The sequence below is a fragment of the Carettochelys insculpta genome, chromosome 1 (assembly GCF_033958435.1).
Source record: "Carettochelys insculpta isolate YL-2023 chromosome 1, ASM3395843v1, whole genome shotgun sequence".
In the NCBI taxonomy this organism is placed as follows: Eukaryota; Metazoa; Chordata; order Testudines; family Carettochelyidae; genus Carettochelys; species Carettochelys insculpta.
This window is the reverse complement of record NC_134137.1, coordinates 287,165,919-287,279,714: the sequence shown is the minus strand read 5'-3', so window position 1 is coordinate 287,279,714 and position 113,796 is coordinate 287,165,919. Positions and strand designations below refer to the sequence as shown.

The following is a 113,796-nucleotide window of genomic DNA, read 5'->3' as shown; positions in this document are numbered from 1 at the left end:
AAAGAGAGAATAAAAGAGAATAAAACTTTCAACTCCAACAAACTCTGGCCTTCTTGACTGGGACTCTCTCCTTTTCACGAACCTGTATATTTAGACCCTCCTATGGAACCCCCACTCATGCGTCTGACGGAGTGGATCTTTGCTCACAGAAGCTTATGCTCCAAAATATCTGTTAGTCTCTAAGGTGCCACAGGACTTCTTGTTGTTTGTACGAACACATATTGTCATACATACGTCATAAACACATGTGTAACAACGCTCAGCTGCATGCACCCCTTCCATGTGCACTCCTATATCTTGTACGCTCATACGTACATCTTGGTATCTACTCACTGACACACTTAAATAAACAAACATGCATCTACACTCACATGCGTATGCTTCTTCTCCACCCAAGAAAAAGAGCAAGAACAAAACCCCATGAATTTAAAGTTGTTAAGGTACATCTGCTGCCCACACAGTCATTAAAAACCTAGGAACTCTCCTGCTGCGACATTTGCTTTCACAACAGCTCCACCTCACATGCCTTCGCCTCTGCTTACTCACAGATCCAAATGCTGTTCTGCTATTCCCATATCAGTCTGGAGTAAACCCATTATAATCAGTGGATTTACTCCAGCTTTGCATCAGGGTAACAGAGAAGAATTCGGCCCTCAGACTGTGGTTCCACAGCACACATTCTTTTGATTCCAACACACACTCCCCCCCCCACCCCTGTGCACACATCCAGTTCTTCACAGTCACCCAGAAACAATAACTCTTTTCTCAGCTGGCTGGACTATGGAATCTACCTAGCTGTGCCCAGGCAACTGCTCCTCCCGCATTGGCTCCTGCGTGTGCCTGTAAACATACCTAGTGGGGCTTTAATGTGTTATTTGGCAAAAGTCTGTGGTCAGAGGAAGGCTTAGCATCTGAGTATCACTGAGAGGTACTAGATGGTTCCTTTGTGAGCAGGCTCTTTGTTTGAATAGAGAGACTCGCTATTGACATTTCAAAGAGGAAATTATTTTAAATTTGCTACATGTTGGAAAATTAGGCTCTAAAAAGTATGCAAAGTGTCTCAAAAAGAATCAAAGTTTGTCCTTGAAGTTGTCCCACTTTTGAGCTTGATAACCTATGAGTTAGTGTCTTAGTTTAGGGCTCACACCAGGCTCTAAGTGGAAAACTAAGCACATCCTTAAATTTGTGGAATATGGGGCAACACTGTAATGCATGTGCCATATAACTACGCCCCCCAGCCCTGCCCCTTACGTACCCTCCTGTCCCAGGAATAACCTCTTTGAAATCAGTGCAGCTACACCAGTGGAAAACTGATTTGAGAGAAGAATCAGGACTGGAGTACACACATCCGCATATCAACACAAACACAAGCAAACCTATATTCCCATACCCACACTGACATTCAGCCATGAATGAAGAGGTACAAACCCCGTAGTGTACAAAACACCCAAAGCCAAACACATGCAACACACAAGGGAGAGGCAAATGCGCACACACAGGCTGTTCATGGGAAAAGATGCTGCTGAGACCCAGTTGATGAAGATACAAGAGGGTCCAGATAAAGTGAACAGTAAAGCACCAGCAGTGTCTCTGCAGATAGCTCAGGGCTTCCTCTTCAAGCCTGGGCTTTTTTTTTTTTTTGTATAATTTTTTCTCCAACTTCCTTCCTGCTCTAACTGCCAAAGCACAAAACTAAGCGCAGAGAGCAGAGAGGGACCCCGGACGCAGACACGAGCCAGTGAGTATAAATTCAGATAACTCGGGGGAGGGGGAGATGGAGCATTGCTTTCCCACGGTGCTGGCACACTTTGAGTCTGTTCCTTGGGGCAGAGGCAGGATTGTTCTGCACAGCTTTACCCGAGGAAAGAGTCTGGAATCCAAAGAGCATGGTGCTGGCTGCACCAGAAGGGGAAGTTAGATGTTGGTGAGGAGAAAGTGGGGACGGCTGTGCAGCAAGAGGCTCAGCTCTGCACTGTGCTGTCAGTGAGCATGAGCCATGCTTGGGAAGGACAGGAGGGTGATGCGTGTTGTTTCCTGCCCAAGATCTCATGGTAAATAATACTAGGCGAGGCTCTGCTTTCCCAAGAGGCCTGCTCAGGTAATGGAGTATTTTACCTTTCATCCCTGGAGGGTGGGGCTGGTAGAAGAAGTAGTTTACTCTTGATCATGGAAAAAATTCATTTAATTTCCTCTGTCAAATTCTCATTCTAGAATAGATAAGCCCTGTGTTTTGAGGATATGGTTTTAGGTGAGTTTGAAGTGTATTGAGGTGAGGGATAGTGCTGTGGCCAAAGCATTAGCCCTGTAACCCCAGGGTTATGAGCCCAGCCCTTTAGGGATGTGGGGCAAATAGATTTAAAAAAAAAAACAAACGAGGGGAGAGAGTGAAGTTGGAGATAAAAACCCAAAACCCCACACTCGAAGAGGAAGCTCTGAGCTAGCTGGTGCTGCACTGTTCATTTTATCTGGACCCTCCTGTATCTTGATCAACTGGATGTGTGTACTCCAGTCCTGATTCTTCTCTCAAATTAGTTTTCCACTGGTGTACCTCCATTGCTTTCAAAAAGGTTATTCCTGGGAGAGAAGGTACCTACAGGACAGGGGTGGGGGGTGTAGATATATGGTCCTGCCAAGAGGGCAGGGTACTGTTCTTGATGACCTCTTGAGATCCCTTCCAGTTCTATGAGATAGGTATGTATATCTCTCCACATTGGTAAAATGGCTGGCCTGCAGCTGCTACACCTCCACCTCCATTTATGTCCAGGGTAGATACCAGACAGCATAGGGAGTGGCAGTCAGCTCCTTCTCTGCCTGCTGCCAGCGTGCCTCCCTCTGGCCTACAATGAGCATGTCTTAAACTACAGCCTCCCTGACCTGTTCAGCCCCTGGGCTCTGCTGAAGTGTCCCAGGGTGGGTGGCTGATATGGTGCTTTTGTTCTTTGCCTTCTGAGGCTGTCATTTTTTGACAGGGGCTCCATAATGCTGGTTGTCTGTTTCTCCCCCATGGCCAGAGACTAGCCCCCAGGCCTTGAAATCTAGAGTGTGAAGAGAGGGCACTATCAAGGGACAGGGCAGCGGCCTGGGGAGGGCCACAGAATCTGCAGGAGTGGGCTGGGCAAGACAAAGTGATAGTGACAGGAAACAAATCTTCTATTTATTTCCAAGAGTATTTTAAGGGTTCTTTTTTCCATTGTCGAAGGGGCCATTACATGTATACACAATTTATGGGAGGAGCCACAGGGGTATTGTCCTTGTGGCTGGACCAGTAAGGCACAACCACACCTGTGTGCACCACCAAACAAGATGAACATGAGGTGTGCAGGAGAAGCTTTGATGTGTTGCATGTGTAGATGGCAGTGGTGAGTGAAGCACTTATGTGCACAGATGGCCCATCCCGTTCCTACTGAATTTAATAGGAGCTTGCAGAGAGCATGTCCGGGACCTTGAACTCTAGAGGGAAAGCTCCAGTGTGGGTCTGACCTTCTCCAATGAATAGGGAGCAGTGGTGTAGGCATACAAAAGAGTCAGGATGGTATCCATAGCAGGAGGGACTAGCCACAGCCCTATCTCATCCATTCAGGTAATGGGGCAGTCTGCCTTTCCAGCTTGCCCAATGTCTTGCTAAGATCTCTGGGAGGTTTAGGGCACCCAGAGAAATTCCTCAGAAGGTCATCCCTTTGCATTAGTCTTGATGGAAAGTTACTCAGCCCTGGGCAAAGTAGGACGAAGATCTGAGGGAAGGGGAGCACCCAGACATTCCAGGACAGAATCTCCCTTCCCCACTTCCCTCCCATCCCGTCTGTCAATGTTTCTTTCTCTTTCTATGATAAAGCATAAAGTCCCTCCTGGAGCGAATGAAGGCAGGTATGGGGGAGGCAGGAGGACAAGAAGGGGTGGGTGTAATGATAAATGCATCGTTCACACTGAAGCTGGGGGGACCAATAATTTTTTTCCCATAGGGTCCTGGGAAAGGCCTGGATTTCCCCTTTCCCCCAGAGAATGCAGACTCCCCGAACCAGCTTTTCAGTTGGTGTAAAATAGCACAGCTGCGATGAAGTCACCGACTGGAGGATCTCACTTCACTCCTCTTCTATAGGGCTGTCTCCGATTTCCTTTCTCACCACTGGCTTCTCCACAGTAGCTGTAGGGTCGCTCAAAGTTTTAACTGTAACACACAGCTCTATTTACAGACTCATCCTGGGAGAGTCATGTTCCTGTCATTTAATTTTTATCACTACATTATTATCACCAACAACAAATCCACTGAGTGGGCAAATGCTCGGGTTATCTACCTAGCAAGGGAAAGGCTCGGGGCTTGTCTACACTTGCCCCCAGCTTCAAAGGAGGCATGTTAATCAGGGCCACAGGAGATTACTCATAAAGTGCTGCAGTGAATACACAGCACTTCATTAGGCTAATTCTCCCCAGCGGCAGCTTCAAAGCTTCAAACTTCGAAGTGCTGGCATGTGTGTAGCTGTGGACAGTTCAAAGTGCCCATGCTAATTTGAAATCCCTTTACTCCTCAAAATTCACCGCAGCACTTCATTAGTAATTTCCCATGGCTCTGTTTACCATGCCCCCTTCAAAGTTGGGGGCAAGTGTAAACCCAGCCTCAGAGGAGAATTCATAGAGAAATTTAAAATAACGAAGTGTGAAGTGGAAGTGTATCAGTCCCCCCTTCCATGCTGTCCCATGACATAATAATGAACAGCCAACCACTAAAATGAATGACCACAGTCTGGACAAATCAGACAGAACTATCACACAGCAAAGAATGATTTGATCCATGAGCAGTGTCCACTGCTGGCTCTGGCCTTGCATCTGGGTTTGCTCAGGAGCATCAAATATTGGCCATGAGCACGTACCAGACTAGATGGGCCAGTCTTTTGATTCAGAAGATATTGCAGCTCTATCTACTCACCCCCTCAACCTCTCCTTCCTTACTCCATCCACACAGCCCCTACTCTGTGTCATTCTCTCGGCCCTCCATAACACAGCCACCCACCTATCTACACATCCTCCTGCCGCCTCTCTCTCTCTGCCCACTACAGCAGGCTCGTTCTTCCAGCTTGTGCCTTCAGCGCAGCTGTGCTGATCTATACCAAATAAAGAAGTGGCTCTCGAAGTCCAGGACAATCCCAGCATTCCATGGGGAAAGAACCTTGCCAATGTCCTCATGGATGAGGAAAGCCAGTGAGCGGCTCCTGTCTAAGCCCGTGCTGAGACACCTGCTCATTGACGTCAGTTCTCACTTCCTCTCGCCTTGGAGATGTCTTACTGCTGAAATGCTACTGCACAGAGCAGATCTGTAGCTGGGACAAGTGTTGTCATAGAAACAAGCCACATATTTCCTTCCTGCACAGGAAGTGGACCTGGTCATTGCATAAAGCAAACTATTTTCAAGAGTGTGCAGCAGAGAAAGCCTGGGGCATGTGCATCTGGATTTAGTACGATTTGTTTTCTGGAACAAAGAAGGTTTATTTAATCCGTTCAGTTAAGAACCATTATCAGGTATTTTCTCTCCTTGCAAAGTTCCGTGTTTCTAAGTGTTATTTATAACCCATCGGAAGCAGAAAAATTAAAACTTTTCCTTAATGGCCTTTACTTGCCTCCATGTTTCCGTGTGTGACAGTGGCTACGAATGCGAAATTATGGGGCAGTGCAGGGGCTGCTTGCAGTGGCTAGTCTGCGTAGGGCTGTGCTGGGCTGCACAAGGAGTCTAGTTGCAAAACGTCACTATTTCAGTCTAAGTTGTTTCTGTCACTACTGGAGGCACCACTCAGAGAGAGAGGAGAAAAAAGGAGGAAAGGAAAGTGTGTGTGTGTGTGTGTGTGTCGGGGAAGGGGGAAGCATATCTGTCTCGAAATATAGAAAGAGCAACTACAGGGGCTCATTCAACACTCTAGCCACAGATTTCTGAGCATTGTGCTTTGGCATTCGGTTATGACACTAAGTTTGGTGCTGGTGCAAAGCAGAGGTATTGGGACAATTTGAAACCCTGTATGTGGTGAAAACCCCGATTTCAACCCAGGAAATGCTGCAGCTGCTCCCAGCACTCTTAGTGCAAGGTGCCTGACTGACAGACCTGGAAAATGAGGAGTTTTCTTCAGTGAATAAGTATTGTACAAACTGTACCCATCACTGGCTTTGTCCAGCCACTGAGTGGCTGTCTTGATCTCCCTAGGCTAGGAGACCATGACTGAGAAAACCCCAGAGCTGCATGTGGAGGAGGAGGAGGAGGATGACCTGGATGGCAAACTCAACTACAAGCCGCCACCCCAGAAATCCCTCCAGGAGCTGCAGGAGCTGGACAAGGATGACGAAAGCCTCGCTAAGTACAAGAAATCTCTGCTGGGAGAGGGACCTGTGGTGGCAGGTATGGTGTGGGTCTCTGACGGAAGAGGCTCACTGAGACAGTATGGTGCACACCCAGTCCTGGTTGTGGGAGGACCCTCTAGTGGCGTACATTGTAGGGAAAGACTGAAGTTGTTTCCAATGGTGAGGGTCCCATAAATACATGCATTGCTCTTGTTGGGATATGGGAACAAGTTACCAAACTTGGGGTGGATGGACTCAAATGGAGATAGGATCTACAGTGTCAGGTCTGTAGCTAGGGATGTCTGGGGTGGGACCAAGGCTTGTGGAGGCATGAATGCCTGAGAAAGTTCCTACTCGAAGGAGGTGTGTAGTCTCTGGTATGTGCCCAAGCGGAAACTCCTCATGGAAGGACCCAACATGGCAGCATGGCGTGGGTTAGTCCTTGCTAGGGCAGTGTCATGTGATGGAAGGTATGTACCTGAGGGCCTCCTCTTGGAAAGGACTTGGGGGGGATAGTGGGATGTGGCTTATGGATTGGTTCCCATTGTACAAGGTGCCTGGTTTTGCTTTCCTAAGAGGACTCAGACATTATTGCGTATATGGTTAGAGAGGAATCTTTAAACAGGGAGGTGAGGGAGTGACCCTGAATTCCTTAATTCCCCTCCTGCCATACTTTCATCTTGCAAAACAACTGGCTTCCTCTTTCCAATCCTACAGATCCAACAGTTCCCAATGTGGTAGTCACACGGCTCACCCTCGTATGTGACGCTGCTCCAGGACCAATCACTATGGACCTTACCGGTAGGTGAAGATTCCTTCCTTTGTCACATATGGGAATGATCCAGTCCAGCTCAAATTTCAAGTCTAGGGATAATTTTGGAGCCCAGATTCCAATTTGAAGTTGTCTGGGGAAAGTGCGGTTACCCCTAAAGCAGTTGTTCTCAGCTGGGGTCTGTGTGCCTTTGCAGGTACACAGAGGTCTTCAAGGGAGTACTTAGCTCACCTAGGTTAGTGTTTCTCAACCTGGGGATTGTACCTCCTGGAGGGTGTGTGTCATAGAATAGGTTTAGGTGGGTCACAAATGAAGAGTAAGCAGGGTGATTGCTCAGGGACCCACATCAGCAGGTGCCCTGCAAAGCTAAGTTACATGCTTCAGTATGGGCCATGGGGCTTGGGCTGCAGACAAGGCTCACAAGTGAAAATCAGGGCCAAGTATCACTTGGAAGCGTAAGTACCATATTTTTGTTCCAATCAATGCGTTTTAGAACAATATGGTGAAACTGGGAAAGCATTTTCCCATGAGTGTGTGGCTGTGACATTTCTGTACTTTTATGTCTGGCTTTGTGAGTGAGTAGTTTTTAAGTGAGGTGAAATTTGCTATATATAAGACAAATCAGCCTCCTGAAAGGGCTAAATCAGCTGGAATGTTGAGAACCACTGCCCTAGAGGAATAGTCCCTATGGAGATCTTGGGCCTAGGTATTTTTATTTAAAGTACAATTATGGTAAAAAGAAAGTAAGACAATAAAGCTAGGCATCTGTAGGCTCCATCTTCAACTCCTCTGCAGAACAGCTTGGAAATCTCTAAAAAACGGCAGGGCCTAGAGTTCCCTTCACAGAAGGAAAGGCTCTTGGTCTGGTTTCTACCCAGCTACCCGCTACCAGCACAAGATAGGCGTACAGGTTAAAGTAACAGACCATCTTAAAACTGCAGAGTAAAGCCACCTTGCAGTTCTGGCTTCAGGGGACACGGTGAGAGAGTCACACTTCACCTTATATGGGCTTTTTTATCAGAGAGAGAGGAAGTCAGGCTGGCAAGGCATTGTATTTCCTGTTCAGCTGAAATCCCCAGCGCACAAACAGTGTTGCAAAGCCATTTGTCACACATAGCATAGCCCAGCTGAGTTTTCAGCCGAGACAGGCCCACCTTCCACCCTGTCACTAGAACCAGGGGCTCCACTTGAGTGAAACAGCTAACATGGGTTGCATAGGGAGCTATGTTAAGCATATGGTTCACTGGAGTAACATGAGCGCAAAACACATATGCACACACACACACACGCACACGCACACTTGTGTGTGTCTCAGTAATGTATTTGCATACACACACATGCCTCTTATGAATGCCTGTGTTCACACACCCAAATATGCACATCCATGGGTATGCACAAGCATGCTATATTTTTGTGTATGCAGGTGAACATATATGTTTATGCACACATGTACTTGCATATACATATAAATATGCATGCACCTGTGTGCATACACATTCAGAAAGAAGATTTCACATCCATTTCCTAGAAGAACATCTGGTTTCTTTTGCTTGAGACAGGACTAACTTTCTGATTTCTCTCTGTACAGGGGATGTTGCAGCACTGAAGAAAGAAACATTTGTACTAAAGGAAGGTGTTGAGTACAGAGTTAAAATCCACTTCAAAGTGAGTCTTTATCCCTCTGGTTGCTTCCTATAGGTTGCTCCGTGCAGTAGGTCATCATAGATAACCAGAGTAAATTGAATTGTCAGAAATGATGTTCTGAATCATATGAAGCTTAACTGGGTTTGGGTGCAGTTATAAACCAGCCCGAACCAGGTGCACCAAAGGGTTTGCTAACATATGTGAATCTGCTGTGTGAACCCGATGAAGCTGATGGTGAATTGGAGATTGCATGACCAGTCAAAATGCATTCTTGTAAATGGCTCATACTTGTCATTATGTAAAACTCAGTAGCTGTGACTGATTGACTCACAAAACAAAAATTGTATCCATGTAAAGCCAAACTAGATAAAAAGCTTCTCACAAAGCCCTCGGAAGCTGATCTGCTGAGAGTTGCTGGACATTGCAAATACCTGCACATGGGTGAAATATTTGCAGCAAAAGGCAAAACTACACAACAGCTGAGATTTCTGCATTGTGTTATGCTCTTCCAAATTGTCTCACATTGTCAAACAATTCAACAGCATTTCAGGCCATTCCCACCAGCACCCTGTTGAAAATGGGGTGTGTTCAAAGAGCCAGGTGGCCTGCCTAGCAGGCGTGTTCATGACTTGCTCCCCTTTACAAGTTTTGCAGGAAAGCAAAATCTGAGTGATGTTCAATCACCTGAACTGAAAGAGTGAAAATACTAATGTGGACAAATATTCCACCATTTTCATGCAGTTCTGCTGCTCACAGTCCTGGAGATAATGGTGTGACATCCAAGCCTTCTTTATGCTAGAGAAACATTTCCTTCAATTTCCCACACTTCCTAATGGGAAAGGTCTATGGCCAGGCGAGTTACCTTAACTCTCTCCCTGGCTTCCAGGGTCAGCAGACTGAACTCTGGGCTCTGAAGCGCACTCTGTGTTGCTATCAGATGTAGTGGTGCTTCAGTGAGGCAGTGTGTCCAGACTGGAGAAGCAGAGGATGCAGCCATGTTTCAATTCGCCTTGGCAATATTGGGATTATTGGGGCTGTGTCTACACTAGCCAAGCAACTAGTTTAAACCATCTCCTTCCTTACCCTGGGGGTGAGCTTGCCACCGCATCAATGGTCCCAGTCCGCAGCATCCCTAAGGTGGAGGAGTGAGCTCAGAGACTTTCCCCTTCTCTTTGTGCAGTAGGCAAGCCGCCAATCCGCAGTCTCTGGGATGAACTTGGGAATGCTCACCTGGGAACCCTGTGCTTCTCCTCCATTCCATCTTTCCCTCCGTCCTCTCTGCAGTGCCTCCTCAGCTGGGCTGTCCTGAGGGAAAATGGCACCGTGGGAGAACCTGTGTTTTGGCTCCCTGGCCCACATGGGCATGTTACACCCATTGCTCCTGGTCCCTGGGGGCTTCCCAAGCTCTTCATTGTGCTCCTTTGCCCCCAGTTCTCTCCCGGCACCCCTAACTCTGGCCCCACTCCTGCCTCCCTGCCCATCCTTCCTGAATCCATAACTCCTGCCTCCTTCCTGCACCCCTAAGCCCCACAGTGGGCCCAAAACACCCAAACTCTCCTCCTGCATTAGGGATACCATATTTGAACTTGCAAAAAGGAGAACACCCCTGAGAGGGAGCGTAGCTGTATCAGTGTCTACCCACTCACCTTGTATTAATGTACTAGCTCTACTGGAACACATTAATACAGAGTGAGTTGGTAGATACCAATACAGATACACGCCATCTCAGGGGTGTGCTCTTTTGAGAAAGTTCCTCTATGGTAACCCTATCCTGCACCCACATGGGGAAGCTGACCTGGGTGCATGGGACAGCTGGCATTGCTTCTCGCTGTCCCTGAACGCTGCTTCTCTGCTCCCTCCCTGCCCCCGGGAGGCTGTAATGGGGTGTGTGAGGCACGGTGGCAGGGCTCCCTGCATCCAGGTCACTTTCCCCTCTGGGGCTGCATGGGGGGAGGGCAGGAGAGCAGCAGCTCCTGCTGTTTGCCTCACCCCCGCCACCCATGTGTCCTTCATGTGGCATGTTCAGGCCAGCTGGGAGCAATTTCTGACTTCCCACAGGCAGCGTACAACTGTCCTGCTGCCCGGTGCCTTGTGGACTATGGTGGCCCTGGGCAGTTGCCTGAGTGGCCCACTCCCAAGGCAGGTCTTCATTCTGAGAGACTTGTTAACCCACCTGCTACACCACATGATGGGCTTGGGCAAGCACGGCAGAGTGCTAATGTGAAGCGCATCAGACAAACTGAAGGATCCAGGTTGTGTGGAAGCTCCTGGCCTGCTGCTGAGAAATGCCAGGGATTCCCTCAGCAGCGCAGGCTCCATGGTGGGCCCTGAGGCCCGCCCCCCCCTTGTCCAGCACATGGAAGGCAGAGAGTAGTGGCCCATGAGGGCCAGAACAAGACTGTCTGTGTGTGGTCGAGGGGAGGAGGGCAGCAAAGATGGCACGAGACCCTCCTCTTTAAACTCATCCCTGTTCACGCCCTCTTGCAGGTAAACCGGGACATTGTGTCTGGACTGAAATACGTGCAGCACACCTATCGGACGGGGGTGAAGGGTGAGTAAGCAAGAACCCCCTTTCCTCCCAAACGCAGCATCCCTCGCATGCACTCTCAGCCCTCCTGTCCCAGACAGAGATCCCCCCAGCGCAAAAAGCCCCTTCCAAAGGTTCTCATCCTACCCAGAGCCTGCCATGGACACAGTCTGGTGCACACCACTCATTCCATTATATCCAGAGCCCATTCCTTCCCCCTGAGAATTTCCCAGTCTGTACAAAGCTTTCTATGGAAATAGGCAAAACCAGGCTATTCTGTGCTACTCCGCAGAGCTTCCAACCATGTACAGGATCCTCCTCCTTTATGTGCAGGCTGTGTGGAGGGAGGGTGAGACCCATGTGCACCCCAACTTTCCATACATAGATTCTGTAGAGAGACCTCTGGACCAAATCTTACACCATTTCACACCCAAGTCCATCCATGCCCTGCTTCCGCCCTCTCCTTTTCCTGCCCATCTCAGTTTCTGTGTGAGCCATACTCAGGCACCCAGCTTTTTCCTCCCCTTATTTCCATATCTGATGGAGCTGGAAGGGACCTTGAGAGGCCAATGAGTCCAGTCCAGTCGCCTGCCCCTACATCATGACCTATCACCATCCCTGTCAGGATTTTTATTTTTTAACTGTAACCTTCCCAAGACCCTTGAAGGCCCCTTCAAAGATTGTATGCACAACCCTGGGTTTACAAGGCCAATGTGCTAACCACTGAGCTATCCCTCCCCCGCCCCAGCTCCCTCCTGAGCTACCTCTCTCCCCTGGTTTAGCTCCCTCCTGACAGGCTCTTCCCTTGTGCATTGTTTGCTCCTAGTGGATAAAGCGACGTTCATGGTTGGCAGCTATGGGCCACGACCTGAGGAGTACGAATTCCTGACCCCTGTTGAGGAAGCGCCCAAAGGCATGCTGGCTCGGGGCACCTACCACAACAAGTCCTTCTTCACTGATGATGACAAGCATGACCACCTCACCTGGGAGTGGAACCTGTCCATTAAGAAGGAGTGGACAGAATGAGCTCACTCAAGCTGCTTTCTCCCTCCTTCCCCTGCCTACCGCACTAATCACAAGGAGTACCACTCCTGGACCCACGCATCTTGCTGCCCTTCACTGCTGCAAAGGGCTTCCGGACCCCTCCTAACCCTTGTTCCTACCACAGGAGATTCTGTTAAAAGCAGGTCTGGGCACAGGCCCATGGACAATCTCTGCATTTCCCACGGCTGCACTGAAAATAACACTCCCAGAGTTGTCGGGACACACAGGCTACGTCTACACGTGCACCCAACTTCGAAATAGCTTATTTCGATGTTGCGACATCGAAATAGGCTATTTCGATGAATAACGTCTACACGTCCTCCAGGGCTGGCAACGTCGATGTTCAACTTCGACGTTGCTCAGCCCAACATCGAAATAGGCACAGCGAGGGAACGTCTACACGCCAAAGTAGCACACATCGAAATAAGGGAGCCAGGCACAGCTGCAGACAGGGTCACGGGGCGGACTCAACAGCAAGTCGCTCCCTTAAAGGGCCCCTCCCAGACACACTTTCATTAAACAGTGCAAGATACACAGAGCCAACAACTAGTTGCAGACCCTGTATATGCAGCACGGACCCCCAGCTGCAGCAGCAGCAGCCAGAAGCCCTGGGCTAAGGGCTGCTGCCCACGGTGACCACAGAGCCCCGCAAGGGCTGGAGAGAGAGTCTCTCTCAACCCCCCAGCTGATGGCCGCCATGGAGGACCCCGCTATTTCGATGTTGCGGGACGCGGATCGTCTACACGTCCCTACTTCGATGTTGAACGTCGAAGTAGGGCGCTATTCCCATCCCCTCATGGGGTTAGCGACTTCGACGTCTCGCCGCCTAACGTCGATTTCAACTTCGAAATAGCGCCCAACACGTGTAGACGTGACGGGCGCTATTTCGAAGTTACTGCCGCTACTTCGAAGTAGCGTGCACGTGTAGACGCAGCTACAAGGTGGTAAACCAGGAAAAATCCCTCTTCTACTCCAAAGCAGGTCCCCGGAGTGCCTTTCTGAGGGAACACAATCATCTGGCCAGCTCTATAACTCTTATGATGGGGCACTGTGCCCTTCTAAATAATCTTTCACAGAGTTATTTTTGCCACTGTAAATGTCTGTTCCCATTATGGTACTCTTTTCCTGGTCTCCTGCCCAAATCATGTAGTCCTTCAACCAATCAGGGAGCCTCAGTTGGCCACCATGACTTGTAAAGACGTCAGTGTCCCACGAATAAAGCCAGTTTCTTTCTTCCCTATGGTGTGAGGCGCTCATTCTTTTGTGGCACTTGTCTACTCATTCTGCTTTTCACATATGCAGACTAGTCTAATAGCGTGTGGCTAAATAGTAGCCAGGGATAGAAAAAGGACTGTGAAATTCCCAAGTGGCTCATAAGGGATATAGATCTCAAGCTTCAATACATAAACCAGCCTCACCATGATGAGGTTTAGGGTGAAATTTTTCCTGTGGGCAAATTATTTCACAGCTCCCTTATGCAGCTTCCTTCAAAGTCTCTTGTACGGGCCACAATTAGCGATGGTATCAGACTAGGTGGCCCATTGGCCTTATCCACTCTAGCATTTTTGTGTCCCTGTGTTATGTGTCGAGTCAGTTTTAATTTGGCCTCCATGGTATTTATAGGCATCTGCTCCTCATCTCCCATAGCAAAGACAATGGTCTTTTATGCCACTTTTACGCCACTTTTATGCCACTCTTACTACCAGCTGTCTCCGGGGTTCCCAGCTGGGGACAAACTGATTGGCTATGGTATGAGTGGTATGAGGAGACACTCTGGGACTTAGGGTAGGTCGACACAACAAAGCTATTTCGAAACACAGTAGTCCCTTGAATTACGTGAGGGTTGCGATCCCACTGACTCTTGCATAACTCAAATTTCAAGTAAGTTGGGGGGGCTTTTTTCCACAGCAGAACACATGTTCTGCAGCTGGGGAAGCAGCAGAAAGGTAAGTTCTGGGGGGCAGCTGGGGAGGGTTAGGGCTGCAGGGTGGGGTGGAGTTGAGCCAGGGCTGTGGCTGTGTGTGGGGGTTGTGAGCTGAAGGCTCATGCAGGTGGTGAGCCGGGCCGCAGGGGGTTGAACTGGAACGGGAGGTGGGGTTGAACCCCAGGGCAGGGTGTTGAGCTGGAGCCATGGTGGGGGGTGGGTGCGGGGGGAAGGGGGTTTGAGCTGGAGTCACACGCAGGAGTGGTGAGCCAGAGCTGGGCCATGGGGAGTTTGAATCAGGATCAGAGGGTGGTTGAACCAGAGCCACGCGAGGCCGGGGGGTGTGTGGTGGGGGGCGGGGGCTGATCCAAGGCCGGGGGAGTGGGATTTTGATTTGCAGTTAACTTGCATAATGCGAGTTAAGAGCAATTCAAAATTACACATTTCGAGGGTTTTGCTATAACAAGGTGCGTGTCTACACCCCACAACCACTGTTTTGAAATAGTGTTGAACTAGTGTATGCCTTATTTTGAAATTGGCAAACCTTATTCTCCGAGGAAGAGTGCCTGTTTCAAAAAAAGTATTTCAAAATAGGTGCTATTAAGACAGGGCAGAGAGCCTATTTTGAAACAAGCCAGAATGCATCCAGTGGCTCTATTTCGAAACAGGCTCCATGTGCATAGATGCTGTATTTCGAAATAACGAAGTGCTATTTCGAAAAGCATTTTTGTGTCGCAGCGTTATTTGAAAATAGCTCTTCCGGACTAGCCTTTTTTGCAATAAAGCAGCTGTCAGACATACTAGTGCACAGAGAAGGAAAAGAACTTCCCTGGTAGGAGCAGGGGATGGTCACATTTGGTTGTGGTGCAGAGCATCGGGAGACGTGCCCAGGGCTGAGAAGAGAGGAAAGCAGGGACTGGAGCTGCTCCCTGGTGCCAGTTCAGGAGACTCTCATCAGCCTGTGCCCCTCCGGATTGTGCAGCGTGGAAAAGTCTCTGTAGGAGTGGCAGGAGTCACTCCTGCTCCCTCCAGCTAATCTCTCAGGGCAAGAGGTGTCAGGGACAAATGGTTCTGTTTTAGCTCCATGACCTGTGCAGAACAGAGACCCCATGCCAGACTTTTATCTCTGAAGTTGAACGTTGCACCACTGCCAGCTGCTCAGTTCCCAGCTACCAGGAGAGCCACGCCTGACCCAGGAACCGCTGACGTGTCACCTTTCCAGGCAGAAGCCAAAGCAGGACCCATGGCAAGGAGAGGAGCAGACAGGAGAATGGACACATCTGTCTTGTGGCGTCTCTTTTTCCCCCTCCTCGCTTGGGGCTGCCTATCAGGGTGCGCTGAGGAGACCCCTGCACCCCAAAGTAAGAAAGCGACTCTGTGGCCAGGCCAGAAAAGGAATAAGGGGGGTGAGAGAAATCTGAGCTCTGCACGGCGGAGAGAGCCATTGGGGTCAGCGTGTATGGCGGATGAATGGGTGTGAGCTGCACGTCTCTTCACAGAGGTCGGTCAGTCGGGCGGCACTGAGGAGCCCCGGGACCCAGGGAGGGGAGGGATCTGCCGAAATCTGCATTCCCAGGGGAAGGAAGGGGGAGTGTGTGAGGTGGCGGGATGTGTGTGTGTGTGTGTGTGTGTGTGTGTGTGCATGCATGTGTATGTGTGCATGCGTGTGTGTGCGTGCGCGCGGGCGTAACTCTGGGCTGCTCTCTATGCCTCAGATGATTCTGGTATTTTCTTCTTGTGGTCTCTCCAGATGTCACTGGAGACGCAAAGAGACCCATGATTCTGAAAGATATTGCAGCCACAACAGCCTTCATCGATGCTGCTGAGGTGGCCGTCATTGGCTTCTTCCAGGTCTGTTCAGATTATCTCTCAGTTCTCTGATCACGTTGCTGATGATCTCTTGTGTTTCCTGGGTTTGGGGCCCTGTCATGCAAGGGTTATGCAACAGCAGAGTCAAGTCAGTCCCCAGCTCAAACTGCCTACAGCCTAAATAGAAAAGACAGACGTGGGTGGAAGGAGAGGACATATAACAAAGAAGCAAAGTGAGCAGAGCAAAGAGGAAAACACCCTTTGAACTCCATAGTGGCAATGAGTCAATAGGGGCAGGTGGAAAGGGGTGAGCTAATAGAGCAGGAAATAGAAGAAGGGAAATATTGAGGTGGCAATGAGGAGAGGATGGAGGGGGGTTTAGATTTAAGGCTAGAAGGAACCACTAGATAGTGGAAGGCAGGGGGACTAAAATTACAGTGGAATGACCTTCTTCAGGACCCTTCCTGACTGATGGACTCCAACAAAGACAAGTGCAAAGTACTTCACTCAAGAAGGGAAAAAAATCAAATGCATGACTACAAAATAGGGACTAACTGGCTAGGTGGTAGTCCCACTGGGAGGAGCTGTGGGTCATCATGGACCACAAAGGGACTATGAGTCGGCAATGTGATGCAGCTGCAGGAAAGGCTAATATGGTCAGGGATGTGTTAAAAGGAGTGTGGTAGGACAGAGGATGTAATTGTCCTGTTCTGCTTGGCACTGATGAGGCCTAGGGGAATGTTGTGTCCTATTCTGAGCACCACAGTTAAGAAGCATGTGGAATAATTGGAAAGAGCCCAGGGACGAGCAACACAAATAAGGAAAGGTTTAGTGAACCTGATCTGTGAGGAAAGGCGGAAAAAACTGGGCATGTTTAGTTTCGAGAAAGAAAAAAAGACTGAGGGCCAACCTGATGATAGTCTTCCTATGTGTTAAGAGCTGGTGTAAAGAGGAGGCTTTTCCTCAGAGTCTCCATGCCCATGGCTGGTAGGAGATGAAGCAGCAGGCTTAATCAGAAGCCAGGGAGATTTAGGTTAGATATTAGGAAACATTTTCTAACTGGAAGGCTAGATAAGTGCTGGAATAGGCTTCCAAGGGAGGTCACGGAGTCGCCATCACTGGAGTATTTAAAACAAGCTGGACAAACACCTGTCTGGGATGCTCTAGGTTTACTCGGTTCTGCCACAGTGATGGGGGCTGGACTTGATGACTTCTCAAGGCCCTTTCCAGTCCTACATATCTCTGAATGTATAACAGTGTCGGAGGGGACTTAAGCAAACAGCCAAGCAGCAAGAAAGGCAACAATACACCCAGAGTAAGAGCAGAAGGAAGGAGAGCCCATGGACATCACTGGCATCTCAGCTTCCAAAGGGACTTCCCGCCAGCCTTGCCGACCTGCTGTTGCTTCCTGGACTCCTGGCTTTTGTTAGGGAGGGAAACTCTGTGCTCTTACACAGGGTGCTTCTCGGGAGCTTCCACTTCCGCCAGCTGGCATGTTCCTCAGGCTGGAGGAGGTGGGTAGGTTAGAAAGGAATCCCCAACATATCTCATTGCAAAGACTCCTTAATTTCAGAAACAATGGGTGCCCATATAACAAATGATAGAGTTAAGGCTGTGTGAAATAACTGAAGTGATGATTTCTATTGTTTTGGGTGTCTACCGCACAAGTGCTACCTTCCCTGACTAGTGTCACAGGGTTTCCTCAGAGTCTGCTCTTTCAGCACCCCTTGAACCTTATGGTTCAAGAAGTGACGGCAGAGTGAAAAAGTATCGGAGGGGTAGCTGTGTTAGTCTGGATCTGTAACAGCAACGAAGGGTCCTGTGGCACCTTATAGACTAACAGAAAAGTTTTGAGCATGAGCTTTAGTGAGCACAGACTCACTTCATCAGATGAAGTGAGTCCGTGCTCACGAAAGCTCATGCTCAAAACTTTTCTGTTAGTCTATAAGGTGCCACAGGACCCTTTGGCAGAGTGAAAGCGATTCCTGTGCGGAGGGCCAGCAGGAGGACAAAGCAGCACTTATGTTCCATTTCAGATCTGAGAAGAGTTTTTAAATGGGCCTAGAACTTGTATTTGCCACCTGCGCAGTGTGGGTCAGAGGTCCCCGGGGTGGCGTCCTGACAGGTATCTTGCTCTGCCCAATGAAGATAACTGTTCAGCTGCTTGCCTGCCCCCTCTGTATGCTGGACTGGCCCTGTGCAGATTGCCCACACAGCAGACTCTGAGACAGACCCCAAAGCCCACAAAATCAGATAAGAATCAAGGGCACCAGGCCGGGTTTATTAACAAATGAAGTACAGTAATAGTTGTCAGCAGACTCTACTGACCACCGCACAGGTGTGCCCTCTGACAATGGCCTCAGCTCAGTCAGTGAGAGGTCTCTATGCCTCCTAGGCTGGAAAAAGACACCTCCCTGAGGGTATGTTTTTATACATAGGTACAAACAAGTTACACATCACTCCTGAGATATGAGGTTTCTACCCTGGGATATTGCCTACATGCCACCCATTAACTGATATCTGGGGAGGGGGTTCAATCACTAGCCGTTAGCTCTCAGTTGCTGCTCTGTCTGCCCCTGGGTCGGTATGCCTGTTAGCTGTGTTATTGCTCCCAGAAAGATCGATTTCTTCTCGACAAGCCCGCCGTGTGGTTTTGAGCACGTAGCTGACCAAGTGCCACACAAATGAAGTTTATACTCTGCCTTCCCTCAGACCAGTCTGCTATCCTTGGGGAAAAGAGACGGTACTATCCCTGTGCACACAGGCACCAGCTCCTTGGGCTGGAGCACCCATGGCGGGTGATTAGCTCCCACCAGCAGCCCAGCTCCTGCTCTTCCCACTTCCCTCCCATGCTGAGAGACTCATTCTCCTCCTATCCAGCGCCTCCTGCATGCAGTGAATAAGTGCCCCTTTGACGTGCAAGAGGTGCTGGGAGGGAGCAGGAGGAACAGGAACAGGGGCACACTTTGGGGAGGGGGCAGAAAGAGGCCGGGAATAGGTGGGCTGAGGTGGGGCCTTGTGGGAAGGGATGGAGGGAGGTTGGGAAAAGGCAGGATAAGGGCTTGGGGGAAGGGGGTACATGGGGGCAGGGCTTGGGGCAGGGTGGGCCCTGGGGGTCGAGTGTCTATGACTGCACATGGCCTGGAGGAGTGAGAAATACAATGGCCAAAGACCCAGCTCAAACCATTTTTCACTGGAATTTTCCAAAGCTCCCTCTTTGGGGGTGCCTGATTTCAGCTAGCTGCTTCGATACTGTATCCATTCCAAAACAGGACATGAGAACAGGTTTTTTTAAACGATGGAAGGAATTTATTTCCTGAGCTCCGCAGGCTGCCAAACAGATAAACCAACTTTGCTCAAAATGTTTGTCAATTAAAAAAAGAACAGAATCACCTTCAGGCACAGACCAGGCCTTGAGAATTTCTGTCCAATCAGAGAGAGGCATGAGATGTTAGGCAGGCTTTGAATCAAAATAGGTAGACGAGTTTAAGTATAGGCTATGACTGACCCCAGTGCTCAGCTGTAAGAAGAAGAAAAGAATCCAAAATGCCTCAGAAGTTGCACATTTCCAGACTTCAGCAACATCTGTACACTTAACTTCCATTTATTGGATACTTTTCAGTGGATGTGTATGAAATATTTTTGTTTTGGGAGGGAACCACCTCCCATGTATTAAAAATTCATAAGTCAGGCCTCAAAAATCATTAGGTCACCTGAAAAAATCACAAGGTTAAAATAAAGTTGGGGTCTTTTTATTTAGCCTGCAGTCTTTGAGCTTTTAGGGTTCACATTTCAATTTTTGCTCTACAACCATGAGGGCTAGACATGTTTTATTTCAAAAGGAAGCTGAGATTCTCACGTGACCACAGAACTCCAGGGGCTGGGGTGTGAGAACAACACCAGCTCTCTCCAGACTTGTGAAAAGAACTGTGAAAGTTGGCCAAACAGACTCTGGTTTGTTTCCCTTCAGTAGTTTAAAGTTGTCCAATAAGCTGAAGGTAGGGAAAGACTCTCCCTTCAATGTCCTGGAAACAAGGGAGGGAAAAAACTGATGGGGAGGAAGAGTAAGGGGTGGTGGGGATTAGACAGCAGGACCTGTTTTTACCCTCATACCGCCACTCTCATATTGTTGTACAGGGGATGGTGTGGGTGGTGCGGGGAAAGGGGATCCAGCCCCTCAACTTTCTCTCAGCACACACTCGTTGAACACTCAGATTTTAGATTCAAACACAAGCTTTCAAGCTCTCCACCTTCAGCACCTCTCCAATACCTGCCTTCTGCTCCCTGAACCCCATCAGCTCACCAGCCTGTACTCAGCCTTCATTGCAGCTTCCCTACTCCTGCTCCGCTCCCTCTTCCTGACACTCAGTCACGTCTCTGCACAGCTTTCTCTCTCCCCACGGTGATGTGCGTCCAGCCAGAATGAACCAGCCGGGTGTGAGTGGGGTGTGGGGAGGTGGATTGGGAACTAGGTGGGGAGACTCCAGCAGAGCTTGGAAAGGAAGTCCCTCTGCCTAGAGGCAGTTTGAGTGGCAGTGTGCTTACACCTCCTGTTCTAGTCTAACCAGCCACCAGATGTCACTGTTAGCGTCTCCATGTCTCAGCTGCGGCCAAAGCAGCTGGCTGGCCAATGTCAAGAGGGAGAAGAGAACCTGGGTGAGTAATTTAAGCTGCTTCTAATTAACCTTTTCTCTTTCCCATTCCCTCCTCACTCCTCCTGATGCATTCTCTCTTCTCTTCCTCTATCTCTCTTGTCTGACCATGCCCTTCTTCTCTTTTCTTGTCCGTCTCTTCTTCCCTCCCGGTCTCCATCGTCCTTCTTTTCCACTTTCCTTCCCACTCCTTCAGGAATTAGAGAGGCCAGAAGTTTCGAACTTCCACACTGTGGTCGGAAAAATCCCGGAGGTGCCATTTGGACTCAGCACGAGCCCTGAGGTCCTGTCGCATTATAACATCACCGGCAATACTATCTCCATCTTTCGTCTGGTATGTCCGCCTCGTGCCTCTGCCTTTTCTGTTCATGTTTCTCAGGGCACTGATGGTAGTTCTGCCTCAGTGGGAGCCAGTGGTGGAAAAAGAGGAGCCAGTACTCAGCTGGCTCCCTGCCCTCACCCCACCCAGCCAATCCCATGGTTGGTGCTGCCGAGGTGCCGGTGTTCAGTATTGGCAAGTACTGCCACGAAAAAAGCACTGGAAAAATCCAGAACTGTTCCCTCTCCATCCATGCCTTGGTATCAGAGCACACATTCAGGGTGATAGAGAAGGTTTGTGTTAGCACGGAGAAGGCCAGACCAAATGAGGAAGGAGTGGGGCTCCTGGAGAACCATTCAGGTCTGCATTTTAAGTAGGATCCTCCAGCTGTTCAGGGGGTGAACTACAACAGTGTGGGAAAACCTTCAGAGCTGATCGGGTGGTGTTGAGACACTGGGTCAGGAACAGTTTGACTGTAGACGCAGCTGGGTGAAGCCTGGCTCCTTCGCTGAGTAGTACTGGGCAAATCAAACCTCTCTCTGTGTGGCTGTTTCCCTATCTATAAAGTGGAGGTAACGGATGTTATCTAGCTAACAACCTCACAAAAGGACAGTGTCTGGACTTGCCCATTTCCCACCATTTTTCATTCCAGTGCAGTGTCACTGAAGGCAGCAATGGCAGGAGATCCAGTACAGAGAAGGCACCAGCCTTTTTACTACAGGTTGAACCTCTCTAGTCCAACACTCTCTTGTCTGGCAACATCCGTAATCCGGCGTGATTTTAGCTGGCCAGGCAACCACTTATCATGGGTGCGGTTGAGTTTTTTGTGGTTCCATAAAGTTTGTTTACAACCACCAGTCTTGGGTCTCAGTGTTCTGTGCTGTTAATTAGCTGTAATTTAACCCTAAATGTCTTCTAGGAGCTCCATAAGCAGTGGAGATGTTGGTAATGTGCTAGGCAATAGGGAAATTCTCTCATTCAGCACCAGTCAGGTCGCTAAAGCACCGGACTAGAGAGGTTCAACCTGTATTGTATTGTCTGTTCTAGTCAGCATGAGCGCAGCAGATGATATGGTAGTAAAAATGCAACAGTGCAAGCCACAGGTGACGTCTGTTCCCTGGTGCCCCCCACTGGTTCTACCACTGGTGGAGCTCCACTGGTGTTAGTGGTGGAGAAAGGAGGAGAAAAGGCTGGTTTACACAAGGCCAAGGATGCTGTGATGATAAATTAGGACATGCTGGGCCAGCACTTGGAACGGAAAAGTTTATTAATGTTGTGCCTAGATGTTGTCTTGGTGCCCTGTAAGATTGTAACAGAGAGAGCTGTGCTAGTCTAAGATGGATCGTGTCATTGTGCAAACATTGTTCAGTGCCCTGATGTTCACTGGCAAAGCATATCCTGATGTGAGGCAACTTTAGACAGGTGCTGCTTCTGGGGTTCCCTGCCGTGCCTGTACACCAGCTCTGCTGGTACATCGGGGCCTAACGACAGGCAGATTTTATCACTCAGGAATTATATGTGGTAGTTTTTTGGTCGTGCACATTCCCTGGTGGTCCCTGATGAAGGGGCATGACAGCAAAGTGGTTGTGGGTGGGAGAGCAAGGTACGTCTCCGCCAGGCAAGCGAGTGGGCCAGAATATAGCTTACTATGCCTGGTCTGGCTGCTTTAAAACAGGTTGCGCCTCTGAAATCTGGTACATTCCTGTCCGGCAACATCCACGGTCCAGCAGGACTATGAATGTTGTCAGATGAGGGAGTAGTGGCCAGTGCAGGAGCTCCCGCCTGCCCTGCAGCAGCAGGGGCTGGGAGGCTGATGCAGGGCTGGGAGCTGGAGCACCCTTCTACTCTGTGGCAGCCAGGGGGGCAGGAGCTGGCTGGAACTGTATGGCAGCCTGCAGTGGGGAGGAGAGCTGCAGCAGCCCCAGATTGCAGGGCTTTCTACTTGCAGAAGCCCTACACTTGCCCTTATCCAGCTAATTCTCTTGTCCAGGACCAGTCAGCTGCATCTACACGTGCACGCGACTTCGAAGCAGCGGCACCAACTTCGAAATAGCGCCCGTCGCGTCTACACGCGTCAGGCGCTATTTCGAAGTTAACTTCGACGTTAGGCGGCGAGACGTCGAAGTCGCTAACCTCATGAGGAGATAGGAATAGCGCCCTACTTCGACGTTCAACGTCGAAGTAGGGACCGTGTAGACGATCCGCGTCCCGCAACGTCAAAATTGCTGGGTCCTCCATGGCGGCCATCAGCTGGGGGGTTGAGAGATGCTCTCTCCAGCCCCTGCGGGGCTCTATGGTCACCGTGGGCAGCAGCCCTTAGCCCAGGGCTTCTGGCTGCTTCTGCGGCAGCTGGGGATCTATGCTGCAGGCACAGGGTCTGCAACCAGTTGTCAGCTCTGTGTATCTTGTGTTGTTTAGTGCAACTGTGTCTGGGAGGGGCCCTTTAAGGGAGCGGCTTGCTGTTGAGTCCGCCCTGTGACCCTGTCTGCAGCTGTGCCTGGCATCCCTATTTCGATGTGTGCTACTTTGACGTGTAGACGTTCCCTCGCTGCGCCTATTTCGATGTTGGGCTGAGCAACGTCGAAGTTGAACATCGACGTTGCCGGCCCTGGAGGACGTGTAGACGTTATTCATCGAAATAGACTATTTCGATGTCGGCTGCACGTGTAGACGTAGCCGTCAGGTCCCAAGCATACCGGATAAGGGAGGTGCAACCTGTAGCACACAGAGGGATCCTTAGTAAAGTGTAAATTAGAGACATCTCAGGAATTATTCTAATCCCCACCTGGTCTCACAATTCAGGAGGTACAAAGATGGTGTAAAGCCACTTTCATCTTCTCTGCTTCAATCATGTTCTGAGCTGAGCTCAGGTGATTTACTGATAGTCTAGTGCATATAATATGGGTAGATCTCTCCCGCTTCGGTGTGAGAGAGAATGAGTTAATATCACATAAGATCTAGCAGTTTACACTGGATTTATTGTCAGCAAGTGCTACAAATTGAAATGCTTTTCTTTGCTACAGGCTCTTATGCATAATCATTTTCTTCCAAAGACATTTAAGGATCTTTTGTTGTTGCAAAGTGGGAAAAATTCCAGGATAATTAAGGCAGGAGGCTGTTTGGTAGAAGAAATTGCAAGCCATTTGAAACAATTCACATTAAAGGCAATCTTCCCAATCCATACTTCTTCCAGCTTTGCAACTGACACGTCATTTAATGGGAAGAAAAAAAAACCCAAAAACCCAGATTGAATACCCAAGCCAGAATTTATTTTGACTGGCTATTTGCTTGTAAAATTTTCCCTCACAAATAAGTTTAAATTAATTAGATGGGATTTCTTTTTGAACAAGTGTGTAGGAGTAGGATCAGATCTTTGTTTTTTTTAAAATAGCAACTAGAACAGGAACTTGGAATAAAATACTCATCTGAGAGATGAGAAGACAGGACAGCAATTAATCAAAGACACAAAACAATGCTCCTTTATTTTTGCATAGCATGGAAACACCATAAAGGGTACAAAACTTAAACCACAGTGACAGATCTCCTGGGCCAGATCCTCAGCTGGTATAAACTGGTGTTGCTCTGTTGAAGCCAAAAGAGCTACTCTGATCTGTTCTGGCTAAGGATCTGGCATGCTTAGTGGAAAAAGGACAAAATTAATTGAGGTAATTGTATGTTATGAGGTTGTGACAGCCATTTATGTATGAGATAAACCAGTAAATGCAGCCTTTGCATAATTCAAGAGTATATCTGAAGATGATTTCTTAGAGATGGGAATCAGTAGGTTGCAATACAAAGCCCTCTGAAATAAACAGGAGCCTTTGCCTCCAGAGCTGATAAACTTTGGGACAGCCCCAGGGACCCGTTTGATTTTACATCCACTGGTTTTGCATTGCACTAGTGACACTCCACTGATTTATGTCATGTTACCCTTGATTGATGTCTGTGTATATGAGAGAGGAACAATGCCCTGTGATTTCAGGAGCAGGTAGTTTAGTCACTTAATGGAGCATAGCAGCACACAGGACTGTAGGCCATGTCTACACTTGCACTCGATCAACCAAACTTTTGTTGTTCACAGGTGCTTAATCTCCCCCCCGCCTCCTTTCCCATGAGGCACAAAGTTTTGCCACAGCAAGTGGAAGTGTGAACGCTGCTTTGCCAGCAGGAGCACTCTCCTGACCAGAAAGTGAAACCCTTTTGTTTGGGGGGGGGGGGGGGTAGAAATATTTTGTCAAGAAAAGTGCAGGCGCACAATGTTCACGCACGCTGACTTTCAGCCACGTGGCTGGGTCCACACACCCTTGTTGCTAAAAGCTGCGTAGTTTGGATACGCGAGGTCCACCATGCTTGTGGTGAAATGTGGCTTCTTAGAGCCGCACATGTGGAGTCCCCTCAGCCTGCTCCGTGTACTTGCCCCAACACTTGGTGGGACAAGCACCTGGCCGCAGTGGTGGTGGCTCCTTCTGCATCTCTTGCCCTGGCGTGGCTCCTGTGGCCCCAGCGCAGCCCGCGTGGCTGCAGCCCCGTGTGGCTCACGCAGCTCCAGTGATGGTGGCTCTGGTGAGTCGCTGGTGGTTTGTGTGGTGGAGTGGGTGCCTGTCTCTGGGGGGAAGGGGGAGGGCATTGAGTTAAAGCGGGGGGGATGGGAGTGCCTAGCTCTGGGGGAGGGGGAAGGGCATTTATTTTTGGTGGGGTGCTGTGGTGACTATGGAAGGACAAAACCACAAATGTGGCAATACTTGAATTTCTATTGGACGCCACTGGTTTAGGCATTCCGAGAGACACAGTGACAATGACCATGGCCTGGAAAAAAAGGCTTGCAGGCCTGCATACCATGGGAGAAGCTAACACGCACATTGGGAGGGTGAGGTGAGCCGACATCTTGAATAAAATATCCGACTTGTAGGTGGAATCCAGTTCCATGAACCTAGTGCGGCATATCTGGAAAAAGCAATTAAATCCCAAAGGAACCAGCTAAATTCTCCTGCACAATAGCTCAAGAGCCCAATCTCTTGATTTAGTCTGGAACGTAACTGTGTGTGCAGCTGTTAAGCTTTGGGGGTCAGCTATTGTTTAATGTTTTCCTTTCCTCCCTATTCGCTGGGAAGAAAGCTAAAGAAACTCTCAATCAAACAGCTTCTAGATAGTGATGACAGAGAGGATGGGACTGTTCCTTAAAGATGGTCTTTGCAAGGCCTGATTTTCTCTCAGCTGTGCTGGAAAAATTCCTCCTTTTCTTGGAGAAATTTCCTGCTTGCACAATGTTTCCAGGAAATCCACAAAGGCCTCTGCCAGTGTTTATTACTTTTGGAAATAATGAAATATGCAGATGATTTTTTTTTTTAAGGCGCAGGCGAGAGCGACGGAGGGAGTTCAGTTTGTTTAATGTTGTCTCCCCAGAAGCCCCAGGAGAGATTGTCAGCTAATCCCCTTTGGCTCCGGTGGAGTTAGGGTTGACATTACAGGGACGTCTGGCACCCTCAGTGTTTCCTACTATTCTGTGAGTTTGTCCTGCTGTGGGAAGCTGGAGGAAAAGATGGGGAGAAAGAGCGAGATGGTATGAGCACTGAAAAAGCAGATTTATAGGCCCACTGGTCCCACAGAGAGTTTCAGGTGGGGGCAAACTGAGTGTGTGTGTGTGAGAGAGAGAGACTGGAGAACAACAGTGACATTAGGCTTCTTTGCATCACTCTAGGTGGATGACAAACGTGAGGATTTGGAGATCACTGAAGGCAGAGAAATTGATGCCGCCAAGATAAGCCGCTTCATTCACATCAATGAGCTGCGACTGGTGACCGAGTACAATGATGTGGTAACTACAGGTCCCCGTAACACCCCATCCCCACCTTGTCTTCTTTTATACTCTGTCTAGTTTAATGGTTTTTCAGGGACTTGGATTTTGGGGGATGATAGGATGATGACTAGGTGACTGTCGGTGGCCAAAGAGGAGAGTTCATCAGAAGCTATGCACACAGCTCTGCCGCTTCCTCTCATTCCTGATGGGCAATGCCCCCTTCCAATCATAGGAGCAAAGGGCTCACCTTACTGTATTGGACCTGTGGTCCAGCTACACCAGAATGCTCTCCCCAGAAGTGGACAGTAGCAGCTGCTTCAAAGAAAGCTCAAGAAACCTGGCAGATGATGTCCCATGGGGAAATTTCTTCCTCACGCAATCAATTAGTAGTTGGCTTAAGCCCTGAACATGGAGGCTTTTATCCCTCATCAAACATCCACATGCAATCTAATGTAGCAGTGGATAGTCTCATTATCCATATAGGTGTCCTGAGTTATTGGCCTGAAAGGCGTCCTGTGGCAGTGAGTTCTGCTGGCTAATTGTGTACTATTGGATCCCTGCCCTCCAATGTGCAGCTCTGCAGAGGCACTTCAGTCCTGACCTGAAGCACTGTTCCTTCAATTCAGTCCCCAGCCCCTCTTCCTGCCTCCTGCTCCTCAGATTATTTAGCCCACCCGCCTGGGGTCTGAGTGAGCGTGTCCATGCTGTTTCCTTCAGTAGCCCATGGCACAGCTCTAGTTGTGCATCACGTTTCTGGCAGACTCCTGCTGGTCCAGTTCTTGGACCCACTTGGCACCGCTCTTATACCCACCCTTCTGCAGTTTGAGATATATCCTAGCTCACAAGTGTATCAACAGACTCGCTTCTGTCAAGTATATTACAAGCCCAAACAAAAGGAGGCCACATGGGTCAAAGCAAGCCTGGTGGAACTGCCTCCCTTCCATTCATTGGGCCCCCACAGTTCCCCCCAGACCCCTGAGCCCTGCCTTGCTCCATCACCTCCTGCCTTCCAACCTGGTCACTCCCCAGCAGACTTCCAGAGCACCTCAGTCCTGAGTCACCTCAGCTCCATGTTCCCTGTTCCACCTCTTCCATGGGGACCTCCAGCACCCCTCACTCTTGACTGGCAGCCCCAGGGTGCCATTTCAGAAGGGCGGGGGAGCAGCAGCCCTGCGTGCCAGGATGCTGTTTGCTTTTCTTCCCATTTGAGGGGAAAGCACGCCGGTTGCGTGGCTCACTCCTCTGCCCCTCCCTCATCAGCCCGCAGTGAGAGCTATGCGCCCCCTCTCTGTCCTTCCCCCTCGCTCCCTGATAGCAAAACGGGACGAAGGACAATGGCCCGGAGTGCAGGGCTGCTGCCCTCCCGAAATGGCACCCTGGGTGCAACCCCCTCCTATTCCAGTCCTGGCCTTTCCCAACCCCCCAGGCCTCACCATGCAGGGGTGTTCTGAGGTGGATGAAAGTCCACCGGAAATTAGCTACGACGGTGAAGCTGCTAATACGGAGGCCCTCCCACACTACCTGAGACCCGGTGCCCTCGTGTGGGGCTCTTGCAGAAGTGCACTGCCTGGCCCTGTCCTGAGGAATCAGCTCACTCTTTCCTCTCCCTCACACAAGTGCTGGCAGGCACTTACTTAGACGGCTGCTGTGGCCTGGACTGGCACACGGGGAGGCTGTGGGTAAGAGGCAGGCTGGCCAGACTCCTGTTTGGTTTGAGGGAGAGGCTGCAGCACTTCAGGAAGCGGGTGTGTGTGGGGGGGGGGGAACAGTCAGATGACAACATGCCCACCAATTGGAGACTGCAAAAGCACCTACTGGCAGTGCCAACCCAGGTTGTCTCCACAGAGGGCCAGTGTGTACGGCTTGCTTCCCCCTTGCCAGTGTGTGCATGCGTGTGTGTGTCCAGCCCATTTCTTCCTGGCAAGCTGCCGATGGCAACGTAACTCTCTGCACTCCCACCTGCCCCGTGCAGACGTGACTGACCCAAGAGTTCCTGTTTTAAGGCCTGGCCCCACCACGGAAAGCTAAAGTTAAAGGAAGGAAATGAGGCATTGGACAAGCCTTCGGGGTGGATTCCATGAACTCCCCAAGCCCCTGACTCCCGGCCCCTCCAGAAACCAGGGCTTTGCAACCTTTAGCTCCCTGTGCTGCCTGTTACCCCAGCGCCCCAGGCGACAGCCTGCTGAGCTGGCCTCCCAGTTGCAGAGTTTTGCCCCTCTGGATTTCAGCTCGCAGTTCCCAGGCTGTCTCCCTGCCCTCTCGCTGAACAACCTGTCTTCTCCCAGGCCCCAGCCACAGGGCCTCCAGACCCTGGGCTTCGGTGTTATCCAAGCCGTGACTTTAGGACCCTCCAGGAACCCAGCCTCAGTTCCTCCAGATTTTGACTTTGAACGTGGCAGGGCTGTGATTTGCGGAGATTTGTGCCGTTGGGATTTAGGACTCCAGTAATGCAGCAGATTAACTATTCCTAACTGTGGTGTGTCTGTACCGTTGGTGGCACGTTTGTCTTTGGCAGACAGCAATAGGTCTGTTCAGCAGCCCAGTCCAGACCCACCTCCTCCTGATCACAGACAAGACCTCCCAGGAGCATACGGGGCGAATGCGCAGGTACCAGGAGGCAGCGAAACTCTTCCGAGGACAGGTGAGTCCCAGTGGAGGAGAGGAGTGTGTACAAGAGTGGTTTATCCAAGGGGGAAGAACGGCAACTCCCTCCCACAACCCCAGGAGGAGGGAGGAAGTCACCCAGGTGGGAGGAACGAGGCTGGGAGAGAGCGAGAGAGGACTAGCAGGAGAAGCAAGCAGCAGTAGGTGGAAGTCCAAGAGAGAGGGAGCTGATCTGCTCACCCCTCTCTAGTTCATGATCTCACGAGGACGGGGCCCAATACACGCTGCCTCTTAACATGTGTCCTGGGGCTCCAGCTGGCTATGGCGCCTTTCTCGCCAGCATGTTCTGTTGTGAGATGACAAACAGCTGCAGACTTTCATCCCAGCAATGGCCACATTCCCCTAGAGTGATGAGTGAGCGCTGGCTGTACAGCTGCAGCTCCCTTGTGCATGCTGAAAAGTCCAATTAAAAGGGCCAGATTGCGCTTACGCCACTGGGATTTTCAGCCTAACTTCTCACCCTTGGTAGGTGCCAGGTAAAAAAACCCCAAGAATTGGTGGTTAGAAGGCAGATCCCCTGGGGCTTCTGAACAGGTTTCCCCTGACTCCCGCCCCACTGTCAATGGCCCTCCCTGAGTGCAGACAAGCTCTCCTCAAACAACCCACCTTCCTGTGGCTGTTTCTGAGCCTGCAGTTGGGCTGGGCAAGAAGGAGAGCATGGGAAGCCGATCTGGCTGCAAGAGGGAGTCCTGGGCATGGCAGCCAAGTTGGGAGGAAGAAATCAGCTGTGAGACAGGGGGTTGAGTGAAGGGGAGGAGATTTTGTGGGAGCGTCTGGAAGCAGGGAAGAATTGGGGGCTGCATGGAGCACAGCTGCTGGGCGAGTGCTGACGCAGCTGCCAGGGGGCAGAGGGACGGTGGAAGAGCAAATACTAATCTCCAGTGTCCTAAGGCTCTAGTCTTAAAGGCAACACTTGCAGTCACGTTACATGGATCCCACACCCCCACCACCAATGTTCCCTCTCATTTTGTCTATCCACGTGTGGAATTTTTTATCCATGTGCAGAATAATTTCTGTTATATGCACCAAGGCACTTGCAAATGTGCACCACCAGGGGACTCACAAGCTTAGCTGTGGGCGCTCTGCTCAGCTGGGCAACATTAAAATCTCTCTGGAGTGGCCACACAAGCACACAGCTTCCAGGGAACACTGCCCCGGCCTCCACCTCTCCCACACACTCTTGTTTTCATTGACTCCACTCCTGTGTGTCGGCATCAGTCTGGCAGTGAGACACTCCCAGTACTACTGTGCAGTTGGTGTGGTCTCACCAGAGCCCTTTAAGAAGAGACTGTTACCTCGTTCCTCAATTCCATGATGTCTCTTTACACGCAGTTTCAAACTGCATGGCCCTAACGCTGATGGCTGTAGCACACCCATGGACATCTCTTCTAACTCAGCACACTGCTGTTTACCATTATCAGCCTTAAATAGGGCCCCACCACCAGTTTTCCATTCATGTGACATGCCCAGCGCCAAGCTAATGTGAATTCACTTTCCAAGTAAGGCTTCACAAGGCACTTTTCCAAATGTTTACTGAGATCCAGATAGTTTAGCCAGCCAAGCCCTGATGTCCTCGCTGAGTTTTTAGTTTGTCTTCACTGGCAAAACTCCCTTCAAAGTCAATGGGTGGTCACCTGAGTGAAAACAGAGGGAAGATTTCAGGTTTTGACTAATTATTTATTGTGTATGCAGTGCCAGAGATGTACTTGATTTTGCATAACACTAGGACTCTACCAAGAGTAATACCTACTTCCCTGCCCCAAAGGGCAAGGTGATGACCTGGCTGACATGCCCACACAAAGGATTGAAAAGGAGTAAGAACCATTGCTTAGATCCCTACTGGGGCGACTGGGCTGTGGGTCTGGGCATAAAGGAGAGAGCAGGGCTACTTGCCTGCCTACTTTCTTCCCAGAGAGGATTACCAGGGAGCTGCGGGTTGAAAGAAGAGTGAGCAGAACTTTAGTTCCACCCCTTCCCAGCTGGCCAGAGAAGCTGAGTCAGCATGGGAGAGGCTGTGTGTGTAAGTGATTTACTACAGGCAGGGGTGAAAGTAACTCAAAATTCCTCACGTGAGTCTGTCCCATGAAAGCTCACCTAATAAACTGTTTTGCTAGTCTTTAAAGTGCTACTTGACTGCTTTTTGTTTTGATAGTCTATAGACTAGCACGGCTTCCTCTCTGTTACTATTAAAATTTCTCACAGGTACTGTCCTACTGCAACCTGGGTCCCTGCCAGCTCTTAAAATAGTAACCTGGTGGCATTTGACACAGCTCAGCCAGCTTTTGCTGGAGCTGTGCACCTGGGCGCACCCCCTTACTTTCACCTCTGGCTACAGGCGAGCAGAAAGTTACAAGCCCTGAATAGCAAGCAGGGAATAGGGAGAGATCTGTGGCTCGTGAGGTGGTGTGTCTCTAAAGTTGCAGTGGACCAAAAAGACACAAGCTGGAACAAAGCAAGACAATACTAGAGAAACAAAACATATCTCAGGAGAAGACAGACAAACCCAGTTTAAGCCAAGCAGTGACTAGCTGAAAGCACCAGGAATGCAGGAGTTTTGGATATGTTAGTTGGGAAACTGCTCCAGATATGTGGGATGGGACATAAATGGCAGAAAATGGGAATGAGCAAAGAATTAAAACAACAAGAAGTCCTGTGGCACCTGATAGACTAACAGATATTTTGGAGCATAAGCTTTCGTGGGCAAAGACCCACTTCATCAGATGCATGAGCTGGGGGGTCCAGAGGACGGTTTAAATACACAGGCTCATGAAGAGGTGGGAGTCCTAGTCAAGAGGAAGGCCAGAGTTGACAAGGTCAATTCAGTCAGGGAAGACGTGGCCCACTTGTAGCAGCTAATGTGGAGGTGTGAACACCAAAGCTTGGTCTACACATGTAAGAAATTTCAAAATATTGGGCCCTCTTTTGAAAGAACATGAAGAGTCTCTACGCATGAAACATGTTCTTTTGAAAGAAAATCAAAGGAACGTGGTGTAGATTTTGAAATCCCAACCCCGATCCTGTATCCAGAAGAGCACCCCCTTTCAAAAGAGGAGTCCGCCATAGCACTGGCCAGCTGGAGCGTGGGGACACTCTGGCCCGCAGCAGCAAAGCTCTATGATCCCTACGTCCAGCCACCCTTAAAGCGATATGAACCCAGAAACCCTATGTCAGGAAGCTGAGAACATGGTAGCAGCACAGCCACGAGCTGACTGCAGCACACCCTCTCACCCTTCAAAAATGGAAAAAAACACAAGAATGGCCAGGGGCCCGGAACTGAGAGAACAAAAAGGGCTCCCTCCTGGATGGAGCGTGAGCTGAGAGACCTCCTTGGCCTCTGCAAGAAAGAGGAGGCCCTCAGGGAAATGGGGGATAAGTGGACAATGCTGCAGCATTCGCCCACCTGGCCCACGGCCTCTTCACCTCGCAGCAACCAGTGCGCACTGTGGAGACCAAGTCTGCAGTAAGGGCAAGGAACTCTGGCAGGGCTATGCCTGGGCCCAGAAGAAGGCTGGCCACTCCTGGGTAAGTCTGTCCACCTGCCCCTACGACAGGGAGTAATGGGCCATCCTGGGCCCCGGGACAGCTCCCCACCACCTCCCGTCCGTGACACATCTGTGGATCAGCTGCAGCCGGAGGTGGAAGAGCAGCCAGGACCGGGGACCTAGGAGCCAGACCCCACTGTGGAATGGTTGAGCGAGGAGGGGGACCTCACGATCAATGTGCCCTCCTGTTCATCCAGCCAGGTGACGGGGAGCTGGGCATCGCTGGACCTTGGTGAGAGACCCTCTGGTAAGTACATGGGGGGGTGCGCACCCTGGCCTGCAGGGTGGGGGCAATGCAGCTGCCAGTTGGTCACACATATGACCAGCGGTCCTGGGCTGGACACTTCCTGGCCTGGCATGGCACCCGACACCCTGTGACAGCTTCCAGCAACAGCCAGCACCTGCCCCGGTGGACAGTGCTGTGACCTGCATGTGTGGCAAGAGGTAGTCAGGGGCTAGACAGCACACAGAGCTTGTTCCCCACAGCCGGGAACCACTACCAGCCTGAGATGCCCCATGGCTGCTGTGCCTTTGCAGGGGACATTTTGCCCTGGGAGAGGGGATGGTTCTCTGAGGGGGAGGGATGTGGCCCCTGGGAGGGCAGGTTGTCCCTGGGGAGGGGTTTGTCCCCATAGTCACGGACCCAAGGGCCATAATATGGGACTGACGTGCTGTCCTTCTCTCCATACAGCTGCGCCGTGGGAGAGCCCCGTGTCCTCCTTCATCCCGGGGAGCCCCTGGTGGTGGTGGAGTGCACCCAGGCATCACCCCACATGCAGCACGATGTTGGGCCCACAGCTGGAGACCCCCTCGGTGGGCAGAGGATGGCACGGCCAGCTGCTGCCAGGCCGAGAAGACAGAGCGGCACCTTCACCTCGCTGAAGCCGATGTGGCCTGGCAGAGGGTGGCCCTGAGACAGGCTCACAGGCAACCTGCAAGACATTAGTGGCGTCCCACGGGAGCGCTGCAGCCAATGTGGCCCTGCCTCCTCGCCGCCTTGCTGAGCCCCCTGCTGCCCCCTCCAACGAGCCCCTCTCACAGCCCTACTTCCCAGTGCTCCCCGCCCCAGCCCGCCCTGCCGAGGACCCCAGACCAGGGGGAAAAGGGTCCTGGAGCCAGTGGGGCTCATGGCTTTCCACCCAAGCCCTGGACTAATCCCTCCTGTCCCCTCTCCAGGCTGAGGTCCCTCCCATCCCCCCAAGGAACATTGTTCACCCCCCTTCTTGCTGTACCTAGGTTTATGTCCATAGTTACAGTTTCAGCCATGGGCAGTAAATGTTCTATTTGACTAACACCCCCACGTGCCGTGCTTTTTGTGGAGGGATGGGTGTGTGGGTGTGTGTGTGGGATGGTTGTGGGTGGAGGTGACTGGGGCCTATCAGCGAAGATGCGTCGGAGGCCCTCCCTGATGTGGAGCCCATCCTGGTCATCCTGGCGAATGGGGGGTGCACCCAGCTGCTCAGACCTGGGCCCGGACTTGGCCTCCCACCCATGCACAAAGGCATTCCCCCTGCCCTCCACAATGCTGTGGAGGCTGCATCAGGCGCCCATCACCTGGGGAACGTTCAGCACCCTGACCTCCAGCCGTGAGAGGAGGCTCTGCTACCACCCCTTAAGGTGCCTGAAGGCCTGCTTGACCACATGACAGGCCTGGTTGAAGTGAATGTTGAATGCCTCCTGGGTGGGGTCGAGGTGGCCTGTATGGGGCGCATTAGTCGTGGCTGCAAGGGGTAGGTGGCATCCACCACCATGCAGAGCGGCATGGTGACATCCCCGACCAGAATCTCCCTCTGGGGGATGAAGGTACCAGCCTCCGTGCACCCACAGAGCCTGGAGTTCTGGAACACCTGGGTGTCATGTATCCGACCGGCTCAGCCCACAGAGATGTCCATGAACTGACCTCTAAACTCCACCAGGGCCTGGAGCACCACCGAATGGTAGCCCTCGTGGTTCACGTACAGGCCGGTGCTGTGTGCCGGGGCATGGATGGGGATGTGCATTCCATCCACAGTATCAAAGCAGTTCAGGAAGCTGAGTGCAGCAAATCCCGTGACGGCAGCATCTGGATCCCGCAGTCGGATGACCCTATGGAGCAGTGTGGCATTGATGGCTCGGACAACCTGCCTGGAAGGGAGGACATGTTCTCTTGTGAGGGTGCAGCGGGACATTCCCAGCCTTCTATCCCATCCTAGCCCCCTCCCGGCCCCCTGACACCCTCTGCCACTGGGGGTCTCCCTTGCTCTGGACCCCCACCCCCCTGGAGGGCATGTGACCGGGCATGGCTTACCTCCATGACTACGACTTTCAGGGTGGCCTCACCCACCCTGAAGTGGTGTCCCATGGAGTGGTAGGAGGCCAGGGTGGCCAGCTTCCAGATGGCTACGGCCACCCACTTCTCGAGGGAGAGAGCAGGCTGCGTGCAGGTGTCCTGGTGCCTGAGTGTGGACGCAAGCCAGTGGCAGAGGTGTTGAAAGGTCTGTCTGATCATGCAGAAGTTCTGGATCCATCGGGGATCATCCCACTCCCCTACCACCAGGCGCTCCCACCAGTCGGTGCTGCTGGGTTGGCTCCAGAAGTGCCGGAGCCCCTGTGGGGGGCAGCGGGGTCCTGGGCAGGGGGACTCCATGCCACTCAAGTAGATGTGGGGCAGTTGTGACGACTGTGCACAGCAGTGCCAGCACAGTCTTCATGATCAATGTGTCCTCAGCCAGCAGCAGCAGCTGGGACTCCAAGCTGGTGCACGCTGAGCCTGCTTGGCTGGGGGCAGCTGGGCAGCACTCAGCTCGTGCAGGCTGGGGGTGTTGGGGAGGCATCCTTTAAGGAAGCAGCTGACTGCAGCCCTAGAAAGGCTTGTTGGCCATGCGACCCTGTCCGTGGCATTTCCAGCTCTCTTCTTTCGAAACAAAAAGCAGTCAAGTAGCACTTTAAAGATTAGCAAAATAGTTTATTAGGTGAGCTTTTGTGGGACAGACCCACTTCTTCAGACCATAGCCAGACCAGAACAGACTCAATATTTAAGGCACAGAGAACCAAAAACAGTAAGCAAGGAGGACAAATCAGAAAAAGATGATCAAGGTGAGCAAATCAGAGAGTGGAGGGGTGGGGGGGAAGGTCAAGAATTAGACTGAGCCAAGTATGCAGACGAGCCCCTATAGTGACTCAGAAAGTTCCCATCACGATTTAAACCATGTGTTAATGTGCCGAATTTGAATATAAAAGCCAGCTCGGCTGCTTCCCTTTCCAGAACGGTGCGATAATTCTTCTTCAGTAACACACATACCTTTAGGTCATTGACAGAATGCCCCATTCCATTAAAATGTTGACTAACTGGTTTGTGGATCTGGAGTGTTTTGATGTCTGTTTTGTGCCCAGTGACCCTTTGTCTAAGGGAGTTAGAAGTCTGTCCAATATACAAAGCATCTGGGCATTGTTGGCACATGATGGCATATATGATGTTAGTAGAGGAGCATGAGAAAGTGCCCGTGATTCTGTGAGTAACCTGGCTAGGTCCAGTGATGGTATTTCCAGAGAAGATATGCGGACAAAGCTGGCAGTGGGCTTTGTTGCAGGGAAAGGTTCCAGGACTGGTGTTCCTGGGGTATAGACTGTGGCTGTTAGTGAGGATCCTCATGAGGTTGGGAGGTTGTCTGTAGGAGAGAACAGGCCTGTCACCCAGGGCCTTCTGGAGTGTAGCATCCTGATTAAGTATAGGTTGTAGGTCTTTAATAATTCGTTGCAGTGGTCTGAGTTGGGGGCTGTAGGTGATGACCAGTGGTGTTCTGTTCTTGGCTTTTTTGGGCCGATCTTGGAGTAGCTGGTCTCTGGGTATTCATCTGGCCCTGAGAGTGCCTGGAGCTGTGTGGACGCCCCTTTTGAAAGAACGCAGCAGTCTTTAAAAAGGCAGATCAAAGGTTCGATCCGATTTTTATGTGTGGTGGCTATCTTTCAAAAGCCATGCTTTTGAATGCCCTCATTTGATTTTTGGCCTTTCGAAAGGGTGCTTACGCATAGACACATCTCAAGAGAGGAGAAACTGCTTCTGTAATTGGCCAGCCACTCCGTCTCTGTTCAATCCTTGGTTGATGGTGTCACATTTGCAAATGAATTGTAGCTCAGCAGTTTCTCTTTGGAGTCTGTTCTGGAAATGTTTTTGTTGCAGGATGGCTACTTTTAAATCTGTTATTGAGTGGCCAGGGAGATTGAAGTGCTCTCCCACAGATTTCTGTGCATTACCGTTCCAGATGTCTGATTTATGTCCATTTATTCTTTTACATAGTGACCATCCAGTTGGGCTAATGTACATGGCAGTGGGGCATTGCTGGCACAGGATGGCATATATTACATGAGTAGATGTGCAGCAGAATGAGCCCCTGATGGTGTGGTTGATGTGGTTAGGTCCTGTGATGGTGTCGCTTACAACTCTGCTCACATATCTACACCCGTTTGACCATGCATCCTTATTCAGCAAAGCACTTAAGTGCACGGTTAACTTCAATGGCCTGCTTAAAACCTGTTGACTTTGGTGTGACTTAAACACAGGCTTAAAGTTTGTCCTGTGTTTAAGAGCATTAGGCTAGGGCTATACTGTGCAGCTTTTAGCAAAAAGGCAGTGTCGGCAGCCCGATTGCTAACACAGTGGATCTGACAGCCATTGTGGGCCTCGGGGCAAGGATGGAGGGGGCCCCTGCTCCACACCCCAGGATGGCGCATGGCCAAGAGAGGACGTGGCTAGGCCAAGGACAGAAGGGGTGGAGCCTGGGGCAGTCTGTATAGCAGCCCTGCCCTCAGAGCAGTGTAGCCATTGCATTTCAAAAGGGCCTGGAGCTCCAGCCCCTGCCACTGGCACAGCAGCAGGAATGGTGGCAGCTGGAAGTCTGGGCCCTTTTGAAACACTAGGCCCAGGTGCAACTGCCCCCTTTGACCACCCCTGTCGGTAGTCTTGGCTAAAACTGGGCATGTGTGAATACTATTTGCCAGCACTCTTGCAGAGAAAATACTTCTAGCCCCCAAGAGTGGCTGTTGCTTTGTCAGCAGGAAAGCACTCCTGCTGAGAATGTGGCTTTTACAATTGCACTTGTAGTAAAACTTTTGTTGTTGGGGCTGGAGGGTGGGGGTTAAACACCCGTGAACAGCAAAAGTTTAATGGATCAATTGCAGTTGTAGACATAGCCTTCATGAACTGAGCGAATTCCCTCAAGAGAGGGATGAAGTTAGTCATGAGTCAGAAATTGCTGAGACATTGAACTTCCGTTTGAAAATCTGCCTTCAAAGAAAATCACATAGCAGGAAGTTTGAACAAAGAATATGGAACGAAAACCTGTAAAAATATATTTGATAGAGAACAGGAAATGGAATAATTGGAGTTGTGAAGATACACAGTTCCTAGGATGGAGGGTGGAAATTTCTAGTGGGGTATTCTGTTAGCTCTGGTTTGGCTAAGCATCTTCATTCATAATCTGAAAGAGGAAGTAAATAGCATATAATGACATTCCAAAAGGATATTAAATTGGAAGATGTTTCTAACATTAGTCAGGACAAAGAGACCAGAAACATGGACAGAAAATAATGAAGGATTTGATCCTAGACCATCTGTGGAAAAGGAATCTATAGCCTTTGTGGACAATGGAAAAGAGGACTCTGGAAAGTAATAATGCTGGAAGAGAAGTAGAGATGCTAGTTCACCACAGATTAGACAAGATCTTCCAAAATGGCCATCTGAAACTTCAGCTGCATATGTAAAAAAAATCACATAATGAAAAAGGAAAGCAATAGTTTCTCTACCCATTGAAGCCCATGGGATTCTGTGGAGTGAGGTTCTTCAGGCTGTTAAGTGTGGCTGAAGTGGGCCCTATATGTCTGTGTAGTGGAATGAAGTAGCAGCCCAACTACCCACCATAGGAGAAATCCTTCTTGGAGACATTTTGTACTGAGCCTGGCTTCTCCCAGTCACCTGACTGGAAGCCAGGAGGCAGGACCAGGACTATAAATACCCAGCCTCCAGAGGAACCAGAGGGCTGCACAGAGCTCCCTGCATGGGAAGCAGAGGACTGGCTGGGACACTGAGACCTCCAGGCAGCTGAGGCCTGGTTTGGGCTGACTGGAGCCCCTTGCAGCCCCTAGGAACCAACCTGAGCCCTGGCCTGGGCCTGCACCCCCAAGCAAGGTTGAGGCAGCTGGAACCACAGGCCAAAGAGGCTTCCTTCCACTGCCGATGCCCATGCACTTCAGGAAGAAGACCCTGCCACCAACCATGCTGGCTGGAGAAGGAGGGGAAGATCTTGGTGCTGGCTGGACCTACCAGAGCATGGAGAGAACACTGCTGATTGGAAGAGAAGAAGCCACACTCAGGCATCACCACTAGTGTGTGCCATCTCCACTGTGAGCTCCTTTCTGCTTTAACTGAGAGGAAATTCAAGCCTCAGCTGAGGAGCTCATTTGGGGGTTGGCTGGGATTCCCCTGTGCTTAGGGCCTGAAGTGCCACCCACCCAATAGAGACAGTCTGAGGCAGTACTTTGAACTGCTTTTGGCTCATACATGATGTAACTGGTTGGGTTATTGTTCCAGTATATATTTCCTTTTACTGTAGTGTGGAATCTGAAGATTGTAAAACGCTGGAAGAGGAAGCCATATATTCAACAGCAATAAGTCACCAGAGAAAAGAGAGCAGGCGTATTACTTATCCACAAACCTTGAAAGCACTTTTGAGAGGTGGCAGAGCAGATGAGCACCAAAATCTGAGCTTCAGCAGAGATTTAACCATTCATCATGGAGCATGCCATTAATGTCAACTCCCTGTCAGTTTGGAGAAGCCCTGCCAGACCACTGAGCAGTTGATGGTGTCAGATTTTTCATGACCAAACCAAGTGACCATAAATGTTTGGAGGCAGAATGTATTCACCTAACATAGAAACAAAACCAATGTGCCCTTTCAAGCCAGAGAATCACTCGTGAAGTTCATAAAGAAATACGGTGGGGTATGCAGATGTTCTCAAGAAGATGGCACATGGAGCAACAAAGGATATCCTCACTGGTGCCAAAATGATGGGGTGGCTGTGGGTATTAATGTCACTTTTGCTGTGTGTATGGATCAAAATGCGGACCTCAGGCACAAGAGCCTGCTAGTCATCCTGGTGTGATTCTTGTATGAAAACAAAGGCTAGGATGTCCTTTATTTCCTAGACATGCTACACTGTAGCTACATCTACACGTGAACCCTACATTGAAGTAGCTTATTTTGATGTAGCGACATCGAAATAGCCTATTTCGATGAATAATGTCTACATGTCCTCCAGGGCTGGCAACGTCGACATTCAACATCGACGTTGCGCAGCACCACATCGAAACAGGCGCTGCGAGGGAACGTCTACACGCCAAAGTAGCACACATCGAAATAAGGGTGCCAGGCACAGCTGCAGACAGGGTCACAGGGCGGACTAGCGCTTCCGGGGCAACAGCTAGCCGCTCCCTTAAAGGGCCCCTCCCAGACACACTCAGCCTGCGCAGCACGCGGTCTGCAGAGCCATAGGCACGCACACCTCGGGCGACGCAGTCATGATGGACCCCCAGCAGCAGCAGCAGCAGCAGCAGCAGCAGCAGCAGCCAGAGGTCCACCCAGCCGCCCCTGCAGGAGCAGTGCTTGCCCTGCTCCATGCCATGCAGGAGGCAGCTGAGCACCTCCTTGCCACAGAGGAGGAGCTGCCCGCAGGGGAGGAGGACGCAACCCCCAACACTGCAGCACCCCGACCCCCCCCGCCGCCTCATACGCCACCGGCTGTGGAGCTAACCCACCAGCACCGACTGGTGGGAGCGGCTGGTGCGTGGAGAGTGGGATGACGACCACTGGCTCAGGAACTTTTGCATGAGCTGGCAGACATTTCTGGAGCTATGCCAGTGGCTCACCCCCGCACTCAGGCACCAGGACACCGCCATGCGGCGTGCCCTCCCTGTGGAGAAACGGGTCGGCATCGCTGTCTGGAAGCTGGCCACTCCAGACAGCTACCGATCCATGGGCCAGCAGTTTGGCGTCGGCAAGGCCACCATCGGGGCTGTCCTCATGGAGGTAAGAGGACCCACGGGGGGAGGGCAGGGAGGCAGCCCTGGCAGGGGAGGGGGGCCCTGGCAGGGGAGGGGAGGGGAGGGAAGGGGAGGGGAGGGGGGCCCTGGCAGGGGAGGGCCACACACACCCTGCTCACCCCTCATTGGTGTTCTCCCATGTGCTTCCCCTGCAGGTTGTCCGCGCCATCAACGCCATGGTCCTCCAAAGGCTCGTGAGGCTTGGGGACTCAGATGCCACCATTGCGGGCTTTGGCTTCCCCAGTTGCTTTGTGGCTCTGGATGGGACTCACATCCCCATCCGTGCCCCAGAGCACAGTGGACGTTACATCAACCGGACGGGCTACCACTCAGTGGTCCTCCAGGCCTTGGTGGACAGCCAGGGCCATTTCCTGGACATTTATGTGGGCTGGCCTGGCAGCACCCACGACGCCCGGGTATTCCAAAACTCGGGCCTGTGCCGCCGGCTGGAGGCGGGGACCTACATCCCCCAGCGGGAGATCCCTGTGGGGGACACCACCATGCCCTTCTGTGTCATCGCAGATGCGGCATACCCCCCTCCGGCCCTGGCTCATGCACCCGTACACGGGCCATCTGTCTGCCAGCCAGGAGGCTTCAACCAGCGCCTGAACCATGCATGCCAGGTGGTGGAGCGCTCATTTGGCCGCCTCAAAGGGTGCTGGAGGTGTCTCCTCACCCACCTGGATGTGGGCCCCACCAACATCCCCCAGATTGTGGGTGCATGCAGCGCCCTACACAATCTGGTGGAGAGCAAGGGGGAGGCCTTCTTTCAGGGCTGGGCTGTGGAGGCTGGCAGGGCCGCTGTGCAGCCACCCGCTGCCCCCAGTCGCCAGGTGGACCCCGAAGGGACCCGGGTCCGGGAGGCCCTGCGGGCCCACTTCGATGAGGCTGCGGGGTGAATGCTGGCAGGCCCCCCCACTGCCCCCCATCCTCCACAACACTCCTTGCCCCTACGCCCACACCACAGAGCACCCAACAGCACCCCCCCGCCACTTTTCTTGTACAAATAAAAGCAGACACGTTTGTCAAATCAAACATGTTTACTTGAACTCTTCTTAATAATAACTATAGAAATTCTAACTAACTTATATATATGTATGTATATTAATATAAAAACAGGGATAACAAGGAAGGGGAGAACTATTTACATGGGGGGGGAAGGATCAGACATTGAAAACAGGGGTCACAAATATATAAATACAAACTATGTACGGGCCAAAAAACCAAAAAAGTGGGGGGAATATATACCAAGGGGGGGGGGGGGGCACGGCCTGGGCCCCACGCCCCTACGGTTCAGCACTGGGGGTGGGCGGCCGGGATCCCCGCCTCGGCCGCAGCCCTGGCCGGGGCTGGCTGGGGGCCGGGCGGACCGGAATATATGGCCGGCGAGTGTCAGCTGGCCCCAGGTCCCCCTCGGTGGAATGGCCCTCGGTGGCGGGTGGCAGGGCGACGGTGGACGGCGCGGCGACTGGAACAGCGGGTGGCGCAGCAGGTGGAGCACGCAGGGCGGGCGCAGCGGCAGCCGGCTCGGCATGGGGGGCCAGGTAGTCCGCTATGCAGTTGAATGCCTGCATGTAGGCCCCCCATGCCTCTTGGCACCAGGCCAGCGCCTGCTTCTGCAAGTGGAGGCGGCGTTGCTTCACCCGCAGCCGCTGCTCCGCGACCTCCACCTGCCGGGGGTGGAGGGCCAGCAGCTGGGTGTCTGTCGCCGGCGGCTGCTGCTGCTGCTGAGTCCGCCGTCTTGCCCACTGTGGGGCTGGTCGGTCCTCCGCCGAGGGGCTGGCCTGGAGCAATGGCCCCAGAGGGCTTTCCGGGACCACTGACGCCTCGCCGGCGCTCTCCGGTCCTTCCGATGGTGCAGCTGCGGAACACAGGAGGGGGGGAAGAAGAGTGGAGACAGCCGTTAGTGTGGGCCCCGAGCCGTGGCCCTTGTCCCCCCACCCCTGTGCTGCAGGTTCCCCATCCCTGTCCCCGGGAGATGCTGCTGTGATGGGGTTCAAGGGTCCCCCTGCACTGCACCCTGTCCGCTGGCGGGAGTGACTCTCACTCCACTCAGCAGGTATGACAGGAGAGGTTTCTTAGGCAACAGATGCCCAGTTTCTCCCAGAAGCGACCGTACAGCAGTCAGAGACAGTCCTTCCAACCCGTCCTAGGGAGAAGACCCTGAGGGGTGCCCCTCTGGGGGTGTAGCTTTCCCCCTCCTCAGGCAGGCAGCCTTCTAGGTCTCCTTTCCCCTAGCCTCTAACTGCGGCCCCCGATTCAAACCCAGCTCGGCTTCTCACTCCTCTTTGTTCAGGGCAGAGGTGTAACCTGCCACTTGTAGCCCCAGGATCATCCTTAGCCACTGGGAGCTATTCAGCTTGTTGCTCATATCTAGCCTGAGTCTCACATTTGCACTCCCCCCACTCCATCACATGCTGCTGCTGCTGTGGCTGGGTGTCCCAACCCCTCCCCCTGGGGGACCCTAGAGGTTCCGCTCCCCCCTGCCCCGGGGATGGGGCATGGCACTGTCATGCTGGGGGAGGCAGGGGCTGATGCACTCCTGTGAGGGACATGCCACTGCTGTCCTTGGGGCCATGGTCATCTGGGCATGTGGAGGACCCTGGCCATATCTATTACCCCCGCCCCTCAACCCCGGGGGTGTGCACCGGGGGGGGTACATACCTGACAGTCCACTCCCACGGTCGGGGGACACCCGGGGGGCGGACGCCCGGCTGCTGCTCCGGGATGGCAGGAGGATCTGGAGGTCGGTGTTGGTGGAGGAGGAGTCCCCCTCCTCCTCCTCCTCCGGTGCCCCGGGGGTGGGCACCTGGAGGTGCCCCCGGGGTGCGGGGCTTGCCTCCGGGGCGGACTCCACCTCCGGGGCCTGCTGGGGCTCCTCAGCCGAGGTGTCAAGCGTGGCTGGAGGGAAGGAGGTGTGCTGGGGGCCCAGGATGTCCCTGAGCTCCCTGTAAAAGGGGCAAGTGACGGGGGCGGCCCCAGATCGGCCGGCTGCATCCCGGGCCCAGGCGTAACCCTGCCGCAGCTCCTTCACTTTACTCCGGACATGGTGACCCTGGGTGGCCAGGCCATTGGCCAGCTGAGCGAATGCATCTGCGTTCCGACTCTTGCTCCCCATTACCTGGAGCACCTCCTGCTTGCTCTAGAGCCCCAGCAGGTCCCGAAGCTCGGCCTCCGTCCAGGAGGGGCCCCACTGCCGCTTCCCGGCCTGGCTCCTGCCCTGGAAACCCTGGCTCCCCTTGGGGGGGGTTCCCTGAGGGCGCTGGGGGGGCTGCCGGGCGGCCATAAGGTCGGTTGGGGGTGTGGGTGGCTGCAGAAGAGTGTGCAGGCTAGCCACATGTTACTGCTGCTGCCTGCACGCTCTCTCAGCTTCCTGCACAGGAAGGGAGGGGGTGGGGACCTTTAAGGGGCCGCTCTACACGGCCACCATTGAGCTGAGGGGCTGGAGAGAGCGTCTCTCAACCCCTCAGCTGATAGCTGCCATGGAGGACCCCGCAATTTCGAAGTTGTGGGACACGCAACGACTACACGTTCCCTACTTCGACGTTGAACGTTGAACGTCGAAGTAGGGCACTATTCCCATCCCCTCATGGGGTTAGCGGCTTCGACATCTCGCCGCCTAAAGTCGATGTTAACATCGAAATAGCGCCCAACGCGTGTAGCCGTGACGGGCGCTATTTCGAAGTTACTGCCACTACTTCGAAGTAGCGTGCATGTGTAGACACGGCTTGTATGTCAGGAACATGAATGGGCACATCTGGCCATCTAATGGGAATACTTCCAAAGTTTAGCATACCCAGCTGCAACCCTTTTATCTTGCTCAAGATCAAAGCCTATGGCTCTATGACTGGGAGGCACAACTCATGGCTAAAAGAAGTAAATCCAAATATTGTATACATGGGGTGCAGATATTTCACTCAGCAGCTAGCTGAAGCAAAGCTCTTTCACTGTTGAAAAAGCTGATGACCGATTTTGGACTTGTAATTTGGAGCAAAACAACCAGAGCCAGCACAAGCAGGAGTATTTGCCCACTTTGCCAGTGAATCCCACTCAGAATGATAAAGCATGTTCCCATAAGGGAGCCAAAATTCCTAAAAGTAACCAGTCAAACGGGGGATAAGAGGGCTTCCCTCTTTTCCAATTTTCTTTTCAGAGAGAAAAGGCCAGCAAAAGTGGAATTGCTTTCTAAACTTGCACAACCATATCCAACTAATCTCCATCTTCCTCAGCTATACATTCAATCCATGTTTGTATTTAATACCAGACCTACAAATACAGATACCCAACCCATCTGGTCACACTACCTGAAGATAGCCACAGGTTCTTGAACAGAATGCTTGAAAACTGAAACATTCAGCTACACAACGGGGTAATGCTCAATAGGAGAATGATCTCTCAGTTCTGAATGACCATAACAACTTATTTTCTTATCAGAAGTTGGACATCATGAGAAAGAACTTGAAAGAGTGAGGATAACATTTTTAAGGACTTCTACCAAGATGAATTTTTGTGGACACAGACTGTTTTAAATGCATACCTTGTGCAAATGCTGAAGAATTTCTCCCTGATGATCACTTGTTCAAAAATGCAAAGGGCATTTTCAGATCTAGCCTCATACCAGACCTGTCAGGGGCCTGGTAACAGAATTGGCTTCATGCTTGGTATCTACAACATCTGAAAAAAACCTAAGATGAATTATTGGATGACTTAAAATATGAGTCTGAGGTATTGACACACTCACCGGACCAGTGAGTGGACCATGTTCCTTTTTGGCAGAACTGCTGAAGTAGCTATGTGCCTTGAAAAGACTGCCCTGTTTCAAAAGACGTCATTTTACTTTGTTTCCTCCATTTAAAGGCTAATTCTGAAAGAGGTTTCAGTACCATTAGAATAATGAAAACTCATCTTTGCCTGTCCACACAGCAGATGCAAGAAGTTAAGTGCAAAAGACATTCTTCCTGTGCAATATAGGCAGGTCTCATTTGAACACACAATTCTGTAGTTATTGCATAAGTGTGTGGAAACATGTATGCAATTACAAAACTGCTTCATTTGGTTCACACAGTGAGAAAACAATCTTAAAACATATTTATCATCATCATCAAATACAGTGTGTCAGCTATGCTGAAGTATTCAACAAAACACAGCCATTTCATATTTTGGGCATTTGTGTCAATAGTGAAAACTTCTGGCATGTGTAGGTAAGTTTGAAGATTGAGAGATATTCAGAGAATGGAAGCTTAAGGATACATAAGTCATATACTATAATCAGCTCAGCATTAATTTTGAGTTTATAATTTACTATATTGCTAGTATAAACTAGTATTGACTTCAGCAGGACAGGGGATTGAGAGGTATGGGGGCTGCGGGCAAGGTATGTGGGGCTCAGAGTAGAAGGGGTGAAGGAGTCAGCGAAGGGGGTGGTGTGTGTGTGTGTGTGGGCCGGGGGGCCCTCAGGACAGAAGGCTGGTAAAGCATGAGGGAGCTTGGGACTGGGAGTACAGACACTGTGTTGCATGATCCTTGGGGTGGCAGGTGACTTCTGGCAGCCCGAACAGTGGGACTGGCTGGGAGCAAGGCATGTGGCCACCAGTCTCTTACTGGTGTGCTGTATGGGGGCACAGCAGCTTAAGAACATAAGAATGGCCATACCGGGTCAGACCAAAGGTCCGTCCAGTTCAGCATCCTGTCTGCCAACAGTGACCAAAGCCAGGTGCTCCACAGGGAGTGAATGGAACAGGTAACAATCAAGTGATCTCTCTCCTGCTGTCCATCTCTAGCCTTTGACAAACACCATTCCTTACCCATCCTGGCTAACAGCCATTCATGGACCTAACCTCCATGAATTTGTCTGGCTATTTTCTAAACCGGTATAGTCCTACCATTCACAGCCTCCTCTGGCAAGGAGTTCCACAGGTTGACTGTGTGAAGAACTTCCTTTTATTTGTTTTAAACCTGTTCCATTAATTTCAGTTGGTGACCTCTAGTTCTGATATTAAGGGAATGAGTAAATAACTTTTCCTTATGCACTTTCTCCACACCACTCATGATCTTATATACCTCTATCATGTCTCCCCAATTTCCTCTTTTCTATACTGAAAAGACTTAGTCTCTTTAACATCTCTTCATATGGGACCCGTTCCAAACCCCTAGTCATTTTAGTTGCTTTTTTTTTGGAATTTTTTCTTATGCCAATATATTTTTGAGATGGGGAGACCACATCTGTATGTAGTATTCAAGATGTGGGTGTACCATGATTTGATATCAAGGCAAGAAGATATTCTTCATCTTGATCTCTATCAGTTTTTAAGGATTCCTAATATCCTGTTTGCTTTTTTGGCTGCTGCTGCACACTGTGTGGATATTTTCATCCACAATGACTCCAAGATCTCTTTCCTGATGAGTTGTACCTAATTAGTCCCCATTATATTGTATGTATAGTTGGAGTTATTTTTTCCAATGTGCATTACTTTACATTTATCCACATTAAATTTCATTTTGCCATTTTGTTGCCCAATCACTTAGTTTTGTGAGATCCTTCTGAAGTTCTTCAGTCTGCTTTAGTCTTAACTATCTTGAGCATGTTAGTATCATCTGCAAACGTTGCCACCTCACTGTTTACCCCTTTCTCCAGATCCATGGATATAAAGCAGATATCTGCAAATTTGCTGGGTTCTAGTTGTTTTGGTGGATACAGATTAACATGGGTACCCCTCAGATACTTGTTCTTCTCTATGTCTGACAATTTTATTCTTTACTATTGTTTCAACTAATTTGCTTGACACTGATGTTAGACTTACTGGTCTGTAATTGCCAGGATCACCTCTAGAGCCCTTTTTAAATATTGGTGTTACATTAGCTATCTTCCAGTCACTGGGTACAGAAGCTGATTTAAACAATAGTTTACAAACCACACCCTGTTGTTGGACACTGAGCTAAATAGGAGGATCGGAAAAGCAGCCACAACTCTGTCCAGACTCAGCAAGAGAGTGTGGAATAACAACAAGCTGTACATTCACACCAAAATGCAAGTCTGCAGAGCCTGCATCCTCAGCACCCTCCTTTATGGCAGCGAGACTTGGACCCTGTATGCCCGCCAAGAAAAGAGGCTGAACGTCTTCCACTTGCGCTGCCTCAGGCGTATCCTTGGAATATCATGGAAGGACAGAGTGACCAACACCGCCGTCCTCGAGCAAGCTGGAATCCCAACCATGCACACCCTCCTCAGGCAGCGTCGGCTCCGCTGGCTTGGCCACGTCCACAGGATGAATGACGGAAGGATTCCAAAAGACATCCTGTATGGTGAGCTAGCCTCTGGCAAAAGACCTCCTGGACACCCCCAGTTGCACTACAAAGATGTCTGCAAGAGAGACCTCAGAAAGGTAGACATCGAGCTGGACAACTGGGAAGAACAGCGAACGACTGCAGCAGATGGAGGCAGGGGTTACACAAGGGCCTTCAGAAGGGCGAGATGAGGATCAGACAGCTAGCAGAGGAGAAGCGAGCGCACAGAAAGCACACTAAGGACTTGCCAGACACCCACCACATCTGCAAGAGATGCAGCAAGGACTGTCACTCTCGTGTGGGTCTTCATAGTCACAGTAGATGCTGTAAATGAAGTCCTCAATTGAAACTATAAAGTGCGCGATCCATAGTCTATGCAGACTGAAGGATGCCTACTACTACTACTTACAAACCACAGTTAATAGTTCCACAATTTCACATTGGAGTTCTTTCAGAACTCTTGGGTGAATGCCATATGGTCCCGGTGACTTGTTACTGTTAAGTTTATCAGTTAGTTCCAAAACCTCCTCTAATGACACTCAAATCTGGTACAATTCCTCAGATTTGTTACTTACAAAGGACAGCTCAGGTTTGGGAATCTCCTAACATCCTCAGCCATGAAGATGGAAGGAAAATATTCATTTAGTTTCTCTGCAATGACTTTGTCCTCTTTGAATACTCCTTTTGTATCTCAATCGTCTAGGTGCCCCACTGGTTGTTTAGTGGAGTTCCTATTTCTGATGTACTTAAAGACATTTTGGTATTACTTTTTTGAGTTTTTGGCTAGCTGTTCTTCAACTCCTTTTTGGCTTCTTCTTATTACATTTTTACACTTAATTTGGCAGTGTTTATGCTCCTCTTTATTTTTTCACTAGGATTTGACTTCCACTTTTTAAAAGATGTCCTTTTGTGTTGCTCCTTCTTTTACATGGTTGTTAAGCCACGGTGTCACTTTTTTGGGTCTCTTACTGTGTTTTTTAATTTGGGGAATACATTTAAGTTGGGCCTTTATTGTGGTGACTTTGCAAAGTTTCCATGAAGCTTGCAGAGATTTTACTTTAGTCACTCTGCCTTTTAATTTGTTTAACTAAGCTCCTCCTTACTTTAACTTTTCGTCTTGACTTTGTAGCTCTGCCTTCAGTCCACTCCATGCAGTGCTGGATACAGAGGCAAGATGGTTGTTGTTATCCTGGCAACTGGAGGAGAGGCTGTATTCTGCCAATCTATCAATGTGGCTGTAGAAGTCTAGTATCTACAGTTCATTACAGCGGTGTGATACTAAGTCTCAGTAACAGAGTGTGTGTCTGCTCTGCTTCAGACTCTCTGGTGTGCTTTCTCTCTCCAATACAGATCCTTTTTGTCCTGGTGGACAGCAATGTGAAGGGCAATGAGCGTGTGATGTCATTCTTCGGCCTGAAAAAGTCACAGCTGCCAGCTCTGGCTATATTCCACGTCCCAGATGAGGAGCAGGATGTGATGCCGCTGAGTGAGGTCTCAGTGGAGCGTGTGCAGGACTTCTGCAAGGGCTTTTTAGAAAGAAAGCAGAAGGTGAGTGCCCAGTATGTGGGAGAACATTCCTGTTCATTCATTTCTGAGCAGGACAATCTTATCTCTCAGCAACTTTCCTCTTCTCTGCCCTTTCTTCCACCACTCTTGGCACATCAGGTCTCAAAGATAGTACTGCCGATTGAGGTCAGACGGAGGGTCTCCAAACCCAACTTTTACCTTGTAGCCGAGGCCATGTTCTCTCCCTGACTTCACACCTGATGTAAGAGTCACATTTAAGAGAGCATCTGAGAACAGTGCCTGGTGAAATGGAGTAGAGCTGCATCAAACATGATTCTGGGATGCATTTGTAACCCTTCTGCTGGAAGAAGCTGGCAGCAACCAGGCCCCGGTTCAACATCTAGGGGTTCCTTTTCATCCATCTTACATAGAACCGGCTCGAGCCCCCACCTAGTAGCCTGGGAAATTCACACACCCCTGGGTGCCTTGGAGAGGCAATGCTTCCCCACTTGCAAACACAGAGTCTGAGTGTGGAAAAGAAACAATGAAAGAGGCAAAAAAGTCATATGGAATAAGGTTGGGAAGATACCACACCCAGAGTTCATAATCAACCCTCAAGTAACTGTCCCAGCTCAAATAGCTTGAGCAGTGTCCTTTGTCTCTCAGGCACACCAGTCCAATACTATAAACAACCAATCCACACACCCAAACTTTCTCCATACCCCGCTTCAAATGCCCCACTTAAAACTCTGTCCAGTCCATGCAGACCCTGACACATTACCCTGATGTATCCCCTCATTGGGCCTGAGGCAATGCCACCTTTGTGCTGGTCTGGAGTTCCACTTGCCTCTGCCAGCTGCGCCACTGGCTACCCACCGGTCGCTCCTGCCAGTAGCCCGCTGCCCGCTGCTTCTCCTACTAGCTGCCGGTCACTCCTGCCAGCCAGCTGCTGCTTCTCTCACCGGCCACTTTCTCCTGCCAGCCACCTGTCCACTGTGCTGTGCTGGCTGTTTGTCCACTGTTTTTTGGGTTTTGCTGTCGGCAAAACCCTGTGATTCCAGCTCTCTGTGGCTTTAGCTACCAGTGATTTTAGCTCATAGTGGTATTCAGCTCTGGGCCTAGCCACAGCATCTCAATATCCACCAAGGTGGATTCTCACAAAATTACTATAGACCCAGCTTTTGATCTATTATTGAACAGCTGGGGGAGATGAGGGGGATGAACTAGTCAAACCAGTCTTACAGCTGTATGGCCAAAAGGCTCCCAGACTCTTAATTCAACCACTATCGCTCCTGCTTTCAACCTCACAATGCTTAGATGGAGGGAGCCCTGTGTGATCCATATCTTACACAGCAGTGATGACTTCCCTGTACCCTCATAACAACTTCAAGCATTGGTGAGACTCCACAGTTCTTACACTGGGTGATAGCATAAATTGTGACTTTACAACACGTTGTTTACAATAGATGAAACTTCAATGCTTCACCTGCTCCCATCAGGCTTTGTTTACAAGGCATTATATATGCACACCTTTGCATTTTCATGCAAATGATCTCTAAAGGACACGTTCCTCAAATCCTTGAGCAGTATTGAGCTCCTACTGGCACATTCCTTACACATTAATAGGAGTTCTGTGAGCAAGACACAAGAAGTCATTCTTCTACTCTACTCTGTGCTGATCAGGCCTCATTTGAACTATTGTGTCCAGTTCTGGGCACCACATTTCAAGAAAGATGTGGAGAAATTGGAGAAGATCTAGAGAAGAGCAACAAGAATGATTAAAGGTTTAGAGAACATGAACCGTGAGGGAAGACTGAAAGAACTGGGCTTGTTTAGTTTGGAAAAGCGAAGACTGAGGAGGGACATGATAGTGGTTTACAAGTACCTAAAAGAGGGTTACACGGAGGCTAGAGAAAAATTGTTCTCCTTGGCCTCTGAAGATAGGACAAGAAGCAATGGGCTTAAACTACAGCCAGGGAGATTTAGGTTGGACCTTAGGAAAAACTTTCTAACTGTCAGGGTGGTTAAACACTGGAATAAGTGGCTTAGGGAGGTTGTGGAATCTCCATCACTGAAGATATTTAAGAGCAGATGTTAGACAGACATCTATCAGGGATGGTCTAGAGACTCTAGATGGTGCTTGGTCCTGCCATGAGGACAGGGGACTGGTCTTGATGACCTCTCAAGGTTCCTTCCTGTTCTAGTGTTCTATGATTCCAAGATGCAGGGATCCCTAGCAGAGGTAAATGTGTCTGGACATTGAATACAACTATAAGGTGATCAAGGATTCAAGGTGGTTTTAGACTGAAAATTCACCCCAAACCTTTGCAATCAGGGTATCCCAAGCTTGGCCAAGTCAACCAGTGATTAAACACCACCCCCCTGTGGTAGGACGGAAGATTTAACTACCATTGTCACTCAGTCCTGGGCTGCTATTGCTTTTATAATGGTTCATCTTGCTGCACTAAAAGCCGTTGTGTGCCAGAGAACCCAAGGCATGTGATGTTCCTCCAAGTGATTGAAATGGGAGGGGGTAGTTTGGCAACAGAGAATGTTGAAGCATGAATTTAAATATTCTTCTCCTTTTGCCCCTTTGCTGAACACCATGATGTCTCAACCCAGCTTTCTTGCCTTTGCTCTATTTCAGAAAGAAGATCGCAGCCAGGAGGAGAAGACGGAGCTTTGACTCACCTCTCAGTCACCAGATAAAATACTGTGGGCTCTGCCCAGTGCCACCTGCACTCAGTGTAAAAAACATTCACTGTGCTCCAACATCTCCGGTGGTCATGGGACAGTAGGATTATGAGGCCAAGTCAAGCAGGATCAACCTTTCTCCATTCCATATATATCTGCACTTTCTCATCTTGTTATCTCTCTCTTCTTCTCACTTGCCTGTTCAGACCCCTCTCATCGTAAGACTCTGGGAGTCATGGCACTCTATTGCATTAGTCTTTCTGGGCTACCCCTGCCCGTTGCTACAGGTAGCACAAGGGGCAATATGATAAAACTGCAGTGTCAAAACATGCCCCCAGTTTATGCAAACTCTGACAGGTATGTTTCCCTGGCAACTGTTTCTGCCTTCTTAATATATGGTTCTCTCCGCCAGATCTGGCCTTGATACCATGCTGAGGTTCCCTTACATATCTCTCTGGGTCTTGGAGTTGATTTGTTATCTGAGGCTGCACGACCTAAAACATTACATTTTACTAAATAAAGCAGAATGTGATTTCCCTGAATTTGTGCAATTATTATTTTGTTTTAATTTAAGTAATAAACCTAAATATCTCCAGAAAAGAAGGTTCAGGTCTCTCTTTTGGCTGAATTTAAATAACCTTGCTGTAGCTAACTGGTCAGATAATTCAGTCAATGTTCCTCAACCTATATGCAGAGCGTCCTATGTTTCACTTAGGCTGCGTCTACACGTGCACGCTACTTCGAAGTAGCGGCACCAACTTCGAAATAGCGCCCGTCACGTCTACACGCGTCGGGCGCTATTTCGAAGTTAACTTCGACGTTAGGCGGCGAGATGTCGAAGTCGCTAACCTCATGAGGAGATAGGAATAGCGCCCTACTTCGACGTTCAACGTCGAAGTAGGGACAGTGTAGACGATCCGCGTCCCGCAACGTCGAAATTGCCGGGTCCTCCATGGCGGCCATCAGCTGGGGGGTTGAGAGACGCTCTCTCCAGCCCCTCAGCTCACTGGTGGCCGCGTGGAGCGGCCCCTTAAAGGTCCCCTCCCCCGCCCTGACTGCAGGAGGCTGAGGCAACGTGCAGGCTCCTGCCTGCACACGCGGCGAGCCTGCACAGTCCTCAGCCCCTGACACCGGCCATGGCTGCCCAGCAGCCCCCCCAGCGCCCCCAGGGGACCCCCCCCCAGGGCAGCCAGATCAGCCAGAGGACCAGCCAGTCTGGGAAGCGGCAGCGGGGCCCCTCTTGGACGGAGGCTGAGCTGCGGGACCTGCTGGGGCTCTGGAGCGAGGAGGAGGTGCTCCAGGTAATGGGGAGCAAGAGGCGGAACGCGGATGCGTTCACTCGGCTGGCCGACGGCCTGGCTGCCCGGGGTCACCCTGCCCGCACTCCTGACCATGTGCGCAGTAAGGTGAAGGAGCTGCGGCAGGGTTATGCCTGGGCCCGGGATGCGGCCAGCCGATCTGGGGCCGCCCCCGTCACTTGCCCCTTTTACAGGGAGCTCAGGGACATCCTGGGCTCCTGGCACACCTCCTCCCCTCCGGCCACCCTTGACACCTCGGCTGACGAGCCCCAGCAGGCCCTGCAGCCGGAGTCCGACCCGGAGGCAAGCCCCGCACCCCGGGGGCCCCCCCCGGAGGCCATCCCCGGGACATCGCGGCAGGAGGAGGAGGAGGAAGAGGAGGGGGGCTCCTCCTCCACAGAATCCAGCCTGCAGATCCTCCTCCTGCCATCCCGGAGCAGCAGCAGGGCCTCCGACCCCCGGGGATCTCCGGACCGTGGGAGCGGACCCACAGGTAGGTACCCCTCTCTGGTGGACACCCCTGGGCTTGAGGGGCGGGGGTAACAGAGATGTGTCCAGGGCCCCCCACACGCTCACATGGCCATGGCCCCAAGGACACCAGGGCCATGGCCCTCACACCACTGCAGCCATCAGTCCCTGCCCCCCGCCACCCTGCATGACAGTGCCATGCCCCATCCCCGGGCCACGGGGGAGCGGAACCTTGAGGGGCCCCCGGGCGGAGGGGGTGGGACACCCCACAGCAGCAGCAGCATGTGATGGAGTGGGGGGAGTGCCAAAGGGAGACTCAGCCTACATATGAGCCACCAGAGCCAAGGAGCTCCCAGGGCCAAAGGAGGATCCTGGCGCTACAGCTGGCAGGTGACGCCTCTGCCCTGAGCAAACAGGAGGGAGGAGCCGAGCTGGCTTGGAATTGGGGGGCGAGGGCGGGGGCCACAGGTAGAGGCTAGGGGAAGGGAGAGCTGGTAGGCAGCCAGCCAGAGGACGGGGAAAGCTGCATCCCAGAGGGGCCCCCCTTGGGGTCTTCTCCCCACGACAGGTTGGAAGGACTGTCTCTTCCGACAGCTGGTGCTGTCACTCCTGCCAGAAACTGGCCATCTGTGGCCTAAGAAAGCTCTCCTGCTCTCAGACCCTGCGGGGTGAAGTGAGAGTCGCTCCCACCAGGGGACGGGGTGCAGGGCAGGGGGACCCCTGAACCCCATCCATCACAGCAGCATCTCCCGGGGACGGGGATGGGGAACCTGCAGCACAGGGCGGGGGGGACAAAGGTCACGGCTTGGGGCCCACACTAACGCCTGTCTCCATTCTTCTTCCCCCCCTCCTCTCCTGTGTCCTGCACCTGCACCTGCACCATCCGAAGGACCGGAAGAGAGCGCCGGCGAGGCCTTGGTTGTCCCGGAGAGCCCTCCGGGACCCTAGCTCCAGGGCAGCCCCTCGGCGGAGGAACAACCAGCCCCGCGGAGGGCAAGACGGCGGACTCCGTGCCTGCTACCGGCGGAGGCAACGGACCCCCAGCTGCTGGCCATCCTCCGCCGGCAGCTGGAGGTGTCGGAGCAGCACCTCCGGCTGCAGGAGCAGGCGCTGGCCTGGCGCAAGGAGGCATGGGGGGCCTATATGCAGACCTTCAACCGGCTGGTTGACTACCTGGCCCCCCATGCCGCGCCGGCCGAGCCACCGCCCGCCATGCCCGCTCCTGCAGCCCCACCACCAGCTGCTCCAGCCGTCGCCGAGCCGTCCGCCGTCGCCCCACCACCTCCCCGCGAGGGCCACCGCGCCGAGGGACCCCTGGAGCCACCCGAGACTCGCTGGCGCCGGTACCTTCCGGTTCAGCCCGCTCCCACCCAGCCGCGGACCAGACTACAGGCCCGGCGGAGCTCCCGGCCGGGCACGCCCAGTGCTGTGCTGTAGGGGCGAGGGGCCCGGGACGTGGCCCCCCTCCCCCCTTGTTGGACATACTTTTGTTGGACTGCTTTATTTTGGTGCCCGTTTGCCCCGTCCCCCGTCGGTAAATAGTTCGCCCCATTCTCCTCCCTGCTTTTCTTTTTTGTTGATGGTGCACACTTTTTTATTTGCTTTGTGGTTGCATTGTTTTATTTGTGCCCATCTTGATTTGCTTGAACGTTTGTCCCTCCTTCTTTTTGGTTTCTGTGTCAGATATTTATTTATTTAAAAAAAAAAAATTCGTTAAGACAAAAAAAACGTTTACGTTCACCCACAAGTTCGTGCTGTCATTTCTCCTGGACAAGTGGGGGGGGGGCGGTGGGGTGCTCCATGGTGTGGGCGTTGGGGCAGGAGTGTGGGGGAGGAAGGGGCGGGCAGTAGGGGGCCTGGGCAGAGTTCACCCCGCAGTCTGTTGGTCGAAGTGGGCCCGCAGGGCCTCCCGGACCCGGGTCCCCTCTGGGTCCACCTGCCGACTGGGGGCAGCAGGTGGCTGCACGTGTGCCCTGCCGGCCTCCGGCGCCCAGCCCTGAAGAAAGCTCTCCCCCTTGCTCTCCACGAGGTTGTGCAGGGCGCAGCAGGCACCCACAATCTGGGGGATGTTGTTGGGGCTGGCATCCAGGCGGGTCAGGAGACATCGCCAGCGTCCCTTGAGGTGGCCAAATGAGCGCTCCACCACCTGGCGTGCACGGTTCAGGCGCTCGTTGAAGCGCTCCTGGCTGGCGGAGAGGTGGCCCGTGTAGGGGCGCATGAGCCACGGCTGGAGGGGGTAGGCCGCATCTGCGATGAGGCAGAAGGGCATGGTGGTGTCCCCCAGAGGGATCTCCCGCTGGGGGATGTAGGTCCCCGCCTCCAGCCGGCGGCACAGGCCCGAGTTCCGGAAAACCCGGGCGTCGTGGGTGCTGCCAGGCCAGCCCATGTAAATGTCCTGGAACCGTCCCCGGCTGTCCACCAAGGCCTGCAGGACGACTGAATGGTAGCCCTTCCGATTGAGGTATCGGCCTCCACTGTGGTCCGGGGCGCGGATGGGGATGTGAGTCCCATCCAGAGCCCCGAAGCAGTTGGGGAAGCCCAGGGTGGCAAAGGCGGCGACAGTGGCACGTGGGTCCCCCAGCCTCATGAGCCTGTGCAGAAGCATGGCGTTGATGGCACGCACGACCTGCAGAGAAAGCACATGGGACAGCCCCAATGAGGGGTGAGCAGGGTGTGCGTGGCCCGGCCCTGCCCTGGCCGCCCTGCCCCCCCTGCCCTGCCCTGGCCCCCGTGCCCTGCCCTGGCCTGCCCTGCCCTGGCCTGCCCTGCCCCCCCTGCCCTGCCCTGGCCCCCGTGCCCTGCCCTGCCCCCCCTGCCCTGCCCTGCCCTGGCCTGCCCTGCCCCCCCTGCCCTGCCCTGGCCCCCGTGCCCTGCCCTGGCCCCCCTGCCCTGCCCTGGCCTCCCCCTGTGGGTTCTCTTACCTCCATGAAGACAGCCCCGACGGTGGCCTTTCCGACACCAAACTGCTGCCCCACGGATCGGTAGCTGTCCGGAGTGGCCAGCTTCCAGACAGCGATGCCGACCCGTTTCTCCACAGGGACGGCACGCCGCATGGCAGTGTCCCGGTGCCTGAGTGCGGGGGTGAGCCACTGGCACAGCTCCAGGAATGCCTGGCGGGTCATCCTGAAGTTCCTGAACCAGTGGTCGTCGTCCCACTCCCCAAGCATCAGCCGCTCCCACCAGTCGGTGCTGGTGGGGTAGCTCCACAGCCGCCAGCGTGTGAGGCGGGGGGTGGAGCGGGGTGCTGCAGGGGTAGGGGCTGAGCCCTGCTGCCCTGGGGGCATCTCCTCCCCTGGGGCAAGAAGATGCTCAGCTGCCTCCCACATGGCATGAGCCAGGGCAAGCCCTGCTCCTGCCGGGAGGGCTGGGTGGACCTCTAGCTGCTGCTGCTGCTGCTGCTGGGGGTCCATGACTGCGGCGCCCGGGGTCTGTGTTCCTATATGGCTCCTCAGACCGCGTGCTGTGCAGGCTGAGTGTATGTGGGAGGGGCCCTTTAAGGGAGCGGCTAGCTGTTGCCCCGGAAGCGCTAGTCCACCCGTTGACCCTGTGTGCAGCTGTGCCTGGCATCCCTATTTCGATGTGTGCTACTTGGGCGTGTAGACGTTCCCTCGCAGCGCCTATTTCGATGTTGGGCTGAGCAACGTCGAAGTTGAACATCGACGTTGCCGGCCCTGCAGGACGTGTAGACGTTATTCATCGAAATAGCCTATTTCGATGTTGGCTGCACGTGTAGACGTAGCCTTAGCTACATTAAAAGCTCTGTTATCTGGTATATTGGGGGGATGGGAGGTGGTGCCAGTTAATCAAATACTCTGGTTAGCTAAGAGATCGAAGTGTGGGACGGGCCTCTGCGATGAGGCAGGGGCACAGGATGTGGGAAATGGTGTAGGCTCTGGGTTTGGGGTGTAGCTCTGTGGTGTGGGGCCAGAAATGAGGGGCTTCGGATGCAGTCTGGGGTAAGGGGCTGTAGTGAAGGAGCGAGTAAGGGCTTTGGTTGGGGTGCAGGCTCTAGGATCGGGGGGGTTGAGAGGTTTGGGGTACAGGAAAGGCTCCATGTTGTGGTAAGGGGCTGATGAGTGTGTGACCGTGCAGGATCTGGGAGGGAGTTCAGGTGTGGGAGGGGACTCCAGACTGGTGCAGGGGGCTGGGTTGTGAGGTCCCAATGGTGCTTTCATTGTCAGAAAGCAGTTGCCAGGTCCCTATGTCCCTTAGGCCCTCATGCCCACAGGCACCACCTGCACAGCTCCCATTGGCTGTGGTTCCAGACCAATGGGAGCTGTGGAGTCAGCACTAGGGGCAGGGCAGGAGCAGCACACAGTGCCCCTGTGGCCGTTCTTCTCCTAGAAGCAGCATGGACTCGTCACCACTTGTGGGGAGCCACACAGACCCGCATGGGGAGCCTGCCAGCCCCTGCCAACTGGACTATAAACCAGTCTCTCTTTGAAGATTGGACGTGCTGATTTACAGAACTTTCCGACTGGTCCCAGGCCAGATAACACAACTTTTACTGTCTTACTGTCAGACTGAGAGCTTTTATGTGGAGGTCTAGGGCTGGAATTGCACTGGGTACTACTGGGGTGGGATTGATATATATTGGCACAGCTGTCAGAGAGTGCAGGCCTGGAAAAGTAAGATGTGTTGCTAGCTTGGCTGAAGGTACATAGGCAGCAAAGTGTGTGGGAACCAAAGACTATAATGAAAAGATGTGCTACGGGGTGGTGGTTTCTGAGGAATGGAATAATGAGAACTGCTGCAGATCAGGTAAACAACTAACTGGAAATTTCTGGGTGAAACCTTTTAAGCACTGGAAAATGCTGATTTATCAACACCTAAACCTTTTTCTGGCTGAGGGTCTGCCTTAACTCATTTTTTACTTGAAAAAACATTGGAAAACAAGTTTCTAAATTTGCAGAATGTTTTGGTTTGACAATTATAAATGAAAAAAAAATTTTTTTGGTTGAAATGGCTTTTGGTTTTTAAATGTAAACTAATTATTGTAAAATAAATAAACAAACAAATAAATTAATGGTCAAAATGGACAAGAACCATTTTTAAACTCCATTCTAGTTTGGGATAGAACATTGTTTTGATATCCCAAATATTTCACAGGATGGAAAATCATGTCCTGACTACCTCCAGTCAGGACTGAGAAGACTGCGTTGTCAGTAGAGGTGGTTTTGGAACAATAGATAAAGAATAACAAGTCATTTGGACCCAGATGGTATTACCCATGATTTATGAAGGAAATCAAATGTAAAATACCAAAGCTGTATGTATGATGTATGTAATCTGTTGCTTAAATCAAGAATGGGAAACATTTTCTCAAATGGTGGCCACTGAACCCTGGCCAAGTGAGAAGCAGAAGAAGCCAAAAAACCCAAGCCCCTCACCCTATCCCCGCCCCCAAAAAGTCCTCACTGAAGCAAATGAAAAACAAAATAAACAAGCAAACAAAATCCCTCACTCTGACCTGGTCCCTGACTGAGAAGCAGAAAACAAAACAACAAAAACCAAAATGAACCAAAACACCTTACGTGGCCCTGGCATCTGGCTGGAGCTCCCCTCATGCTCCAGCCCCACAGGGGAGTGATGAAGCTCAAGAATTCGTCTACCAGCAGGGTGAGCTAGTTCTGGCACACCATCCATGTGCTGGGAGGGGTGCTGAGGCTCAAAGACTTGTCTCAGGACTGGAGCACGAGCACTGGCTGGCCCTGCGGTGGGGCGAAAGCTGCGAGCCTCACCATGGACCAGATCAAGATAAACCAGTGTTGGGGTGATTTTAAGTCTACTATTCAAAATGGACTCCATGTGGACTCCATCTTGTTTTTAAAATGGAGTCCGAAGGAGTAACATGGTGGCAGAATGCTGTGTCACCTTCTCCTGCCCTCTGTTAAGGTGGGAAAATTAAGTAGGAAGGTCAGGGTGGGAAAATGTGGTCACCTGATCCTAATCTGCCCAGAGACTGGAATCTATAAAAGAGGGCAGAGCCTGCTTCTCAGGGCTCTCACTCTGGGGTCTTCTATGGAGGTCGCTAGGTCAACAGCAAGCTGTCAAGCCTTGTAGGCCTGGTAAGGCAGAGGAAGCGTGACGAGCCATCTGGTGGCCAGGGTTCCAGTTGGAGTTCTGTCAGGCCTCGTAGGCCAGCTTAAATCTTAAGGGTTAATCATACACGCACTCACCGGAACAGATAGTATATTTAGGCATTCAGCACACAGGACTGTGTGTCGAGAATAGAAGAAAGAAGAGTGGAAGGATCCATTCCTGAGTGTGGTGTCATCTCTGATTGTGGTCCTGTTTGTGTGTCTTGCCTGTGTGAGTCCTGAGTCCCTCTCACTGTGTGTCATCACTGCCTGCCTGCCTGCCTGCCAGCATGGACTGTGGTATAGTGTGGGAAGGGGCTGGGATAACACTTACCTGGGTTGGTGTAAATAGTTTTGACAACTGGAATTCTAACAATATTGATCGTTTAACTTGGTGTTTAATAAAGTTACTGTTCTTTGTTCATCTTTAGTTTGTGAATTGATCATTGCCCGGTAAATAAGAAATGGAGAGCGGGGTCAAACTTGTAAATTGGTGGGATTAGTTACAGCCCCTCGCTGTCTAGGTAACACCAGGGACTGGAGTCAGCTTGTGGGGCGCAGTTTCCCCACCCCTCATTTAAAGCATTCTCTGTACGAGGTATCTGGAGGATAGATAATATTACCCTGATTTTTTTAAAAAAGGGCTCTAGAGGTGATACTGGCTATCACAGGTCAATGGGCCTAACTTCAGTGTCCGGCATATAGGTTCAAATTACAGTGAAGAACAGAAGCATCAGACACATAGACGACTATGATATGTTGAGGCAGAGTCAACAAGGGGGAGATCATGCCTCACCAATTTGTTAGAGTCTGAGGATGACAACAAGCAAAAGGATGAGAGTGATCCAGTGGATTTAGTGTACTTGGACTCTCAGAAAGCCTTTGACTGGGTGCCATTCCAATGGCTTTCAGTAAAGTAAGCAGTCATGCGTAATGAGAGAAATTTCTCATGGCTTGAAAACTTGTTAAAAGACAGGAAACAAAGTGTTGGGATTAGGGATGTGAATGTTTAACCAGTTAATCAGTGAGCCTTACCCTAAACCAGCATTTCCCAAACTAATTTGGCCACGGAACACTTCCGAGCTTAGAATATATTGATAGAACGCATGCTATCTGGTTGGGAAGGGAGGAAGTGGAGGGTTTTATACTGAAAAATTGCTGCATGCAATGGTCGGAAGTTGATTTAAAAGAGGTAGGCGGTATCTACGCTACCCTTCCTTTTTGGAAGGGACATTTAAATGACACAGTTTGGAACGAGTTAATGAGGTGCTGATATGAATATTCAGCACCTCAGTAGCATAATGGCAGCCCGTCACGCTTCGAAAGTGATGCTTTCGCAATGCAAACTGGCCATATAGATGTGGGCACTTTGAAATAAACCGCAGACTTCAAAATTTCTTTATTTCCAAAACCCCAAGTTGCTTTTGACAATGTTATAATATTGACCTTATGCTCCCTAGAATCTGTGTGATGGTATTTACAATGAAGACAGTGACACTGTAAAATTGAGCTAACTGCCTTAAATTCAACTTTATCATGTAGTGTAGACATAGCCTCAGAAGGGCCCAAGCTCTGGTTCTTTGTCCATCCATACCTGAATCATCAGTTGTGTAGTTAAGTACATAGGACACAATAGCATACTTGGGTTCAGTGAACAGATTTATTTAAAATAGCACCAACCCTAAAAAATGGCATCCCTTAACCTGATAAATCAAACAGAAGATCCAGTGGTCAACACAAAGACAGTGGCTTAAAGCCAGAATCCAAAATACAAATAGAATTAGGGCAGGATACAATAGAAAAAGAATCACTATACCATATCTCAAGAACAGGAGACTTGGTAGGAGGCCACACAGGAACTGGAGACGCTTGAAAGGAGCTTAGGATAGCCAGACACCAACATGGATCTTCCAGATGGATGCTCAGGTATGATCTTCTTTCTTCAGGTGTTCTCTTCTTGATTTGACGTTGTGAGTGAAGAATGCCATCAAGTGAGGTAAATGGGGATGAGTGCAAGTCTGGAGTTCACACTACAACAGCAGCCGTTACTGATATCTGGTTGCTCCACCAATGAGGGACTGTACCAGACACAATCTCTGGCTAGAGACTTCTGGTCTCCTGACAGGAGGAAAATAATTAGGCTCTTGCTCTGATGGCCTTTGAAGTGGACAGCCTGCCCCAACGTGTTCACAACAATAGAGCTATTGCTTCAGCACTTCAGAATTACAGAAGGGTCCTGAAGGATGGGTGAACGCCCATTATGTGCCCTCTTGTTACTGGGCAGATTCGGGTTAGGTGACCCCACTTCTTCCCACTCTATTCAGGATAGCATCCCTCCCTTTTCAGAATACAGAACAGAGCATCAGAGAGGCTGACGGCAGCCTCAGAAAAATCCAAATGGCAAACGCAGGAACACTAGCACTCCTCCCCCAACACATTGGCCTGACCCGGGTGTGGCCATTCTTGTGTTCTTAATGCTGACTCCAAAGACTAGAATAGGAGGGGATGCTGCAGCTGAGTTACATGACCTATAAGGTCAGATTTTTAAAAATGGGCAGCTTTAGTCTTAACAAAAGGAGTTTGATTGGTGCACCGCTAACAGCCTTTAAATCTGTTCAGGGCTATTACAAAGATGAGGGTGGTGGATTCTCCTCCATGTCCATGGAAGGCAGATCAATAAGTAATGGATTTAGTCAGCAGCAAGGGAGATTTACGATAGTTATTAGGAACACTTTTCTTGGCTACAAGGGTAGTTAAGCTCTGGAACCAGTTTACAAGGGAGGTTTTGGAATCACTATCACTGGAGGTTTTTAAGAACAGGTGGGATAAACATACCCAAGGATGGTGTAAATTCGCTTGGTTCTGCCTCAGCATGGAACAGCCATGACCTCTTGAGGTCCACTGCAGCCCTGCCTCTGTATAATTCTACCATCCTTCTCACTGCTTTGCTCCTTTGCATCTATGTGCCACCTTTGCCTTGTGCTTTGCTCAGCTTTCTTGGCTTGAAATGCTCCTGCTCCCATCAAACAGTCACTGCATTATTTCTCCAGAAGGGACGTGGCTTTGAAGAGAGGTGCCTAAGTACTGTCAAGCAGAGAAACCACAGACCCTCCTCAGAGACTGGCCCAGAGGGAAAAGCTGGAGTAGAAAGCACGGCTTGTTCTCCTTGCTGGGGCAAACACAGTTCCCCAACTCACAGACAGAAGCCAGCCTCTTGTGAGAGCACTGCAAAGGCCATGGGGCAGGGAAAGGCAGAGTAACTCACAGCCAGCAGCCACTGCACCTCTCGTTACTCACTGAGGTATTTTAATCATGTGCTAGCTAACAACCTAGACTCTGGTTCTGCTGGTTGCCCTATGTGTGGGAACTCATTTACTTCAGTTTGGCTCAGGTTCATTTCAGGGGCTCATTGTAAGACAGATCCCATGCCTTGAGACTGTAAACGCTACACAGCAGGGGCCTTGTCCAGGCATATGCTATGTCACGCAGTCCTGTGGCACTGCATAAATAATAATAAATGGGGAACTGGCCCCACAAGAACACTGCAGAGGAGGCTAGACCACTGCGTTTAGTGGGAAGAGCAGCCACACTGCTGCGTCTTTCACAACAGAACATGATTATTTGTCAGCCGCATTGGCTGGAGAAAAACAAAACAGGAAGTGAGATGGAGTTGTGTTTATGCAAACATTTTCCTGAGCAGCAAAATCCTCCCCAGTGACTGTCCCATTAGTGTGCACAGCTAATTATAGGGGCAATTTTTAAAGAGCCTTGTTATGTACATTGGTGAGTTTAATTCCTTCTGTGTCTTCCGGAAGGCTAAATGTAAACATACAAATCCTTGAACCACAAAGCAGGCAAGTCCACTTCCCATCCCACCCCCACCTTATCATAGGCCAATACTGTGACAATACAGAAAGCCACAGAGTGCTGCCCACAACGGACCCTGGACCAGGGACATTTTGTAGTGCTGGTATTGCTGAATGAAGGGGCCTGTCTTCAATCCTATTCTCCAAAAGCCTCTGACATGTAGGTTCAAGGCAAGGGCCAAAAACATCGAGCCACTATGATTGTGTGACCTTATAGACATGAAGAAGAGAGGGGGAGGCTCACTTCTCAGGAGGTATAATACCTGGACAATAACTTCAGTTAAAGTTTAATACTCTGTGCACAATCTCTGGGCTGCAGCTAGAGCAATCAGGCTCAGTCAGCCAGTAACATCAGGACAGTGATGGAAGATGATGGAGAGTTCAGAAGGTAAGTACCATTATGAGAAAGCTGACACACACAAAAGAATGGGCAGTAGAACATTTCTGGAGCATTGTTCCTCATTCAGCATAACACTTAAGCACATGGCTAACTTTAAGGAGCCAAGTTCCTGCTGGATTTGAGCTCAGCATGCTGACATGGACTGAGCACAGTAACACTGCTGAAGCCAGCTGCCCTCAGTCTGTGCTGACATCCCTGTTCCCCACTATTGGCAGGCACAGGTCATCTCTGAGCAGAACTGTTGATTTCAGAGGTATTATTCATAATACAGAAACCCAGCATCATCTGAGCTGTGCAAGCTCTGCTTTTGCCCACCTGAGACTAAGCGTCTTTGAGAACCAGGACATCTATGCCAAGACAAAGCTCCTTGTGTACCGTGCAATGGTTGTTCCAATGCTACTGTACGCATGTGAAATCCGAACAACATACAAGCGTCATTTGAAGGCACTTGAACAATATTATCAATGCTGCCTCAGGCGAATCCTAAATATCTCTTGGGAAGATAGGTGCACAAACACTAGTGTCCTGGAAGAGTTGAACATGACCAGCATTAAAGCCATTATCATTCATCAACAACTTCGTTGAACTGGTCCAGTGGTTCCAAGGTCTGATCAGCACCTCCCAGAACCTTTTCTGAGTTGGAGGACGGGCAGAGGAGTGTTAGGAGCCAGCAGGAGTGAGATAAGGACATGCTGAAGACACACATGAAAAAGTGCAGCATGTGTGTTGACACTTGGGAGAACCTTGCCAAGGACCATCCCCAGTGGAGAACAGTAATCTGTGAAGGACAGGCACAATCTGAGAGGTCCCATTGCAGATGAGGAGAGGCGGAGAAGAAGAAAAAAGCAGCAAAAACTACTCCGTTCTCCTCCAACAGCGACCAACACCTGCCCCTTCTGCGGTAAGATTTGCAGCTCCAGAATCAGGCTGGTCAGCCATCAATGGGCTCACGAATAGAAAGGTGACATGAAGGTGTCTCACTTGTTATCAAATGACCACCGAGAGATACATGTTAGCTGTGTGCTTCAGTACCTTTCTGAAACAAAACCCAACCAGCTTCAATTCACTTCTTAGTTCCAGTAGCCAGGACAGAGGAAACTCATCTGGGAGTGTATTAAGAATTCACAGTGGGAACATCATTATGATTTGTTCTATCTCTCTACATAAAAAAATTTTGTCTGAATTTTCATGATGGAATGATGTCACTGTGCCAGTGTGACACCAGGAGGGCAGGGGGTGGAAGCAGGAGAGGACGTGTGGACAGGGGCCAGGACAGGGCTGGGAGGCCCCAGGAAGGCTGGGGTGGGCTGAGTAGTTCCCCAACCTCCCAGCTAGGTCAGGGCAGGCCACGCAGCTCCCTGCCCTTCCTAGGGCCTCCACCCTGGCCTCTCTCTCCACCTCCATCCCACCTGCCTTCCCTGAACCTTCTCGCTGCCTCTACGTCCCCGCATCCTGACGGTTCTCCCCACCTCCACTGTCCCCCCTGCGATTGACTACAGTTGTCTGGCAAGTTTCAGTACCATGTCAATTGCTGAAAAGGACTAAGATTGATCACTGTGGTATGTGTCATCAGCTGTAGACCAGGGGTTTGTTCATTGGCTCTGTAACTTGAGGGCTGTGAGTTCAGTTCTACAGTAGGTCATTTTGTAATCTAGGGCAAATACACCCTTTTTAAAAAAAAAAAGTCAGGGATGGTGCTGGCTCTTGCAGGCAGGCAAGGGACTAGACTTCATGACCTCTGGAAGTACCTTCCAGCTCTATGAGATACATATATTCCTTACACGAGACACTGAGTATTGCTGGCAAGTCACTGATGTGTACACATGGACCATTCTTGTTGAACGAACTGAACCTTGAGGAAGGCCATGAATCTGATGCTTCCAGCAACTGCCAGAGTTGTCCATGTACTCTTTGAACTGCCTGTTTTGGAGAAATAACTCTACGGCATGGACCACCCAATGTGTGGCAACTCAAGAGAGCTGCCACAGAAGGTCCCTTTGCCAAGCAGTGTTATAAGCAGCTGTCAAATCCAGAAAGATGGCTCTGGCATTCAGATTCTTTTAAAAACTGTTTTTTGATAAAGGTGGTAAAAACCAAGACATGATCACAAGTGCCATGTCCCTTTCTGAATCCTGCTTGCTCAACCTGTAAAGCATTTTTCACCTCTGGACAGATTCTCTGGAGAATCAAGCACTCAAACACCTTAATACACAGCCTAACAGCAAGGCTATTGGGTGGTAACTTGCCATGTTGTGAGGTCCTTGTCCAGCTTGGGAAAGGTAATAATCTTTGTTTGATGTCAAGTTTACAGTGTTTTTTCTCATTAATGACCTGTAAAAAGAAATTAGTGAGCCACTGTAACACCATTGGTCCAAGGTGTTTAAGGAATCTTGGCAAAACATTATTATTCCCTGCTGCTGTTCCTGGTTTGATGGAAGTAAGAGCCTTACCTACTCATCAAACAATCTGGTTCACTCCTGGTCATATTCTGATGCTGAAGTTGCCACAATTCATTGTTTACTTTGCTTTACATTGCTTCTTCAACTGAACATTTGTTACACTCAGTAGATGACTTGCAACCTCACTGGGCTTAAACAGTGGGTTATTTTGGCCTGGAGGTCATTTAACAGGAACAGCTGGTGGATCAGATTCAAACACTTCCGGCTTTTACTGTTAAAAACTTCTGCCTTATTTCTGCCTTTGCCCAGCCTCAGCTTCTGGCCACTGGATCACATTTTATCTTTCTCTGCTAGATTGAAGATCATATGATCAAATGTTTGCTCACCCCTTACAGACTGTAATTTAGTCACCTTCTCTTTGCTGAGACCTGAATGCACGGATAGTGAAATGTTGTTATCAGTGTTGTCGTCATTACTGTATGAACAAATGGGAGCAGAACTGTAGTTAACCTGTTCCAAATGAGGGGTCATCCTCAGCTGAAAGGACCTCATTAAACCATGGGCTCCAAGGCCAGATACCTGTGAAGGAGAGAAGGGTGGAGACAGAAATCCCAGCCAGGAGATGTGGATGCCTTTGAAGACTCCCTGGTCTGCTTTACCCTTCTCTTCCCTACTGTTCAAAGTCAGAGCAAAATAGGCTTCATAGGAGCAGGAAGAGCTGGGGGAGGGACAGCTTGGTGTTTTGTGCATTGGCCTGCTAAACCTGGGGTTGTGAGGTCAAGCCTTGAAGAGGCCATTTAAGAGTCTGGGGCAAACAGATTGGAAAAAAAAATCTTTCTTGGCAGGGGTTGGTCCTGCTAAGAGGGCAGGGGAGTGGACTCAATGAACTCCAGAAGTCCCTTATAGCTCTACGAGAGGTGTATCTCCATTTATCATTATAAGAGGCTTCGGTTATTTCAGATACTCAGAGCTGACATCACTTGTGGTGGGGTAGTGCTTCTGTCCTGCCTGCTGAGAACTAAAAACCAGGAAGAGGCAGACCTACAGTAGTCCCAGCTGAGAGGAAGGTAGCAGCAGAAGGTAACTAACTGGGTGTCTGGTGAAAGTTGCAAGCACTTGTCTGGTGGGAAGAGTTGAACTTCACCATTCCCTTGGGCACTTTCCTTCACAAATAACAATTTTGTTCTTTTGATTCTTGGAGGGGAACTTATGCCTCCATCACATGACCTTACCATTTCAGGTTTCTCAAATAATATCTCCAGTGCTTTCGTTGGTTTCTGGGAAGCTCTGATTTCCAACCTGCCTCCTGGTAATTACTCAATACTTCTCTAATTAGAGTTTTTGGCAGGAAAGAAGAAGACTTTGATTCCAAGTTAGGACATAAAATCAACAAAAAGTCAAAGGAACACATAACTCAGCCCTGGCTTGATACAGTAAAGCCTTTGTCAAGGAAGCAGTGCAGCAACGAACGAGTTGGGGAGCACTAAAGGGGTTCGTAAATATTCAAAAAGTATGTCCACACTACACCGCACCACAGCAGCACAGCTGTGACACTGCAGTGTCCACACTCCTTACAGCAGAAGCAGGGTTCCCCCCCGCACTTGCTGAACTAAACCCAGATTGCCAGAAGGATTCTTCCAGCAGCCTAGTAGTATCTATACTGCATATTAGGCTGGCTTATGTTCCTCTCTCCACTGTGTGAATTTTTCACCACTGAGCAATGTAGCCGGATGGACCTAAGTTTTGGGTTTAAAGTTTAAGCCAATGGCAGGGAGAGTAATTCAGTAGGACAGGGTCACAACTGTTTTGAAATGCCTGTGACAATCTTTTTTCACAGGTGCATCTTGTCATCTGTAAGCCTTGGTACTATCAGAGCTGGACTCTCAGATTCATTGCGGGCCTTGTGGTACGGTGGCACTGAACAAACATGTTTGGATAATATTGCTGCCCTGGCATCTCTCTTATCCCGGCGACTTCCTTTTTGCCCCACCAGTTCCACGAACCTAATACAATTTTGTGGTGATCTCGAGGCCTTCTTTCATTGTCTCTGTCTAAGAGAATACTCCTAACACACCAATGAGCATCAGTCTGACTCACTAGATCCCCCGTACCAGCACCAAAAGAAGAAGAATGCAATGTGGACTCCCCCAGTGGTTGTTGTGACAGTCTAGATTTCTATATACAATGCTTCCACAACCGTGCACAGACTGAAATTATACACAAAAAACACCAAATGAAACACAATCTCAACTGTGCTGTACGCTATGCTATCCAGAGTCTCATAAATAACTCGGACATTATAATCAAGTGGGCTGACAAAGGGGGTGCTATAGTCATCATGAATAAGACAGACTATGCACAGGAGGCAGCTAGCCAACCCTCCAACACCACATTTTACAGACCTCTCTCCTCAGATCCCACTCTGGAATTCCAAAAGAAACTACACCATCTACTTAAAGAACTCCCTGCCTCTACTCCAGACCAAATTCACTCAGACACACCATTTGACCCCAGACCTGGATTATTCTATTTACTGCCTAAAATCCACAAACTGGAAACCCTGGACACCCTATCATTTCAGGTATTGGCACACACACTGCCAGCCTGTCCAACTATGTAGACTCCCTCCTCAAACCCTACACCACTAGCACTCGTAGCTATCTCCGAGATACCACTGACTTCCTGAGGAAATTACAAAACATTGGAAACCTTCCTGACAATTCCATCCTTGCCACCATGGATGTAGAGATGCTCTGTACACCAATATGCCACATGAAGATGGGCTACAAGCTATCAGGAATACCATCCCTGATGGTACCATAGCAAATCTGGTGGCTGATCTATGTAACTTTGTTTTCACTCACAGTTTTTTCCAATCTGGGGACAATTTATACCTCCAGATTAGCAGCACTGCTATGGGCACCCACATGGCTCTACAGTATGCTAACATTTTTATGGCTGACTTAGAACAGTGATTCCTTAGCTCTCGCCCCCTGTTACCCCTCCTCTACTTATGCTACATTGATGACATCTTTATCATTTGGACCCACGGCAAAGAGACTCTAGAAGAATTCCACAGAGATTTTAACAACCTGTATCCTACCATCAAACTCAGCCTTGTCTATTCCACACCAGAAATAAATTTCCTGAATACCACAGTACAAATCACTGATGGCCACATCGACACCACCCTCTGCCGCTAACCCACTGACTGCTATGCTTACCTATATGTCATCAGCTTCCATCCAGCTCACACCACATGATCCATCATTTACAGTCAAACCCTTAGATACAATGACATTTGCTCTGATCCTAATGACAGAGACCCAAAACTACAAGACCTCTACCGAGCATTTATAAAACTGAATTACCCACCAGGAGAAGTAAAAAAACAAATTGACAGGGCTAGACGAATACCCAGAAACCAGCAACTTCAAGACAGGCCCAAGAAGATCAACAACAAAACACCACTTGTCATCACCTATGGCCCCCAACTCAAACCCCTGCAATGCATCATTAAAAATTTACAACCTATTCTGGATCAGGATGCTACACTCCACAAGGCCCTAGGTGACAGGCCTGTCCTTTCCTATAGACAACCTCCTAACATGAGAAAGATTCTCACCAGCAATCACAGACTACACTGCAGTAATACGAATCCTGGAACTTTTCCTTGTAACAAACCTCGTTGCTGACTTTGTCCACATATTTATTCTGGGCATACAATCACTGGACCTAACCCTGTTAGTTACAAGATGAAAGACATTCTCATGCACTTCCAGCAACATTATATATGCTATTAGGTACGATGTCCTGACACTACGTACATTGGACAGACTGGGCAAAACCTTTGCCAAAGAATAAATGGACACAGAGCAGACATCAAGAAACTCAATATACACAAGCTTGTCAATGAACACTTCAGTGGAGTGGGGCATTCTGTTAAAAACCTGAGAATTTGTGCCCTGCAACATAGAGAATTTAGCAACAGATTAGAGCCAGAGATTTCTGAGTTGGAGTACATATTCAAATTCGACACATTAACATGTGATATGAACAGAGACAGCAACTACCTCATGCATTACAAGAACTGCTTCCCTTCCTTTGATGTTCGTAATTATCTCAGACAGGACAATTAACACCCCCCCACCTTCCTTCTATCCTACTTGATTTGTCAGTTTTTTTATTGCATTTTTCTTTTCTTTTTGGTCCTCTGTACATATATATGTCAATCTATATTGGAAATGAAATTGATCTGAAGAAGTGGGTCTGTCCCATGAAAGCTCATCACAACATAAATAATGTTGTTAGTCTTTAAAGTGCTACATTTCTGCTGCTTTGTTATGGTCAAGCTGAGTTACTCACAATGGGATGGTGCAACCTTGTCACGCAGAGATGCAATAGCACAGTGCAAGGACACAAACGTCCCAGTAAGCAGTTGGCTGGATCTGAACTCACTAAGAGTAACCACGTCAGGGATGCCCGCAGAATATAAACACTGGCCCTGCCCAGTTGAATCAACAATGTAATGCTGTTTCAGAAAAAGTCAATGACATGTTGGGTTATAATAAAAGATGTCAGTACAGTAGGGCACATATTATCCAACAAGTTCTTGGAATGCATTGGAAACTTTTTCTTTTAATTCTGAAAAGAGGAGAAAGAAGCTGGGGAAAAGCTGTATGAGATTTGATTTTGATAAATAACGAGGAACTGGTTGAGAATTTGAAAATGGAAGGTAACTTGAGTGAAAGTGATCATGGACTGGTGGACTTCACAATTCCCATGGATGGTAGGAAGGAGAAAAGCGAAATAAAAACAATGGATTGCAAGAAGGAAGACGTTAGCAAACTCTGGAAGTTGGTAGGTAAGAGCCCACAGGAAGAGGAAAAACAACTTGAGAGAGATGGCAGTTTTTCCAACAGTCATTATTAAGGATACAAGAGCAAACTATCCCACTGCATATGAAAGATAAGAAGTATGGTCAGAGACCCCTTAACAGAAGATTTTCTATGATCTGAAACTTTAAAAAAAAAAGTCCTACAAAAAATGGAAATTAAGACAAATTATGAAGGATTAATATAAACCTGAGGTGGGTTTATACCTTTTTCAGGTCAGTGACCACTAACCCATGGGAAAATCAATCAGGCCCACACAAGTCAGAAGCAAAACAACAGCAACAACAAAAACAACCTCTCACTGATGAGGTCCCCAACTATAGGGGTGAAGGCTATGGGGTCTGGGAGGGAGGGAGGGTGCAGGAACAGGCTGGGGATGGGTGATGGGCAGGAGGGGGCATAGGAGCTGGCTGATAGTGCACGTATAGGTGGGAGGAAGGGTGCAGGAGAGTTTGGGGTGCAGGGTCTGGAAAGGAGAGATCAGGAGCAGGGTGCGGGTGGGGTGTCTGGGTGGGAAGGGATGCAGGAGAGGGGTGTGTGGTCTGCCAGGGAGTGGGGTGGAGGGTTTGGGGTGTTGAGTCTGTGAAGGAGGGGTCAGGGTGAGGGTGAGGAGTTTGAGAAGGGGGGCAGGAGCAGGCTGCAGATGGGGAGATGGGGTGGGAGGGAGGACACAGGAAGGAGCGGGGGTGGGAGGGAAGGAAGGTGCAGGAGGGGGTTGGAGTGGGGGGTCTGGACAGGAGAGGGTGCAGGAGCAGTTGAGCAGTCTGGGCTACAGGGGTGCAGTTTACCTGCTCAGCCCCAAATGCACATAGCTCTTCACTCCTACCCTCCACTGCTCTGACTGGCTGGAATTTTGGCCAATCAGAGCCGTGGTAGGAAGCCACCGGGCAGAGCTATCAAGGCTGGGGGAACAGCAGCAATCAGCAGCTGAGCCCTGAGTTGCTTCCTGAACCCCCAGTCCCTCTGCGGAGCCCACAGTCAGCATCCAGGCTGCGGCTTGCCTGGTCCAGCCAGCAACGCTCAGGGCTCCAAAGCCTCCATCCTGCCATGGACCAGATGCTATGGAGGGGAGCCCTGAGCCTCAGGATCCAGATCCAGACAAGCTGGGGTGCCCCCCCCACCCCGCTGATATAAACATAACACACAAAGTGAATAGGGACAACAATAGAAAGGCCAGTTCACAAAATGAGAGAAAACTAGACAGAAACAAAATGGACAACAAAGAAACATTCTACGAATATATTAGAAGCAAAAAGAAGATCAAGGACCGATAAGCCCATTACTCAGTGAGGAGGGAGAGACAATGACAGAAAATGTGGAAATGGCAGACGTGCTAAATGACTTTTTTGGTTCCATTTTTACCACAAATGTTAGTAGCAATCAGATGTCTGACATAGTGAAAACCAGTGAAAATGAGGCAGGATCTGAGATTAAATTAGAGAAAGAGCAAAGTAAAAATTACTTAGAAAAGCCAGATGTTTTCCAATTTGAAGGGCCAGATGAAATACGTTCTAGAATACTCAAGGAGGTGACAGAATAGATATCTGAGTCATTAGCAATTACCTTTGAAAACTCACGAAAGAGGGAGAGAGTCTAGAGGACCACAAAAAGTGAAAATATTGTGCCAATCTTTAAAGAATTGAGTACGGACAATACAAGGAATTAAGGACCTTAACTTCAGTACACAGAAAGATTATGGAGAGAACAATCAAGCAATCAATTTGTAAGCACCTAGAACAGGGATCAGCAACCTTTCCTAGGCGAAGTGGTGATATTTGACCTTTTGACCTCTATGTACGGTCTGAGTGCCGGTGATACTTTTTAAAGTCACTAATAGTCCTACTTACAACAGCTTCATTGCTAAATAAATTAAGGTGCAGAGCTTTACCGTTTGGGTGGTGGCTGGTAGCATTAGCTGGTATTTTGTTAATCCACAGGCGGCCTGGCTCTGAGCAAGCTCCTGGCTGAATAGGCTTGGAGGGGCAGGGCTGAGCTTCCACTGTGTGTGCTGACGAAAACTGGCTCATGTGCCACTCTCGGCACACACGGCAGGGGTTGCTGACCCTGACCTAGAATATAATAAGGTGATAAGTAACAGATAGAATGGATATGTCAAAAACAAGTCATGGTCAACCAACCTAGTAACACTTTGTGATTAAGACATGAGCTTTGTGGATCAGAGGAAGTAGTAAATGTGGCATATCTTTACTTCAGTAAGGTTTTTGATAGTGCCACACTAGACTTTCTCATAAAGGTACTAGGGAAATATAGCCTAGTTCAGGTCTTATCACACTGTGGGTGGTGAGGTTACTACTTAGGGGCTGTGAGCTCCAGGTGTGATAGGAGTTACCAACATAAAACTTTTGAGAACTGTTGACCTAGATAGAGCTACTACATATCGGGTGTAAAACTGGTTGGAAAACCATTCCCATACAGTGATCAATGGTTCAGACTGAGCTTGGCTGGGTATATTGAGTGGGGTGCCTCAGGGATCAGTCTGGATTCCAGTTCTGTTGAATATCTTCCATCAGTGATTTAGATAATGGCATAAGATGTACACTGATAAAGTTTGTAGACAATATGAGGTTGGGAGGTGGGGTTGCAAGTGCTTTGGAGGATAGGATTAAAAGTCAATTTGATCTGGAGAAATGGCCTGAGGTAAGTAGGATGAAATTCAAAAAAGACAAAGGCAAAGTACTCCACTTTGGAAGGAACAATCCATTGCACACATACAAAATAGGAAATGACAGCCTAAGAAGGAATACTACCGAAAGGGATTATAGTGGACCACAAGTTAAATATGAGTCAACAGCATAACCTGTTCCAAAGAAAGCAAACATCATGCTGGGATGCACTAACTGGAGTGTTATAAGCAAGACACAAGTAAGTTTTCTGTTCTCCACTATGCTGATAGAAATCAGCTGAAGTATTGTGCCCAGTACTGGGTGCCCCATTTCAGGAAAGATGTGGACAAATTGGAGAAAGCGCACAAGAGAGAAACAAAAATGATCACGTCTAGAAAATATGAGATAGGAGAAAAAACTAAAAGAAATGGTTTTATTTAGTCTCTAGAAGAGAAGACTTAGAGGGGACACGGTAACAGTTTTTAAGTACAGTAAACTCTTGAGTTACGCGGGGGGTTGCATTCCTGTAGCCCCTGCCTAACACGAATTTTCACACAAGCTGCAGCCTGGTTCTCAGCTCCCTTGGGCTTGGAGGAGCCAGGAAATTGACCAGCACACCAGGGTTGGTCAGTGGCCGGGAGCTGAGAACCAAGGGCCATCCTGGTTCCAGTCTCCCTGAGGTTTGGAGCACCTGGGAAACTAATCAGGTCATGGCTGATCAGCTTCCTAGTTCCCACAAGTGGGGAGCCAGGAACCAGCTAAGAGCCTTCTCCCTCTCTTCCCCCAGCCACGTGGCTGTCAGAAAGCCGCACAGCTGGGGGAAGGGAGAGAGAAGGCTCCAACCACGGGGTTGGAGGTCTTCCTGCCCCGCTGCTGGGGACCCTGTGGCTGGCTCTGCTCCAGCCACGGGGCTGCAGGGTCTCCCCCCGGCACTACTGCCCCCACTCCTGTTGCGTAAACACAAGATATGCACATGTTGAGTGCGCCTATCTCGGGGGACTACTGTATATCATAGTTTCCCAAACTAGGGGGGCGTGAAGAAATTCCGAGGGGGTGTGAGGCAACCCAGTCCCTCCCCATCATTTCCCCCACCCGAAGAAAGAGCCAGCTTTGCTGGCTGCCTGTTTCTTATAGCAGCTGCACCAGGTCACCCACGTAAAATGGCAGGGGCTGACAGCCAGAAGCAAAGGCCCATGTGGAGCTGGCTGCCTCCTGCAAAGGTGACTGAATGTAGGTTGGAGGGGGAGGAGGAAGAGGATGGGGTTAGATGGGGGGCTGGGGATGGGGTAAGAGCAGGGGCTGGTGGTGCCTGGCTTTGTGGGAAGGGAGGGGCTCAGCTGGGTGGCTTGTAAGGGCTGTGGGGCTTGGGCATCTTGGGCTAGCAGGTGGGCAGCTGGCCCTGGCAGTATGGGGTGTCTTGGGCTGGCAGGCACGCAGCTGGCCCCAGCAGTGTGGGGCTCTGGTGGCTGGCAGGCGGGTGGCTGATGGGCAGGCAGCTGCTCCTGGCAGTGCAGGTCTCAGGTGGATGGGTGGCTGGTGCAGGAAGCTCTGGTGGCTGGCATGGAGCTCAGGCAGCAGGCCAGTTGGGGCTTCACCAGGCACCCACAAGGGACCAAGAAAAGCTATTTGTGCTTATTTTTAGTTTTAAATAACATTTTATATCAAGTTTTTGTGTTTATTTTAAACTAGGAATTGACTTTTTTGTAAAAGTGGGGGTTGGATGATGGTAAAGAGGAGGTGGGGGGCGTGAGTATTTCTCAAAAAATCAAAAGGGGAGCATGATGCTGAACAGTTTGGGAACCACTGCTGTATATGAAAGGTTGTTACTAAGAGGTGGGTGAAAAATTGTTTGCATAAACCTACTATAGGACAAGAAGCAATGGGATTAAATTGCAGCGAGAGAAATTTAGGTTGGACATTAAGAAAGCTTCCTGTCCAAGGAGGTAAACACTGGAACAAGCTGCCTGGGGAGGATGTGGAATCTCCATTACTAGAGGTTTTTAAGAGCAGTTTAAACAAATGCCTGTCAGGGGTTGTCTGATTCTTATTTAGTCCTGTCTTGAGCGCAGGAGTCAGGACCAGATAACTTAGCCAGGCTCCTTCCGCTTCTGCATGTCTGTGATTCTGTGACTTTATGTAACATTTGCAAAACGAGTGAGGTAACTATTTCACGCGACTTGGTTCTGCAGGACTGAGGTTAGTTCTGGGGATCACATTCAGAAAAAGTCATGCAAAGAGTTCAGAAGAGGGCAATGAAAAAGCAAAAACGTTCTGGAGAACAGGACAAAAAAACCCTTGAAAGAACTGGGTCTGTTCATTCAGCTGTGGTAGGGAATGGCAGAGTGGGGGACTATACAGTATAGTTCTATGGGTCTCTAGGAAGGGATGTTATGGAAAAGACAAGGGTCAAACATTCTCTCTTATGGGCTACGTCTACACGTGCACGCTACATCGAAGTAGCTAATTTCGAAGTAGCGACATCGAAATAGGCTATTTCGATGAATGACGTCTACACGTCCTCCAGGGCCGGCAACGTCGATGTTCAACTTCGACGTTGCGCAGCCCAACATCGAAATAGGCGCAGCGAGGGAATGTCTACACGCCAAAGTAGCACACATCGAAATAGGGATGCCAGGCACAGCTACAGACAGGGTCACAGGGCGGACTAGCGCTTCCGGGGCAACAGCTAGCCGCTCCCTTAAAGGGCCCCTCCCAGACACACTCAGCCTGCACAGCACGTGGTCTGAGGAGCCATAGGCACACAGACCCCGGGCGCTGCAGTCATGGACCCCCAGCAGCAGCAGCAGCAGCAGCAGCAGCAGCCAGAGGTCCACCCAGCCCTCCCGGCAGGAGCAGGGCTTGCCCTGCTCCATGCCATGCGGGAGGCAGCTGAACACCTCCTTGGTACACCGGAGGAGGAGCTGCCCCCAGGGCAGCAGGGCTCAACCCCTAACCCTGCAGCACCCCGCCTCCCCCCCCGCCTCACACGCCGGCGGCTGTGGAGCTACCCCACCAGCACCGACTGGTGGGAGCGGCTGGTGCTTGGGGAGTGGGACGACGACCGCTGGCTCAGGAACTTCAGGATGAGCCGGCAGACATTTCTGGAGCTGTGCCAGTGGCTCACCCCCACACTCAGGCACCAGGACACCGCCATACGGCGTGCCCTCACAGTGCAGAAATGGGTCGGCATCGCTGTCTGGAAGCTGGCCACTCCCGACAGCTACCGATCCGTGGGGCAGCAGTTTGGTGTCGGCAAGGCCACCGTCGGGGCTGTCCTCATGGAGGTAAGAGATCCCACGGGGGGAGGGCAGGGCAGGGGAGGGGGGCCCGGGCACAGGAGGGCAGGGCAGGGCAGGGCCACGCACACCCTGCTCACCCCTCATTGGGGCTGTCCCATGTGCTTTCTCTGCAGGTTGTGCGTGCCATCAATGCCATGCTCCTGCACAGGCTCGTGAGGCTGGGGGACCCAGATGCCACCATCGTGGCCTTTGCCACCCTGGGCTTCCCCAACTGCTTCGGGGCTCTGGATGGGACTCACATCCCCATCCGCACCCTGCATCACAGTGGAGGACGATACCTGAATCGCAAGGGCTACCATTCTGTCGTCCTCCAGGCCTTGGTGGACAGCCGGGGACGTTTCCAGGACATTTATGTGGGCTGGCCTGGCAGCACCCATGACGCCCGGGTTTTCCGGAACTCGGGCCTGTGCCGCCGGCTGGAGGCGGGGACCTACATCCCCCAGCGGGAGATCCCTCTGGGGGACACCACCATGCCCCTCTGCGTCATCGCAGATGCGGCATACCCCCTCCGGCCGTGGCTCATGCACCCCTACACGGGCCATCTCTCCGCTAGCCAGGAGCGCTTCAACGAGCGCCTGAACCATGCGCGCCAGGTGGTGGAGCGCTCATTTGGCCGCCTGAAGGGACGCTGGAGATCTCTCCTGACCCGCCTGGATGCGGGCCCCAACAACATCCCCCTGATTGTGGGTGTCTGCTACGCCCTGCACAATTTGGTAGAGAGCAAGGGGGACACCTTTTTCCAGGGCTGGGCTGCGGAGGCCGGCAGGGCAGACGTCCAGCCACCTGCTGCACCCAGTCGGCAGGTGGACCCCGAAGGGACCCAGGTCCGGGAGGCCCTGCAGGCCCACTTCAATGATGAGGCCGCGGGGTGAACTCTGCCCAGGCCCCCCACTGCCCGCCCCTTCCTCCACCACACTCCTGCCCCAACGCCCACACCATGGAGCACCCCACTGCACCCCACTCCCACTTTTCCTGGAGAAATGACAGCATGCACTTGTGGCTGAACTTAAACTTCTTTTTGTTTCAGAACCTTTCTTTTTAACTGTAAATATATGAACCAAGAACAAACTATGTACAAACGTGGAAAAAAACTAATATGTACAAAAATAAAACAATACAAAGAAACAAGTGTCCTCAATAATAAAAAGAAAACCAGGGAGGATAAAGGGGAGAACTATTTACATGGGGGGGACGGGGCAAAGTGGGGGCAACAAATAACAGGGTCCAACTATATACAAGGGGGGGGGCCACGTCCCGGGCCCCTCACCCCTATAGCCCGGCACTGGGCGTGGGCGGCCGGGAGCCCCGCCGCGGTCGCAGCCCTGTCCGGGGCTGGCTGGGGGCAGGCCGGACCGGAAGGTAGGATGGCCGGCGAGTCTCAGTTGGCTCCAGGGGTCCCTTGGCACTCCGGCCCTCGGCGGTGGGTGGCGGGGCGACGGCGGATGGGATGGCGACGGGCGGAGCAGCTGGTGGTGGGGCTGGTGGAGCAGGCAGGGCGGGCGATGCGGCGGCCGGCGCGGCATGGGGGGCCAGGTAGTCCACCAAGCGGTTAAAAGTGTCCATATAGGCCCCCCATGCCTCCTGGCGCCAGGCCAGCGCCCGCTCCTGCAGCTGCAGCTGCTGCTCCGCGACCTCCAGCTGCCGTCGGTGGATGGCCAGCAGCTGGGGGTCCGTCGCCGTCGGCTGGTGGTGGTGCGGGGTCCGCCGTCTAGCCCGCCGTGGGGCCAGTCGGTCCTCGGCCGAGGGGCTGGCCTGGAGCGAGGGTCCCGGAGGGCTCTCCGGGATGACTGACGCCTCGCTGGCGCTCTCTTCCGGTCCTTCTGATGGTGCAGGTGCGGGACACAGGAGAGGAGGGGGGGAAGAAGAATGGAGACAGGCGTTAGTGTGGGCCCCGAGCCGTGGCCTTTGTCCCCCCAGCCCTGTGCTGCAGGTTCCCCATCCCCATCCCCGGGAGATGCTGCTGTGATGGATGGGGTTCAGGGGTCCCCCTGCCCTGCACCCCATCCCCTGGTGGGAGCGACTCTCACCTCACCCCGCAGGGTCTGACAGCAGGAGAGGTTTCTTAGGCCACAGATGCCCAGTTTCTGGCAGGAGTGACAGCACCAGCTGTCAGAAGAGACAGTCCTTCCAACCCGTCGTGGGGAGAAGACCCCAAGGGGGGCCCCTCTGGGATGCAGCTTTCTCCCTCCTCAGGCTGGCTGCCTTCCAGCTCTCCCTTCCCCTAGCCTCTACCTGTGGGCCCCGCCCTCCCCCTCCAATTCCAAGCCAGCTCGGCTCCTCCCTCCTCTTTGTTCAGGGCAGAGGTGTCACCTGCCAGCTGTAGCCCGAGGATCCTCCTTTGCCCCTGGGAGCTATTCGGCTCTTGTTGCTCATATGTAGCCTGAGTCTCCCTTTTGCACTCCCCCCACTCCAACACATGCTGCTGCTGCGGGGTGTCCCACCCTCTCCTCCCGGGGGCCCCTCGAGGTTCCGCTCCCCCCTGGCCCGGGGATGGGGCATGGCACGGTCATGCGGGGTTGGGGGGGCGGGGGGCAGGGGCTGATGCAGAGCTGTGAGGGCCATGGCCCTGCTGTCCTTGGGGCCATGGCCATGTGAGCATGTGGGGGGCCCTGGACACACATCTATTACCCCCGCCCCTCAAGCCCAGGGGTGTCCACCAGAGAGGGGTACATACCTGTCGGTCCACTCCCACGGTCCGGAGATCCCCGGGGGGCGGAGGCCCGGCTGCTGCTCCGGGATGGCAGGAGGAGGATCTGCAGGCTGGATTCTGCAGAGGAGGAGCCCCCCTCCTCCTCCTCCTCCTCCTCCTGCCGCGATGTCCCGGGGGTGGCCTCCAGGGGGGGCCCCCGGGGTGTGGGGCTTACCTCCGGGGCGGACTCCGGCTGCAGGGCCTGCTGGGGCTCGTCGGCCGAGGTGTCAAGGGTGGCCGGAGGGGAGGAGGTGTGCCGGGGGCCCAGGATGTCCCTGAGCTCCCTGTAAAAGGGGCAAGTGACGGGGGCGGCCCCAGATCGGCCGGCCGCATCCTGGGCCCGGGAGTAACCCTGCCACAGCTCCTTCACCTTACTCCTGACATGGTCAGGAGTGCGGGCAGGGTGACCCGGGGCAGCCAGGCCATCGGCCAGCTGAGCGAACGCATCCACGTTCCGCCTCTTGCTCCCCATTACCTGGAGCACCTCCTCCTCGCTCCAGAGCCCCAGCAGGTCCCGCAGCTCGGCCTCCGTCCAGGAGGGGCCCCGCTGCCACTTGCCAGCCTGGCTGCCCTGGCTCCCCTTGGCGGGGGTCCCCTGGGGGCGCTGGGGGGGCTGCCGGGCAGCCATCGCAGCTGGGTGGGGGGCTGAGGGATGTGCAGGCTGGCCGCGTGTCTGGGCTGCCGCCTGCACGTTCTCTCAGCTTCCTGCACAGGAAGGGAGGGGGAGGGGACCTTTAAGGGGCCGCTCCATGCGGCCACCATGGAGCTGAGGGGCTGGAGAGAGCGTCTCTCAACCTCTCAGCTGATGGCCGCCATGGAGGACCCGGCAATTTCGACGTTGCGGGACGCGCAACGACTACACGGTCCCTACTTCGACGTTGAACGTCGAAGTAGGGCGCTATTCCTATCCCCTCATGGGGTTAGCGACTTCGACGTCTCACCGCCTAACGTCGAAGTTAACTTCGAAATAGCGCCCGACGCGTGTAGCCGCAACGGGCGCTATTTCGAAGTTGGTGCCGCTACTTCGAAGTAGCGTGCACGTGTAGACACGGCTATGGTCACCAGAGAAACAACATGAAGATGAACAGATTTACGAAAAATATAGTGACACGAGGTTCTGATATTTGGGTCGTTCAATGAGCCCAGCCCTGCAGAAATACCTAGGTGCTTGATTACTCTTTTAATAATAAAAATAATTGTACTATTTAGCACTAAAGGGTCACTTTGCCTACATTCGTTAAAGGTACAGGGCTCACCTTTGTTGTGAAGTATTATTCTCATTCAGCAGATGTAGGGGTTGAGGCGCAAGCCACAAGACTAGACGGGGCATCTGGGGCTGATTCAGAGGTTGGATGTATAAAGGGTGAGCAGTTGCACATGATGTTTGAATTGTCTACTGCTGTGGATACTCTGTTCCTGTTCAGCATGCCCACTGCTCCTCACTGGAATTCTCTACCCAGAATGATTTGGAGCGAACTTTGAGTGCGAGGTGGAGGCTGGGGGAGAGACAACCCCTACAGCCATCTGAAGCAAATGAACCAGCTGTTTTGAGACCCTGTGCACAGCAGCTCCCCCCAGCCCCCATTTTGTAACTTTTCCCCAGACATACACAAGTGGGTGTTTAACTTCCTCTGGCCTCAATCCACCCCTACGTTACAAATCAGGGCATCCAAAACAACCCGTGAAGTGGCTCATTCTATTTCTAGTTGACTCAGCCTCCCGTTTATTTTTGTTTAATAAATGAAATCTGTCTGTAAAATTTGCCTGCATCTGGCAAACAAGTTCCAGACCGTTTATGTTATGCTTATGTAAGGTGGGGTGGGGAGGAGGAGAGGTTTATTTCATGACAAACACGCGCCCCCACTCCCTTCCTGAAAAGCCCCCAGGGACCCTGATTACCAACAGCAAGTGCAAGTCCTGGCTCTGATGCAGCAAACGGCAAGAGGTCGTAAGACAAGCCCCAGCATTGCCAAGCCCCCCAAAAAATCACAAATCAGACCCCCCCCAAAGTCATGAAATTGACCCTCCAATAGTTGTTTAAAAGATTATATTGTGTGGTTAGGCTGCCTTGCAATTTCTGAACTCATTTGCAGTATGTGTGTGTGCGTGTGCATGTGCGTGCATGCGTGTGTGTGTGTTCATGCGCGCGTGTGCGCGTGTGTGTGTGTGTATCCACACAGGGTGAGGGGTGGCTCTTACAGTTTTGCCAACTCTCCCAGATGTAGAGGAGGTGATTCTGGCTCCCACTGCTGGAGCCCTCACTGGCTGTCTGATATCATGGCGCTTCCGGCTATCCACAAACCTCAAGTTCTAATGAATTGATTCTGTGCCCAGCCCTGCCCCACATGGGCCCATTCTCTCCGCACCCGCAATGACTGATGCACCCCATGCCTCCGTCTGAATCCTCTGCCCTGCTTGGCTGAATCTGTCCCAAGAGGCGTGAAGGCTGAAGGCTGGGCTTAGAAATCACATGCCAGCTGAAGCTCCCCACAGCACTGTGAGACTGGCTCCAGCAGGCGCCGGAATCATGTTTCTCGTGATGAAATCGTGAGCATTGGCACTGCTGAAAACAAGGGACATAAGGAGTGTGGGGAAGCCAAGGGAGGCTGGGATGGAAGAGGAAACCACAGCAGATTAAGGGAGAGGAGGAAATTAACAAAGTGGGTTTTTTACAAAGAGGGTATTTTTTTATACAGTAGTTAGATACAGAAGACAAGGGGGGTGGCATGATACAAAAACTGTAGTCAACCAGCATGGGAGGAGCAGCAGTGGATTGCTGACTGATCACATTCAGGACCCACACTGTAATGGTACATCTACATTACCTGGCAAATAGACCCAGTCAGGGTGAAGATAGGGGGTGGGTTTGGTTGCGGAGGGGGTTAGAGCCTGCGAATGGGGTCCCGCAAAATTCTTTTGAATTTAAAAGGGTTCCATGGCCAAATAAAACTGGGAAACACTGATGTAGTGTCATATCAAACTAGGGAGCTGCCACATGCAAACTGTTTCCCTGAGGTGACCCCTCTTCCCTGTGTGTGAATTTTGTTTTGCTCCCTTCTGTCCAGAAAAAGTTGTTTGGATCTAGGCTTTTGGATTGATCTAGCACACGTTTAACCTTTAATCCATACCTGTTGTGGGTAAAGGCACCTTAATCTGGCTGCTTTACTGCCTGCAGAGAGGGTGGGAATAGGTCAGGAAAGGTCAGATTAATGGACAAATGTGATGAGACTTTGCTCAAACTCAGACACCAATCCTAAATTAGATGACTTTGCTAAAATGATCCATGGCAAAACTTACTGACAAACTGTCATCACTGGGCTTCAGCATCAACACCCAAGAGGTTCACACCACTCATGGAGCTGTTGCGTCGGGCAGGTTGCCAGCACTGCTACGGCATGTCAAATTAGAAAGGTTTCTCCAAAGCTGAAAGGGCTAGAAACTTGAGCTGGATCCCCAGCTAGCGTAAATCAGGGGTCTGCCTTGATTTCAGTGTGGTGACGCTGAAATGTGCCAGCTTTGTTGAATGAAACTTTCAGTCTGAGGAAATGGATGAGGGCTCCAGACAAGTGCTGGTACGGCCTCCCACCAAGGAGCCACTCAATCTTACCCCAGGCTAGCAGGGCGAGGGGAGGGGTGTGTGAAGAGGGACGTGGTGGGGGAAAGGGAGAGGCACAGTGGCTAAAGGAGCTAACCCTCAAAATAAGGGATAGTCATTAGGGCAGGCTGGGAAGATTGGGTTAGCTGTGTACCAAAACAGACTGTGTTTGTGAGTGGGCAGAGGTGGAGGAGGCAGAGAAAGCAATGAGCAAGCCAAGGGTCCTCTTCGATCTTCTGTCTGATGGCAAACCAAGACCCCCAGAGCCAATGTACACATGTCAGATGGGACAGGTTGGGTTTTGTAAGCCACATCCCCCCGTGACCGACATTAGTGTTCCTGCTGTCTGCCAGTTGCTGCCAGACCAGACATTCATCTTGTGTCTTATTCCATGTAAACATGAACTCGCTGCCAGCTTTTACTTCCCTCTGAAGAGCACACAGCCAGATCAGCATTATCATGGGCAATGGGCCCCAGCTGCTTCCTTGTCCCTCACTCCCCTGCTCTCAGCTGCTTCAGAAGTCAGGAGTCCCACTCAAGCCCCTGCCCAGCTCACAAGAGGCAGTGGGTTGTCAGGGAACAGGACATGCAGTAATGAAGGACTCCACAGCTGTGTCTACACGTGCACGCGATTTCAAAGTAGCGGCACTAACATCGAAATAGCGCCCGTCGCGGCTACACGCGTCGGGCGCTATTTCGAAGTTACCTTCGACGTTAGGCGGCGAGATGCTGAAGTCGCTAACCTCATGAGGGGATCGGAATAGCGCCCTACTTCGACGTTCAACGTCGAAGTAGGGACCGTGTAGACGATCCGCGTCCCGCAACGTCGAAATTGTGGGGTCCTCCATGGCAGCCATCAGCTGGGGGGTTGAGAGACGCTCTCTCTCCAGCCCGTGCGGGGCTCTATGGTTACCGTGTGCAGCAGCCCTTAGCCCAGGGCTTCTGGCTGCTGCTGCTGCAGCGGGGGATTCATGCTGCATGCACAGGGTCGGCAACTCGTTGTCGGCTCTGTGTATCTTGTGCTGTTTAGTGCAAGTGTGTCTGGGAGGGGCCCTTTAAGGGAGCCGCTTGCTGTTGAGTCCGCCCTGTGACCCTGTCTGCAGCTGTGCCTGGCTCCCTTATTTCGATGTGTGCTACTGTGGCGTGTAGACGTTCCCTCGCAGCGCCTATTTCGATGTGGTGCTGCACAACGTCGATGTTGAACATCAACGTTGCCAGCCCTGGAGGACGTGTAGACGTTATTCATCGAAATAGCCTATTTCGATGTCACCACATCGAAATAGGCTACTTCGAAGTAGGCTTCACGTGTAGACGTAGCCCACAGTAGATAGGGAATAGAGAATGTTCCAACAGTATCCATGAGACAAAACCAGGATTAATTGTAACATTTCACTAGGAAACCACTGCCTGGGGTAGTCATACAGCAGCCCCTCAGTAACCAGACTTATACTTCAGTGTCTTTCCCCACCACTAAGGCACAGGTGGACAATAGGCATCCCATGAGCTGGATATGGTTCGTCAGGATTAACCTCTGGCTGTCTGCTGGCGCTTTATTGACCTGTGCGTCTGTAGGTACAGATGCTTGCAGCTCCTGTGGCCCGTGGACCATTGTTCCTGGCCAATGGGAGCTGTGAGAAGTGGTGCAGACAGGGATAACACTTCCTGACACTCCCATTGGCCAGGAACGGTGATCCACAACCAATGGGAGCTGCGACTGGCTGTACCTGTGGAGATGCATATGATGGTCAGCCAGGGGCTAACCCTGGCCAACTGTATCCAGCCAGTGCATTGCTCATTGTTCTCCCCTGCACTAAGGGCTTGTGTACAGATACAGCTGTGCTGCTGCAGTGAGGCTGGGGGGTGAAGACACTTTGCCAACAAGGGAGCATGCTCTATAAGCATAATCGAACCAGCACCTCAGGAAGTGGTGGCTGTGTCGGCAGGAGATGCTGTCTGGCTGACATAACATTGTTCACAACAGCACTTACGTTGGTATCACTTAAGGCACTCGGGGGTGGTTTTTTTTGTTTTTTTTTTAATCCCCTTAGTCTATGGCTAAACTGCAGGCTTCTGTTGGGAGACCAGAAGTCTCTTGGCAGAAGTCTGACACATCGGGAGCTTTCTGCTGACACCCCTGTACACCTCATTCTGCGTTCCACGAAGAACGGCTGTCTTGGCAGAGGGGATTTTCCTGACATTTGGCCCCCTTTGAATGGGGGAAAGCCTCTCCCGACAGAACTGCCAGCAGGATATACGCAAGTTCGGTGCACAATTTATGTAGCTTTTGCCGACAGTTCTTGGCAATCCAGACACAGCCTTAGAGATCTAAGTTATGGCGACATAAGCAGTCATGAAGACTTGCCTTAGTTGAGATGTTTAGTACAGGAGTTTGATGTGAGTTGGAACAATTCTTTTTTCTTAGCTCCCTAGGAAATTAGATGTCATTTTTTGACTGCCCCAGATTGCCAGCCCGTCTAGAGGGCCCCTTGAATTCTCCTCCCCCCTCTCATAAACCACATAAAGCCTCTTATCTCTGCTGGGATCAACGAGAACAGTCCCATATGGTGTTATTGCGTGTCTCAGGAGAAGTAACCAACGCCCCTAATTAGGCAATACAGGAGGAATGCTGGCTCAGCCCTGGGGCCTTCTCAGAGGCACAAACAATCACAGGGGGATCCAGGAATGAAGGCGTGCAGTCAGCCAGGCGGCAAGGGATGGAAAATGGCATCAATCCCCAGGCCAGCAGGGGCATGTCTGTCAGGTGCAGATTAAAGTCAGTTTCATACCCCAGGGTTGCGTGTGCCAAGGAGAAGCCAGAAGAGTGAGAGAGGCAATAAGGTGCATGCTGGTGTTTATGTGCAGAGAGGCGAGAAGGTGCTGAAGCAGAGCTCAGAGCTCTTTCTGGGTCTGCGTGAGTCAGTTCCTTCTCTTCCCTCCTTTTGTTGTTTTTTTCTCTAAGCTTTTCATGCAATCTTCCATGAGGGAGACGTGCTGCGTGGGTGTAGCTCCTTGGGGAACAACACTAGCATAGCCCATTTACTCACTCTGCTATCTCACCCTGCTCAGAGCAGGCCTGACACAACGCAGTGGGACCCACTCCAGTGGCTGAGCTATACGCGAACGTTTCCAACTATTGCTATCATGGTGGGACTGCAGCAACAGAAGTGGATTTTTACAGAACCCCCAAGGCAGCAGTGGCAGGTTACCACGTGGGACGATGAGGCCTGTATCCAGAAGCCCTGACCAATTTGGGGGCCCTGGAAAAAATTTCTCTCTGCCAAGGCCCCCAGGCTGCAGGAGCTCGTGATCTCTTCCCTGGCCCCAGGGCCACAGAGGGCGCATAGCGATTCTTCAGTCTCAAAACAAAAAAGTAGTCCAGTCCACTGCTTTTTTGTATGGATAGTATACAGACTAGCATGGCTTTCTCTCTGTTACTCTTAAGTCTCAGTGCTGCTATTTTAAACAGTCTGGACTGCCTATGCTTGCCATGAGCAGCATAAGAATGGGATCTGTAGGCAGACATGCTGAATGACTGCCTGAGGGGTAACTTTTAAAAATCTCATAAATTTACCTTACATCTTATTTACTGTGCACATTGAGCAGGCCCAACAATGAACACAACACAGAGGTTGCATCTACACTAGGAACTAACTTTGAAGTTAACTTCGAAGTTAGGCACTACATCAAAGTAGCCAGTAGAGAGTCTACACACATTTTCCTTTACGTCAAAGTTAACTTTGAGGCACAGAGCCCAGCTTCAAAGTCCTTACTCTATTCCTGGGGATGGAGTAGTGCCCCACTTCAAAGTTTTAACTTTGAAGTAGGGTGTGTGTAGACACTCTAGTTTGAAGTTATTTGTGTAGTGTAGACACCATCAGAGTCAGTAATAACACCTGCCTCAAGGGATTTACAGTCTAAGGGTACATCTACACTACCTGGTAGATAGATCCAAACAGGGACGATATTCTGTGGTTTGATTTTGCAGGCCTAGTGAGGACATGCAAAATCAAATTATTGGGGGTTGACAGTTAACCACTGTACTCCTCAGTCTCATGAGCAGTAAGGGATTTTGATGGGAGACTTTCTCCTATTGACCTTCCTCAGTGAAGATGGCCAGGTAAATCGATTGCAGATAAGTCGATTCCAGCTATGCAATTGCCATAGCTAGAATTGTGTATCTTCAATTGACTTTAAGGTTTAGTGTAGACCTGGCCTCAGTTAGGCAGAAAACACCCAGGCAATGAGCAGAAGAGAAAAGTTCCTGGGAGGTAGAGATGTACTTTAAAAAAAAAAAAGGTAGAAAAATGATATAAATATAACACACTGATTTCTAAGGCCTTGCCTACTCTGGGGGAATGCACCGTGCTAAAAAATGTGTTCACTACTCTTGGGTTTACTATGACCAGCTAATAATAAATAAATAATAAATAATAATAAATATGCTCACACACTGGTAAATTTAGCTTGTGCTGGAGAGGCAGACCCCACAGAGAATGGAAAGATGATGTAGTAGATTGGTGTGGAGCTAGTCTACAGAAACTAAGCCACTGAGCACTGGATAGGGAAAGATGGAAGGAAATAGTGAGGGAGGCATCAGACACCAATGGGCGCTGAGCCCATGGTTGATGATGATGATGATGATGATGATGATGATTGTGAGCTCTAGGCACTACTTCTGTTCAGTAGCAAGTTAGCCAGCACAATGTTTCCAGCACAGTACATTTTCCCTGTGTAGCCAGGGCTTCTGAAAGTTACATATACGTGAGAACGAGACAATAAGTATTGAAGTCTAATGAATTCCAGGCAGTGTCATTGATGGGTTGGGGGGCAAAGGGCCACAGACTTGCTGGGCGACTGGACAAGATGGGAGGGAGGCTCCTTTTTCTTGGAGGGGTTGGGGAGGGTCTTTATTAGAAGGGGTGGGTCTGGGGGCAGCCAGCCCTCAGCACCACTTGGAGCATGCTGCGCTGGCCTCCTCACTCCCAGCAAATCTGGAGAGGCCCAGAGCGTGCTGCAGGTTGCTATGGCATTTGAAAGGGCCCAGGGCTCTGGCTGCTGCTGCTCTTGCAGTAGGGGCAACGGCATCTGGGGACACCGGGCCTTACAGCAACTGACCCCTTTGCTCTGCTCCACCCCCATTCCCCATTAGAGGACCTGAGTGTCACCCATTTACTCCAAACCAGGAGTGTGTCACCTATGGACCCAACCCTGCAGATAGAGCTGCACCCATTCGTTCACTCTCTACATGGGTATTCTGCCGTGGTTTTCTCTCAGGCTATATCTACGTGACACCACAAGCTTGAAACAAACTACAAAATTTGCACTACACAAATTGTATTTTGCATAAATGTTGATGGCTGTCGGAATAGCGCACCTGATATCTTGAAAACTGTTTTGAGACAACGGGCACTTTGCAGAGACACAGACAGCTCCTTCGGGATACGACAGTACCCAGAAATAGTGACTGTCATGCAGACGTAGCCTCAGTGTCCTACTGATGGGCTCCAAGTTAGAGCTGGATGGAGCTTGGTCTTCAAGGTTAAAGCATTTTTCCCCTACATGAGCAGCTACAAGAATGGTTACGGTGACCATCCGTCCCGTATTAGGTGGGATGGTCCCCTATTTAGGGAGCCAAAAAGGCATCCCGACTTATTTTATAAACGGGACCAATTGTCCCGTATTTGACCCTCCCACCCCGGTGACCTTTCCCTGTGGTGGCTGGAGACTCACAGGGCTCTTTCTCCAGCCACTGCCATTGTAAAATGTAGCTCCCTGCCTGCTGCGCCACTGGGACTCCACTGCTAGCCCCAGCCACCTTGTTCAGGTGCATGGTTGGGCCGCGGATGGAGCTGGGGGGCGGGAAAGTTGGGGCTGGAGCTGGGACCATCACAGTCCAGAGCCATTGCCGGAGCCCCCTCCACCCCCAGTCCATGCTGCGGGGCTGGGGTGGAGCCAGAGCTCTACTACAGCCAGAGCCCTGCACAGTGCAGGGGCAAAGCTGGGGCCAGGGCTGTATGGTGTGGGAATGTGGCCCCCCCGGCCCTCCCCTGGGACTGGAGCCCCCCCTCCCGGAGTCCCGCCATAGGGCTGGGGTGCAGCTGGGGCTGGAGCTTTACTGGAGAGGCCCCTGCTGCGGATCTGGGGCCAGAGCCCTGCCTGGTGCGAGGGTAGAGCCACCTGCCCCTGCCAGCCCTCACCCCCTCACAAGGCCTGGGCTAGAGCCTTGTATTGTGTGGGGCTGAGCCCCCGCCCCCTGGATGTCCCGCAGGGCTGGAGCCCCCACCGTCCTGGAGCCCTGTGTGGTTTGGGGCTAGGGCCTGAGCCCCTCTGGAGTCTGCAGCACTGAGCCCTGAAGAACCTGCTGCAGGCTGGTTTCTCTCCCAAGCCTCAGTGGGCGGGGGGTGGGTGTGTGGGTTCGGGGTGGGAGGGAGGGCGCAGGAGTGGGCTGGAGGTGGATGACTGGGTGGGAGTAAACTGCAGCAGTGGGTGGGGAGTTCAAGGGCAGGAGGTGAGAGGTCTGGATGGGAAGAAGGGTGTAGCCATTGCCTGATGCAGGGTGACCATCTGTCTCATTTTAGCTGGGACAATCCCCAGGGTGTCCTGTATTTACCCTAGGGGAATATGGTCATCCTAAGAATGATGTGAGATGGATTTGTGATGATGATTATTATATACCAGGGGGTTGGAGTCAAATTAACCCAAGTCCATGTATAGACTTTTTGTTCCCATTTAAACAAAATTAGGACTACCATGAAAGGGACTTTCACCAGTGGTGTAGTTAGCCCTGGACCTCAGCCCCTGACCATGGAGAACGAGTACACAAGGGTGTAGCGAAAACTTCAGACCCTCATCCTTTTTCCTTCTCTCCCATTTCATGAGAACAAGTAATCTTTTGATAAAAAATAACAGCTCATAAATGTACTGCAACATAATTCTAATACTAATACTGAATACTTCTTCAAAGAGCATTTAGTTAGCCTGTGGAATTCACTATCACTGGAGGTCATCAGTTCAAATACTTTGGCTGGAACTTAAAGTGATGGGCATTAATACCATGTATAGTAATGCATAGGAAGATAACAGTAATCCAGCCTCATGCTTCAGGGCATAATGATTTTTTCCTGCTTCCCGCATACAGTATTGCACAATAGTCTGGGTATATTATGCTTTCCCCCTGAACCACAGCTTTCCCTGAAGGCACTACCTGTAAAGAGAGACAAAAACCAGACTTTGTCTGATGTGGTACGACAAATCACGCTTCTTTATGACTGAAAAAATCTAGGGTGAGGACTTTTCAGAGGTGCCAGAGACCTGAGTGAGCCCTGCACCTCATAGCCCGAGGGTAGAAAGTGTGAATAGCTTACACTGAGAAGGTGAGTACACGTGTTTCCATTTCAGACAAAACAGGGTATTTTTTATAATAACAGATTCGATCCAATTCTGCATCTCAAAACAACTGCAGATTTTGGATCTCAAAAACCTGTCTAGAGTTTTTCGTCCAAAACAACCAATAAGATTCTTTTTACCCAGCCAATGAATGAGAGATGCTGGCTTGGAACAGAGTGAGATCACAGTCCCGTTCTTATCTGTCTGCAAGTCTGGACAGGAAACTAGACTGGATAAAACTCATCTGCCTCCAGAAAATGAGTCAGATCATGGCATTACACAACTGGAGTGGCAGGAGGTGGGAAGGAAAGTGCAGAGGAGAGAGGAATTCTGTTTTGTTGCCTCACAGGAGCTCAGATCAGCAGCATCCTGTGTTTTTACAGTAAGACTCTTGATGTTTTTAATCTAATTTTTATGTTTTTGAAATACCGTTTCAGTCTAGTTACTCATATGGATGCCTATGTCATAGTGTGTGAGCCCAGACAATTAGTAAAACAAAAATAATGTTAGCTCTCTTCTCTTCCTTCCTTCCCTTCCTTCCTTCCTTCCCAGGCTGTGGGAGAAATAGCTCAGTCAATTAGCCTGGGTGTGTGTGGTGAAGAGTTCATTGAGGGAAAACCAAGTACAGAGATGAAGTCTGTGAGGCCCATGGGCATTCTTATCACTTTTTGTAGTGAGTGCCCCAGCCTAGGTTCAGCTCCTGAGGAAGGTCCCTCTTCTCTACTCATGACTGCTCTACCCTCAAGTTAACAGGTTTATTGTTTCAGTTTAAGGAAGCTGTTGTGGAAAGGTGTGTTGTGGAAAGAGATGATCTCTCAGGTTAACATGGGCAGTCTCACAGAGAACTTTTAATATTAAGATTAAAAGCCTGAGCTAGCTCTGTATTCCTTGGAGAGGTGATGCAGGGAGAGAAACGATGGCTGAAGTGTTCCAGATGACCTGTATTGCTAAACAAGAGGGCAGCGAGGTTTAGTGCCCTCCCATGCTTTGGGCATTCGACAGCAGGGACTAGTCCAAAAACATCCCATGGTTACAGAACAATTTAATGAACTGAAGGCAGTTCCTTAACACCCTCTCCTTGTCCTACCTTCATCACTTTGTCCTATCCTGGTTTCAGCTTTAGCCAGTTGCTCTTCAGCCAGGGGCTGATTTCAGTTGGATGCCCAGGGAGACGGTGCTGTTTATATTTTATGTACAGGAGATGGTAAGTTAGGGGCTGTCCTACAACTTTGGTTGTCTCACAAAGCTGTCCCTCTTGTTTCCTTTTGATGTCAAGTAACACGGGGAGAGGAACAAACATTGCAGGAGATGCTGCACAGAAAGGAATGGTTGTCTGCAAGCATCCATTAGGTTCAGTCAAGGAGGGAGATTTGAGCCACCTCAGGATGTTTCATAAAAAGGGAAAAAAGAACAAACCAGGAAACTACAAACCAGTCAGTTTAACTTCTGTGCTGGGAAAGATAATGGAGGAAATATTTAAGGAATTCATCTGCAAACATCTGGATGAAAATAACAGCCAGCATGGATTTGTGAAGAACAAATCATGCCAGACCAATCTGATAGCTTTTTCAGACAGGATAACAAGTTTTGTGGATAAGGGAGAAGCGGTGGATGTGGTATATCTAGACTTTGGTAAAGCATTTGACACAGTCTCTTATGATCTTCTTATCAATAAACTAAGCAAATACAACTTAGATGGGCCACTATAAAGATGGGTGCATAACTGGCTGGATAACCATGCTCAGAGAGTAGTTATTAATGGTTTGTAGTCACGCTGGAAGGGCATAACAAGTAGGGTTCCTCAGTGATCCGTTTTGGGATTAGTTCTATTCAATATCTCCATCAATGATTTAGATATTGGCATAGAGAGTACGCTTATTAATTTTGCAGATGATACCAAGCTGGGAGTGGTTGCAACTACTTTGAATGAGAGGGTCATAATTCAAAATGATCTGGACAAAAGAGAGAAATGGTCTGAGGTAAACAAGATGAAGTTTAAAAAAGACAAATGCAAAGTACTCCACATAGAAAGAAACAATCAGCTTCATTCATGTAGAATGGGAAGTGACTGTCTAGGAAGGAGTTATGAAGAAAGGGACTTAGAGGTAATAGTGGACAACAAGCTCAATATGAGTCAACAGTGTGATACTGTTGCCAAAAAACCAAACACTCTTCTGGGACATGAGTGTTGCGAGCAAGACACAAGAAATCATTCTTCTACTCTACTCTGTGCTGATCAGGCCTCATTTGAACTATTGTGTCCAGTTCTGGGCACAACATTTCAAGAAAGATGTGGAGAAATTGGAGAAGGTCAAGAGAAGAGCAACAAGAATGATCAAAGGTCTAGAGAACATGAGCCATGAGGGAAGACTGAAAGAACTGGACTTGTTTAGTTTAGAAAAGAGAAGATGTAGAGGGGACATGATAGCAGTGTTCAAGTATCTCAAAGAGGGTTACAAGGAGGAAGGAGAAAAATTTTTCTCCTAGGCCTCTGAGGATAGGACAAGGAGCAATGGGCTAAAACTGCAGCAAGGGAGGTTTAGGTTGGACATCAGGAAGAACTTCCTAACTGTCAGGGTGGTTAAGCACTAGAATAAATTGCCTAGGGAGGTTGTGGACTCTCCATTGCTGGAGATATTTAAGAGCAGGCTTGATAGACACCTATTAGGGATGATGTAGATGGTGTTTGGTCCTGCCAAGAGGGCAAGGAATTGGACTCAACGACTTCTTGAGTTCCTTTCCAGTGTTCTATATGTAAGGCTGACAGACCTCAGTTGCCAGCCCCAGGGATAGAACCTGTGACCATAAGGTCTAACACTCTGCACTCTACCACATGAGCTAAAGGCTAGCTGGCTCCCAGCGAAGGCTGTAGAACAGAGACCTCACTCACCACACATGAGACCTCAGTGCCTTTGGGTACTACATATGATTCTATGAGTTCACCTCTGTAGTCACTTGGAGTTGGAAGAGGTATGTTTTGAGATCTGTGTCTCACAGAGTCACCCAGCAGGCTGCCTATGACTAGTGCTACACTCACCCCTCATGCTGACAGATTGATGCAAATGAGCACTCTTGAAAGTGAAAAATGGCCACTCATTTGCATATCTGAGTGGCTCATTTGCATATTCACAGATGAAAACAAACAGTGAACACTTGGTTCTGACTGCCAAAACCCCCTCTGTCACTGGCTCCTTATCCCTGGAAAAATCAGCGACAAAGGGCTGCTGACAAAGGGGGCTTTTGTCAGCAGCACCATGTCTTCACTGTTTGTTTTCTTCCGTGAACATGCAAATGAACCACTCGGGTATGCAAATGAGCATTCATTTTGCACGTTTGAGACTGCTTATTGGCATCAAGCTGCCGGCATATGGGGTGAGCGTAGCACTAGCTATGGATGTGCTTCTCTTGTCTTTAGGCAGGAGGAAGTCAGTCATCCACTCTCCACGAACACAACACTGAGCTGTGCCACATTCTAAAGCCTCAGAGCCATGCAGAAAATTGCTAGCTGATAAATGCACTGGAGAAGGTGGGGCTTGGCCCCTTCATCCCTGCGCCAGGAGGCAGGAGTGACTATGCCTTCCGTCTCTCTCCACTGGCTTGTGGAACGCGGCCAGTGCACTGGAATGGGGGAGCACACTGTGGGGCCCTATGGCGTAAGGGGCAGCTCTAGGAGAATATGTGGGTCAGCTCCTTGGTCCTTGCTCCAGCCCCAGACTGGCTCTGTGAATACCTGCATCTTTCCCTCGGTCTCCAGCTCAGAAATTCTGGCCTCAGGATGCTGTGCCTGGGCTGTGAGGGTCGTGAGGTGCTTGCACCAGGAACATGTGTAACAGCTGCCATCTTGGCTCACACATCTGAGGCATCCCAAGATAAAAGCATGAGTCTCCCACCACATCTTGAGCTAACAAGCCAGACTTTGTAACAGGGAGACTGTAAGAGTCAGTGTACTGTGCCAGGGGAAGATGTGGAACACACACTGAGCAGTGGGTTATGCCACTTGGCTAGCCAGCAAGTCATCATCTGTTCTCTATTACATTGGGGAGCCTTCATACAGATTATTTTTTTGCTGCTCCTCTAAGTCAAGAGTTGTACTGTGTCTGGGAATTAAGTTTGACCTTTCTTTGTAAATGGGAAGCTAAGGTTTTTAGCTGTTTGCTTAGTGTACACAAATAACAAGGAGTCCTGTAGCACCTTACAAACTAACACATTAATTAGGTTGAATAGTAACAGAGAGGAAGCTGTGCTAGTCTATACACGATCAAAACATATTGAGTCTGTTCTGGTGTGGCTATGGTCTGAAGAAGTGAGTCTGTCCCACGAAAGCTCACCTAATAAACTATTTTGCTAGTCTTTAAAGTGCTACTTGACTGCTTTTCGTTTTGATTAATTAGGTCATGAGTTGGGGGGTAAGACACACTTCAGAAGAAGTGAAGACTGAAGAAGTGGGTCTTACCCATGAAAGCTCATGACCTAATAAATGTGTTAGTCTGAAAGATGCTACAGGATCTTGTTATTTGTGAAGCTACAGGCTATCACGCCTACCCCTCTGAGACTGCTTAGGGCATATAATGTATTTTCTTTACCTTAATCCTGCTAATAGCTCATTTGGAAGCTGCCACCCTCAGCCGTGACAAGCTGCTGCCCAGTTCCAACTTTTCTGAGCTTTCTCTGTAAGGCTGTGGCTACCCTGTGGCCATAACTTGAAATAACTTCCTCAAATTGCGCAATGCAAATTGCATAATTATTTCAAGTTAACTTATTTCAAACTTGGTGCCATCCACACGGCACTGAAATTTGAAATAAGTGGTTATTACAAAGTCTCTGCTACCCCTTGTCATATGGAACGGAACGGAATACTGTGCTCGAAATATTTCGAGCACGATATTTAGTCACAGAATAGCAACTATAGCATAGTCATAGCCTAAGTGTGTGTTGGTTAGTGGAGGGAAAAGAACATTATTGTTGGGGGCCTCTTTAGTAACTTCAGCTTTTCTCTACTAGGCCACTGAGGGTAGGTCTACACAGCAAAGTTATTTCGAAACATCTCTCCTAATGTCAACACAATGCAACTGCTACTTCACAATAATTTTGGAACAGCGGTGGCTTATTTTGAAATAAGTAAAGCTCATTGTAGCTACATCTACACTAGCACACTACGTCGAAATAGCCTATTTCGAAGTAAGGACATCAAAATAGGCTACTTCGACGCATATCGTCTACACATCCTCCAGGGCTGGTGCCGTCGACATTCTACGTCGAAGTAGCGACGGGCAACATTAAAAGGAGCCGCCCTGGAAGGAAATGTGGAGCGTCCACACACACAAGTGCTCCCTGTCGAAATAAGGGGCCAGCAAAGCCCCAAGCTGCTCCCTTAAAGGGCCTCTCTCAGACACACTTGCCCTGCACAGCACGAGATCCACAGAGCCAACAACCAGTTGCAGACCCTGGACATGCAGCATGGACCCCCGGCTGCAGCAGCAGCAGCCAGAAGCCCTGGGCTAAGGGCTGCTGCATGCGGTGACAATAGAGCCCTGCAGGGGCTGGACAGAGCGTCTCTCAGTCCCTCAGCTGATGGCTGCCATGGAGGACCCTGCTATTTCGAAGTAGCGGGACGCAGATCATCTACACACGCCTTACTTCAACGTTGAACGTCGAAGTAGGGCGCTATTCCCATCTTTGGATGGGAATAGCGATTTCAAAGTCTCACCGCCTAACGTCGATTTCAACGCCGAAATAGCACACGGCACGTGTAGACGCACCCTGTGTGAGGAATAGTGCCTATTCTGAAATAGCTATTTCAAAATAGGGGCTCTGTAGGCCGGGAATAGAGCTTATTTAGAAATAAGAGAGAGTGCAGTGGTGTCCATTACACTTCCTGTTCGCTGCATGTGATGAACGGGACAGCGAGATGTGGCGAATGGAGCACTGAACTCCACCCGCTCCACTCATGTACCCACCAGTTGATGGGACAAGTTCCTGGAGGCAGCCACGGTACCACTCAGCATGCCTCCAGCCGCGAGGCCCGACTCAGCTCCGGCTGCAGTAGTGTGCCTGCTCCCGCCCCAGGGCAACTCCAGCCCTGGCAACAGAGCTCCTTCAGCCCAAGGGCGGCTCCAGCTGTGGTGAGTGATCTCTCAGTGAGAGTGGGGTGGGGGGGTCATACCTGGCTCGGGGGTGGGATTGTGCCTGGCTTGAAGGGGGCAGTGCATGGCTGGGCAGTGGGTGCTGTGGCAATTGGGTGAATTTGTTTGGGATACCACTGCCATAGTGCATCCGATGGGTCTTTCGAAATAGGCTCTATGTGTGTGGACAGTGTATTTCAACATAGCTAAGTGCTATTTCACAATGCGTTTGGTGTGTATCTGCGCTATTTCAGAATAAGCTCCCTCCGAATAGTTTATTTCAAAGTAAGGCTGTTGTGTAGACACACCTCGGCCACGTCTACCCTAGCACCTTTCTTTCAGAAGGGGCATGGTAATGAGCCACATTGGCAGATGCTAATGAGGCGCTGCCAGGAATATGCAGCGCCTCATTAGCATAATTCTGGCTGCGGCGATTCGGAAGTGCTGCTTTCGAATCGTGCTCTGCCTGTGTAGCCGGGGGTCTTTTGAAAGGACTTCCCAGTCTTCAAAAGCCCCTTCTTCCTAAAACCAAATAGTCTGAGGCATCCTTTCAAAAGACCCCTGTTTACCCGAGCAGCACACAATTCAAAAGTGTCACTTTCAAACTGCGCGCAGCTGGCAGTAGGCTAATGAGGCGCTGCATATTAGCGCCTCATTAGCATCTGCTGATGGGGCTCGTTACCATGCCCCTTTCGAAAGGAAGGGGCTAGTGCAGACGTAGCCCTTAAGAAGGGACTCCAGCCAACAGTAAGAAAGTGTGTGAGGAGGAGGAGAAACTTCAGAAACTTCCACCGTTTGCAGGCAGTTAATAGTAGCCCCGTCCTGTTACTACTGCACGCCGGAGGATGCTGTTAGATGGCTAGGGCTGGGAGTGGGGTGTTGGGCTGGATGCATTCCATGGAGTGTGAGCATTTGGGGCTTTTCCTGGTGTGGTAGGGTGTAGCTCCTGGGGAGGGGGGTGAGTGTGTAAGATCCTCACAGTGCATTGCAGGTGTCCCGGTTGACCAGCTCTTCTGAGAGTGGTTCTGACTCAGTGCATGATTATTGGAAAGTGAGTGAGGAGGAGGTGAATTCAGCCATCAAGGAAAGACACTAGACCTCCATTGAGGGAGCCTCTGCCCACGGCTGGTTAACAGTTTGGACCCAGATAGCTTGCTCTAGACGTGGCCTCGACCCCATTAGTGACTGGCATCCGCTCTGGCTCCCTCACTCTCTCCTGGCTCAATTTCCTGAGGTTTCTGGTTTCCTGCCTGAGGGCAGAAGGTGTTTTTGGCACAGAAGGTGGGAGCCTGGGGGTGGAGGGTGGATCCAGCGGGGCGAGGGAGGAGAGGAGGAGTTACTGAACACTGGCTGTAAATAAAAAGGCCCCTTCCTCTCCAGTTAATGCTACAGGACGCCGGGAGAACTCCCCCTTAGACAAGAGCTGCAGACTGAACAGGAAGCAAGTCCAGAGTGAGTATGCAGAGACCTCTCTGTAGTTACTTAGTTATTCATGTCTGTGCAGTGCTGTGTGGCAGTAAAATGTTAGCGAGACGCTGTGGAATGTATGATTATTATCTCAATTGCCCATGGCAAGGGCCCCAGGGCTGCCGCTGCTGCACTATCTTTCACTCAGGGACTTCAGAAACCTCCACCGTCTGCAGGCAGTTAATAGTAGCCCCATCCTGTGACTACTGCACGCCGGAGGATGCTGTTAGATGGCCAGGGCTGGGACTGGGGTGTTGAGCTGGATGCGTTCCATGGGGTGTGAGCATTTGGGGCTTTTCCTGGTGGAGTAGGGTGTAGTTCCTGGGGAGGGGTGTGTGTGTAAGAAGCCTGGGGGTGGGCATGAGCCCCTGCAAGTGAATGCAATTCCCACAGCAACAGCACAAAGGCTCACTGGGGGACAGGGCAGGAGAGTGGTTAATTTGCCTTCCAGCAATGCCTGTTTGTGGGCTGAAGTGAAGTGTGTGGGCTCACGCCTGCTCGCGTCAGGCCCTCGCTTCTGCGGTGGCTGTGTGTGATGCCTCAGGCATTCTGGCAGCGGGAGCAATGCCCAGGCGGACTCAGCCCTGGTGGACGGGACAGGTACATAGAGGGGGTTGGCTAATACCGTGTAACCCTATCACCAGCACGTTTCTCTGCATGTCCTTCCAACACCTCCCTCTCTGGGTACTGGTCACTATCTCTCCAGGCTCACTCATTGTCCCTCTTGCTAGCCTTCCTGCAGGGCTGCTGGAGTGACTCCCATTTAAGCCCATGAAATCCACATTCTGTAAAATCCCTGGAGCCAGATAGTATTCTGAGAAATCCTTAACAGGGCCCAGAGATGCTCTTAAAAATTGCCAATCACTGCTCTCAAATCCAGGAGGTGCTGGAGTGGGAGGGGGCAGAGGAAGGAAAGGGAACTGGGAAAAAGGGATCAGAGAAGACCTGGTGCGAGGCATATCAGACACCAGTTCTACTCTCTACCACAGAGTACTGGGGGCTCCTTCTCATCTCAGGTCAAGAGTCATGTATACAGAATCTGTGTGTGTGTACGAGCGAGAACGGGGCTGGTGGTGGAAAGACATGGTGTGCAGTCCCCTTCAGTGTTGGGCAAAAGAAAGAAGGAAAGCACCTTATTCTCAATGGGGGGGGGCCTGGTTACAGGCTCTGTTGATTTCAGGTCTCCCATCTGCCCCAGGCTCAGAGGATCTGGACAAGAACTGGGAGTTCGGAGTTAACTATTTTGTGGCCGTGGGAGGGTGATTGGCAAAGCCTAGGGTAATCTGGTCCTTTCACAGGTCCAAGGTGCAGTTCAATAGGGAATCATTTAGTTCCTGGCAAAATTCAGGTGCATTATAGGGTCCCTTTCAGGCACCTGCAGAGTGTGAATCCGCCAGGAGAGGGCTGTACATGTGTAACCACCATGACAAGGAGTAATGGTGACAACTGAACAAATGTCTCACTGGCTTCTGGGACCAGCCTGAGCTGGATTTGTGCACAGGCTGTGTGACAGCTCCAGACCCCTGGAAAATTCTGCATGCCATCCCACCGGCTGGCCAGGGGAGCTAAGTCACAGATCCTCAGTGAGCTCCATTTGCTGGAACGGCCCCTTAGTACTGCCTGGCTCAGACACAGCCACTGACCAGTGTACCCGGCACTCACATATGATGCTCTAGCTGTGGCTTCACATGTGGTTTAAGTGAAACCACTGATCCCACCTCACTTCTCTGTGAGTTGGCTGCTATGAGGTTACAGCAGACAGTGCACATCTCCCTAGGGCAGCGAGCCTGAGAAACTGGTGTCGGAAGTTGGACCAGAGTTTCCCACATAGCAGGCCAACATATTTGTGCTAGACCATTGGAGCAGACCCTGCATTTCTTCTGGCTCCTGCTGGCCTGCAGAGCAATGGGTTTGGGCTGAACTTGGGTCCCTTTGTGCAGGGAAGAATGTTAGTACCAGGTCACATTCCAAGAGCCAGCGGCTCAGAGTGAAGAATTCACCCAGAGAAAAAACAGCGCCATTTGTCTCAGGGAGCAACGTTTGCTTGGGACCCCAGAGGACAAATGTAGAGACATGTTTCTAGGGGCAACTGCAGTATAAATGCGAATTAGCAGGAATCCCAGCAGATGGAATCCCATCAGGGCTTGTGTACCATGGAGGGCACAGTAGGGTGTGTATAGGGCAAACAGCCGGAGTGCGCACCTCTCTTACCCCCGGCAGTGCAAGCTGAGCAGAGCTGGGCCACATTAGGGACCAGTTTGAGGGGAAGCCAAGGATGGAACATTTGAGATCAAGCTTCCACATCTCTCCAGGAAGGAGAGGGTTGGTCCCATTCCTTCCAGCCATGGAGCCGACGGACTGTGTGGGCTCTGTGTGTGCACCCAAAGTGGTGACGGCATGGAGGGGAGAACAGAAGTGGAATAAGGGAGGTAAGTATGAGTCGTGCCCCTTCATGTCTGGAATTACACTCCTGTTGTTCAGCATGGCTGGGCAGGCAGTGTTAACAGCTCACCTCCCTTCGAACTCTGGCACCCACCCCCTCAGCAGGGGTGGGGAGGGAGCGTACCCACCCCACCACCACAGGCTGATCAGACCTGTTTGTAGAGCGTGTTTTCTAACAGTCCCATAGAAGGTGCGTGCCAGCCTGGCCTTACCTTCCCCAGGGGCCATTGCATTCCAACCCCCCCCCACTCTGCTTTCATAATAAACACTCCCCTGCTAACTTTGCAGCCTGCCCAGAATTTCCCGCTGCCTTCAGTGGAAAGCAGTAAGGCCGAGACTGAGAAAGTGCAAGAGGCGACTTGCCCATAATGCGGACCCTCATCCTCTTCACGCTCCTGGCTGTTTTGGTGGTGGCAGCTTTCTGTTATGGTAGGTGACCTGTTTTACTGAAGCTTGTTTGGCGCGTCAACCAGCCACTCACACTGCTTGGTCAAGTCAGAGGTTTTGCTTTGTTGGATAGCTCCCCTTCTCTGCTGCTGGCTTCTAGCCTATCCTCCACCCCAGAACTCCCCTGACCAACATGTCAGACCACCGCCTCTCCTCCAGAGCTCAATCACCAGCATGCTTATGCCCCCAATCTAGAGCTGCCTGTGCTTTGGACCCTTCCGCTTTTCCACACACCATTCCATCACCATTGCATACTATCCCCCACTTCCCGACAATCCCAATCCGTGTGGATCACAGACAGAGGAGACAGAAGAGACCTAATTAGGCCTCCCTTGGTCAATGCAGCTTGTGGTGCACTGGAGGGAAGATCCCAGGTACTCTGTACATGTCAAAGTGGTAAGGGAAATTCCTGATTATAGATTCAAGGCCATACCTACTGTATGTTTGGATCTGTCTGTCAATCTGTCTGTTTATCTGTCAGTCTGCTTGTTCAAGGGCTCCTCCTATATGGTGAGAGCTAGGACCTCCACATTCGGTATGCAGTTTCTTCTTAGCACAACTTAAAGCAAAGTAAGGGTTTGGTTGTGCCAGGAAAAAAGGGATGTGCCTGGAAGGGGATTTCTTCTTCTAAGACCATACTGAAAAGGGACAGAACACCAGGCAGGTTAAAGGGGCTGTTTGGGGGGCAGTGACCCCATCTGGGACTGCCGCAGCCCTGAGCCTCCCACCTCCCCAGCGCCCATTGGGGTGGGAGGGCAAAAGCTTCTTCCCCTCCCCCATTCATACAGGAACACTACTGGCTCGTCCCCTGCTTCAGCGAATGTAGGGCAAGTGCACAGAAAGTGCTGCAGTCTTCACTCTGGCAGGCGAGTGCAGGGGGCAGATGAACCTGGACCTGCCCCAGGCGGGGACATGCACCCCACCCCTGGCTGTGCCCGCTGGAGCTGCAGAGGCCATAGAGAAGTTCTACTCACCTCACCCCAAGCTGCTGTTGTGAGAGAGGGCTGGGGTAGTCCTCTCTCCCTGCGGCAACCTGTGTACTGAACCCCTCAAACCCAACCCCACTCCAGGGCAAAGATTATAATGGAGCATGGACGTTTCCATTTTATTTTCCAAAACCCCAGCATTAATTAAGTTAATGGCCTGAACAAAGCTGGGTAAACCTAGTTTCCTATAAGAAGGTGACACTCTGAACTGCCCCTGGATTGCCGTTCTGTTGCATCCTCAGCTACTTCCCTTTCCTTTGTTAATGGCAAGTGAGATTTCTTCTCCCCCATCGCTGTCTCCTTTTGTAATATCACCCTCATTTTTTCAAGACTGTATGTTCTTGCATGCTAATGGAGGGATCAGACCTTGCACTGAAATATACATCTATGGTGATGATTTGTACTTCTATAGCATTGTCCTTCTAAAGATCTCAAAGGGCTTTAAAAATGTAAATTCACTTATTAAGCAGCCTGCCCCCACTGTGAAGTAAACAGATAAAGGAACAGAGGGTCAGTGATGCTCCCAAGGATAACATAGTAAATCAGTGGCACAGCCATGGATAGAACTCAGTAGTTCAGTCCTATGTTCTGACCACAAAGTGGCACTGTTCCTTTCCTTGCTTTTCTTTTCAAACAGTGAATGAGAATCTCAGTCTCTCTTCCCTTTGGTTTATTGATGGTGAGTGAAAAAATCTGTGTTTCATAACTATGGTGCCTCAGTGAATGTTCTCCTCTTCTTTCCCCAGAGTCCCACGAGAGTGCGGAATCCTATGAGATTTTTGGTAAGAGACAATTTTGCTACTGTGTTTAAATTAGAGGGGAAGTAAGACAAAACCATACTCAGTCGTCTTCCCCACTCTGTTAGAGGTTCAGCTCAGGCCAGCCCTACAGTAGACCTTAGAATTGATTGTAGAGACACGATTCCAGCTATGGCAAATTCCAGCTATGGCAATTGCTGTAGCTGGAACTGACTTATCTACTACTGACTTACTAACATTCCTAACTCCTTGCAAGACTGAGGAGTTCAGGGGTCAACTGTCAACCCCTGATAGTTCGATTTTGAAGGTGCATGAAATAGAACCCTGGAAAATCGACCATGACTGGGTTGATCTTCCGGGTAGTGAAGACATAGCCTGAGAATGGCCAGCGTGAGAGTGGCAAACTGGTGAAAATTAGAAAGGGAGAATATGCCAATCCAGACAAACTGTATTTCTTTGGTGACAGAATTTCAGGATGAGTGAAAGAGGGGGCAGAAAAAAAGATAAAATACATGTTGAATCCAGGAAAGCGTTTGACACAATGTCTTAAAAATCCTACCTGACAACTAACTGGAATTAACTTTGATCACTGACACAGGCCCAGAAAAGGGTCTTAGAAAATGCAATTGATAAACAGCAGAGTGCTGAGCTTGGGCAGAGCTGCCTAAGAGGTGCTGTAGAGATATGCCACATCTGGTATTCAGCCACTAATGAGAGGCTGTAAGGTAACTCATTCTCCACCACCCCCACTGCCTTTCCCTCTTCACTAGGAGAAGCAGCTGAGATTGGCAGGCATGTGGAGCTATTACTCATCTGGAAAAAGAAGTAAACAGCATGTTGACTCAATTTGAAGAGGATGATAAATTTGGGGACGGAGCAATCATAAAAAGCAATCTAAACAAGTTTAGAGCATAGAGGGATAGAAGTTTAATATTTTTAAAGAAATATACCCTGGGCAAATGCAAGTTGGCACAATTGGGGAAACATAATTCAAAATGTAGGTCAGCAGGGGCAGGAGGACCCAGGGAAAGCAGTAAATGATAAAGGTGAGGTTAGGTAATACTGTAATATGAAATGGCAGCCAAAAAAAAAGTGCCACTATAACTTTGGGCTGTACCTGCAGAGGCATCAGATTGGGGTGCAGGTCAGAGATGGGGTTTGTTTTTATGGTACAAGAAAGTCCTTGGGACATGTGATTAATCTATATCCTGACAACCCAGGGAAATGGGATAATCCTGGCTAAGTATTTGACAAATATAAGCCCCATAAAGAGAGCTGAGAGGAGCCCACCTAGTGTGGTTAAAAGAGAGGAGTTACTAGCCAATGAGCAATTTAGGTTGAATATTAAGGAAAAAGATGTGTGATCTATTAGAGTGTGGAATAATCTCCCTAGAGCAATGAGGGAAGCCCCACTGGCTGCTTTTTTGAAGTTGATCTGGAGAATGCACTGTAAGAAACAAGCAGTGGCAGCTGGATGGCCCTTTCCATCCTTAACTTATGGAAAGAGAGAAGCAGGCTAGTAGAGAGCATGAACTCAGGAAGAGGAGGAGGCTGGCAAGAATGACAGGCTTGGGGAATATGGGATGCTCATGCCAGTGAGAGACTGGTAGTTTGCAGGACTTTGGAGCACAGGAAGCTAGTGAAAACAGGAGGTGGATGGGGTCCAGTGTTTCATTGTGAATGAGAGGACAAGTGGTGTGTTGGCAAAGCAGGATTTGCTGTAAGCAGTCGATCATCTTCATTTCAATGATGCATTAATTAAAAATAAATAAACACTCTCTCACTTCACCAGATCCCTTCATAAACAGACTGCATGCCAACAACTTCATGCGAGATCAGTCAAGACGAAACTTCATTGTGCAGGAGAGGTATGTTTTCAGTGGGGCTTAGAACACGGATAGAAGGGGATGGGGTGGTGAAGATCTCGTCTAAGCAGGTTTAAGATGGTGCCAAGGAGGGAGGCCAGTGCCGTTATCCTGGAGACAGAATCTCCTTTCATCTTGGGGATCCCACCGGGGAACCCAAAACTGACCGAAGATAGAGGAAGATTACCATGGAGAGTATGTAGTATAGGGGCACTTTTTTGTGCCTGTAGGGTGGGGGTGGGCAAGGTGTGGCCTGCGGGCTGAATCTGGCCCACTGAGCCTTTTAATCTGGCCTGTGTCTAGCTCCTACAGTGGAGAGGCGGAAGAGTGTCAAGTGCCTCCCCCAGGAAAATCTCTCAGATCCCATCGGCTGGCTAATAGGAGCTCAGAGATTTTGCTGGGGAGTGGGAGGGAGGCATGAAACTGGCCAATGGGAGCTAAGATGTTGTGGTAGGGGCAGGGCAGCTGAACATAATTTCTCAGCTCCCATTGGCTGGTTTCGAAGCCTCGTGGACAGGTCAAGGCAGATCCCAGACTCCACACCCCATCGATAGAAAAGCGCAACTCTTGACTGCTTGCCAAAATCTTGGAGTGCCCCCTCCCCAAAAAAATTATTGCCCACCCCTGCCATAGGGCATGAAATAATCAGTCTGATGACAGCACTGGAGGAGAGTGGGGAAATCACTGGTGGAAGTCCTGAGAGGAAGGATTGTCCAACAGACACCAGCCTAGGCCTTGGGGAGACCCACGTTAGTTCCCTGATCCACCACTGACTTCCTTTGTGTCAATTCAGTGAGGCTTTCTGTGCCTCACTTCCATAGACAGCCCTGCCCTATCTCATAGGAGTGTGGGGCTACGTCTACACGTGAAGCCTACATCGAAATAGGCTATTTCGATGAATAACGTCTACACGTCCTCCAGGGCTGGCAACGTCGATGTTCAACTTCGACGTTGCGCGGCACCACATCGAAATAGGCGCTGCGAGGGAACGTCTACATGCCAAAGTAGCACACATCGAAATAAGGGTGCCAGCAACAGCTGCAGACAGGGTCACAGGGCAGACTCAACAGCAAGCCGCTCCCTTAAAGGGCCCCTCCCAGACACAGTTGCACTAAACAACACAAAATACACAGAGCTGACAATTGGTTGCAGACCCTGTGCATGCAGCATGGATCCCCAGCTGCCGCAGCAGCAGCCAGAAGCCCTGGGCTAAGGGCTGCTACCCACGGTGACCACAGAGCCCCGCAGGGGCTCGAGAGAGAGCGTCTCTCAACCCCTCAGCTGATGGACGCCATGGCGGACCCTGCTATTTCGAAGTTGCGGGAAGCGCAACGACTACACGGTCCCTACTTCGATGTTGAACGTCGAAGTAGGGCACTATTCCTATCCCCTGATGGGGTTAGCGACTTCGACGTCTCGCTGCCTAACGTCGAAGTTAACTTCGAAATAGCGCCCGGCGCGTGTAGCCGTGACGGGCGCTATTTCGAAGTTAGTGCCACTACTCCGAAGTAGCGTGCACGTGTAGACACGGCTTGGAGGTGATAAGATTATGAGGTGCTCAATTTCTACTGTGATGGAGGCCACCCAAACCCTTAAAAATAGACAGAAATGGTTTGGGGAGAAGGAGAGAGGAACCCAGAGCTGAACTGCATGGGTCAGTACAGGAGAGATTCACAGGCACCGAGGCATCGGCTCTCATCTCTTACACTGCTGATGGGTTCACATGTCCCCATGTGAGAAGGCTAGATGGCCCCTTTATGGGATGTTCCCACGCCTTTACCTATCCCAGGCAACATGATAGATCTGAATAGCTTATGGCAGTACTTCGAGCCACTAAGGAAGTAAGACCTGCTCCTTCGCCAGCAAAAGACTCTACAGTCCCCATCTGCTGCGAATGGTACTTGGGAAAGGGCTCAGAGCAGGGTCGTTGCATTGGCAGAGCCGAGGATGGCTGAAAGAATTCCAGAGGCATGTGTGAGAAGGTGGGGCAGGAGGTCCTGACCACAAACAGCAACATTTCAAACAGTGACTCACTCTCTTGTTCCTTTCCCCTTCCTTGCCTGTGCAGGATCAGAGAACGCAATAAGAGCCCGCAGGAACGCCAGCGAGAGATATGCGAGGACTACAATCCCTGTGAGCGCTATGCCATGCGCCATGGCTACATTGCTGCCTACAAGCGCTACTTTGGGCAGCGGAGGAGCAAGTTAGAGTGACAGGTTCCCATTCCCGGCGCCTGGAGCCCGGGTTCAGTACCTAGAAGGAGTGAAGTCTCTGAAACCTGTTAAGTTGCTTGTTCACTGTATGTTATCCTGCCTGCTGCTTCACTCCCCTATAGCCAAGGATTCCTAGATTTTGTGTCAATTAGCCTGATGCCGATGCAGAGGAGATTGGACAGGTGCCAGGATGTGGGTGTTTATTACACAATAAACTGCTGGTTTGATACTGTTTCTTTGTGACTCCTGGTTTTTCTTCTAAAGCGAGGGTTACTTTTTCTCTCTATATTTGACAACAGTACTGCGGCAAATACGAACACCTATAAATCAGATCAGTTTTACAGGATGTGACACACAGAATTTTGAACTCGACAGTCGGGGATCTGAAACTGGCTTTAATTTCCACAAGTGACTGGTAATTGTGGGTGCTTAACTTGAGACATCTTAGAGAGGCCTGATTTTCACTGGATGGATTCTTGTTTTTTTTTTGAAAATCAAACCCCTTTGAGATGTCTCAGATGGGATCCAAACTTACTAACCAATTGTTCATCATTGATTTTTCTGCCTACATTTTCACAAGATCTGCTACACGACCCCCTGTCCATACAACATCTCCGTTTGAACTAGTGACATCAGTACAAACTAAAATTTCATACAATTACCTGTTTATACTTCTCTACATGCTATACATTGAGATGTACAGTACACAATTATATTCAAATTGATTGCTTAAACATGAGCAAGTAAGTCATTTTTCAGTAAGTCTGCTGGGATTCTTTTATATTATAATGTTTGGTTTCTGTGAGCAAGTAGTTTATAAACAAGGTAAAATTTAAGGGTGGGGCGGGATACAAGAAAACTCAGACTCCTGAAAGGGGTACAATAATCCGCAAAAGGGGGAGAGCTACTGTTTTAGAGGACAGCCGCAGACAGTAGGATAAGGGCTTTCTGTTATCTGTGTGTCCTCAGAAATGATTTCAACAAAAGATATATACCGGGTACACATTATGTCAGGGAGTCTATGTGTATCGCTGGCTTAAAATCTGTTATATGGTCTGAGTAGGAGCTTGTATATCTATTTTAAAATAAACTACGTGGTTAAGACTGAAAGTTGATGATTGCTGGGGAAAAAAGAGCATGGTAACTAAAATATATAAACAAATACAGAAAAAATAAGTCCAGTTTTTGGAAAGCCTTGAAATTCAAAGTTCAGGGTATGCTTAAAAGCCACCCATGTTTAGAAATGCCAAGCTAAATTCACCCAAACACATTTAACTTTGTTCCCATTTCTGTCCACACCTCATCTGAAATCAAGGCCCATCCTGTTCCCTGAGCATCACACACAGACAACCAAGGGTTCACGTCTCAGTCCTGAGAACAGAACGCAAACATCTGACATATTATAACTTGTATCAACCGCAGGGAGATGGGCAGAGGCCTTCTGACGTTACCTATAGAAGCCAGGCCTGCATAGACAAGAATGTGAATACCCCCAAGTATGTTAGCATCTGGAACTGTTTGAATTTCCTCAGTGGTAGGGCTTTTTAAGCACATAAAGCTTCTCTCTCTGCTAAATAGACCTGACTTCAGTATTTAAGGCTCTTGGTTTCCTCAGGTTCATATGCAAATACCCAAATATAGAAGTGGAAAACCACCTGGGGTTATGAGCTATATGATGCCAATTTGTTGCTATACTGTGAGATTAAGCATAAACCCACATCTATTTTACATATTATAAACACGTATCTTCCTTTGTTAAGCTCACAGGCAAACTTGGGACATAGCCACCACAGGAGCTGTTACAACTCTCCTATATACGCAGCCCTCTCCAAACAGCTCAACGTGCAGGTCCACAGTGCAATAAATGGCCCGTCTCTCGGCTGCGGCTGGGCTGAGTCAGCTGACTTGCACTTGTGGGGCTCAGGCTGCAGGACTGAAAACTGCTGTGCAGGTGTTTGGACTCGAGTTGGAGCCCAAGATCTGAGAAGCTGAGAATGGGGAGGGTGTCACATCCAGACTCCAGCCAAACCCCATAATTCTTAGCCCTGCAACACGCGCCCAAGGCAGTTGACATGGGCTCTGAGAGGCTGTGGTGTGGGATTTTTGTTGTAGTGCAGATGTAGCTAGACAAGCTGATGGGGGACAGGAGGGAGGAGAAGGGGGCAATCGTCCCAGGGCCTGGCAATTCGAAAGGGTTTGAAGCCCCTGGCTAGAGCTCTGGGCCCTTTAAATCACCACTAAAGCCCTGCACTCTGTGCAGGGTCCCCTCTCGTTTTTTTCCATCCATGGGCAGAATAAATTTTATTATATGTACTGAGGCATGAGCAGATGTGCACCTCCAGTAGGAACACATTTTGCCAGCTGTGGGCAGCTGTGGGAACTCTGCTAATCAGCTGGGCAGCATCTGAACAGTCACCCAAGCACTCAGCTTACAGGGAATGCTGACTGTGAGCTCCACAGCCTCAGACAGGGATGAAGAGCCTGCTGGGGGGAGGCTAACCCCTGCCACCCCCTTCTGCCTGAGGTCCTGCCCCTTCTGGAAGCACAGAGCTGCTCTCCCCACCTCTGGCCCAGAGACCTAGGGGCGGAACAATTCTGTCTTCTCCCCTGGATGTCACCCAAGATTACTAGCCAGCTAGGCCAGAGTGCAGCTATGCACGATTTTGTATCCTTCTGGTCAAATGCCAACGTCAGTTTCACTGGAGTAAATCCAGAGTCTCTCCCTGGCGCTACTCTGCATTTACCTCACTGCACATGACACCAGTGTTTCTTTCTTTTTTTGCACTGATACACTTTCAATCTCTTTGAACGTGCCATTGTTTCTGAGAGCACTTTTCCCTGACGTTGTATCCATGTTCAGTCTTTGCTCAAGGTTAATAATTTTTAAAAACATTTCATAAATTCAATGCTTCTAAGCATTGATTTGAGACAGAAACCCATGGGAGGTGAATTTCCCACATCAAGCCCCTATATGAGGCTTAGGAAGTCCACATGGAAATTCTGCTATCCCTGCTACAAAGTCACTTCCTGTGCACTTTTCTCTACTTCTTATAGGTTTTTGAGGTGCTACAGCAATGTCCACATGGTCTCACTTTCCCCACCTTAAGTTATTTTCTCTCCCTGCTCCTCTCAGACTTCCCTTCCTTCCCACAAGTGTCTCTCTGATTCCTGTTCCCTCCCCTGGTCCCAGCTCCCATGTTATGTGGAGAAGCTGTTCTGATGTGAGCTCTAGGAAAGATGAAGCCTGCAGATAAAGGCCCATATCTGCCAACAAAGGGCCAGGAGGTCACTGGAGTATCTGCACGGCATCAGGCACGGATTGCAAAGTCCAGCATGCAGCCACAGGGAGATCAAAACGTTACCAAAACTGTATGAGATAACTGAGGGCTCAGTGGTGCCTTTAGGTGCTGACCCAGACAGTCCTTGAATTTGGAACTCATTTCAAAAATACCACCAAAAATTGTTTTTAAACTTTTTTTCCCAACTAGTTGTAGCCACCCAGTGTTGGAGGTGCTGTGGATCTGGCCCCTCCCTGTGGGAGCACAGCCAGAGTGTGACATGCCTGTCCTACGCTTCTTCTGTGAGCACAGCCAGATCTCCTCCATGTGCTTGTCCCCTGCTCCCTGCAACTCTCCTTCAGGCATGCAAAGCGAGTACAGAGCCTGTATTTCTATCTGGGCATCCTGTGGCCTCTGCAAGAGCGGATATGGCTCCTCGCGTCCCGCCCTTCCTCGGCACATGTATATGGTTCAGCCACCAACAGACCCAAAATTCTTAACTGTTCTAAACCAGCCAGAGGAACTCATGGTTACTGAACACAGCTGCATAAAACAAATGGAGAGTCTAAATTAGGAAACTTTCCAGGAAACACAAAACCAAACCAAAACACACCCCTGCCCCATTTCTTTACAACATTCATTTGGCCAAAGTGCCTTGCCTAATCGCCTTACACTTTCATCAACAAAGTCAACATTGCAATCACTTCACACAGGAAGCACTTCAGATGGGTTATTGGTTTCTTTCAGCGGGACCGTGGTCTATGTCGAGTTCAATATCAGGCTGCAATCTTATCCTTGGAGAGTCTACCACACCTCCAAAATAAAGATTTCAGTCTATGCAAGCAGCATCTGCCTTACTCAACTGCAGAGGTAGGATTGCTGTACAGCACATTAGAGCTGTGTCTACACGTGCACGCTACTTCGAAGTAGCGGCACTAACTTCGACATAGCGCCCGTCGCGGCTACACGCGTCGGGCGCTATTTCGAAGTTAACTTCGACGTTAGGCGGCGAGACGTCGAAGTCGCTAACCTCATGAGGGGATCGGAATAGCGCCCTACTTCGACGTTCAACGTCGAAGTAGGGACCGTGTAGACGATCCGCGTCCCGCAACGTCGAAATTGCCGAGTCCTCCATGGTGGCCATCAGCTGAGGGGTTGAGAGATGCTCTCTCTCCAGCCCCTGCGGGGCTCTATGGTCACCGTGGGCAGCAGCCCTTAGCCCAGGGTTTCTGGCTGCTGCTGCAGCAGCTGGGGATCCATGCTGCATGCACAGGGTCTGCAACCAGTTGTCGGCTCTGTGTATCTTGTGTTGTTTAGTGCAACTGTGTCTGGGAGGGGCCCTTTAAGGGAGCGGCTTGCTGTTGAGTCCGCCCTGTGACCCTGTCTGCAGCTGTGCCTGGCACCCTTATTTCGATGTGTGCTACTTTGGCGTGTAGACGTACCCTCGCAGCGCCTATTTCGATGTGGTGCCACGCAACGTCGAAGTTGAACATCGACGTTGCCAGCCCTGGAGGACGTGTAGACGTTATTCATCGAAATAGCCTATTTCGATGTTGCTACATCGAAATAAGCTATTTCGATGTTGGCTTCACGTGTAGACGTAGCCTAGAAGTCCTGAATTGTGTGTTATAAACAATGGGCTATCACTGCCCTCACCAAAAGTGTGGCTTTTATAAAGCTGTATGTAAGGAATGTGCCAGCAGGAGCTCAATACTCCTGAAGAATTTGAGGAATGTGTCCTTTAGAGATCATTTCCATAAATATGCAAAGGTGTGCATATGTAATGCCTTGCAAACAAAGCCTGATGGGTAGCAGGTGAAGCAATGAGAGTTTGACTATTGTAAACAACATGTTGTTGTAAAGTCACAATTTATGTTATCACCCAGTGTAAGAATCTTACCAATGCTTGAAGTTGTTGTGGGGATACAGGGCAGTCATCATTGCTGCGTAAGATATGGATCGCACAGGGGTCCCCCCATCTGAGCAGTGTGAGGCAGAAGAGGGGAGGGATAGTGATTGAATCAGCTGGTTGGGAGCTTTTTTTTGTTATACATCTGTAAGACTGGCTTGACTAGACTGCCCTCCCCTTGACTGTTCAAAGATTGATGTAAAGCTGGGGCCTACATTTATTTTGTGAGAATTCACCTTGGTGGATACTGAGATGCTGTGACTAAGTCCAGAGCTGAAATCACTGGCAGCGGAAGCCACAGAGAGCTGGAATCATAGTGTTTTGCCTACAGCAAAACTCACAATACAGTGGGCAAGTGGTCAGCAAAAGAAGCAGCAGGACAGCTGGCAGGAGCAAGCAGAACACTGGACCAGCACTAAGGGGACATTGCCTCAGGCGCAGTGAGGGGATGCATCAGGGTGATGTGTCAAGGCCTGCATGGACTGATCAGAGTTGTAAGTGAGGCATTTGAAGCAGGATATGGAGAAAGTTTGGGTATGTGAATGGGACCCTTACAGCATGGGACTGGTGTGCCTGAGAGGCAAAGGACACTGCTCAAGACATTTGAGCTGGGACAGTTACTTGAGGGTTGGTTATGAACTGTGGGCATGGTATTTTCCCAAGCTAATGCCATGTGACTTCTTTCATTAAAAGTTTCTTTTCTACACTCAGACTCTGGGCTTGCGAGTGGGGAAGCATTG

The 113,796-nt window shown here is 50.5% G+C and overlaps 3 protein-coding genes across 6 annotated transcripts; all 3 read left to right on the top strand.

The window, feature by feature from the left end:
- The first annotated feature begins 1,686 nt into the window (after positions 1-1,686).
- Positions 1,687-13,543, top strand: ARHGDIB (Rho GDP dissociation inhibitor beta). 4 transcript variants are annotated; one of them, XM_074983961.1, is made up of 6 exons: positions 1,687-1,738; positions 6,185-6,376; positions 7,036-7,119; positions 8,679-8,755; positions 11,222-11,285; positions 12,088-13,543. In XM_074983961.1, exons 2-6 carry the CDS (start codon positions 6,196-6,198, stop codon positions 12,285-12,287), a joined length of 606 nt encoding a protein of 201 aa, XP_074840062.1. In that variant the 5' UTR covers positions 1,687-1,738; positions 6,185-6,195; the 3' UTR covers positions 12,288-13,543. The 4 variants fall into 4 exon arrangements, with proteins under 4 accessions (XP_074840062.1, XP_074840064.1, XP_074840065.1 ...); XM_074983963.1 differs by having other exon boundaries at positions 1,693-1,738; positions 6,156-6,376; XM_074983964.1 differs by lacking the exon at positions 1,687-1,738 and adding an exon at positions 2,005-2,098.
- A 1,929-nt stretch (positions 13,544-15,472) lies between these two features.
- ERP27 (endoplasmic reticulum protein 27) lies at positions 15,473-53,094 on the top strand. The gene is made up of 7 exons (XM_074983960.1): positions 15,473-15,590; positions 15,980-16,080; positions 20,887-21,024; positions 26,708-26,824; positions 29,322-29,447; positions 49,721-49,918; positions 52,524-53,094. The coding sequence occupies exons 1-7, from the start codon at positions 15,473-15,475 to the stop codon at positions 52,560-52,562; spliced, it is 837 nt and encodes a 278-aa protein (XP_074840061.1). The 3' UTR covers positions 52,563-53,094.
- Positions 53,095-91,932: 38,838 nt separating this feature from the next.
- On the top strand, positions 91,933-108,103 carry LOC142021857 (matrix Gla protein-like). Its single transcript, XM_075011109.1, has 6 exons — positions 91,933-91,951; positions 99,072-99,143; positions 101,889-102,029; positions 103,780-103,815; positions 105,584-105,659; positions 107,725-108,103. The coding sequence occupies exons 3-6, from the start codon at positions 101,969-101,971 to the stop codon at positions 107,867-107,869; spliced, it is 318 nt and encodes a 105-aa protein (XP_074867210.1). The 5' UTR covers positions 91,933-91,951; positions 99,072-99,143; positions 101,889-101,968; the 3' UTR covers positions 107,870-108,103.
- Positions 108,104-113,796: the final 5,693 nt, after the last annotated feature.

Bases quoted from the DNA above. Each gene is read 5' to 3' on its own strand.
- ARHGDIB (XM_074983961.1), top strand. From the start codon at position 6,196: ATGACTGAGAAAACCCCAGAGCTGCATGTGGAGGAGGAGGAGGAGGAT. The intron at 8,756-11,221 runs GTGAGTCTTTAT...GCCCTCTTGCAG, and splicing joins GAGTTAAAATCCACTTCAAA to GTAAACCGGGACATTGTGTC. The intron at 11,286-12,087 runs GTGAGTAAGCAA...GTTTGCTCCTAG, and splicing joins CTATCGGACGGGGGTGAAGG to TGGATAAAGCGACGTTCATG.
- ERP27 (XM_074983960.1), top strand. From the start codon at position 15,473: ATGGCAAGGAGAGGAGCAGACAGGAGAATGGACACATCTGTCTTGTGG. The intron at 16,081-20,886 runs GTCTGTTCAGAT...CCACTCCTTCAG, and splicing joins CCGTCATTGGCTTCTTCCAG to GAATTAGAGAGGCCAGAAGT. The intron at 21,025-26,707 runs GTATGTCCGCCT...GCATCACTCTAG, and splicing joins CTATCTCCATCTTTCGTCTG to GTGGATGACAAACGTGAGGA.
- LOC142021857 (XM_075011109.1), top strand. From the start codon at position 101,969: ATGCGGACCCTCATCCTCTTCACGCTCCTGGCTGTTTTGGTGGTGGCA. The intron at 103,816-105,583 runs GTAAGAGACAAT...TCACTTCACCAG, and splicing joins GGAATCCTATGAGATTTTTG to ATCCCTTCATAAACAGACTG. The intron at 105,660-107,724 runs GTATGTTTTCAG...TTGCCTGTGCAG, and splicing joins AACTTCATTGTGCAGGAGAG to GATCAGAGAACGCAATAAGA.